The sequence below is a fragment of the Mixophyes fleayi genome, chromosome 5 (assembly GCF_038048845.1).
Source record: "Mixophyes fleayi isolate aMixFle1 chromosome 5, aMixFle1.hap1, whole genome shotgun sequence".
NCBI classification, from domain to species: Eukaryota; Metazoa; Chordata; class Amphibia; order Anura; family Limnodynastidae; genus Mixophyes; species Mixophyes fleayi.
The window spans coordinates 44,247,085-44,349,942 of NC_134406.1; the positions used below are offsets into that span (position 1 = coordinate 44,247,085).

At 39.9% G+C, this 102,858-nt stretch overlaps 1 protein-coding gene and 1 long non-coding RNA gene across 2 annotated transcripts; one reads left to right on the forward strand and one right to left on the reverse strand.

The window, feature by feature from the left end:
• Positions 1-8,338: 8,338 nt before the first annotated feature.
• LOC142158276 (uncharacterized) lies at positions 8,339-27,784 on the forward strand. The gene is made up of 4 exons (XR_012692744.1): positions 8,339-8,413; positions 9,221-9,417; positions 22,545-22,745; positions 27,543-27,784. It is a non-coding gene; the product is annotated as an uncharacterized LOC142158276 (long non-coding RNA).
• Positions 20,842-75,873, reverse strand: DNAJB6 (DnaJ heat shock protein family (Hsp40) member B6). Its single transcript, XM_075212114.1, has 10 exons — positions 75,766-75,873; positions 54,090-54,180; positions 53,262-53,371; positions 52,196-52,255; positions 51,906-52,016; positions 51,061-51,192; positions 50,694-50,838; positions 48,733-48,803; positions 24,511-24,708; positions 20,842-21,514 (listed from the first exon to the last, which is right to left on the reverse strand). The coding sequence occupies exons 2-10, from the start codon at positions 54,152-54,154 to the stop codon at positions 21,432-21,434; spliced, it is 975 nt and encodes a 324-aa protein (XP_075068215.1). The 5' UTR covers positions 54,155-54,180; positions 75,766-75,873; the 3' UTR covers positions 20,842-21,431.
• Positions 75,874-102,858: the final 26,985 nt, after the last annotated feature.

Sequence of the window (102,858 nt, forward strand, 5' to 3'; positions counted from 1 at the left end):
TACCTGGAAACTTTGAAGTCTTGGCCTCTGGGAGATCACAGAGGGGAGGGGGGGAAAGAGGGGTGAAGTGAAAGGATGGAAGGGGGTGGAGCCACAATGACGTGATTAACTGAGAATTGCGTCACTTAGACTCACATCCTGCCCACTTCACTAGGATGTGTACAGGATGCGGGAGAATCAGGCCCGGCGCACCCATTAGGCAGCTGCCTAGGGCGTCGGGACCTGGGGTCGCCACTGACTGGCTGTTGTGCAGGGGGCCACGGCCACCAGCTGTTTGAAGTTGTCGGCAGCCGCTAGATGAATAAAGTTCATGGCGGGCGCAGGATGAATGAACTGCTTTTGCGGGCACCGGATGAATGAAGTGCTTGGTGGGCGCCAGATGAATGAAGTGCATGGCGGGTGCAGGATGAATGAAGTGCATGGCTGGCGCAGGATGAATGAAGTGTTTTGCGGGCGCCAGATGAATGAAGTGCTTTGTAGACGTCAGCTGTGTACTTCGGCGGCAGTGTCACTGTGATGTGCGGCGGCACCGCCCCCCAACAGTCTATTTGTCATGTGCCTGCTGCGGTGCCGCCCACAGGATCTGTCTGCTGTACACTGTCAGTATAAATAAAGTTATTGTAGGGCCACTCCACCACCTCCCCATCATTCCTTTCTGTGAAGCTCTACACACCCTCCCTCTGAGAAGAAGGTGAGGAGCGGTTTTGTGTCACCATTGACACTTGGAGAGTTTGAGTCCCCCTGCAGCTCCTGCTGTGCTGACCAGCCATGAGAAAAACAATAGCTAAGTAAAATAAATCAATTATTCATTAAAATGTTTTTTAAAACATTAGGAGGGTAGTTGGTAGGTAAAAAATTCAATGTAAAATAATTAGTTGGTACTGTATCTTTTTGTTTATTTTGTATTTATGTTGTCTCTAAAAAAGTAAAATTAGGTAATTTTTATATTCATAAGCTATGATTTCTACTTTTAGCCGCATAGTTCATTTATACTGCAGTACAAAAATACAGGTGTTTATACACACACTATATATATATATATATATATATATATATATATATATATATCTATCTAGATCTATATCTATATCTATATCTTTTCTATTCCTTACAGTGAAAAAATTTGTATAGGCTACACCTGTATACTTAAAGCCTCCAGCTGCCCAGCAATACACAAGAACTATGTGGCTATAAATGGAAGTCATACCTTAAATTATAATATGTATTATTACATCAGTAAACAATTTTAAATAATGTACTGCTGTTACTGCTGTAACTTGCCAGTGGGAAGAAATGGAGCCTGGACAGCATTGAGAGCATACATCATCAGGCATCAGTGCATTCGGACTGCAGGCTTGCCAGCCAGGAGCAGGTAAGAGTTGTTATTTTTATTTTACACTTCACCTTGAACCAACGTAATCACTGATTAGTTGCGGGCTGGGGCGAATTGGCCATAGGCCTTACTGGGAATTTTCCCGATAGGCCTATTTTCTAATGGGGCCACTTGATTTGTTTTGGTTTATTTTTATTATTGGTTTGTGCATCGTTCCGATTTTGTTTTTGTTTGTTTGTTTTTTCAAACCAATGATTTCTTTTTATATGGTGGGGCGGGGGCGAGAGCTGCTCTGCAGCTCAGAATCATCAGCGCCGGCCCTGGACTAATGGTAGGCTGCCCTGACAACTGCCAGGCTGTCTCTTGCAATGAGCCTGGCTGGAGGGTATTGATGGTGAGGGGCGGTAGGCTGAAACCTTGCCTAGGGCACCTGGAGACCTTGCACCGGCCCTGAAGAGAATGGCCTGCCCTCTCAGGAGTCCGGAACGCCTACACGGAATTCGGGAGTCTCACGGACATTCAGGCAAAGTGGGCAAGTATGCTTTAGCCTATATTTTCAGTGGGACATCTTTTGTGTCATCCATGGTACTAAATACAGGAGAGAGCACTCCCACCAATGTTATAGAAACATTCACACACACACAAAAGTGACATATGTAATAGAGACAGTACCAATTCTCCTCACTGTTATGATTAATTGACAACATAAATGAAGCTAAAGCAATCATCACTTTAAGAGTAAAACTGAAGCATTGAAAATAAGGAATGAGGTGATCCTAAAGTAGCAGTAGGTTACCATGTGCGTTTCCAGTCGGATCAGCAACCCCACAGAATTAAGCAGATTTAATTTATATCTTTTTGTTTTTCCATATGGTACTGTATATAAGCTATAAGAATAAAATATGATTAAGTAAATGCAATACAAGTATATTATGATCATGCAATGTTGGACAGATATATATAATCTTAAGTCAGTATGTACAGTGCCTTGCAAAAGAAATCAACACCATAAAAAGACAACAGATTGGTCTGTATTACAAATGATGCTTGCACACATTGTAAAGTATTTTTATTGTGAACCAATAGGCTTTGGCTAATGTATTTTTTCAAACTAGTAATTCATTATTTGGCTGCCGATTTTTCAATAAACACTGGAAAATGTTAATTGCATAAATATTCAACCCCTAAGCTGTGTAAGCTCGAAGTTTACTCAAATGAAAGATATTGCTCTAACCATTGGCTGTCAATTAGCCTCTACCTGTGAATCATTAATAAAGGTCAACTCTTATGCATAAACGATCCCCTAATTCAAAAAGCATCGGTCATACTGTGAATCTGAAGGAAAGCTGTGACAATTAAGAATAAAGAGCATTCTAAGAAGATTAAAGATAGATTTATAGACATGCGCAAGATAGGAAAAGGCTACAAAATAATTTCCAAGTGCTTGGCTATCCCAGTGAGCGCTGTGGGATTAATGGTGAGGAAATGGAAGCTGCATCATAACACCCAGGAACTGTCTAGATGAGGCCATCCCTCAAACTTCAGCCTCAGAGCAAAAACGAGACTTGTGAGTGAGGCTACAGAGAGACCAGCTATCAATTTGCAGGAGCTACAGAGCTCAGTGGCTGAGACTGGTGTGAAGGTGACCAGTCACCCATATCAAGAGCTCTGAGTACAACTGGCCTGTATGGGATGGTGGCTGAAAATAGCCATTACTGAAGAAAACACATCAAAGCATGTCTGGAGTTTGCCAGAAAATATCAAAGTGACCCAGCTAAAATGTGGGATAAGGTTTTGTGGTTAGAGAAGACAAAAATGGAACCTTTTGGCCCCAATTCAAACGCTATGCGTGGCACAAACCGAACTACGTCCATTCCTCAGCAAATACCATCCAAACAGTGAAGTATGGGGGTGGCAGCATCATGTTGTGGGGATGCATTTCCTTGGGGACTCGGCCTCTTGTTAAAATTGAAGGACGGATGGCTGGTGCAAAATACTGGGAAATACTGCAAGACAACCTGCTTCTGTCTGCTAGAAAACTAAGTTCACCTTTCAGCAGGACAATGATCCCCCGCACAAGGGCAAAGCCACACTGGTGTGGTTGAACAACAAGGTGAATGTTCTATAATGGGTCAATGTATCAAACTGCGATTTTTTTTCAGCAATTTCAAATCGCTGGAGATCACTGGCGGTTTTATGTGCAGAGTCACCCTATCTATTAATCTGCGATTTTGACATTCCAAAATCCAATCTCTGGCGATTTGTTTCGTTTTTAAAACCCCCTATCCTACCCGTGGTTTAGTCAAACTCACCCGAGACTGAACAGAAAAAAAAAGCATCCTGTATGAGCCATCTGACCAATGTTAACATAACAGGAGACACAAGACACGCTTTAAATATGAGAGTAATGATGATTTCTTGTTCACAGGGGCAAAACGGATTATTAATTATCTTAGGGGGGCCAAAGAATTTTATTAATAAATTAGTGGGCCAAATTTCTTTAATGATTATATGTAAGGGACATTTTTCTTATTTTATTATATTATAGTGGCTTACTATTGCATTACCAGTGGGGCAATACTTATATTTTCCTGATGAGGCAACACTTAATATTTACAGATGGAGACACCATTTAAAGTACATACTCGTGGCACTACAAATGGCAGCATGAACTTGTGCTCATGTGCACGCTACCCAGTAAGATAATTAGTAATCATTTTTGCCCCTCTAAACAAGAAATCATGATTAAGTTAAACTTGTATTGTGCTTCCTGTTGCATTAACATTGGCCAGCAGTGTAAAGCTGGGTACACACTACAGAAATTTCGACCAACTTTTTATGCCGAGCGATTTTACATGTGATCGATGTTCTGATCGCTCGGTCCATGGACTGCATACACACTAGCCTTGTTTAGGACGATAAAGGGAAGAGCGGACCTCACGTTAGCGACTTTTTACAGCCATGTTGTCGTGAGCAATGACTGTAATTTTATACTCACTGTTGTGGATCGGTTGGAAGTTTATACACACTACACAGCGGAAACGAGATTGGAATGAAAATATTAAACGGTACGACCAACCAAATGAGGCGACAATCGTCCATTTGGGCAGACTTTCTACCATCGTGTCACTGTACACACTGACCCAACTTTTGAACGAGCGGTCGTATGTCGGCTGATTTAGCCGATTATTGGTTGAAAACTGTGTAGTGTGTACCCAGCTTTACAGTGATGTGTTTGCGAGTCTCGCCTATAGAAAGCAGCGTGTTGTATCTGGTGATCTTCACATCAATCTTGGCCAAGTTTGCAAAATCGCTTCATACATATGGTGACTTGTATTGTTAGAGTGTCAAAACGTCGGGACTGCGATTTGTAGAGATTTTGGGAATGGCGATTTTGAAAAAAACACTTTACCGGCGATTTTCTATCAACTCGCACTTTAATACATCAGTGAGTTTAAACTTGTAGGAGACAATTGCTAAAAATGCCAAATTGCAGCTTGATAAATTTACCCCCAGATCTCCAACCAATTGCAAATCTGTGGCACTACTTGGAAATTGCAGTCCACAAGCGTCATCTATCCTTCCTGATCAACTTGGAGCAAATCTCCAAGGAAGATTGGGCAAAATTAATTCCCAAACAGTGTGCAAACCTGGTAGAACCTTACCCCCAACAGACCTAAAACTGCTAGTACAGCAAACTGTACCAAACTGTAACAAGATTTTTATAGAAAATCTGCAGACAAATAATGAATTATGAGTTTAAAAATTTACTTTTAGAGCCTACTGCGTCACAATATAAATACTGTTGAACAATCTGTGCAAGTGTCATTTGTAATACAGACACGTCTGTTGACATTTTAAGGGGTTGAATACTTTTGCAAGTCACTGTACCCATCCAGCCCTGTATGGAATACAAGGCCCCCAATGTATCAGTGCTACGTAAAGTTGTGTGTTGAGAAAACATAATACAATATTTCCCAATGGTGAAAGTGGCACATTTAATGAAAACAAACGCACATTTGGAATTTCCAAAATGCTGTATGGTGCTCTTTGGACATATAAATCCTACAAACTTTAACACAACACCTGTACATATCACAATATACCATGAATGGGTCAGTTTTGTTAGTATAGATGAAGCAACACTGAGAAGCTGCTGAGGGAAAACAAAAACAAAAACTAGCCACTTTGGGGAATTATTTGATGCCACAAATGGAACAGAGACCAATCACGATATCAGGAACTGACTGGATATTTGGATGATACTGATTCTTAGATTAATGACAGAAAAATAAGTAATAGAAATTGTACATTTGTTGGCTCACAGTTGCATTGAAAGCTATTTTCACTGTCTATCTGATATGACCAAAAACCAGTATCACATGTCTGGAAAATGCTGGAAGTGTGAGATTGGGGTTTCATGTGGAAATATATAGTCATTAAAAGGTGAGGAAAACGCAAGATCGAATTCCAGCCCCTCAGCACTTGTAAAACCAATGTTAAATCTATTTCAATGAGAGATGAACAAGTTGTGACACATTCTCGATCTTGTGGATGTTACCATCTGACGTTTAAAGAACATTTTTTGAAAAATACATATACTGATAGCTTAACATTTTTGTGTGCAATTCAGTACACATTTGGTATTTTACTGAACAAATACAAGTAAAAATGTATATTTTATTATTAGCAGGGAGCGATTAGGCTTTAACCCTTTCACTGCCGCATCTCTTACATTCACGCTTTACCAGAACCGTAACTTAAAATATTAGTGCCTGGGGTGAGAAAAAAACTGCCTCCTTTCTAGCCCTTAAATGAGCCTAAAATATACATAAATGGCACCACGGGGCAGCACGGTGGCTTAGTGGTTAGCACTTCTGCCTCACAGAGCTGGGGTCATGAGTTCAATTTCCGACCATGTCTTTATCTGTGTGAAGTTTGTATGTTCTCCCTGTGTTTGCGTGGGTTTCCGGCTTCTTCCCACACTCCAAAAATATATTAGTAGGTTAAATTGACTGCTATCAAAAATTGACCTTAGTCTCTCTCTCTCTCTCTCTCTGTGTATGTTAGGGAATTTAGACTGTAAGCTCCAATGGGGCAGGGACTGATGGCGCTATGTAAACAAATGGTGATGATGATGGCACCCCATTCAGCGTTGCCCACAGGGCATTTGCCCCTCTCACACAGCCCTAACTATTGCCCAGCACATTCAGTCCCAGGTAGCCACGGAAGTAAGTGGTACGTAATGTAAGGAGCCGATGCTACCAACAGATCAAAATTGTAGTGCAGCAATCAATAATTTTTTATTGTTGGATTAAAATGGATCTGATTGGAACTTGTGTGCCTCAAATATATAATGATGTGATTGTACAGAAATGCAGCTAGCTGTATGTTTGGAATGAATAACATTGATGCACATGTGGCAAGTGTTAAAGGCTTGCTGAACTGTAAAAAGCATATGTGTTGTCTTATCTTACTGTGACAGTGACTCACGGAGAAGCAGACAAGTGGGAGAGAAGGGTTCTGTTATACAGATCTATGTGTGTGTTTCTCATAGTGCTTGTAAACTGATACACAAAGGTTTCTAACTGAAAGGGTTACAGCTGTGACTGACATTTCTTTTTCAGCCAATAGCAAAAAATGGGTGGGAATTAGAACATTTCCATTTGATACTGCTCTCTGCAGTCTAAATAAATATCTTGGAGTAAAGTTCTTATGAAATACAGGAAACGGTGCATGCAGGGCACAAAACCATACTTTTTACTTATTCATATATTGTATTTATGTCTACTTTTAAAAATCAAGTTATTACAACAATCCCACAGCTACAATATATGCAGAGTGTTTCTATAATTTTGAAGCAAGGAATAAGACCAGGACACTCAGTTCTCAAGGTAAGAAAGCCCACATCATACTTTATTTTCTGTGCCAAATGTAGCACTGTATGGTAACTTAAGTAAATAAGTGTCAGTTTTTAGGGAAAAAAGACAATCGTCTTAGGAAAACCAGGTCACATCGAGCATTAAATGCTCCCAATTTGCTCTTAATTTGTTCGGATGTGGTATCCATAAGGCATCAAAACTATTGCACATGTATGGCCTTTACCAGTTATTGCAAATTAGCTGGTTGGGTACAAAATACAGAAAATTTCTCCCAATGAGATATCTGTAACGATTTTACCAACAATTGGAAGTTCTGATGAGAATGCAGATTTGTGTGTGCTCACCTACACGGTTTAACTTCAGATCTGTTGCAACCATCTGCTGAAAAGATTGCGACTCTGTAAACTCTATGAAGATCTGCCTACACTGCTGGTGGTGAGTGTGTACATTCTTCAGAATTTACCCGACATCGTTCCATCGTTGATGGTGATTTTAAGTCAGTTTATAAAATCAAACGATACGATGCATTTTAGTATAATAAAACATGATCGTAGGATCGTACACATTAATGCAATATTGGACCTAACAGTTGGCTATCGTGTGATTAGCACGATACTTGGGTGAAAAAACCTGTAGTGTGTACCTAGTTTAAGGCTAGGTAGAGGGGTGACCAATGTAGTGCACCTAGAAAACTAAGGGGCAGTGTAGAGTTGTGCCCTTTCTGGCTTAAAAAGCAGAAAATGGTTTTAAACACTCTTGAAACCCGGACATATTTTGTGTGCAGGGGCATTGCAGAATGCTAAGTAATAAGACTGTTCAATAGTCATTTCTCTTCTACTCATGTCTAGGATCTCAGAAGAGAACAGCTGAATGAGTAGCTAAATGAATGGGGCAAAGTTAACTGCAGAGTGTAGTCATCTGTTACAGAAATTAAATAGAAAGGTATTGCTTGGTATATGAAATAGTATTCCTGATACGTCCCTTAAACAGTAACTCCACTAAAAAATATAATGATTTTGAGTGCTTAAAATCCTAATATGGATGCGACAAATTACTAGAATAAATCATAATATTTGAAGTAGGCTTTTTTGCCTGAAATTTACAGTTGAAAACCCCTGTAACATGGAAACTAACTGTGGACTGCATTGATTGTTTCCATGGTTTCAGAAACAGCTAAGGAGAGTCAGCTAAGAGCAAGGTGAGAACAAGGTTTATTTTGTAAACTGTTTGTAATTGTTAGGAACAGTTTATATTCTGTATGTATGGGCAACTAATTAGTACTGTATCTCTTTGTGTTCCGTATGTAATTATGAGTCCAAATATTAATTGTGGCATTTCTCTATATATTATAAAGTGGTTAAAATGGAAGGAGTGGATTGAAATGTAATTACTTATTTCACATAAAGCATCACCATTATAATATTTTAAAAAATTGGCATTTTTATGTTATCATAGTGTAACAGGTAAGTGACTCACGCTGACTAACTGCAGTATATACCACAATCGGTGAGTGGCTGATTTGGCCAAGAGGCACCAGTAGGAGGTGTCGCTGACAACCACGAAAACCCACAAAATGTGTGGTGGAGCGGTATGACACAGTGACCCCAAGGAACACAGTGCTGTAGCATGCCTCAACTGAAAATGGGCTGTAATACAAGTGTATTACCTATTAAGAATATATAGTCATTAATCCACACATTTGATAAACAATTCCCACAACACTTGATAAACAGTCAATGTATTGGATATGATGAGGCACATAGCAGGTACATTCTTGGTGACAGTATGTTGCAAAATATTAACTATCAGTGGAGTATTAACAGTAATCATAAGAAAGTACATGCAAACAAGAAGTTATTTTCATATGTAATGGATACAATTTCTCCCTTCAATGACTAATGGAAAAGAGCATAAAGCAGGTAAATAACAAGCAATTTAAGGGTGATCTTATGTTGCCATGCTAGAAGGCACTTTCCTTAGAGCTCTACAATTCTCTGTTTTGTAGGGACTCGAGACACAGACTCCTTGATTGACTGACTGAACTTTAATGGACTCTGGAGTGGAGGCAGTTCAAAGAAACCTATGCAGAGGGGAAGTATAATGATATCTCATGTCTGTGCATAGTGGCAATCTTGGGAAGGCTAAAAGCTCTTCTCCTGCTGCAGGTCTGCTGAGACCCACAAATCATCTGTGGACACTAGGGTAAGTCCCTACATTACAAAATGTGAAAGTGGTCTAGACCAGACGTAGACATTTTGTTAGTAGGGAGGGGGGAGAGGGGCAGTTTTCCAATTATTTTAACCTTAAAACAAAAAATTCATTTGTTTGAAAAAAGTAAAAAAAATATAAAAGTCCAAGAGACTCCAATTGCAGAGAGCTGGTTATGATGGAAATCATGCACATGCCCCCTGCACTTATCCCTTGGAGGACAAAAGTAGACATGATTGCTTTAAATATTAAAATGTCTCCCACCTTTGTTGAATAGTGGAGTGAAGACAGATTTTGTAAGTTTTAGCTGTTGTCAGGCCGATCTTGGACATAACAGTCCTGCCCGCAGAGCAGAAAACTAAGGAAACAACTCCCCAACTTTATGTTGAACTCTGTAGCCATGGTGGAGGAAACTCCCAGCCTCCAGTCGGCTGGGTAAAAAAAAAAAAAAAAAAAAAAAGAGGAGGAGGATGTTTATCCTGTAGTTTATGTCTTTACCTCCCAACATTTATTTAAAAAAAAAAAAAGACAAAATAAATTGTGTCCATCTTCCCAAACTATACCCTGCATCCATCCAGAAGCTTGTTCTGATCACATCACTTTTGGGATCCAAAGCTTGGGACGGTCTTGCCAAAATTTGAACTATTGATATACTGAATATACACATCACAAGAAACTAAATACCCTTAAATTACATACATAATTACATACATAAATTACATACTATTCTATTATTGGTCATTATTTCTCTTTTACTTCCAGTGTCTTGGGATTAAGCACTAGGATGTACCTCTGTAGGGTGGGACCATTATCCATTCATTTGTGTATTTTTCTGCAGTGGGAATGGTTAAAGTGTGGACTGGGAGGGTGTATGCTTTAGTGTGGGTGTAGATTTAACTTTGTGTAACTTCCCGCCTACTTCCTCTTACACTCACCCGCAGAAATGACAGAAAGACTTCACCGCACTCCCTTCTTTGTTAAATATATAACTTTATCACTAAACATTGTATTTGCCACATGATTTTGTGTGCCCCACTTTGTATGTATTATTTAGATAAGTGGTGTCCAAACTCAGACGTCAAGTGCTACCAGCAGGTCATGTTTTCTGAATTTCTGTCTGTAGAAACAGGTGGGATAATTACTAACCCAGACAAATAGATTAACTCACCTGTGCATAATTAAAGAAATCCTGAAAACATGATCTGTTGGTAGCCCTTGAGGACTGAGTTTAGATCTAGATTGTGGATTTTCATGTAGTCACAGCTTTATGGATGCTGTGGAATTGTGGAGTCTAGTAAAAAAGAAATAGTCAGCGCCCCCGTTCCCTCTCCTTCTTGACCACCCCCACCGCAGAGGTGGAGCACACAGCCATGACATGGGTTCAGAAATCAAAATCTTGGCAGTGAATTGGTTTTATTGGTATTGACTTTAACTCTTTACAAAACAGCACGTTATCTTTGGGTTGATAGAGATAGTATAATATATGTATATTCCTTGTATATAATATTAGTAGATCTTGGCTTGCCAAAGAACAATATTGTCAATATTGCTCTACTCATATCAAGTTACTATAAAACCACAAACCACACTGGTACCCAGCCACCACCAGTTGCATTGTTGAAAACTGGGTGTGATAATGTGGCACACCAAGAAATAATTTAACATTTTTACTGTTCTCCAGTCAATAGCCAACCTAAGTAGCTGAACAATAAATATTTTCACAAGAAAATGGAGAATCATACTCACCGTTAATTTCCTTTCCTTGAAATACTCCATGGCAGCAATTACACTGGGTTAATGCCCTACTTAGTGTAAACAGGAAACAAAAAACCCTACCAGGAGGGCATATAAGGTGACTCCTCTATACCAGTGTCTTTAGTAACTTCCCAAGCTGTCCTACCAAAATGTAAATAAAGAACATGCATGGGAAACATAGGGCTGTATTTCAAGGAAAGGAAATTAACGGTGAGTATAATTCTCACTTTTCCTTTTCCTACTCCATGGCAGCTCTTACAATGGGATATACCAAAGCAGTATAAATAGTAGGGTGGGTCAAGCAATCAACAAACTGATAAACGCCTGTATGATTTATATTGAACCACTTGTTGGAGAATTCTTCTCCAAAACTGCACGTCGGCAGCAGATGAGAAATCTGACCAATAATATTTGGTAAGTGTGAGTATCGATGACCATCCAGCTGCTTTGCAGGTGTAGTACGTCGATGCCTTCGCCTTAAGTGCCCAGGAGATAGTCACAGCCTTTGTCGAGTGTGCCTTTAATAGTTCAGGCACTTCACGCCTGTGTCCCTTGTAGGCCTGTGTAATAACATCCCCGATCCATCCCGCCAAGGTAGGTTTTGAGGGAGTGTACACATTGCTGCACCAGTAGGAAGAATAAGCATTGCTCATTTTTTTCTGGATCTTCTTGTTCTGGAGGGATAAATAGATATCACTACGACCGAACCTAAGGTATGAAGTTGTTCTAATCTCTTAGCAGATGGATGTGAATAGAGATGGCAGTATCACTTCTTGATTGATAATAAAAAAAATTCAGGTAAATAAGCAGGATTAGTCCTATAACTACTTTATCAATATAGGTGTGTGTGTGTGTGTGTGTGTGTGTGTGTGTGTGTGTAATACATTATATATATATATTACACATACTGGAGGATTGTAGCTCAGATCTCAGATGTGTACATGTAACATGTAGATGAAGCTTGAGCCTTACTTTGTGGGAAGCAGTTGCTTCAACATTGCCTTAGCAGTGACATCATATCCAATTGCCTCTGTACGTTGAGTTTCTAGCAACTCACTGCTTGGTGGACTTACTGCAGCTCTGGCCAATTTCCCCTTGATTGAAGCCTGTACTGGCCAGATCAGCCACAACATGATGTCTTCACAGAAGACTTAACAAGTAGATTCCAAGAGGCAATATTGTCAGTCCTCCAGCCCTCTGCACATGCGCTGCTACTGCTAAGTCATTATAGCAGGTGAGCATCCCAGGAGAAAGCCAAACCTATAGAAGGTAAGTCCACATAACAAACAGCTAGCTACACTATGTCTGACTAGAAAAAAAGACAGGGGGAAAAAAAAAAAAGACACTGGTATGGAGGAGTCACCTTAATACCCTCCAGGTGGGTTTTTTTGTTTCCTGTCTACACTCAGCTAAGTAGGGTATTAACCCATTGTAAGGGCTGCCATGGAGTAGGAAAAGGAAACTGCACTTTATATTATTCACCCATTCCCATTCATATGGGAGTAAACATATCTTGATGGAATTTGAGAGGTGTGCCATTGTGTTTACATTTGTTACTCAGCAGAGTAATCTGACTGCTGAAATCAGCTGGCTGCTGAGTCATGGGCCCCTCAGTCCAAGCCGATAGTGACAGGATCCGGATTTAATGCTCAGTTGGATCACAATGTGGGTCTGTAGGTGCAGTCAACACATGAATGCACATAGGCTGACATGGGGTCATTCTTTGAGTATGCTGATAATAGTTCATGTTTGGGCAGGTTTAGAGACAGGAAGAGATGTGCACATAACAGAAAATAAAATCATTCGCTACCACAGCTTTGTCTGAAGCGTCATCAATTCTGACAAACTCCTGAAAACTTTACATATATAGGTAAAGTGCTTTTTTTGTTATAGAACTTACCGGAACTAAATTCTGGCACCTTTTTTTAAACAGATTTTTTTCAAGTTTTAAAAGTAACTTTTGAACATTTAATGTTTGGTCCACGTGGACTTGAATCGCCCTGTTGAGCATAGTATGTCGGCAGCAAAATCATTAAAACGGTGCATGCGGACTACATGTGTGTCGGGTCAGATGCATGCGTACTTCGTACGCGCTGGTAGTGATGGCATTGCTTGGCTTGTGGCGCTGCTCAGCTTGTGATTGGTCGTGTGGTTGCACGCTGAGAGCTTACTGTGGGCGGCGACAGTTATGTTTCGTTATACAACTTATGTGTGTGGGTATGTATACAATGATTGACTACATGATGTGAGTTCTGGCACCTTTTTTCTTACAAAAAAAAAAAGCAATGTATAGGTCTATATTGTGAGGTGAATACTTTCATAGGTAGCAGCCTTTGGTCAGTCAGTGTTTATATGCAACAAATGAGTTTCCACCAGGTAACTCAAAGTTTTAACATAAATTACTTTAAACACTTTGCCCCCATTCACATCATTACTACTTCACCTCTTGCCCCATCTCTATCATGTGGGCAGCTAAGCTGCTTAACACTTTCAATCTAGTGTCAAAACATCCAGTTCACAGTCCTTGCAGGGCAGAAGTCACTCATCAGCCAGTCACTGTGATCACTCATTATGGTTCCAGCTATCCAGGGACAGAACTCCCTCCTGTCTCCAATTGGGCAGGGTTAGGGTTCATTTCCTGTCTGTGACAGGAAATGAATAAGTAATAAACATAGCAGGTAATATGCAAAAACTCACTAGGACACATTTATTATCAGTGCATCCTTACAGTAGGATAAAAAGTCCTATTTAACAACGCATCGGGACAGTGGGAGCTATTGCGGGGTATTGCCATCAACAGCAGGGGACCTCTGGCGCTACTTCTCCATGCAAAGCATGAAGAAGCCTATTTAACAAAGAACAACGGCGTTACCAGTCAGTATCACTATGGAGCTGAGCGGCACTTTGCAGCATCGATTAACTTTTCATCAAATGTTTTTTGATCACTGCTGATCGACAGGTCTTCATAAATAGACCTATTAAAAACAAAATTTGCATGTAAGCACAGCAATTAGTTTCTTTCTGCCTAGTTCAAGTTACACAGTGAAAGCAGATTTCTAGTTGGTATAGGTTACGGTAGTAAATAAGCCCTACTTCCCAATAAAATGTTGTTTCTCATGCCGGCCTGCCTATCCATAACGCACCTTGTCTGTAAACATTTTACAGCTGAATTGAGAGAGCCAGGAAGAACCTTTTAGAATTTCTGCAGTGGACCACTGTCCCCTGAATAATAAGCCATTGCCCTCTGAATTTGGCAGGTCATAGAGCAAATAAGTCTAATTTTTATGAGAAACTGGTATATAGGCTCAGGGGCAAACGCAGGATTTGTAGAGAGGGGTTTCCATATCACACCACCAGTGGGGGTGACCAGCATGCTTCGTGGCGTGGCTATAATATTAGACAGTGCTTGGCTGCTCTCCAACTCTTTCTATCCCCATCATATACATGGGCAATGCTGCGTGCACTACTGTTAGGGGCACACAGCTCTCCCTTTTCGAGCAGAGCCGTGTGAAGCAGGACATACCTCCCAACTGTCCCTACAATCAGGACAAAGTCCTGACTGAGTGTGTCAGAACAGTTGACAGACTCTCCTGCTCTCTCCTTCCTGTTCTTGCTGCTTTCAATACTTGTTGGGGAGAGATGGCTGTGAACAGTGCAGACACCAACGATCTGCAAACAATCTGCAAAGTGGCTGGTCCCGGGGCAGGGTCCAGCCACCTCAAGCATACAGTACCCCAGGCTGGGAGGGGGGTTTCCAGACAATAGGAACCACCCCCCCCCCCCCCCCTCGGTTTGCCTATGAGGCTCTGATTATTCTAAATACAAATATCAGCGCTGGAGTATCAGATGACACCTATGATTACTGAATCCACGATGTTAATAAAAATATCATTTTGTTCAAACATAACACAAAAAATACACATACATCAGTGCCCTGATATTAATTGCCACTAAAAAATATATAATACATAAAATGCATATAAAAAATGTGTTTATAATTCTCTAACAATTAAAGTTCAGGATTAAAAAATCAGTTTTGATAAGCAAGGTATTGCCGACAATTCTATAAAAAGGAAAAAATGTTCCCAACATGTAGTTCCCAAGATAGAAAGAACCGTATAATCGTGAGCCAATGACAATGTGGTAAAAAATCTATATCTCAGTGTTGTAAACACAGGTCCCAGCGATAGATTAGGTACAAAGTAGATTTCCAATATTGAAGTAAGCACAAGTAGTTGTATACATAAACGTGACTATCTCCTCACTCCGTGAGCCGTATATTATGTATCACGGATAGCTTCACACTCTAAGAATCCAATAGCAAAATGAAAACAAATGCAATGTTGAAATGGAACCGTAATACTTTCCTAGTCCGTGGATACTATCCGAATAGTGTGAGCTTGGGGAGAGCCGAAGGACTGTCTGAGTCTCTGTAGTCCGTCCACTTGTATCGCAGTGTGTATTATCTCAATCCGGAATATATGCAACACTTGGCTCATTCAATTGAACAATTCACCTCCAGGGTTACGGAACTATTTAATGAATACAGTAAATCATGATAAATTCAAATAAAAGAGGATCCAATAGTCCGCTCAACTGTTAGCGTGTGGTATAATAAGCATGCCTGATGCTTCCTGACGTGTTTCTTCACCATAGATTGTAAGCTTTCGAGCAGGGTTCTCTTACCTCTCTCTGTATTACCCAGTATTGTCTTATCAATGTTTGTTCCCAATTGTAAAGCGCTACGGAATTTGCTGGCGCTATATAAATAAATGTTGATGAAGATGATATAGGTGATTTCATCAGAGGAAGTATGATTATTCTAAATATAGTGACTGCAGTCAGACAGTAATGATATTTTTATGATTACCCGTTATGGTTTATTTGCAGTAATTAATAATTGCATTTTTTACTCTTTTGTTATACTTTTCATTGTTAAGGGTTGGCTTGAAAAACTGCAAGCAAGCAAATGAAACAAATGGCACAGAGTGTGTAGTGTCCTATACAAGAAAATGACAAATCAAATGGTGCTCCAACCAATTAGTGCAATTAAACAGTAGGTCTTGCAGGTAGGGTATCCGCTGAAGGTCATGGGTCTTCCAGCAGGGCAATGGCTCACAAACACTTCAAAGTGCACCCTACTTCTAATACCCTTATAATTTGCAATGGAAGATGCATTACAATGAACAGATCCATAAATATAGTATATATTATCATAAGGCACATAATTGAATTGAGCTTCTGATATTTTAACGGTTATGAAAGTTTTTCCAGCTCTTCATTGTACTAGATTTGTTATACATGAGGTGGAGAGAGTATGAGACCTACCTACCGGGCTATAGGATATTATAGATAACAATGATTAATATGGGATACAACACATTTGTGTCATTTACGCCATGCAAATAAATTTCATAAAATACCTATGTCATCCACTCTCATCACCTGCTCCCACTTCTGGTTACAATACTTTCCTCTGGCTTCCAAACCTTCCCTGAAGACTTATCCCTTCAAACAAGCTTCTCAAACCACCCTCCTAAACTCCCTATGCTATTCTACCCGATTACCATCCCTTTACAGTTTCACACAAAAACTTACTTTATCTATTTTTATGCTTAAGCAACCCTCTGACCAGCATTGCTGTGTGACTGGATCATATAGCCCTACAAACTTTTAAATCTTGCAATCTGGCTGGACCAATATCCAGTAATTGGCATTTAACCTCATGGTTCAAACACCTGTTGTCCTATAGATTATGAGCAGGGCCCTCTTACCTCTGTCTGTAAATACCTGATCTTATTGTATTACTATGTTTGTTACCAATTGTAAAGAGCTATGGAATATGCTGGCGCTATATAAATGATAATAAATATTACAAGGTACAGAATAACTGAAATTATAAATTTTAATGACTCAACCAGAAAGGAAGGGTAGGGTACATAATTCTGACAGTGTAAATGTTGGAACTTAACTGTCAGTTACACTTGTGTAGACGGGTAGACAATGACGTCAAGGTGATTGGCGACATTAATAACGTCCGGGGTATAGCCAGCGACATTGGTCTTTTAATGTTGGCATTGTGATTCGCGACATTGTGAATGTCCCCAATCACACTGACAACATTGTCCACCTGTTTACACAACGCAAGTATCAGCATTTAGCCAACCGCATTTTCATGTCGGCAGGTTAAGTGCCGACACTTACAGTGTAGGAATAATGACTGCCACCGGAAAGGAATACCTCTTGTCCATTGCAGGAGCCAATAAAAACTGCAGCTTACAAAGAGGATGATTTACCAACATAGTCAAATGTGCAGTAACCCATAGCAACAAAACAATAAGCAGCATTAACCAATAGTTTGCCAAAAAGGTACTAACAGACATTCCCTTTATTAGTCTAAGTGCTAGTTAACCAGCTCCCATCACGGTTTTCTCACCCCCACATGAACTAGACACAATTATATTGAGAAAGCCGTAATGATGCTAAATCCTCTCCAAGGTCACGGATCTGAGAGCACGCACATGATCAGAGCTAAACTTCAGCAAGTACAAAGTGTTTCCGAATCTGTGCAGATGAAAAAGTAGCTGCCCATCCTGTAATTAAACCCACGCAGAACACACAACCTCCACACTCTGCTTAAACCATTTGAGAGCATTCTCTTGCAGGTGTACAAATGGCAACTGGCACAAGTTGTTTTTAGTCTGTATCTTTATTATAATTACAATGTATTAATAACACTGAATCATAAATGAATGTACCCTAGTCTGGAACACGCTGCACATTGTTCTTGGAAATACAAATAACTGTGCTTTATATAGAATGAAAATATACGGAAAACAACCAAACCAAAATAAAATACAGCAATAAACAGTTTCTCAGTAGTTTTGTAACCTAGCTGGTAAGTTGGGTGGATAGAGTACCAGTGTGTGCAATGTGCATCTTGACACGGAGGGAAGAAATGCTTTAGACACGCTATAGTCATGCCTTTCAATGTTTTGGGCTTTTATCAACAGTCTACCTTATTGTACAGATATCACGTTCTAATATTTTAAAAGTGCCGTTAACATTTTTGAATGCAGTGGTAGCAACAGCACCACTGACTTTTCTTATAGTTAATTTTTTTCCATGCCTTTATTAATAAGCAGAATAAAAGCGGATAGGTGCAAACTAGCCCTCAGGGGTTAGTGGATGACTGAAGAGTATAGAGTGAATGCAAAGCGAGGCGGAAATGTGCTCGGTTTATTTTCTAACTGAGCATTTAATCCCAGAGGTTAAAAGTATCATGTATTTTTGCAGCAAAGCATATTTATGAGTGTGTGTGTATTATTACAACTGGAAATATATTAACATAACTACACTAGAAGTAAAGGCCAGGCAACATTTATTTTTGTTTCTCTTGACAACCGGGAGAAGTTTGTAAACAAAGAAGTGTTGTTGCAGGTGGTTACCCACTGGGACTAGGTAAATGGCAGCGACACCATATGTAATGCAGTGGTAACCAGCTCTTGCACTAATGGAGGGGGGGGGGGGGGGGGGTCAGTTATACCTTCCAAAAAGTCAAAAGGAATGCTAAATCAGGACACAAATAATTCCCTCCAATGATCTGCCAAAAACCACACCCAGATCATATCAAACGGAGGAATTTTCCTTAGATTGTGCACACAACTCTTGTGACTCTCACTATGCCACTCTTCCTAAATCAAATTTTGCGCTATATATTCCTAATTTTTCACTTGACAAGTCTGCTCTTAATGCTTTCACATCTAAAGGGAAACCACTGTACATCAGTGTTTCATGTAGGACTGTAGGATAGTAGCCTTGGCGGATCCAGAGGGGGGCGATCGGGGCATTCGCCCCCCCTAGCAGGAGAAAGCCTACCTTTAAAATAGGTCCCAGCCGCAGATCAAAATGGGAGGGGGCAGGGCCAATCGCGAGCAGAAGGTGGGGCTAAAGGCGGGCCAGTCAATCAGTGGTCCCAGCCGCCGATCAAAATGGGAGGGGGCAGGGCCAATCATGAGCAGAAGGTGGGGCTAAACACAGGTGAGCCAATCAGAGTAAAGGAGGGGCGTGATTATGCAAAATCGCCCCCCTAAACATAAAGTCTAGGTCCGCCCCTGGATAGTAGTGACCCAATGCTTCAACAAGTCGGCATAATATTGCCGTCCGTAAACCTGCGAGTACAGTACTCCATCCATTTTGCACAATTCTGTTGTAATTTTATTAAGACAGGACAGACCTAGTCTTACATGCAGCATATTCTTATACCCTGCTGACATGATCAAAAATCCTACCCAGTAAACAGGAGATTCTGAGCTTATAAAACCATACATATATTACATTTCTGCAGTCTCTTAAGGGGTGTGGTTTGGTTAGATCAGGGGTATAACTTGAGGTTGCAACAAGACTACAATAGTAGCCTGAATACCTCTCGTCTACAGCCAGCCATTCTGTAGGCTGAACTACTGTATCAGACACCAATTACGATGTGTAACTCTCAGAGGCCTTAGAGCATAACAATGAGTAAGGTGAATTCAGGCAGACCGGCATGCAGGTGTCATTAATACATTAGTCGACACTAAGGAAGTGGTATTACCAGTTACTGAAGATACAATTATATAAAAACCTGCATTGTACCCTTTAACACACTGACAATTACAAGCAATGCTTATAGAAATTACTATATGCAATCCACCACTGTGCAGCGTGACCTGTCCAAGTCGAACTTATTTTTCCGCTCTTTCATTCCCTCTTGATAAAATATCAGAATTAACAAATCTAGGTCAATAAAATAGAATCACACAATGTCCAGGGAAATAAATACCTAGAAACGTTGTTTCTATGGTTGCTCCACAACATCACACCGGATACTAAAATATAATAGTGGGGGGGGGGGGGAGATCCTTTTTAAAAAGGGTCTGTTGCAAGAGAAACCTTTTCCTTCTCCAATGCAGCTATATACAGTGTTGCCCTTTAATTATATTTAACAACATAACACTAGTACCACTGCTCAGTGAGACTGAATGAAGTCACTGATTAAGAAATGGCCAGTCTGTCTTAGATTACCTGTGTCTAGTGTGCATAGGGAGGTCTTGCAGTATTAAGAGATGTCCACTTACTCCAGTCCTAATAAAACTTCCATCTTTCTACCCTATATTTTTCCTATGCCAACTAACAGTGCTCCTTACCAACTTGGCAACGTAAAAAGGACAAATAATGTATAGACCTCCCAGTATAGTAGGTAATGCTTGATCATGGATCCCCATGAGAAAACCAACACCTCTGCAAATGGGCATCTTCAAGTCATAAAAATTTTGAAGAAAAAAAATAAATAAAAAAAGACTTATTTTGCACCCACATCAATACTGCATCATGAAAAGAAACCCTTATACATGGGTGGTATTTTTACACATAGAGATCAATGATTCCTAGTACAAGGACACTGCCACCAAGCTTCTGCTCTACCTACAGGTAAGATAAGGACAGCAGCACAGGAATACTAAAGTCTGCTGGGGAGCACTAACCGTAAAACTAGGCACTTGCAAATGTACTTACATAGACCTAATATTCCTACAAAATAAAACACTTTACTTTTTGAAAGCAGTTCAGGAGTACAACGATGTCCACACTTCAAAAGTCTTAGACACAATAAAAACACAAACAGTATTCCACAAGAACCAGTGTGGCAGATTTATTTCCAGGGGATGCAGGGGGTACATTGTTTTATTCATTATTTTGTTTTCTAAACAAACATTGGCAAACCTGAACTACTGCCAAAATGAACTCCCTCAGTAAGCATGGATGTGACACCTCTATGAACCAATGTATAACACTAAAAGATAAAATAAAATATTTCTAGTGCAATAACAATATAACTTAAACACCATAAATGTTGGGTAGTAACAAAACATTTTACTAAACCCATGGTTGCTGGGATCTATTCAACATGCCGTGAAGAGGCTTCCCTGCGCTGGGCAGCACGGTTGTCCATTTGCCAAAAAAAAAAACGGGTCACTCTACCGGCAGAGGGAAACTAATTCACAGTGTGCCGACAGATGGGACACAGCAGGCATTAGCCATTTATCACTTTGTATTTCAGTCTAATAAGGCGACAGCCTCAAAACAAAAAAGAAAAAGAAAAAGAAAAAAAAAAAAAGTAAAGAAGAGATATATATACAAAAACAAAAGTGTTAATGTTGCGGCCATGGAACGGCGGTGCTTTCTGGTGTAAGTTAAGGAGGTCCTGTCAGTCCAGGTTAGTGGTATGGTTTGGAAGACTTCATTTTCTTCTGTTCCTCTCGATGTTTCTGTCTCTTTCTCTTGCTTCCCTCTTTGGGTCCTGAGGAAAGACCGTCAATGAACAACTATTGCAGGTCATGTTTATCTTGTACAATCAGCATTAGGGCAGTGTACCAAACAGATTTTTATAGTTTTTATTGACCATGAACTCCGTTATTTGTCATTAAATGGTGAATTCACCTGCAATTGATTTTAAAAGAACCTATATCAAAACAAGTTAATTAACTTAAATGAAAGTATAACCTCATGTTCCACTATTGTTTGATGTTTGCTCTCTATTTTGTGGTATTTGTGCGACAAGGAACAGCCACTTTGCCTCACTGCACATTTCAGTCCAAACTGCTTATTGATTATAAATAAAATGGGAAAATACTTTTATATAAAGTTTAAAAAATAAGTAGTTGAAAGTAAATTTCTCTCATCACCTATATCGGGCATGGCCACGCTGTGGTCTCCAGGTGTTGTAAAGCTACAAGCCCCAGCATGCTTTGCCAGTAGATAGCTGGCAGGGGATGCTGGGACTTGTAGTTTCACAAAACCTGGAGAGACACAGGGTGGCCATGTCTGACTTACATAGTTATGGTGGTCAATTCACTAGGACATCACTGAGGCACTGGTGGAACCACCACTGCAGGGAGTGCAGCTGCTACAAGGCGAAAGAGGTGAGGGGGCCTGGGAATGCTGGTCCACCTTTTTCGAGCCTGGCAGGGGATCACCAGCTCGAGCCAGTACATGTCAAGAGCAGAGTGGAGGCTTATGAATGGTGGACCTACATCGCTGGGCCCTCCCAAAACGTGGCTGCGTTCCACCCCTGCATAGGCTTAGGCTGCTTTCTCATTAATACTGTACCTGTCCAAAATGGCTGATGGCTGGCATTATTATGTGAGGGGGACAGTTGCACTTAATTTTACAGGAAGTTGTCCGTTTTATTTATATATATTAACATGATTCACATATTGGGTTCAGTGTGGTTTCCATTTCTAAGGTGGCCTGTAGTAGGTTGTCACAACATGCAGCTTATTATCATTATCTTGCCATTTTATATGTATTCAATTGCAATCATTTAACAGTGATGCTGAGTGGAAGCAGGGCCCGATCGCTTCAGTACCTGGCCACAGAAAGCCATATTGTTCCCTGCACCGCTGTAGTAGGATACTAGAGCTGGCGTTTAACACGAGATTAGAACATGAAGGTTCTCAAGCTGCATCCCTGCTAGGAAGTGAAGAGCGTGCACTTTGACCTGTACAAAGCCATGGCTATCGGGAAAACAGGTAACATCTAAACTATACTTACATCTGTGTTAAAACCACTATAAATCATATACTGCCCTTGAAAAAATAAGCAGTAATTGTCTTCTCCACTTCCATAGTGTTGTTCAAACAAAGCATTAGAGAATGTCATGCAGGAACTATTACTGTGATTTAGGATAAAACAGGTAAAAGCAGCAGTGTCAGTTGTAGGAATCGCAGTTAGTGTTTCAGTTAAGTAGAAGTTAAACATTATGGCTGGAAAATACATATACTGGCATAAGTAAAAAGTGTATTGTCACATACAGCATTTAAAGTCTTCATGATACATTCAGAAGTCACAGATTGGGTCACATGAAGCAGGACTGTAAATTTTAGTTTATAAACTAAAGCAAGGTCTCCGCATGGAAGAGTTTAGCTATTTTTAGGCTTCCTTTTCAATAATAGTTCAACCTTACAATTTAAAACATTGTGGTTTGCCTGTACAAGCACTCTTTGCCATAGGGCAAAAGTTTAAACAATCAGTCATTGGCAGCCTGGGAAATCACCTGTTGTGGAGTGAGAAAGCAGCTCCACATTTATTTGTACATTAAATTTGTCTAGTTTCTGCAGCACCCGCAGCAACAGCCATCGTAAGTAACAGTGGGAATTTCAGTGGTCTGTTTAGCAGCAGGAGAGGTCTTATGATTTACATGTACTAGTGAAGGCTGGAAGCTGGACTTGTAAACTCTAGGTCACTGTGCCAATGTCGCCACTGAGTGACCGATGGCTCAACAAGGCTCGACGTTCAGTGAATAGTCTATGTTATGTCCAGACAGATTTGAGGTAGAGCTAGAGTCATGGTGCTACAATCTGATGTGGTTTGGGCTGCAGTCAGTAGTGAAAAGGTTTAAAAAGGGACTATAACAATCATAAGAGGATTTTAAAATGTACCCTTTTTATATCTGCAGTGTCATTGCTAAATCAAAAATGTTTTAATATCATTTGTTACTTCTAGGAGTTATAAATTGAATTAAGCCGACAATTCTAAAATAATATCCAATCGCTAAGGGTGTCCATACATGATCCGATCCTGCCACTCAACCAGAGCACAAGGATCACTTTCCAAATTCACGGCACATGTGGGCAACACCCGAGAAATGTGCTGGGGCTTCCAAGCACAGTTTACCGTACATAGAGGCCGATGACCATCATCATGACTGAATTTACTGTCATTCCCCATGACAATCCCACAGATTATCACGCTCATTTTGGGCCCAGCAGTATCGGGCCAATTTTACAATATCACAGTGATATTGTAGCGTGTACCTTAAGTAGTAATGTACGTTGTCAACAGAGGAACTGCAAAATGCCACCAAAATCGCAGTCAAATAGCCCAAAAAAAAAAAATTAAATAAAAATGCCTTACAATTCATGGAAGCAAATACAATTTCTTTTCAGGGCTATATTAGAACCTAAATATTTGGAAAAGCAAATCTATCCCCAAAGTTTGACCCGATTGCTGAGACGCTTTGCTCAGCATATAGAAACCCTCAAAAATAATATGGTTGCTGCACAATGTGTATATAACTTGTGTATGTGTGTGTATGTATGTATGTATGTATGTATGTATGTATGTATGTATGTATGTATGTATGTATGAATGAAAGTGGTAAATTGGTTTATGTTTTGCAAATGTATTACAGCATTTTGCAGCAGCATTCTGGCGTTTTTTCCGGCAGTGTTGTGCTCTTGCTTGATTGGCTGATGTACACATCATTAACCCGCTCCCCATCCTCTTTTTGCACACCTGCTGAATTAGGGTGGGACTCCCCAAAGTTGCTTGTGCCCCTCAGTCTATCTTCCTCCTCGTCCTCACTTATGTAGTTGTGACCGTGCCTAGAAAGGCCAGCAGGTCTGTGGGGTCTGGAGTTCCTACTGCTTGATGGTAAAGCATTCTGACCACGGCGTCTGCATTCCTCTGCTAAGGCCAGTTCATCGGCCATACCTGCGAGATGGGGAAAGAAGGGCAAGAATTTAAATTATTTTTATATTGCACTAAAGTGTTGAGCCGTCTTCGCCATTGATAGAAACAGGAAAATTGGTGTTCAAGTGACACCCTTTATTGGCTAACACGAGGTGTTTAAATAGCAAACTTTCAAGACTACTTGGGTATGATCCAACCTGAAGAGACGTGAAAGTTTGCAATTTGAATCTATTCTGTTAGTCAATAAACCGTATCACTTGAACACAGTTTTTTTGTTTTTTAGAAGATCCACATGGTATCGTAGTTCTCAACTTATACAGCCACCATAAAGGGTGAAGCTAAATGATATACTCATCCGAATTCTACATTGCTTACATAACCGATAATTGTTGTCTTCTGCCCAGGAAATATTTTACACCTGCATCTCCATGGCCAAAAAATAAATATATCAAATGAAAAATTTAAATGCGAGATAAGTTTGAAAGGTTTCATTCACAGACCTCAAGATTAGATTTGCGGGGATAAACCTTCACGAAACAATTATGGGTTCAACCAAAATGTGCGAGATTGCAGAACATTAATTCACTAACAATCAGTGCCTTGTAAATACTTGTTCATGAAGTGTCTGTGATATCCCTCGTTCCTAGTAAACAAGCAACAAAAAAAAAAACCGTCTGCCTAGCTTGTCTGTAGGTGACAGATGTACTTTTAAAGAAATGGAGAGTTCTATGCAATGAACGTTGGTGGCACTTGTAATACATTGAGAGCTAGAATTATAATGAGAGCCATTTTAATATTCTGTAACAGATTAATGTAATAAGATCAAGCAGTCCTAGGTTGGTCATGGGACATACATGAATTACACATGAGGGAGGGCTGCACTGCAATAACTTCCCAGGGTAAAAGCTGCAGCCATGCAGCAAGCAGGTAAACTGCAGTGCACCTATGCAGCATTGGTAATGGATGAGGGCTTGGATTTCCATGGCGATCTGTTAACTCTCCTAGTAAATTGCTCACATAACTGACATTTATACAAGATGTATGTACTATGGCTGCATAATGCAACCCACTTAAAGGGTCAGGAGGAGACGTTTGGTCAGAATGGAAAATGTCCCAACATTTTTGGAGAAAGCAAGATTGCTACTCCACAGAGAGCAAATATGACTAAGATCCTTGCCGTATTTAAATCCTAGGATCAGAATACATTTACACTACACACCAACTTCATTTGTAGGGGGGAAAAAAAAACAAAAAAAAAAAACAACTTATTTAAATTCCATTTAAGTTACAAGAATGAACAGTCTTGATCTGTAATAAAAATAGCCAAAAGGGTCCCAGCTGTTTTTCTCTATGCGGGAATGATATTGGAGCCATAACACAAACACAACATTCTTTATCTAGGACAATGATAATCTAACACTATTTCTTATCAGTGATAACATTTTATATTCTGACGAGTCTTAACTGGTTTGAAGTTTTCTTCTTGAATTACACATTCTCATTACTTTATGAGAAATTCAAGTTATAACAAAAGGAAAGGCCTCTGGTATGTGGTCAACAGACAGTTTCACTAGTAAAAGTTAATCAGGAAGACTAAAGATTAGTTAATAGTTAAAGGCTGTTCATGGTCACTCGTTTTTATGATATATAAAGCATCAAGCTGGGTACACACTACAGAAATTTCGACCAACTTTTTATGCAGAGCGTTTTTACATGCGATCGATGTTCCGATCGCTCGGTCCATGGACTGCATACACACTAGCCTTGTTTAGGACGATAAAGGGAAGAGCGGACGTCCCTTTAGCAACTTTTTACAGCCATCTTGTCGTGAGCAATGACTAATTTCGTACTCTCTGTTGTGAATCGGTTGGAAGTTTGTACACACTACACAGCGGAAACGAGATTGGAACGAAAATATTAAACGGTACAACCAACCAAATGAGGCGATAATCATCCATTTGGGCCGACTTTCGACCATTGTGTCACTGTACACACTGACCCGACTTTCGAACGAGCAGTCGTATGTCGGCTGTTTGAGCCGATTATTGGACGAAAACAGTGTAGTGTGTACCCAGCTTTAGCAACAGTACACCAGAAAAAGACCCAAAAACACACTAGATATATTGAAAGGAGTACTGTATACCGTTAGTGGTCAGAGGCATCACAACACTAGATTGTTTCTTCATCAGATTATGAAAAATTATTTAAACAGACCATGTAGTCAGTCTGTGATGCTTTTTTTTTTGCCAGAAAATGTCTACATGTCATCATCATTTATTTATATAGATAATTTACATACATTTATATACACTAATATATACACTAATTCCGCAACGCTGTACAGAGAACTCACTCACATCAGTCCCTGCCCCATTGGGGCTTACAGTCTAAATTCCCTAACACACAGACAGACACACAGACAAGGGTCAATTTGTTAGCAGTCAATTAATCTACCAGTGTGTTTTGGAGTGTGGGAGGAAACCAGAGTACCCGGAGGAAACCCACACAAACACAGGGAGAACATACAAACTCCACACAGATAAGGCCATGGTTGGAAATTGAACTCATGACCCCAGTGCTGTAAGGCAGAAGTGCTAACCACTTAGCCACCGTGCTGCCCAGTCTAGTGCAGCTCTTGGGTGTGTGCGTTCCATGCATTCTCCAATACTGTATATCACATATTTCACATTTTGTATTCTTAAGCATCAATTGAAGCAAAGATATGAGCTGCTGTTAAAGTGCATCTGTTGCAAACAATAAACATTTTTGGATATATTAGTGTATAGAATATTAATGTCTGATATTAGTTTTAGAAATTATATTTTTATAAACCGTTTCCTCCCTTGGCTGCTTAGATCTCCTGCACAAGGCCAGTGGCATTAATATGCACATAAGATGACAGACAGATTGAACAGCATACGAGTAGTGTGGAAATAAAGATGGCTACTGCTTTGTGGAGAAGACAAGAAAGGTAGATGTAGAAGTTCATCTCTGTTTCATTTCCAATATCTGAAAATATATGTGGAGATGTCTTTCCTATTTGTGTAATGTGATAGAACATATGTAACCTATATACAACCAAGTTCACACAATGAGGGAGATTCGCACCACATTACTGTCACTTAAGGTAGAAATCTGCACGTATTTTGCCCTCGCACCTCAATGGTGTGCGGAGAAAAATTAGTAGAGATTTCTGTCAAATCTCCACCAGGAAGCGTCTTGCAGATGTTCCAGAGACACTTTGCGGCTAATTGAATCTCCCCCAATAAGTGAAGATAGAGGAGGCACTTGCAGAACTCCATTCAATGAACGCAGTCTTACCGAGAGCATGAAAAGTGTACACATATATTGAATTTGGTTTTGATGCACTGAGCAGGAATCCATTCACTTTATTAAAAAAAAAACAAAAAAAACACATGTGGAAATCACTTACCCGACAATGAACGTAATAGGTGCTGACTAAACTACAAATGTGCCTAAGAGCTTGGGAATAATGTTGCAAAGCACACTAAAACTGTACATAACACATGAGATTATTCCCAACTCTGCCTCACTAATATTGCATTCAGAATGTGGCAAATTCATGCAAGACTGAGGTGAAGAGAAGATGCACCTAAAAGGTTAATTACAAACCACCGGTTGTGTGAATATTACATATCTTGGTTTGAAGTGTTCAATGTACATTTTTCTGTGGTTCACCAGCTACATGTCCGTGTCCAGTTTTGAAGTGGGCAGGACTATAACAGCCAGTAGCCAACCCTAGTTTTAGAAAAACGACAACTAAATGACCGTTATATTCAAGACTTTCACAAAACAAGAGTAACTGGCTTAAAAAGAGTCTTACTTTCCTCATAGATATTAAGCTTCAAGCAAACAGCAAGATGCGACATGTTAAGCTACAATACACAAATGAGTAACCCTTTCCCATAGAACACAGCATCCTATAAAGGGTTCAAGCACAGGACACAGTCAGGAAGGAGTCATCCTGGGGAGTCAGTTAAAAGTGTGCAAAAATGTTGCAATTCCTTATCGTAATCAATAAAAAAAAAAAAAAGTAGCATGGATAAAATTCATAGCGCTTCACTAAGCTTTAGCTGGTTTTAAAAAAAATGCATAAATCTACTACTGCTAACTATAAAAACCCTGATCTGATTTTAAAAGTCAACTCAAAAAAATAAAAAAACAAGGATATTCTAATGACTTGTTCCCAGGTGCCTTGTACTGAACAAGAGTATGATATGTGTGATAAAGAGAACCAATATTTTCTGTGTGAACTATAGAAGAACCTGACTACACAGCATTGAGAGGGACAGTACTGGCTCGTGGGTACAGATATTATAATGAATGATAAAGTGTCGATCTCCCCGGCGATGTGCACTAGGCCTGAATAATGTTTTAAGCCACAGCTGGATTGTCAAAATTAAATCCCGGTGGGTACAAAATAATTTCTATAATATAACAAACCTCTCAAATATCTTCAGTTAGGAAAACATGAATGAAACTTTTACCAACTTTGCACATTGGCATAGCTGGTTGGTAACTTACGCTAAACGAGCAGAGCCTTAGGGGTAGATTTAACCAACTACTTCAACCAGACTGCAGGTTTTATCTAGTACATTCTATAAAAAAAAACTAAAAACCTGTAGTGTAGTGTGTACACAGCTTAACTTTTTCAGTTAGTCCATTTTGCAGGGGGTCTGTATTTTAAGGAACGCATATGAGAGAAGATTTGTCACAGAATTACAAAAAAAAAAAAAAAAAAAAAATTGGTTAATTTTTGGAGAAGCCAATTAGCCTTCACGTGTGTGTGTGTGTGTGTGTGTGTGTGTGTGTGTGTGTGTGTGTGTGTGTGTGTGTGTGTGTGTGTGTGTGTGTGTGTGTGTGTGTACACGAGATAGGGACTAAAGACTATAAGCTCCACACGGCAGGCACTGATGTGAACAATTAAATATTCTCTGTAAATCACTAGCTAGTATTGACAGTTATTTATATAGCACCTACGTATAGAAAAGCCCCATCTCCTGCACCTCGCCATCTTTGAGATGCAAACGACGGCAAATACAGTAAATGCATGGGAAAGCCTAACTAACAATTGGAACACCTACACTTTTTTTTATTTTTTATTTTAAATATTTAACATTTTATTTTTTTTATCATTATTATTTTTAAACTAACCCAACAAGAAGGTGAATTACAAAGAATAAGTTATACCTCATTCACATGGCGTCAAAAACCTGGGTCATTGCCGGGGCAAGCCCAGACGACCCGGGCCAAGGCTCAGTGTGAATGGGTCCAGGTCAAATTCCGAGAATTAGACCCAAGTCTTTTGGAAGGTTATTTCCGGGTCCGACCCAGGTAGCCTCCAGTGTGAACAGTGGGCGTCACCAAAAGCTATTGTAAAGTTAAAAAACAAAACCACACATCTCAAGAGGAGCCAATCAAAGCTCCTCTTGGGTCTGCCCGGGTCTCCCTGGCAACATCATGTGTTCAGTGTGAACCCTTAAATACCCAGGTATTTGCCCGTGAGTCCTGCACTTTCACCCTACAATATCCCAGTTCATAAAATCGGGGTATTGCCAGGGCGGCATTGTGAAAGTGGTATTACTAGCCAGCTGTGATGTTAAACAACCTACAGAAGTCAGGGGCTGCCATGGAAAATAAAATACTGTACATAACATTTCACAAATACCACCTATGTGAAAGGGTCAAAAAGAAACCACTCCAGCTGAACCACCCACCCCCCCCAAAAAAAAGTCCAAAAGCACACTGCAAGAGGAACACTGGCATAGCTAAAGATGGAGAAAATAGGTGTCCTTGACTGCCCAGTCAGTGTGCTGAACAGAATGTTACTGAAAGTCTGGGCCAAGACCTCGAACTTGCTGCCCATTGCTGCTCCCCAATAAACCTGATCCATCTATGTTCAGTTGTTAGAGACTTATCTAAAAGAACTACAGACTGTCAGAGGTGGTTCAGCTAAATGGTATGTGTTCGTATTTGTTAAATCTTTATTGCTTTATGGATTTATTGTCGGGGTTGGTACGACTCAGAACATAAACATGTGTGACCAATAAAAATTCGAATTCTAGAAAACTAAAAAATGTGATATTCTTCAGTGTGAAAAATATACATATATACACAATGCATCTCTCATTTGGACTGTTACATTAGATCTGGCTTTATATCAAGGCCTACATAATCTGGATTCATGGTTACCATAGAGACGTTAAAGTAATCTCTAAAATTACAGCTATCACCAGCAAAGAAAATGTGAGCAGATAGATGCACCTAACACTGAAGTTAACCCCTTTATACTCATCTGTCAGCAAAGGGCAAAACATTTGCTGAACCATAATCCAAGCTTCTGTGTGCGATTGGTTGTAATCTCTTTAAATCTTTTAAGTAAGCTTAATGCAGCTGTATCTTGGCACTTATTATGAATAGGATATCAGAGACACTTAAGAATTTACAGCAAGTAAACGTTGAAACATGAAGCAAAAAACGTCGCAACTGCAAAAAAATTCCACTACCAGAGACAGAGACAGAGAGTTTTCACAACTGTTCCTATTATAATAGATCCATTCTGTGTTTATATTATAATTTGTGGTCATATACATTATGGAAAATTTGATCGCAGTGTACCGTTTCATTATCTTGAATAAGAGGTTAAAACCTCAGTTTTCATAAATGCAAAGTAGTGTTTATACTAAACATGAATAGAAAGTTTCATTGTGTTAAATATTTAAAACATACTAAATGACAGCATCATACTGCCTTATGTAAGCATCTAAAGTGTACAGTGCTTTGTTTAGTGACAGCATTTATGGGCCCAGGACTAAGTGCTTTTAACACCTTGTACACAAGTGTGATTTCGTCACAATTGGCTGTCTTTCCATGCATCAACAGAAAAGGATCTGGCTTCTGATAAATGGGATAGGTAAAAGGAATGCTATTGATTTATATTACAGTGAAGATACACATTGAGTAAAAACAAAACACCTCACTATGGGTGTAGCATAGGTAAATGTATCCCAGTTTGACCTTTATTTCTACAGTGGGGGCTCCCAGTTACCGGCCTTGAATGACCAGTCCAGTGAAAGCAGGGAGAGGGGAGACAAAGTGGCTGGGTAGTTCAAACTTCCCAACACAAAAACAGTATACAATACATATGATTAATAATAAGCTTAGCACATTACTCCACAACACCAATCGAGTGTATACTGCTAGTGATAGCCAAGCTACACTATGGCGTTTCTGCCTTAAGCAGTTACAGAAAGTCTCACATGTGGACAAATGCTAAAATGTATGTCCAACCATACACAAAGGTGCATTTAACGCTACAAGCTTTCTGCGTTAAGATTGACGAGAGCCGCACAGAATAAAGTGCTGATAGAGGGCATTAATTTATGTCTGTGGCTTCCTGCTTGGCTCCAATTCCCCATGTTCATCCTGTCGCCTGCAGCCCCGTCCTATCACATGGGCGGACAGGTCCATCCCTTGCACATCTATCACACTCCAGCTGCAGTTAACACTGCAATGATTTGATTGGCTAAAGGTTGTTCTATGCAACACTGACCTTCAGAGAAGTCAAGTCTAAAACTTGCCACATATGCTGCAAAATTTGAAAAATGAAAAATATTTTGCACAAAGCTAATAAAACAATTCGAACTTAGCTTCTCCTAACGCCTCACTATTGCTGCCTTCCAAAGTTACCCTGAACACACCTTCAGAATTCAATGTCTTTCACAATGGCTAGTTTATGAATATCTAGATCATTTCGACATTGTCCAGAATATATACTGTATCCTCAAAGTATCTTTTATGAAGATTGATCATGTCTATAAAAATATTTAGCTATCTATTGCATTAAGAGTACTGTGATCTCATATTTGCTCTGGATTCTGTTCAACATTTTTCTTACGTTACATATACTGTTGCCTCGTAGAAGCAAATACATTTTTTTTAATAATCTGGAATATCTGGGAACATTCAGTATCAACTCTTGAAGAGCCAGAGACCACAGTCCATTACATAAGGAAACGACTTTTGGCCTAATAAGATTAAAATAAAGCATTACTTTTCTTTAGCAGCGTGGGTTTCAGAAGCAATTTCTGTTTACAGAGATAGCTTTGGGCTAGTATAGGAAGTCTTCTACAAGCAGGAGCTTGCCACTTTCATGGATAAAACAAATAAAATATAAATTAAATAAAAACAAGCTGCTATGCAGAACATTTTTCAAAACAATCAGTCACAGGTAGGCAGTGTGTGTTCATAGGGTACATAAAGACAGACGGATCAAGATAATGAAGATGATTTAACAGAAGCTGCAAATCAGACTCATAATCGAGCATATGGAGATGGTATAGATCAGCGGTGGCCAACCCATGGCTATAGAGTAGCATGCAGGTCTTTGAGCTTAGAATTGTTGCTCCTGGCTGGCTTGGGTATCACCCAAGCACAGTGCTCCGGGTGCCGACAGTCGCAGATTTGGAAACATCCGACTGCTTGGTTGACAGAGAGCAGCCGCCTGCAAAATGTGACTGCATTTGTCAGCATTACGCAAGGAGGTCACATTATGACAGGCAATCCAATCAGGGAAGGAGGAGTGCGTCGTGTGCTCTCCCTCCTTCCTCTGTGTGGGAGTTGTTACAGGTTACATAAGGGTCATGTGGGCAGGGGGTGGAGGCTGACTGCATTTAAGAGGTATGTGGGTAGACCTCAGCTTGTGGGGAAAGCTGATTGGCATTTAAGGGGCACATGGTGAGATCTGATGGCATGTATGAGGAATGTGGGTAGACATCATGGCATGTGGGGAGCCCGCATGGTATGTAATGGGCATATGGAGAGGCCGATGTGTATGTAAGCAGCATGTGGGGATATCTGATGGCAAGGTGAAGAGGGCTATGATGGCCATTTATGATTTTTTTTTAATCCCCACTTCAACAGTTCCCTCCACAGCAATTCTCCACAGCAATAGCCCTTTGAACCCTCCTCTTCTGTGCCCATTTGATTATTATGCTGAACATTTTGTCAATGTTGGATATCTTTTTCACTTTGCAAGATACTGTAAGTTATGTTTCCTTCCTAAAATGTTGGTGCTTTAAAATAATATTATTCATTGTTGAGTATATATCTAACTTACATTTCAGTATTTTTAAACAAAGTTATTATATTTACACATGCTAGATCACTTTTTAAAAGTAATGGCTTTGGATGCAACATGCAGAACGCAACATTCCACTGATTAAGAGTGTGGACAGCCAGTTTAGTATTTGACACATCGTGTACTTGGTAACTGCATTACCCCGATACGCCAACATCAGAACCAGTCCGGTCTCCAAGGACATCCTCAGGCTTCAGTCTCAGACATCATGTCGTGTTTTGAACTAAAGTTAACCAAGGTAAATCGTAGTAGCCTTGAAAACCGTAGGGCACATTTACAGAGGAAATAAAATAACTTACTATGTAAGGTGGAGAACAAGATGCAAAACACACTGGAAAAGCAGTGAACAAAACACTGTTCCAGCACACTAAAAGCACTGAGTATATGCTGCATATTACATACAGGGCTGGATTTCCTGCAGGCCCATGTGAACGGACACTACATTATTGCTTACACTGTAGTGATTATTACTAAAGGTAATTCCATTCCCTTCATCTTCTCCATTTTATACACACTAAGTAAAATTGTTAACGTAATATAATATCTAGAAGCCAGATGAGCTTTTGGCATTATTCACAAGCCAATTTTTATTTATGCATTTTAAAGCACTGAAACAGCGGGGAATGTAGAACACATGAGGACACACACACACACACACACACACACACACACACACACACAGCCAAATACATCAGATGTATTACAAACCCCACTATTCCCACTAGCTAGCAATATTTTTGCCCATTATTTTTCTCATTTTAAAAGGACCTGAAAATGCTTAAAAATTATAAAAAGCTCCTTAAAAACACTGCTATAACTACATTCACCTTTGATATTGTAAACTCGTGTAGAATTTAGGCATTGTAAACTGGAAAGTAGCACAGTGATGTGAGGCTCCCGTCAAACTCATATGGGAAGACTTTCTTCTATATGCAGGGCCGGATTAACCATAGGGCTAACTGGGCTACAGCCCAGGGGCCTATGGCATCTAGGGGGCCCTTGAAAGTGCTCAGCAGCATTATTGATCGGTCGGGGGCGCCCCCGGCGCGATAAGTGCTGCTGAGCAATTTCACTGCAGTACTTCTACGGCGCGCTGTAGTCTCCTTACTGAGATCTCGTGAGTCTCACTCTCACGGAGGTAAGTGCCGGGGGAGGGGGGGGGGGCGGGCAGCTCAGATCACGGGGGGGGGGGGGGGGGGGGCCTCCATTCCCTTAATCCGGCACTGTCTATATGTATCAAAGTTCATATACCCAAGTTGCTAAACATGAAGTTACTGCGGGCGATAACCCCACCGGTGCCAAGTATTGCCAGCTAAGGGCTCCCCCATGAGGAGTGTATTCATTAATACGTCTCAAATGTTCCCTCCAACATATTGAATATATATTTTTATTTCTAAATACCTATACTGTATGTACAATATGCTGCAGGGGATGTTTGACACGGATTACTACCCATGCTCCTCATGGGGAGCCGTTAGCTGGCAATACTTAGCGCCGGTAGGGTTATCGCTAGTGAAGTGAAATTAAGCCTGTTACTGACTAAATATACCGTTCGCCAGCAAAAGCGATTTCGCCCTTTTCTTAAATAGGTCCCTATGTATACTGTAATTTTAGCAAGTGGTAATGGTTAATGTGAGTAAAGTCTGAATGTGTGTACACATCTCCATGCGCTTACGCTCTTTTCTTTGGACTATGAGCAACAAAGCACATTGATCATTTAACACCCGTGTATGTGGTAGAAATCACAGGTTAAGTCCTTACTTCAGTATTCATTACATTCATGTATCATTAGGAATAACAACTCCACCTGAGGATATAGCCAAGCTGCATATTAGTATAATCTAGTTTACAACTGACATATCCATACTGGTAATGAATCTAGACCCTATAAAAATGATATGAATATTAGAAGTTACAGGGACAAGTTGTATAAGGAATGGTAGACAAAACGCCAAACCTTTTCCTAATTAAGGGGCTTTGGAGTAGAACGGCACCATGTGTAATAAGTTATTACAGAAAAAATAGCTTTACTCTAAAAAGATTTTTGACACTGAATAGGAGAAAAAAGTGCACAAGCCACATGGTAATTTCTCAGTACCATTTGTACCCCGCCCTGACTGTGCGCCTCTATGCTCTCCCAGCAGCCAACCAGTCCAAGAGATCAAGAGGAGGCAAATATGAAGGGAGGAGTGGAAATAAACTACTCTCCTTCATATCAGTCTTAGGACATACACTAATGCATTCACCAAGGTGTAATGTCAATATACCACAGGCCCTAGAGAAATATGCACAATAGTATGAAACAATGGAAACTCATTGCCATGCTTCTGTTACAGCATGGCTTCTATTCATTTTAAAGCAATTTGTAAAGGAGAACCAAAAACAACAAATAGTGGTGAGGGATATTTGAATGTGACACATTAGGAGTAGGAGTGAGAGAGATTTGCTCATCAGCAGCTTTTACACTTAACATTAAGATGGCTATAGGGCAGCGCTGGGCAACAGACAAAAACTAACCATCTTGTTTTCCATGACAAGTGAAACTTTTTCATTCATCCCATCTACAGCATACACATTGATTGCTCAGTAAATGTCAGAGTAACATATAGTGAATATAAAACAGACCATTATCTCTAACTTTGTATGAGTAAAAGTTCATTGCTGCCTAGGAGACTTAAACAAAACAAGCTGGAAACTGTATGCTGTAGTTAAGACACAAATGGTTTATTTAAAGACCTAAAACTGTACTACGACAGATTTACCCACAATCACTCCTACAGTTTATTTCAGAGACACACATTAACTGCTACTGAGGTTTTTTAGCATATATAGTGTGTTGCATTATTTTTGCTGCCCATTTAAGGAAATGCAAACTCCATTAGGGAAGGTTGTCATATGTTTCCTATGAGTTTCAAATCTTTCTATAGTTCAAAGAAGAAGCAGCCATTTTGTTGGCTGAACCCAATAGCCATGATGACTCATTGTACAAACTCACTAGGAGCCAGCGACATAAATGAGGTGGCGTTTGTGCATTAGTGATGTTCCAAATTCCTAGTGAGCTAGCAACCTGCTCATGAATAATTTTTCAGCCAACAAAATGGCAGCCTCCAGTATGCAGAGAGAGACCACCTTATTAACACTGCCATAGGATATCCTCTGGATACAGTTATAATAAATTGATAGATTACACCTCTCTCATATCTATATAACACATGGTCAGGGTTTGTCTTGAAAAACCTTGACAGCATTGACCTGAACCCCAAAACCTAATCAAACTTTACTTTTCATTGGATGCTTTGAATGGATGTAACAGTAATCTGTGTTCTTCTAATCAGCCAAATACTTTTTTTGTTTTGTTTTTTTGTCAAATAAAGTAAAGTTCAACCAAAAACAGCTGTTCTCATGAAAAAGCTATGTTCGGAATGCAGAGAAAACGGCTGTGTTGCAACACGTAGTTTATAAAATTCCAGATGTAATACACTTAAAGGTCATCTAAATGTAGAATGCAAACTAAACTCCGTCTACTCATCTGTAGCACAAAATTTAAAGTTAAAATAAAGTTGTATCTATAGGAAAGAAACTTATCCAATTTTTTCCCTGTGTAAGTCTATATGGGGCAGTATTCTTTTGCATTCCTCACTGTCTAGTTATGGCTCTATTGTTAGTACCATTTATGGCAGCGTGTGATGTAAAATACAGTAACAGTTTTTTAATAGATAGAGAGGACCAACGTTTTAAAAATTGTGAAGCTGAGTATTTGCTTCATTCTACATTGGAATGAGGAATGGAGTTAGGAATTTAAGTCCCACTACAGATCAGAATTAGTTTACCGCTGTTGGCCCAGTTTAACCTATAGACAATAAATTGAGCAAAATGTAATACATATATTTCAAGGGCAAAGTAGAACCTTAAGATTCTATTACCTGTTATTTGCACCTCTGAGATGGCCGGTCCTGCCACAACTTCTCATTGCTAGCAATAGGCAACACCTATGTGATTAACACAATTTATATCTAGAGGTGAGCGGGAGCAAAAAATTTTTTAGTAGTGACTGCACCTTAAAATTTTAATCTGCAAATAGGAGAACCACTTCCTTTCAAAACAAAACAACACAGGTCTACCCCCAGGCATATCTGCACTTTACATAATCTTCTGGTTGGACTATAATGCCTTTGCTTTAGAGGAACTCTAAATCATGGATGTTGTATTTGGTTAAACATTTTTAATGCTATGATCTACCTCATTGTTATGTATATCCTACCAACTTGTCTTTTACCTGAATTCAAACATGTTTATTCTGCCTATTGCAGGTCTGCATCTACTGTCCATTTGTCTGCATTTAAATGTATCACTTTGCATGATTCAGGTCCACCTTGTTAAGGAAGCTGCTCAATGGTTTTTGTCTGGATAAATAAAGAATTTGAATGAATATGCCTTCTCCAATGTACACACTGAATGCCTAAATAATGCTGAACTACACAATTCCATGCTGCTTATACAAAATATGGGTAGAGTATTTTCTCCAGGCAACATGCATATTGTAGTTAGACAGTGCAGGGTTATCAATTACATTCAATTGTGCCAGTAAGTGCTCCCACACACAAACTCTTTAAATACAGGATTGCGTATAAATGGTGTGTATTAGATATCAAAGATACCATTCCCAATTGTGTACGACCACAAGAATGATGCAGCCAAAGATTAAGTTGCAAGGTTTTATCAATGCACATAGTTAATGACAGGTCAAAGGTTAGGGGCATATAGATGGTGTACAAAAATGACTGACTTTTTATATAACTGCTTAAAATGTGTTATAAATATCAAGTGACAAAACTGATAGCTAGTGTAAATTACCTGCAGACTTTTAAGCGTATATAGAGCTAGATAGAGGTTCTATTTGTTCTTTCCAACAGCCACATTTTCTAGCAGGAAGTCACCAAGACCTTTCAAATGTACCAATTAATTTTTAAAGAGCAGTCTATACAAATACAGAAGACTCCCCCATTGAGACATGAAAGGTTTAAAGCAACATTCACTTTTTACAACACAATGTTAACAATAGACCATACAGCTTGTAGAACAGTCCCATACAGTGAGGGGGCATGAGGCCAAAATGCTAAAACTGCTGTGTGGAACCAAAGCACTACAAACACCAGTCATGGAAACAGCAATAATCACTGTGGTTCAGCTAAACACAAAAGCCTGTTTCACCATGTGCTGCATACACAAAGTGCACATATAAAAGGTCTAGTTTTCAGTAGAGAACCCCTATAAGAAGTCCAGATCTAGTGTGTCAGACTTCTGCAAGTGACAAAACAACAATCATGCCACACTGCAGAAATCAACACGAATATGGGGAGAATAAAAAATAAAAATAAAAAAATAAAAAACTCTGTATTGTCCCTTCAGGGTGTTAACTCAGACAGATGACAGAACACAGCATAACACACCCCCCCCCCCCCCCCCAAAAAAAAAAACAACCCCCCAATTTTGAGTGCATTATCTATGGTCTGTCACCTTTCTGTAATACATCAATTTTATGTTTTAGCTAGGCATCCAAGATTCAATGGACATTAAAGTCATAATATATCTGGTTTCAGCAGAGTTAACAGGATAACACTAGTATCATCACCCTGAAGCACAAATCTTCAATTTTAGAATTAAGCACAACTTTTATTTATTAATGGTAATTTAAGTAGCATCTACATATTGTGCAGCTCTTTAGAGTAAAGATTTCAACAATCAGCACACCCCCCTGCCCCCAATGGAGCTTACAATCTGTATTCTCTTCCACGTGGCTATACAGAAGGGTGCCAATAAACCTACCAGTATGTCTGTGGAGTGTGAGAGGAAACCCACGCAAACACGGAGAGAACATACAAACTCCACATAGGTAAGGTCCTGGTATGTTTTAGACTGTTTTGGAACTGAAGATACTGCTCCATGGACACTAGTCCCATTCTACGTCTACTCACCACGTTTGACTCATGCTAGCAAGCAAGATACAGCTACAAAGAAAAGTTCTGGTGCTGGAAGCTTTACAAGTACATTCCTTAAAGTTAGGATCACGTTTCATAGCGATCAACTTATATTTAATGGTTTCTTAAGATTCTATAGTTTAATAGCTACAACCATTACTACTTTACTTACTTTTGTTCTTTTGTAAAGATAATTGTAACATTTACACACCCAAGTCTGCTGCCATTTGCCAAAAATGGAACCAGGTACATAGTGTTGCAACGCTAAACAGTTTTAATGTGAATTTGTGTACACATTTTTGAGAAAATGAAGACAACACTGTGGCCAGACACACAGGACTGGAATAACCTATAGCCAGTTGGAGTATTAAGCTAGCATCAGCAGCACAAAGTATTTCAGCGCAATCTGTTGTGTTCACTTGCAACACACATGCTCTGTCATTATCTGAACTTACAAAGACGTCCGATACAGTCCCAGGGGTATATATACTAAATTGCAGGTTTGAAAAAGTGGAGATGTTGCCTATAGCAACCAATCAGATTCTTGTTATTAAAATGCCAGCCAGAATCTAATTGGTTGCTTTAGGCAACATCACTTTTTCAAACCTGCAGTTTACTAAATACACTCCCGTGATAAATAAAGACTAACCAGCTGTTTGTGACTGGTACTGATAAGGCCCTGCATGCATTTCCTAGTCTCCCAGGAGAGGAGACCAAATGGTAATAATGACTCATCAGTTTGCCCTTTTTGCAATCGAACAACATTTATGAAGAGATTTTGTTGGGAATGAACAAAATGTGCTGACCACGTGTCTATGGAGCCGTTGGGTAGTTTACAAACCTTTGTGGGTGTTGAGATACTTTCTGTTTATGAATATTACTGTTTGCCTCCTAAAAAGGTCACCCACATGAAGTGAGCAGGAAAAAAACAGGAAGCCATTTACAAAAAGACCAAAGTGTCAAAAAGTATCTTTGGAGCCACTGTGCACCTTGCGTTGCACAAGTGTGCCCAGCTTTTCCCGGGACCGTGTAGGATGGCCATTTATGTATTTGCACAGGCAGATTGGAGCAGTCAGGCAGAGCGAAGACATCCTCACAGAGTACAGTCTAAGCACACCGATTTTGCAGAGCAGTACAGATTTTAGTTTGTGGAGCGAGTTACCCTAGCCAGATAAAGGGGAAGAGAGCATTTTCATGCTCCACAAAAGAACTCTCAATCTGCACTAGATCAGGTATGGCCCTATACGTTTATGGGACTTATTTTTTGGCTCCATTTTGCACTTCGGTGATGTAGGTGTGTTATCACAAACACATGTACATCCATAACAAAAATACCAATCAGAACAATGCAACTATGATACAAGGGTACAGGGGGTGCGATACGTTATAAAGGACACTAACTAATCCGACATTTACCCAGACATGACGACTCCGAAGGGCTCCTTTCCGACAAGGATCGATGACCACTGCTGTGGAAAGAGACTGCAATCAATCACGAGGAATGAAAAATTCGGCGCAACTTCATGACGTCACTTACCAACAGCGTCCCAGGCGGTTAACGCGGATGTAAGTGACGCCATGAAGTTGTGCCGGATTCTTCATTCATGATTGGTTACAGTCGATTCCACAGCAGTCGTTATCGATCCTCGTTGGAAACGAGCCCTTCGGAGTCATCATGTCAGGGTAAGTGTTGTCGGATTGATATGCTGACTACCACCAGGTATAGGCCTTGCTTCTTGAGTACTTACTAACAATTAAGGCAGCTGCAATAGGCCATTATCGCAAAACACACCAAAAACTATTTACTGACACAAATGACATTACCAAGGGGGAACCCATGCTCTATTAATGTAGTCACTAGATAGCTTCAATTCCACAAAAAGTCATATTATACTAAAATGATATAATCTATATTTTTTTAAAAAATTTGCAGCTTAAAACAAGTAGGCCATTTACAAAGTACCCTCAATATGCATCAGAAAACACTGGCTCTGTACAGATGCCTGTATTACCTGCCCAAAGCATGAGTCTACTCTCCTCTCTCGAGAGACACTTTCAAATACGTTTAACAAGCCTTGCTTTGTGGAGATAAGAGTCTTCAGAGGTGCTTACTGCAAAATGTCACATCAAATTCAACCTCCCATCACTTTAGGATCATTCTTTTCAATAGTTTTTTCCTAAAATGCTGCTCAGTCAATCCTTGTTTATGTCTTAAATTAATCCTGAGAGTGAGGGGATATCAGAACGCTTTACCAAGTGCTAGTCTTGTACGCAAGAAGTTTTTACTACATTGCTCGTAGTACGCTTGGAAACATGCTCCTCTGCTGGGCAAGGAGCACAAACCGGGTCCCATTAAATACTATAGAATGGCACAAAGCACTTTTGCAAAGTGAAAATGGCCACACACATCTCCACACAGCAAGGAAAGCACCACCTTACTCCAATATCCTGTTTTTTGCTCCTAGCACAATACAAACTGCACTGGTGTGCATACTTCATACAAACACCCTCACACTGCACCAAGTCACATGGGCCTGCAACACAACAGAAGCAAGAGGAGAGTAGTTGGGCAAACTGGTGGAAATTAAGGCTCTGCGAGAGTCCAAAGTGCAAGTTTTGCTCTTTAAAAAATAGATATGTATATTTTTCCCCCCATGTCTAAGAGCTCATACACAGGGTTGTTTACATCAGTTTGCTTAATGTACATTGAACCATAATAAATGCTTTCCAGTACTGGGGCACACGTTAAGCGAATGAACCCATACACAGGCACCTTCTGACAACCAGTCTCTGCATCCATTTCAACAGCCTACAGCGTTTACAATCGTTAACATGTGAAAAAATATAATGGAGCTTTATAGAAACACCTGTCAAAGCACTAAGTAGATAGCACAAAGCTCCGCTAAAGCAAGGTAAATTTATCTACACTTGAAAGAGCGCTATTTTGCAATACCTGTATGTATCACCAGAAACCACTTTAATGTCACTGATTAAATGCATACACATATTTCTCATGATAATCTTTGACTTTATTTAGTGTGGATATTCAAGCAGCTATCTCCACATTGTTTTATAAAAAATAAAACATCATATACCCCAACTTATAAAATTAACTTACCTGCTGCCTTCTGGTAGAAAATATAAAACATTTACATGGTTTCTAGACTTCAGCTGATATAAATTCAGTTTGACAAAACAATAGAACACGTTCTCACATTCTCTTCCCTATTCATTACAACAAAATATATTGGCCAAGCAGGACTGTGGTTTTTCATTCCTCCACCCCCCCATACCCTAACATCTCTGTAAAATGGTTAACTGTTACATGGTCTCAACCGGGGAGAAAAACATCTAGAATATAAAGCTCTTCAATCTTTAGTCTTTTTTTCCCCCTCTGATGCATGACAACTAATGCATGAAGAGAATATAATACCAGACGTCTTTTCAGCAGCTGTTTAAATCGCTTACGTCGCGTGTAAAGAGGAGTTTCTTGGGCAAATGGGTCTAGCATACAAAGGGTTAGCTTCCCAAGACTTCTGGATCTTCAGATAATTGGCTTTTTATTTTCCCCTATTTAGGTGTCAAAGGAGACAGGTAATTTCCCCTTAAAAACCTGACCGTAAATCGGACTGATGATAACAAAAGGCGGTTAAAACTTAAACTCTTGTTAAGTTGGGTTTTACACATCCATATTCTCCATGATGTAGCCAAATCCCAGAGATTTATAAAGTATATTAGATCAATATGAATATAAAAAACAAAACAAAAAAAACAGTGAAGACTAGTAGCAGCAACTACATTAACAGTATGTAGTATTAAATATACAGGAGGTGACAGGTGGCTCATGGCGTGCAGTCACGTGGCGTCCTGGTTGCATTAACAACTTCACTTCCATACAGCTTGTGTGACAGGTGCAGGAGAAATACCAGAATTACAAAGCATTTTTCTTTAGCTGTTTTCCGCAAAATGCATGTAAAGGATTAAATTAGACTCGGCTGTCATACATTAGATTCCCATTAATTATTAGATCAGCTCAAAAGCTGCCACTCACCATTGTGTGGATGGGAGAGGTTTATTTAACAAGCAGTCAAAACGCAGACCATTTGCTCATTTGACAATATCTAAGCAGAACCCATTCATTTCAATGGTTCAGTATCTTAAGAAAATAGTTGCTGCTTTTTCGTGGAGGGAAAAAGCCAAAACCACACAACTGAAAAGCCTTGTGTGAATCCGAGTCACATATTTAAGCACCACTGGAAGCCACAGATTGCCTAGCACACTTGAGATAACATAGGGTTCGTTTGTAGCGTATCATTGGTGAACCCAGATTTCAGTATTTACACTGGCTGCTAGATACAGAAGGGGGAAAAAAAAAAAGGGTATAAACACTGTGGTCCACATAGCAACCCTTCTTAGTGCTTCAAATATATCTCCTCCAATAAATACATATGCAGAGAAAAGTGTAGAATAATGTATTGATTTGAAAAGGGAAATATGCAAAAATCCATTGTAGCAGAAACATGGATTCAGTTGAATAAAAAAAAAAAAAAAAAAATTGTGTATAGGCACAGAACTAGGGAGACGTTTTACAGCTAGGTATGTTCAGTAGAAGATAGTTGATGCTTAATCTGGGACTAGTTTGGTCAAGGTTTTATTTTTAGTTGAATTTTCATTTCAATTTGATACAAACAGTAAAATCAAGTGGACATTTGTCATAAATGAAGCATCTACTATTGGCCATACATAGCTGTAATACATCTCAATAGTTCTGCATGTATACATACCTATTGATTTACATTCTGTGGGAGAGCATACACTCTTGTATAAGCAATATTTCCAACTAGAATATAAGCACAAGTTAAAGAACACAACTTCCCGTTTCATGATGTGTAGTTATACTAAGCAGCATTTAAACGATTTTGGGACTGAAACTTTCACACTCTTGTAATAGAACCTTCTTCAATTTACAACCAATTCTAAAAGAATGTAAAACACCAAGAAATCACCCCAACATGTATGAGGCTTGACTGCACAAAGACACTTTTCATGAAGACTCACGTCTTGCGCCTACTTTAAGAACTGAAATGTCAGAGGGAAAAAAAAACCTCAGTACAAAATATCAACATGGCAAAAGCAAGCATTTACTTAATTGTATAGTAGCACATCTTGGCCTTTGTGGCAAGTGGGTAATCTTGGAAAGTTCAGAAGAATAAAAACAAAAAAAAACATTTTTAAAGAACCCAGCATAAACAAATAGGTTACAAGCAAACAACTCTGATGCATTCATTTTAAAGAACCAAAAGTTGCATTTTTCTATTTTATTTTTTTTAAATAGGATTTGGGTTTTTAAATTAAAACCCCATCTTGTAACAGTTCATACCAGTTCAAGTAGGTGACCAATTCAACACACCCCTTGATGGAAGTGTGACACCAGAGTGTAACTCCAACCCTGGTACGGAAACTAGCCTTCCACCCAAATGGTGTGCGTGTTTTTTCCCCTTCTTCCTAAAGGGGACAGTACCAATAAACCTTTTTAAAATTAACTAGAGAACAGAGTTCAGATATATTTATTGCTTGTTACCATTTGCTGAGAAGTATATATAAAAACTGAATTCAGTGAAGCACAAGATCTTACTCCAGACAGAAATAAGAATGGTTAGGGTTTTCACATACCAGTTTAATAGAAGTGTTAGAAATCAAAAGGTTTAAACTTTATGGGTTAAGTGATTCAGAGTCTTATCTAAAACAGTGCATATGGAATAACCAACTCTTCTTAGTGGTGTTAGTATAAAACAAAGGATTCATTGGGGGAGATTAAATACAATGCAAAAGTCTCCAGGGGCACATCGTGCTGAATTCAATCTCACCGATTATGCAAACATGCAAAAGAGTGACTTAAAGTATCCCAAAAGAACAAGAGATACAAGTGGTACTATGAATTCATTGTTTCAGCTGGAGTGTTCTATTTTGAAACAAACTTTTAAATACTTTGTAACACATTTAGGCTTTTAAAGGGCTTTAAGTATTCAAATTTACTAAAATGTAATACTTAACCCCTTAAGTGCCAATGTGTTTTAATAAGGCTGAATTAATGTTAAAACACTAAATCAATATAGGAAACTAAAAGGCTAAAATGTGTAAACTTAGAAAGCTTCTGACAACCACCATCTGTCAAAAGTGATGTTGTTATGTGTCGATAAGCTGGTATAACAAACCATCCATGAGGGAATGGAAGGAGAGTTCAAAGCTGCAAACCACTCAAGTACCTGGTACATATTGGACGCACAATTAAAGCAGTTAAAGCAGCAATCCCACATTTATTTATTTTTTCTTTTTAAATAGCAAGTTAAGCATGCATGTGAAAAACATCTAAGAAAGATGGCCTTTTCAAAAATCTCCTTTTCAAAATCTCTTTGGAGGCAGAGATGGCTTTGGAGTGTGGCTGTCAGACATAGACACTGTCAGTCTGCTGCACAGACACAGGCTCACAACAGGTCATGTGATAGCAGAGGGGAAGAGAAGAAGGATGTCATAGTGCAGACAGCACTCAGAGTGGATTTCCAAAGCCTTTCTGCTCATTACATAATGTGCTGTGTGACTGTGGTTGCTAGGGTAGCACATGACGCTAAATAGAATCATAAATTAATAGCAGCCTGAAGAAAAAAACCAAAAACACAAAAAGGTAAAAATGGTAAATACTAACATTCTTCTTGCAGCCATCCATGGTGATGTACAACAAACCCAAAGACTTAATTTTTTCATGGGATTGCTGCTTTAATTTTGCATAAGGAGAGTCACTAAACAGATTTTAAAGTACACCTTTAAACCACAAGGGGAAAGGCATACTGTGGGCATGGCGTGCCTCAGTGAGCATGGTCTTTGCATGGAACAACCCATAAAATGGCCATCTCCGCTATGCATATGTAATCGGTGCACTTTAAAAATAAAGCAATTGAGAGATCCCCTGCTGTGAATTTGATCAAGTTTAAGCAAAGGTAACAAAGTATTAGGTCTCCCAGGTTTATTAACATGTAGAAATAACCGTTTCCAGATGAATTGTGTGCTTTCATTGGTAACCTTCCACATTTCAAAAATTATATTTCCCCCCTTAAACAGTTTTAAAAAGAAGAATCACAGAGCAAATATGTTGTCACTTTGGAGGATGTGGGGTGGACCAACAGATAGGACCTCCTGCTCACCGTACTTTCAGCTGCCATTTTAGAACGACAATCAAGTATTTTAAAACGGCAGCTAAAAATGGGTTTGAGCAGGAGGATCAATAGGAAGCTACAAACTACAGGGTTTGTGGCGCTCTGTAGGTCAGCATGTTCACATACTCGTAGCACCAGGAAAAACGCTTTGTTGGTGTGCCACTAACAGCGAAGAAGCCAATTGTTTAAACATTACCATTTGCCTGGGGGGGGGGGGGGGGGGGTGCAAATTTATGATGTATTTGGGGAAATTTTAATTTGGCAAATGCTGGGTTTGTAAAATACTTTATTTTAAGTCATTAATGAGTCAGTGGTTTCTTTAATCTACAAATGCAAGTATAAAGTGAGCTTTTTATACGAATTGTGGAACTACTGATGAGTGCCAAGACTTGTCAACATGAACAGTTATAGAGTGAGCATGTAGCGTGCAATAGTGTTTCAATCAGGTGTGAAAATGAGGAAATCTTGATTGCAATTTATTTAAGTAGATTTCAAAAACAAAATCTGCCATGCACAGTATGCTTGACATAGTACAATACACTTTGTATGCAATACTTTCATACACATGTAGTCTGACACTTCATTCATGTCAAGACATGCACCCTTTTGGTTTTCCATCAGTCATTTAGTCAATATCAAGCAAAAATGAATTTATAATTTAGAGAAAAATCTTGGGGCTTCAAGGTTATATTGCAAACAAGATTCCTCCTTCTTGTGGTCCAGAGTACTGTGGCACTAATACATTCACACAAAAGAAGCAATAAGCAGGTTGTAAACAGTGCAGCTGGGAATTGTGGTCTCAAACTATTTTTATGTTCTTTTATTTAGAACAGTGAGGGGAGAACGTGTCCACACAATTACATGACAAGCAAAGAATTGGTTGTGAGAATTACCAAAATTACCCACAGGTAGGCACAGACAGCAAGAATGCTACAAATACAATGAATAAAAGAATGCACTACAAAACATCAGCATTTATTCAAATCCAACTTTTAGCAAATGACAAAATAAAAAAAAAAAAAGTGTCTTCTTGGTGAAATTACACAATAGCTTCCAAAAATGTGCTAAACTGTCAGCACACATGCACAAGTAAAACAATAAACCTGAAATTATAGAAACCAGAAACGCATTGTTTAACATCTAGTTTAAGATGATGGAGTCCAGACTAAGACATGTTTTGCTGGGTAAGTTGGATTGAGAGCAGGGCAGACAGCTAACACTTTGTTCACATTTTAAACAAATTGAGTAAAAGGATTCATGCGGTTAGTGAACATTTCGTTCAACCACTAATGAAATATTACGGCTCACTCCTCGTTTAAACCTTCTGCCGCCGGAAGAGGCCATCAATGCTCTGTGCTACAGTGATGCCATGGGCAAATTGAAGGTAAACTTTTAAAAGTGCATACAGAAAACGTACGATATTAAGACGTAAATAATAATAAAAAAAAACAAAAAAAGTATGTGGTCCTATGAGCGTGGTCCCAAAAATTGAACTGAGTCTATGACATACCAGAAACTCTCCACGAGCTTTGTTTAATTATGTCTTAGATTAAGTACAGATATACTCTGAACAGTTCTTTAGATTTCTTCAAAAATGTTCCTGATAATCCACAAATGGTGCTTGTTTAGGTTAATATTTCTGATACATGCGTGCGTTGAATTTACTTGCTATCCAAGCGTAGCACCTGCTCCTTACCATTTATTGTTAAGGACTTTAACTGTCCATCTTCTTCAATTTCAACTCGTTCTTGTCCATTCTCAACAATCCTGCAGAGCCAAAACAAAATGTCAGAAAAGCAATATGATGTCTGCAAACACAAAAGATAGTCTGGGTGCAAAAAGAACCACCAAGCCCGAAATAACTAAGTTGTACTGTGTCCCCAACCTCGCCAGTAAGGGGACAGTATGTATAATGGAGGACATTTAAATGCTCTCCTTTGCCACAAACTTCCCCCCACCCCCCTTTCGATTCCTGTGGTGAAAGGAACATTAATAATGCAAAAAATAAATAAAAAAATTAACCACCAGCAAGACCAGGACTGATGTAGGAAAGACTCTTCAGAACTGACCCTGCTCCAACAGGACCCCTGCTAATTCTTACAGAGCGATACAGCTCTGCCTGTGTGGACAAGTTAGGAAAGGAAGGGGCTAGGCCAAAATGCAGCTAATCCAAGCATGCATATATTAATGTTAATACCACCACAGGGTAATGGCATTCGAGTCCTGGTAAGTTAAGTGCTAAAACTGCAGTATACAACTGCATATAATACATGCATATATAACGCAGATATATACACATCTGCATTTATCCTAGTGTTTAATCATTATTTATATATCTGCATTTAACACTATGATAAATGCAGATATAAAAATAATGATTAATATTAAATCACCGACATATTACAAAGAATATTTAATCAATCATTCACATCAGATGAACCCAGTACTGTGAATCAATATTTACCACCATCACCCTAGATATATATAAAATAAGATCATACCATACAATTAAGTTACCAATTGGTTTAGTTGAATGAAGAGGAGAAATCAGAGGCCACAGTTGACAACCCATTGGAACAAAAAGTTAAGTAGACATTTGTTTTATTAAAATAAATAGGTCGAACAAAGTGGGATCCATTTTTCAGCCCTATACTTCCTGAACAGGATTTGATCAGCACCAATTTTAAATTGCAGCAGAGGAAGCAACACATTTATACATACTGCAACTTTTACTTATAGTGCCAGAAGTTTTCTGACGCAGTTCTCAATTCACCACTTTCCACAGTGCTGGTTTTCAGAAACCTGTCACAGTCCTATGCGACTGGCCTGCTGTGTTCCTTTAATAGTACTGCATATTAAACATGCCTTCCTCACAGAACACAGCTGTACCATGGTTCAGATATAGGGAAACATTTTCTATCTACAACATATTTAGCTTTGGATCTGGCAAAAAAAAAAAAGCCCCTGTGAAGACTAATAAAAGCACAGCAACTATCCCTTTATTGGATGAATGTTTGGGCATGGTACACTAGCAGAGACCTAAATAATATCAAATCCCTCTATGCATTTTCACACTGTATCCATCATATTTTAGGTCTATTGACCCTTCAGTTCAAACATCTCAATGAAAGGTGCTGTAGAATTACAATTCCAAAAACCTACAGAAGACCGTTTTTATTTCAGTTACATTACAAGGTCCGCTATCCATGGGAAAGTTCTGACAAATAACGGTTCTGAGTCAAATCACAACGCTGGGCGGAAAGAGTGAATAATTGCTTCAACAAAAAAAGAAAAATTAAAATAAAAAAAATGTAGGAAAATTACAATTTATACAAACAAAAAAGCGTTTTGCATGGAGTGATGAATACCAGGTTTGTTCAGGCATGTTTCTAGTGCTGAAGGCTGCTGGGAAATTCAGAAGCTGTGGCTCTGCTTTATAAAACATTCAGTGACCCAAGATGGATGTTATCACAGCCTAAATAAGAACATAACCCAGGCAGACCTTATTAAGGTTCATAAAGTTCCCGAAGCAAAAGGGAAAAAAAAACAAAAAAAAAAACAAAAAAAAACACTTCATGTACTAATATTTGCATTTCCAAACAATTTTCACCCTTTTCTAACCAGATATTTTGAAACCTGTTGTAGCAAATACTATACCTCTTAGTAGTAATTTTCCTGCCATTTATCATTTTGGATGAGGTTGATACAGATTTGAAGTTGCCCATTCCTGAGCCACCAAATGAAGAGGAAGAGAAGGAAGTAAATCCGCCGTGCCCAAGAGAACCAAAGGATGATGTAAAACCTTAAAGAAAGGCAGAATTAAACAATAAATAAGCTACCGATAAGCTACACAGCTATAGGATACATAGTAGAGGCAAATAACTGTCCCATGTATATCTGAGCAAGAGGTCATCATACAGACTACCAATGGCTTCTCAAGCCAGATATACCGGTGCAAGACCCCCCCCCCCCCCCCCCCCCACCACGCTAAGGCAGTGTCAGGTGTAATGCACATTCCCCATACCTGAATCAAATGGAGAGAAGCCAGTACTAAAGCCAGGAAACCCTCCAAAACCTGAAAAGAAAGTCCCTCCAGGCCTATTTCGGCTTCCTCTGTGGCCTCTCCTGTTGCCAAAGAAGTCATCAAAAGGATCTTCTGTGGTAAGACAAGTATAAAACGGAGGATTACAAACATGTAAACCTGTAGAACTTTACATTGCATCAACAACCCAATCTGTAACCAGAGGGAGCAGAAGATTCACATTGGGAGGCCAATGCTGTTGTAACAGTAATAAACTCCAGAGCTCACGGGGCTGTGCATAAGAAACCTATGCATGTACTACGGGCTGACCCCATTGTCAGTGTGTTTGGAGTAGTCTTATGGAGTTACTGTCAGAAAGTCAGGATACGTAACCACTAAACTGAATTTGAGGGTTTCAAGCGTGCATTTAGATTTAAATAGACAAACCACTCAAGAAATATTGCAGTAGAGACAACACTTATATTTTATGAAAAAAGGGTGTTAAATTATGACATCTTTAATAGTGATCATATAAAGCACTCAAACCTGTTCCATTGAAATGTTAGATTGAAAAATTATAGACTTGTTGCCACATCCAAACATACCATATTATTATAGTAATATTATAGGTGTGTTAAAGTATAGCTGTCATGAATTAACAAGGATTTAGTATTTACCTACAGTAGATAAAGAGTGCAGTTATTTTTTTTTTTTTTTTATTCAATACAGCTTCTAACCCTCACTTAGGTTATTACGTAATGCCAGTGTCTCTAAAAAGCAAACTGGATGGATAAGCCAGATTCGTCAGCATTCTAGTAACCGGGGATACATAAAACTGAAATCTGTACCAAATAAATCGAATGAAAATGGATCTCTTCCTCCAAAGAAGTCCCTGAAGACATCATCTGGACTTCTGAATGTAAAGCCATAATCAAATGGATGGTCATAGTGACTTCCACCTAGAGAAGGGTACAAAATCATGAAAATTAGACAATACAAAAATATAAAAAACAGTAAACTTCTAGAAGCCTATATACTTTGTCACAAACAGGTATTAATTTGCAAATCAAAGTTATATGGAAGCAGGCAATGCCTAAAACAGGAGCAAGACTGAAATAGATATTAAATGGTAACTTACCACCACCTCCACCTGTTAATCCTTCTTTTCCAAACTTATCGTAGGTATCTCTTTTCTTGACTGCGGGGAGGAAATTTAAAGAAAAAAAAAAATTAAATAAAACCAGTTTATTCTATGCCAGAGTGCAATTTTTTCTCTCCCACTAATAATTTGCCTACTTAAGGGCAGACATGAAATACCCCGTAGGCAATGAAAACATTAGAATTTTAAGAGCACAGATCATTCTAGCCCCACCACCTCACATTTTAACGACCCGTGTGTACCCAGTTGTGAATATATTTGGCAAGCGTCAGTTTGTCCAACGTATATAAGTTTGGAAAACTGTCAACCTGAAAGCTCAAAGGGTAATCTGTGGCCTACCTAAGAAGTCAATTCCCATTCAGTCTTTCAACTGATTCGAATGCTAGCCAGATGCTCTGGGATATCGGCAGTAAACTTGCTAGTGTCACTGTTCCCCTAAAGGACAAAAGTCCCCAAAAAGACAATGTGTCCATATACATCTGTAGATGTATATGGACACATTCCACACAAAATTCACAGGCCCAAGTGATGTTAGAAATGATCTGGCCACTCAGACCATAGCACCAAAAACTTATATACAATGTGACCATCTGTGTACAGCCAAATTGTACAGGGATCCTTTCACTCTGCTCTCACAGTGGCAGGATCACAAGCATGTGTCACAAATTTAAAGTCATGAGACCAGCATATTGCATCAGCCTATGCAGCAGGCAATATATCATAACCTGACAAATATGTCTGCTGCCGGGGTTATATAAATGCATTCCACTTGTGCTCTAAGATCACGCATGTAAGATAGATAATATAATGCACAACCCTCAGGCAATATCAATGCCCACTTCTGAAGCCCCAACAGTTTAGCAACTCTTTTCAAACAAAACTACTAGGGGAAAAAAAATAGGATCCATTCTATACAATTTAGCAGATGATAAATGAAAGCATAAAGCCCTTAGGATCAAGTGCTGATGCCTGCAGTTGAGCAACCAACTCATAAGCGCTCAGATAAACCAGTATAAGAAACACACAACACAACCAAAACACTTACTATCTGATAAGACTTCATAAGCCTCAGCGACTTCTTTAAACCTCCTCTCAGCTTCTTCTTTATTGTCAGGATTTTTATCTGGATGCCACTTTAGGGCTAATCTGCGGTAACTGCAATGTAAATAAATAAAAAATTATAGGAGAACTGTTCCAGGGGCAACTGAAGAAAATGAGGTCTTACAGACCTGTGTGTAGGGGTAGTTTTTATAGTACATTTTAGAAAATAAAAGCTTTTCTACCTGGGTACATGTAGCACAAGTTTTTACAAATGACCCCCCCTTAGTATCGACAAGGTTGATATTAGGAAAGGATGGTAATTACACTGTGGAGCACTGCCCCACACAGACTGCAGGTACAGACTGAAGAGAAAAAAAAAAAAAAAAAGTTCATCAGCAAAGTATGAATAAAAAAAAAATAGAGATATAGATATTAAAAGATATAAAATAAGTTATACTAGCTCTTTCAAAGTTATTATTATAGATTTGTAAGGCGCCACAATGCTCTGCAGCGCCGTACAGTGGGGAACAGGGCATACAAGGCAAACAAAATAAATGCAAACATGAAAGGGTATGAAGGACCCTGCTCATTGGATAGCTGACATTCTAAGTTAACAAAAATGTTGTCAATGAAAAAAATTAAGACCTGAATATCACATTGTTATATGTTGAATGTTATGATTCAGCAATTTCTTCTTTTAACAATGTTTTACCAGGGTATTAAATGCTACCATGTATAATTCTACTGCGCATGAAAAAAAATAAAAAATAAAAATATAGTGTTGGGAGGGATAGAGGAGAATCTCACCCACAAAGACTCAGGTAGTACTTACGCTTTCTTAATGTCGTCTTGAGAGGCATTCCGGTGGACTCCCAAAATCTCATAATACTCCACCATGGTTTAGAAGTAATGAGTTTGGAAACCTGCAAAAAATATCAACATTTAGTATGACAAAAAGCAACTGCACTAACAAACAAGGGAAAGTTGTAGTGTACGTCTACATTATTAGTTTCTGGTAGCTCATGTTTTACAGGCGTCCATCGGGCTACTCAGAAAGGTAAAGTGCTTATCTGCAGACTTCACTGCAAAATGAAAAGAACGGGTGGAAGTGAAATTATGCCATTGTAGAGCAAGCAATTCATCCCGCAACGGTGCTGCAAAACTTAATTAGGTCATGCTGTCTGATCTGCTGAACATACATAGCCAACATGTGCCTGTCACATCCAGCAGAATTGGCTCAAAATCAGAAGATTATGGATAAGGTTTTACCACATGCTCACTCTGATTTGCTTGTTACAGACATACATTCATAGTTGCCAAAACCAGAGACTGTCCCCATTTCTTATTGCTGATCAACTGTACAACATAATTTCTCCTATTTTGTATATTCAGTACAACTAGCTATTTCTACTGGAAGCGCACAAGAGTTAAATATAGAAGAATTTAAAAAGCAAAAACAATTATAAACTACATTCTAGGGACAGGCAGTTATCTTTACAGCAGTGCTCCAAACTCCACCTACAGGGCACAACGTCATATGCTGGCTGCTCACCAGCTGCATCTAAAGTGTTCTGGGAAAGTGTTGGCAACTATGTATATTATTTAACAGTATTTATTACTGGTGAAATGGTCTAAGGGCCCAGCTGCAGCCCCATACTATACTGGAAGGCTTTTTGTCACACATTTCTATTCTATTTGTTACATACTTCTCCCATGAATATAGCAATGTCTCAAAAATAAATAAAAGCTGATTAATATAGTGATCCCTCAAACACTCCCAAAATTCACTTGAAGAAAATGGAACTTGAGGTGTAATAACTGGGATTGTGGTGGCACAGTGGCTTAGTGGTTAGCACTTTTACCTCACAGCACTGAGGTCATGAGTTCAATTCCAGACCATGGCCTTATTGACGTGTGTGTGTGTGTGTGTGTGTGTGTGTGTGTGTGTGTGTGTGTGTGTGTGTGTGTGTGTGTGTATGTATGTGCACATGTTAGGGAATTTGGACTGTAAGCTCCAATGAGGCAGGGATTCATGTGAGCGAGTTCTCTGTACAGCGCCGTGGAATTAGTGGCGCTATATAAATAGCTGATGATGAAAGTCTTCAACTGTCCAGAGTTGCTGAACACTAATTCTGCTGGCCAGACAGTTGTGTTATCAGTGCCTCTTCTCTTTGTGAGCTTCCCAGTGGTATGTGAACATCACAGGGAGCAGACTCCCGAAAAACAGGCCACTAATATTGGCATAAAGCAGAGCAGCAAGGTTTCAGAGGAACCAGCAGGTCCAGTGAACAGCACAACCCAAGGAGGTACAAAAAACACTGATTTTGAACAAAGGGTGGAGTTCTTTATCCACACACAATAACTGGTTTTTAAGAGAATGGTAGCATTCTATGAAAATCTGAGGCTGGACAGAGCGACTCAGATTAAAAAGCAAAGAATAAATGGAGGACAACCTTGTGTAAAAAAAACAAGTGTGTACACGACTTGGATCTGGGGGGGGGAGGAAAAAAATAAATAAATCACAAAATCTTACATCACTTACCAGGCATTAGCTGCTAAAAACCACTAGATTTTTCAAAATATAACCTTCGGCCCAGCCACCTAAGAATACAAGCCCTGCACTATTGCACTAGAGGTAGTGATGGAGGAGCAGGGAAAAAAAAATAAAAATAAAATACAAATCAGGATACCCGGAGTAGCAATTCAGCCACACAAGTCACTGCCCATTATACAAATATAGTATAAAGTAAAGCATAGTTGTAAAAATAAAGTTTAATTTAATAAAACTCTTCCTAAAACCCTTGTTCATCACTTTATTACTACACCGCCATAATGCAATGGCAATTCTTGCAGTTTTTAATAGAAGTGAGAAAAGAATCAATTACGTAAGCTTGAGAGCAGGGTTCTCTTACCTCTGTCTGTATTACCCAGTATTGTTTTATAAATGTTTGTTCCCAATTGTAAAGCGCTACGGAATTTGCTGGCACCATATAAATAAATGTTAATGAATTGACAACTCACAGGTTTCCTAAGCTAGCCGGAACATGATTGCAGGAACTTGTTGCTTTGATCATACATCAATTGATATTAATGGAATTAAATAACTAATGATGTTGGGGGGGGAGGGGCAACAATTACCCATGTTGTGCAGCTCTATTAATGTATATTGCCATTTATACCAATAGCAAATTCATTTCAGTGGAATTTCCACACAGTGCATGACTCCATTGAAAAATGGATGAATGGCTCATGGATACAATTGGGGGGAAAAAAAACAGCACGATGCAGGTTAAACCACTTTTGTAAACCCTTAGTAAGCATATAGCATGTTTCCATAGAAATCAATACAATTTTTAAAGAGGGTGGAAACATGATTTGAAAGCACCAAAATGAAATTTGTAGCACCCAAAACACCTGAATGTGCAAATAGATATGTGTTTCATTTTTAGATGTAAGCATTAATACAAGTCAGGCATCACCCTTCACATTATCTCGCAGTTTTGGGCAAAGAACATATAGGAAACAAGGAACCACATAACTAATGGGATTGAAGAAGAATCTTCCTATTTTATGAAATCTCAAAAGGAAATTCAACAGCCAAATGACTGAGACCCCTTCAGTGCACTTTAAAAGACAAGAGTGTGGAAAGCTGAAGGTCATGTTATGAAAATTCCGACTGTTCTAACACACCCACACATGCTATTTTTATAGCTCACAGTGCATCAGTTTAAAGATACATGGAACTGCTGCTCCTGTTTGGATAGAGATTCATATTTTAGGAATCAGGGGGACAGTGTACTGTGCACTGATCTTAATGTTTCTCTCAAACAAGTATAGTCTGTAGATGACTCAGCATAATACTACATCACATTACAGTATATTAAAAAGGTGATCACCTATGCAGAATGTAGTGAACCTGAACCCCTGTAAGGGGTGTGAGCTTCTCATTGGTTCTCCTGCTTACATTACCATGCTGCAGCCATTTTAAAAGTAGTGAAAAACAATGTACACTTTAGGTAGCAAAGTAGCATTAACAGAATCATATAAATATAACCTGCAGCAGTAATCCACAGGTGCACCATTGCCTGCAGTCCAAGCAATCTCTGGGATGATTTGACATTGGCACGGGAAACGTTACAATTAATTCTCACACAAGGGAACTGCTTTAAAGAACCATGCAATGAATCACAAGTGGATTGTTCACTTTCTGCCATTTGTTACAAATTACACAGATGTGAAATAAAAACAAAACAAAAAACTTTCAAAGTCATGTTTAGTAAGATGGTGGAAAGTCAGCACACCATAGTGACAGGATAATATTTATGGTGCAACAAAACCTACCACCACAAGCATCAGCTGAAGTGTAGTGCAGGATGTTAAATGTGAACACTGATTTGACATGATCACATCAGTGAGTTTGGACTGTGGCCAGTAGCTACAGCAGTAATTATGTAGCTCTATTAAAACTAGCTCTTAGCAAGGAGGAAGCACACATTACAAAGGCAACAGTTTCAGTTTAAAAGCCCTGAAATAACTTACAGCTGCACTACCATGTACATAAGATTTTACAGACGTGACCCTCCCACTAGCAGTTATATTTCCTGGACTCTAAGCTCTGTACTACAGACCCAGAAATATCAATTTAGTTCACCAACTTCAAATGGTAGTAGGAGAACCAATCACCAGCCACAATCAAGAAATGGCTGCCTGCAATTAGTCCCACCAGTCCCATTCCCCAGGATTTAATCCTGCAAGATGAACAGAAGAGCCCTGGAAAAAAATGGCAGCAGCCTTAGGGGGACTAAGGGGGTACCTTTGAAACAAATCTCATGTATGTGGTAGTGCAGCTTAAATGATTACAGTTCATTGCCCTGTATCTTATCTGTATGGCTAGAACATCCTTATTATGCTTTGCATGAGCACGATGGTTACATTATAGACACAGGGAGTGGTAGTTTCCTACTCGAATATCACAGTAATGTATTATGTACACTGTAGAAATGTGAAAAAATTACAAAAGGAAATCTAGTAAAAAAAAAACAACAGAATTATAGTTGTCCATTTCTTTACACAAACAAAATATCAGCTGATGCCGTATGGAGGCATTGCTCAATTTCATAGTAATTTAAAGGCCTCTAGCATTTGTCAGTCAGTTTGTTATTGGAGCACACACAAACTGTATTCTGCAATCCTACATATGTAATGAGCTGCTCCCTAAATGGTTTCCAAAATCAGTTAAACTGGAAGACCTATAAATAGGGGAAAATGCATTACTCACAAAACAAACTGTCAAGTACCCCATCGCATTCACTAACACATACAATTGCTACTGGTTTGGTAGCTCACATTGAGAGCAATAATTTGTATAGAGCAGTTTGCCCTGATCCATTCAGAGTCCCCATAAAAAGCAAAAAAAAATCCCACAAAACTCACATGATGCTGAACCAGTTTTCTAAAGAAAGCAATAATTAGGAAATAATTTAGTATATGAAAGATTGCTTTGCTACACTCACTTTTAGTCATTAGTGTTAATATTTAGAAGAAAAGATTTTTTTCACAGTGGTTGACAAACATGCTGAAAATACAAAATAAAATGGTAAAGCGTCACTACCTCCTAGATATTGCAGTCTGAAGGTTTACCATAATCTGCGTGTGTCAGGTTACAGCTAGCGGTTACTGTTATGAATAGGTTTGGGCAAGTACACATCAGCATTCATGTTTACAACAGGGAAACAGGTGCTTCATAAAGTCTAGTGGGATATTTCCTTCCAATTTGCCATGTAAGAACTTTCACTTAACAAACGCAATCAATTTAAAGGTTTTGTCCACTTTGCAATAAACAAGTACCTAATAGACTGATCACTAACAATTACTGTCCAATAACCATTTCACATCTACACCATCAGTGTCTCTATTCACTGCCCTCCCTCTTCCTGCTACACCTGAATGCCAAGAACAACCAGAAACTGTACATTAACATGTTTTATTGCACCAGCTATCGTGAATCTGAGAAATGTGGTGCATGCTACAGATATTAAGGGGCTAAAAGCCACAATTTTACAGATGTACAACAAAGGTCTGTTAAACCGATACAGTAGGCCAACCTACTAATAAAAAAAAAACTAAATAGGGATCATACTTTACCCATTTGCTGTAAGGTGCCATGAGGAGATGTGTTTCTCTGAGCCACAGGGTCAGCCTGGCAAACCTGAACTGCTAGTTTTCACGATAGAATTGGTAAAACTAATGAGGGGAGCGGGGATGTGGGGATTTAGTTTAAGATCAGGGCAGGGACTGATGTGAATGATTAACATTCTCTGTAAAGCACTGCATAATATGAAGGCACTATATAAAAATAAATAAAATAAGATTATTGAAGATAAGATCTTTCTGTTGCAGTCACATATTTGGACAGCTGCATGAGGTATATTCAGCTACTAGCCACATAACTTTTACATGGAAATAGGAGGGAAGTCAGCAGCCTACTATAGTTATATTGCACTCTAAAGTTCTTGAGTCCACCTAAGTGAATGCATGTGACACAGATTTATTATTTTTAATAGGCATCTAAGATCAATCACAGAACCTTATGTCTGATGGGTGCTTTATATGCTAGCGCTTTCTTAGCCATAAATACGCTACATAATGATCAAATTGGCCTTCATTTGTTTAGTTATTGAAATGTATGGAGAACACTCACACGGGAGCATGTGTGGTGTCGCTCTAAGGTGAAATACTCCCACGTGCAACGGCACAGGGCTTTTTTTTTTAGCACTACTGTTCAATGTGCCATTCGGTCACAAACCTTGAGCTACTGTAGACGCGTGTTAAAATGAGCAAGCTCGCTACACAGAACATATGGTTTGTTATAGCTATATTCGCTATTACAGTTTCATATGTAGAATCTTGAATAGTGAAAATCCATGATCCATATTGTAATACTTTCAAATTTTGGATTTTCTTGCCGATTGGCGTTTTAAAAAACAAAAACCCACACACAGCCAAATACAAACCACACAAGCACTTTCGTTTGGTAGCAGAGCAGTGTGACTAGTTTGAACACACTGTGCTGCTTTAACATCATGATTGAGTTATATGATCTTATAAAACAGAGCTTTGATTACTGTACATAATAGCTTAAGAATCACCCCCACCATTGAAACACAGATTAATATCACGCTCATGCCTTTTCTCAGTTATTGGTCTGTAAAAATATTGCAGCAGATTTAAATATATTCTTCACATGAATCATTTTTCTGTTTAGGTGTGGTCTACGTGTACAAATAGGTGTCTGTCTTCCAGCCAGTCTATTGTCTTACACTGACTATTCATGTCAGTGTAAGGCAATCTATCCCCTGGGCAACAATGCATAGGGGAATCTGCAAATATTCCAAAACAGCATGGGGTAATCTTCCACGGATTAACCCAAAAAGGTTTGTGTGCACATTTTTTAAATGCTCAATAAACCAAATAATGGTAAATGAGGTGCCCCGGTTACAGGGAGGAATTGTTTCCTTATCCACACAAGCATTTCAAATACCCTCAGCTATTGAAATGGTACACTCCTTTACCACAAGATATCCAATACTGCTCACAAAATGACATTATATATACAGGCAGAAACTGGTGTGATCTATAATGCGGTAATATATTAACATATGGAGTTCAGGAGCATGCAGGATTATTTCAGAAGCCGGGGGGAGAGACGGGAAGAGACACTGTCGCCATTGACATCGGTAGCACTAACTCCCAGAAGTCAAGAGCTGGCAGTGACAGTGTATTTGTATATTCAGAAGTTTAACCAAATATATTTGCATAATTATAAAATGTTAAGACTGTTCTTCCCACACACTAGACTTTATTCCAACACATCTTGGCCTAATTTGATTAACAACAATCGTGGTGACCTGATGGACTAGACTGTGGTTATACTGTTACCCAACACCACATTTTTGGGTAACAGTATAACCACATTTTATTACCTGGAACTGCACATACAGGTAAAAGACAGAGGATTGACGCGAGAGGAAGCAACACAAAGTCTAATATTAAGATAGCATGAAACACAGGGCCTCACTAGCTAGAAATGAAACAGAACATACACAAACTGAAACTGAATAAAGCAAGTACAAAGTCTTGTTACATATGAAATATGCAGAAAGTATTGTATTGTTGGCTCCATCATTTTAAAGGAGCGGTAACAACAAATAAGTATGCTAAACCAGTACACTCTACACTGGAAGAGGGATCCCTAACTGTTATTTGTCCAAGATAAAGATTACATCTGTTAATCAGCTTTATTATTTGTTATGTTTGACCTTTAATAATGTACCTCAAATTATTTGTGCCCAGCGCAAATAATTAAAAGGAAGTTCAGGACAAGAGGATTTGAAAACATAATTGGTAGCACACAATTGGTTTAAAGAGAAAACCATGCAGACACTAGCATTTTCTACAATATATATCAGAATAACCTCACTCAGTATATATTCAAATAATTTAGTCCAGATCAATCTACAACCCAACTGATGTAAAGCTCATCGGTCTAGATTTTCCAGGCTCCAGGTTTGGCACCTTATTTTAAACTTGGGTAATACTATGTCACGACCACGCTCCCAGCTTTCGTGACTTTGGGGTGTTTGCTGTATAAGGTTACACACGATTCCAGCCCGCAGTCTCTCTCTGCCTATTACACAGGTTATAGACCTACTGAATTGCCCCCCACACACTTCAGGTTTGCCACCACCTATTGAATACAGGCAATAGGACTCCAATATACTGTCCCACACAAGGCTTCTGGCTACCCACAGGCTAGCAAGGCCCACACCAGCAAACAAAGGGTTAACTATTCACACCTCCAGACTATTACACAGAAGTAAATGCAAGCACACACTAGGCTTTAGTCAAATGTAACAAATCACACACTGGCATTCTAAGGGTTCAAATATAAAACAACTATTGACATAACATACACAAACAAAAGCAGTTTAAAATAAAAGGTGTTACATTCAGAGTATACCTTACATGAGTTGTATAATCTGTCATGGGAAATTGGCTAGGAAGATGGACAGCTTATCAATGTGGATCGATTTTCCCAAAAGACTGACAATTTGTTGTAACTGGTCTCAGCATTTTAAAGACACCTTTCCCCACCTCCGTGGGGAGGTGGGGAAAGGCTTGTGCTCATTTCCTCAACTTCTGTGTGGCAGAATTCTTAATTTGACTTATGAGCTGGCCTTCATCATGCTATTGAGGAATTTGTGGTTGATCACTACTTTTATCGATCTTAAGTGGCATATTTTAAAACTGAAATATTTTTGTCTATATACTATTTAGCCAAGTCAGCACATCGTCTCTGAGCGGTTCCTAAAAGTCTATTCAGGTGTTAAAACTCCATCCCAGCCAAGGCTATATCTCACTGCAGGGGCCTTAGAAGATAGTGGTATCACCCGCAGAAGCTGTGCAGAGCCATCGAATACACACATTCTCTGGCTTAACACCTTACACTTTAATAGCTCAACTTATCAATAGATTCATTTGAAATACCATGTTTACACTGCAGTTATGATTTAGGCCTTATTCCCCACCATTATGTGATGGGTTAACCCTTATAAATAACCAAGTTCTCTATGTTCACAACACTGCTTTACAGCAGGCATGTCATACTTGACCCCATTACGATGGAGTCCATAAATAAGAATAGTGGCCCATCAGTTGCTAAAATTCATTTAGCACATGTGAGTGAATATCATTTGTGAACTGTATAGGTCTCACTGCACCTCCTCCTGTCCAGCAACATATAAGTGTGTACAAACTACTGCTACACATTTTCCCCTATTTTGAGAACAGAAAAGAAAAAAACACATGAGATCAGAATCATTTTCTAGTGTTTTCCCCATAGTTTACATTTATGTACTTAAATTTTTTTTTCATTTTAAGTTTTACTCACCAGGTTTCCATTTTGCTAAATTCCTTATATGGTTAAATCTAGATTTTGCTGACTATTATGAAAATATGATTATTTTTTTTAAAGCAATTTTGGGGAAATTCTATAGTTGTGAATCTCCACTGAACGCTTATTAGATCTAGGCGATATTTCAATATTATAGGAGCATATATTTAAGTCCGCATTAAATCCAGTTCACTCCCATAGGTTATTCCCCACAACAAAGAAACACACCAGCCAATGAATGCTGCAGGATAGAATGCTTTCAGTGCTAGGTACCTTGAAAAAGACTCACCTAGAGTCGAAACACGTTGGAAGGATAAGTGTAAGCGGGATTTCGTTACATTGGGGAATTGACATCATGGAGGAGATTTTCTTGTGAATATCCTGAATTCATCTGGTATGAGTTTACACATTACCATTTTTGGATAACCTTGATGTCATGTTTTATATGTAAAGATCTTTATGTTTTTGGAGATAATATGTTTTTATTAAATGGTGTTTTATGATATTGCACCAGATGGTTCTTATTTTTTCTTTCTGACATATCATGTTCATACTCTGCGGAGGAACTTGTAAGCGATATACAGGAAGGATTATCAGAGATGCCCTATTAAAGCTAACATCTTGTAAGCATACATCTTTGGGAGAGATGGTGTAAAAAGTCACATGAATTGCGGTGGTATTTCTTTGTTTTCATCACGAGGTTGAAGAATACATTTACTGACCGGGAACTTTGTGGACTTTTATATACCTATATTTTAGACAATCTGCACTATTATTTCTCCATTTGTTTTATATTCCCATGAGTCTGATTTTCAGACTATAGGAACTCCATTTGAGGAGAGAAACAAGGGCATCTATCCAGTGAAGGGAATACAGAAATCCCCCTTTTTCTGGGGTATGTGAGAAGGTGCGCGCTTAGTGTATGTTAACTGTATTTTATGTTTGTGCTTAATCTGTGGAGAATAGTGGATACTCCTTTACATACATCAGGCTGCACACTGAGTGGAGCACCACATCAGATCAATTACTTTCTAGTGTTACTTTCCTAATGAATCAGGCCCCATGTCTTTTAGCAGGGTAGATTTTCTCACCTGTTACAGTAACCACAAACCTCTACCCACTTTGTTTTGAAATAAAGAAGAGCGCACACAGTATTTTGTGCACTAATATCTCTCCCCAGCAGTAGAGGTGGGATGTATAAAGAAAGCCTCCCGAGGAACAAGCAAAGTGTGCTGGATACAATGCACCATCCTTTTTTTTTTTTTTTTTTTTTCTTCTTCCTTCTGCTTGGCACACAATTATTATGTATAATGAAATTGCTGTTGCAGGACTTTACCTAGCTTCTATAAAAGTGTGGATAAATGTACATGCACCATTAAGCTTTCTTAGGTAAGGATTCAATTGGCCGCGTTACTGCCAAAAGTAACGCAACCTGAGCACTATTACCGTTACTACAGTAATAGCACATTATTACCGTGATTTTTAATACCGATTTTTGCTTGCGGCTCAAAGTTACCGTATTAACGGTAATAGAGCGTAGGCCGCGTTACTTTTGGCAGTAAAGTAGCCAATTGATTTCCCCCCTTAGAGAGTAACCTAGCATTGTCTTTGAACCATAATCCCCTTTTCTCTTCCCAAAGAACAACCCCATTAGTGTTACTTGTGTGCTGATCCTCTCAATACCACTACTTGGTGGTGCAGACTAATAACACATGAAGAGTAAGATGCAGGTAAGGGAGAGCAGCATGGTCCCTAAATATGCTCATAGCCTGCACAGAGAAGTTGCATATCTGTCCAGCATATGCATCCCCCTTTCCTAGACACTATTAAACAAAGAAAAAGTTTGAAGTTAAAAGGCCTTAAAATGTAAACAACAAGTACAGCGATCTATCACAATGGATTAGATCTCTAGTTCCGTGGAAGTTCTTTTGTAAACAATGGCTAAATGTTGCCTGCAATGACCGTGCCAACATTGGTCACCCTTACAGGGTCAGCATTCACACAACACAGCATTATTTTTCCAAGCACAAAACAATTGTATGTTAGGAGGATTGTTTAAGCAGCAGAATAGTGAAGCACAGCAATGTCTGTAGCAGCCTTGTATTAGTTGCTGTATGCACTTTTCAAATATTAAATTATCCAAAAATGGACATATAAAATGCCTAAATATAGAAAGGTTTATTTACTTGGCAAGAGTGTGTGTGTAAACGTGCAATTCTACCTACATGTTGCTTTGACAAAATTAAAAGGAATAGAGCCTGCAATACATTGTTTTCTCTGTCTAGCCATGTCTTTATGATCAGCCTATTTTTGTTGCCCTGTGATAGCCCTCCATATAAAGATGTGTCTAATGGAGAGACCAGCACAGCAACACATCACAGGGCACCAAACATTTACACCATCTGCATGATGATATCAATACAATGTTTTAAAAGGAGGAAAATGACCTGCATCTCCTACACTTAGCGAAGTTCCCCAATGTCCCTATTAGTAGTTCCATGGTGACCATTCGACCAGTGTAACTTTCACGAATTGGAAGGGATCCTATTAGGTTCCCTCCCTCATGTGTTCAATATGGCTTAACAGCAGAATTGTTTAATGTGTTCCCCCCACTATGTACCCCTTCAATCCTTCCCCCTTTTTATTTTGTGTCCTTTCCTTACCCCCCATCCCTTTCTTCTTTCTGTACCCCATAATTTTTGAAAAATTAATAAAAATACTATTGAAGTTAAAAGGAGGAAAATGCCATAAAAAAACACCACAGAAAAATAAAACTGTAATAGTCACCAAGTGTGTACTCATCCGGTTACCACTAATGCATTCAACTATGTCAAAAACATTTATTCTTGCCATTATAAATATAGTGAACAAACACCAGTAGAAATACAACATTTTCACGAATAGGAGGCAGGCACAATATTTAAGACCATTTCAGAGTCACATTTTCAAAAAAAATAGGCAATTACAAAGGGGAAAAAATACATTATATAAATTCTCAAATGCTTAAGCTGGGTACACACTGAGAGAACGTCGGTCTGTACAATTCTTCAAACGATTATACCTACGACTGAAGGTCCGATCAGTGTGACGATTCATGCATACACAATGACACGATTCAGATCTGTGCTCTTCATCTAATCCTCTAGTCCGGAGAATGACAGCACAGTATTCATTCATTCACTAATGTCACATTGTCACACTGATTAGAGCCACCTTGTTATAGTTATCCACATGTCCTAACGAATTTTGTTAGCTTATGTGACTCTGAAACAAAATATTCTGTCTCAGAGCGAACAAATGAATTATTCCTTCTACAGCACTCTCTACATTTATTCACTCTGACATTCAGTGCTAACATTGGCTGAAAAGAGCCCGACTCTGTAAACTCTATGGAGATCGTCAGCATGAGTGCATACACACTGCATGATTGTTAGGTGATTGATCGGAAAAAATTGACCGGTACGACCAACCAAATGAGGTGATTTGGGCAGACTTTGGACCATTGTGTCACTACACACACTGACCCGACTTTCGAACAAGTGGTCATATGTCAGCTAGCTGAGACGATTATTGGACAAAAACCCTGCAGTGTGTACCCAGCTTTAGATCGCTAGATGCCCAAAATTCTTTAGCATTTGGTCGTTACCTTTATTCAATGCTATAATTAAGCATGGAATTAGGATAGGGTAACTGTGTAATTGTGCATTTCCTTTTGCCATCAAGATGGCAAAGACATGTCCCACAAGTTATAGGCGGTCGCCAAAAAAGCATACGCCTAGCATGCAAGTTATTATCTTTCAAATTGGTCATGGTTGCCTGTATGAATTCACCAATATAATATAAAATATAATACAATATATATATATATTATATTACCTAGCAAAGGCTAGGCCAATCAAAGATTTCTGCATCGTCTTAAACTCACCCACTAAACAATGCATGATTTAGACGTTCTAACCCCCTGTCCCAGCATTTAAGTGGACCAACTACATTATATGAATATAGCACACTAATATTTAATATGTAATCGTAAAAAACTCCTGTATACTTCAGAAACAGACCATTGTAAACCTAATTAGGACCGATCTCTCATACAGTAGTGTTAGATCAGCAAATTAATACTGAACATAGGACTGGTAGGTGATCATTTCCAAGTATTATTGGTTGGTTTCATTTTTGTTGTATTATGTTGCAGAAAACTCTTGTGTCCCTCATTTCTGGAGGGCCACACATGCAGTCCTCCACCTATTTTACATTGCCCCTCACTGTTGTAAACTGTAGCAAGAGAGCCTGAGTTAGCTGTAGTGACTGAGTTGGGTAAACCTATTTTAACTGTAAAACAATTGCCTTATGTAAGAAAGAAAAAAAACCCAGACACTGAAAGGCAAAGATGATTGAGCATGTATAATGATTTATTGCAACATTTAGATGCAACTCATTATGTGTTGTCTAGTTGATATAACAACCTAGTTCTAACATGTTAAAAATAAATCAATGATGTGCTTAAAGTGTATGTATCACATCCGCCGGATATCTAAAGCCACATTTTCAAGTAGGGTGAAAAAAAAAATAATTAAAGTCACCTACCCAGGGCTTCCAGAGGGGGTGGTGACCATGTGGAATAAGCAGCAGGGAGACTACAGCTTCCTTATACCCCAGCCTCAGGAAAAGCCAAAGAAAAACATTCATTTCGCAGTTCCCAAAGCTCCACTAAAGGAAAGCACTTGGTCAGTGAAAACAGAGTGTATAACTGGGAAGGCACAATGTGAGTGCTGCTGAAAAAACATACAGAGTTCTATGTGGCATCGTTCTACAGGACAGAGGGTATACTTAATACAAAAGAAACATTATACTGGCTTTGGGGAGTTGTCGTAAGAAAGAATATACAAAAAAAAAAAAAAAAACCCACTTAATTCAGTTTTTAAATGGTTTTATACATAACAGCAATGTATCATTACAACGCATGACACTTTACCAATCACTAGAACATAGCCAGCTGCTTCTGCTCCAAAGAAAACAAACATGTTCAGAAACCTCTGAGGTATTAAGTGATATTCACAGGAAGCTATTTTAACTGTGGTAGTAAGCTCTTCCAGGTATATATTAAGTGTCACTAATCTCTCAAAAAACATCAGAACTTTTAAGCATCACGACAAACCAATGAATATTAGGCTTATGTGCCATATGCATAACTTGTATAGTAGCAGATAAATTCAACCTGAAGAAAAAAATAAAAATGATAAAGCATAACAAACCAACCAAGGACTTCTACCTGAAAATATCAGAAAAACAGTGCACTATTAGACAGACTGTCAAAAAACAAAACCCTAATTAGTTAATGCAGCATAGTACGTTGCAGAATAACAAATCCCATTATCTAAGGCAGGCTGTGTTTTTGCCCCCTAGGCAAGTCCCATAGTAGGCAGTGGGCTTGCCTTAGGGGCAAAAAAAACTGGGGGGGGGGGGGCCCACTATAAGGGCTTGCCCCCCCAGCCAATGACCCTGCCCACCTTAAGCTGGGTCACTGGTCTACCTGCATTTTTAGTTTTTAAAAACGTTAATAGGCTGAAAAACTGAGACTTGGCCCTAGGTGCTAATATTTGCCAGCCAGTCCATGTAGACAAGTCAGGAGTCCAAAAGCTTGATTTACTCCATAATTATGGCCTCAGAGTTGTGAGCAGACAAACACAATAAAGTCACATATTTCTATATTTTCACAATTAAGTATACAATTTGTAGTTATGTTCATGCTGTAAAGTTTACTCGGCAGTTCTAAAAGCTGAAATAGGCTATTAATAGTGGTGTAGTGTAATGGAAATAATGTGTACAGAGGTGTGTTTTTATATATATTGGGGCTTATTTAATAGAATAGTGCAAGCAGAGCACATGCACAAGCCTATAACACAGAAACAAATCACACCATTTCCATTATAAATGCAGCATTAAACTGCAAAAAGCCAAAATAGCACTAGATGCTACGGTTTACTGAGCATCAGTCTTCTTTACATCAGGTTATTAAACAAACCACTGTACTTTATTGCAGATGAGATCATACTAATGGCCACAAGTTGCTCTACGCCAGACAGGGAGATTGGTCTGAAAGTTAGGAACCAATAAATCGGTATACTGCACCTGCCTGTGACAACGTACTCATCCTACCTGGCTCTCATGCAGAGCATTATAGTAAACTGTGCTATTAAAGCTGCACTTAGTCCTACAGTGAGACCATGGCCTGGTTTCCAGGTCATAGGAGCACAGCTCTGACACAGCATGTTAAAGCACTGTACTATACCACAGGTCCCATCGCTAGATATTGGTACTAATGATTGTCTGAATATGCATCTCAGAGGGGGGTGTCATTCACAGCCCATCTCCATAAGGGTCAAGGGCAAAAAAGGGGGACATGCTCTGATCACCAAGTCCCCATAGCAACTGTCTAGCTTTGCTTTATCCTGTGAAAATTCCAATGCTCTGCTGGCCTATTTGTTAGCTCTATGCGCACCTACTTTAGTGTTGTTCAGACAGACAAAATAAATGCATGGAATAAGCTTACTCATAAAAAAAAAAACAACAACACTTAAACAAACAAACTGCAAGATGACAGCCAAGTTAAATGGGCAACAGAATGAAGCACAGTTCTATTGAGGTAATGTGCCAGATTCCTTCCACCAAAATAGCATTCCACAGGTTTATTTTAAGTGGTCACAATTCAAATTATAAAGGCTCAAATTAACATCCCAAACTTCCAACCATGCAAAAACCTTGATGCATACAACTTCTGAGATGAACAGCCTAGAAAAATGTTTGTAACCTATTGTTGCCATCGACTTCTACAATAGTGTTTCTCAGATTGCTTAGCATACATTAGAATATGTATGTATTTTAGTTTTATAGAGTCAACCATGAACACTTTGCAACATTCAGCCAATGCAACCATTTAAATATGGGGTTACATATATTCAATCAATTATAAACTTTATGGATATAGATAAAAAATCTTGGCACTCAAAATATTAAATACATAGCTGCAGCTGGAATAAAAAAAGTTTACTAGCATCTAATAAAACTAGACAGTATCCAGTTTTAAGATGACCGCACCAGCGGAAAATCATTTGTGTATCCCTTTGTAGTATACCAGATCACTCAATAATTATATCAACTCAGAAGGCAACAGCTCTTTCGCAAGATGTCTTGTTCACAGTACACAGGATAAAAAAATAAAGTTGCTAACATGTTTCGTTATAATGTATGTAACTTCATCAGTGGATAGTGCATGACCTTTATGGATCATAAAGACCAGCCTTTTCAGATCATTTCCTTACACCTTTTTCTTGTTCAGAATGGCACACACAAAAAAGATTATATATGACAATCAATCATACAAGCTTACTGATCACATCATGTGTAATTTTACTGGATCAATAGGTGATCGCTGTACTTAGGCATATGTGGAAGGGATTGTTTGTCTATAAAGACAACTGGTTGTTTCCTGCATGTAACAATGAAATTCATGCTTGTAATCCCAAACAATTAAAGAAAATGAACCCTTTATTCCACAAAGGAAGGAGTAAAATAAACCAAAAATCAAAAGCATGCATAAATGTTTAAATTAGGTTTTAAACCTGACTTATTATTATTAGATTTTATTTATAGAGCACAACATAATTTCCGCAGCAGCGTACAGAAAACAGACATTGGACCATACAGGGTAAAACCGTACAAAAATACCAAGACTTCAAACGCTTCAAACATAGTTAGCATAGTGAGGGTTGGAGCAAAAAAGGGACAAGAGGGAAGAGGGCTCTGCTTATAACAGCTTACATCCTAAAGGGAGGGCAGACAGATAGGAGGCACAAAGGAAGTCAGAAGAGAGGATTAAGCACAAAAGGAGCAAATAGCAAGAAGGGCACGAGAGAGGGTGAGGTAATCAAGCATGGAGAGAGGGTTATGTGTAAGTCTGATAGACTGAGGAACAGATGAGTTTTGGGTGCACAAATTAGGGAACAGTTGGATGGAGCATGGGAGGCCGTTCCAATGGAGGGACGTAGACCAGGAGAAATCTGGGACTCTGTAGTGGGATGAGGTGATCAGGTTGGAGGAGAGGCAACGGTCATTGGCAGATGATCACAGGGAACGGGATGGAATGTGAATGGAGAAAATGTTAGCGATGTAAGGAGCAGTGGAACATGTTAGTGCCTTGCAGGTAACAGTGAGGAGTTTAAAAAGGATTGTGTAGGGGAAGGGGAGTATAAGGCAAGGCAGAGAGGGGAGATGAAAGAGGAAGAAGAGTCTCGCAGCCGCGTTGAGCATAGACCTAAGGGGGGCAAGGTGGGAGAAGGTTACAATAATCAATTCAGGAAGTGATAAGAGCATGGATAATGGATAAATGAATCTTGAAAGAAACATGTGAAAACTGTGTGTGGGGCAAAACCCATTACACTAGACCTTCCCCAACTGATCTTAACAGAATCAACCCATGATATGATTTTTACACTGATGTCATTCAGAATAAGTGCCAATACCAAATGCTTTTAAAATAAAATTTAACACATTATATATTATCTGCCAAAACAAGACCACAAGACTTGAATGAAACACTCTTTGTAGTGTGAACCTAGTTAGTTGGCTGTCAACCCAACTGCCCTACTCCACTTCTCCAGTATTTAACTTCCAATGGAGAATGTGGCTGCCTTTTTCATTCTTATCAAATTAATTCAGTTAGACTAAGTTGTAACCTGTGAAATTAAGCCATCACAAAAAAATGTAAATACGAAGGAACCTAACAATCTAGCATTAAAGGATGTTTATTGTTTTACTAAGGAAGATAAGTTTTAGAAAAAAAGCTGACCACACTCAAGCCAAATCGGCTATTAAGCCCGAGTTTGGCCACACATAGAAGGTCATGAAGTGCAATCAGAAGATCTCTGCAGGGACAGGACAATATGTAATCTTCAAAGTACATTTGTCAACAAGCCCAATCCCTATCAGTTTGGTATTGATTGAACTGTCACTCATTTTGAGTCCACACACAGCAATATTGGACACAACCTTATTGTACAGCATGTGTGGCCACCTTAGTTGTCTACTTTCTTTAACACTTTTCTAACCCTCTCAATTTGCCTCATGCTGGCCAATAACGTCACACACAGACCAAAGCTTTCATTGACCCAAGCAATATTAATTACTGAGAATACGTCTGTTGGACAAGTTAGGTACATTGTACTTTTTGGTAATTTATGTCTCCATAATCCATACCTATAATTTATGTTTAAGGGAATAAAAACATCACCAGGTTATTGATTTTTGTGGCTTTCAGAAGCCCATTGTCAGTGTTTTGCTTTCACAATAGTAAGTAAGTAAACCCAACAGGAAGCCATATTTGGCTAGCTGATGTTGATCTATAGAGTGAAACTGTAGCCTACTCTTCACTGGGTTGATAAAGGTACACAAAGCCATTGGAAAGTGATTAATTAAAGCACAGTCAAATATACTGGTACAAACAGTATAGTTATGTCATAAGACAAGAATTGCTGCTTGGTTTCACTTACTGGCTTTCAAATACTACATTATTTTGTCCACCTATGCCACAAGATAAGGAAGTCGAGATCAGAGGTGGTTTATTATAGCTACACTTTTAATACAATTATGTTAATCTATTTTTGTTTATACAAGTCAATGTGCTTATTACACAAGAGTTTTCATTCTACGTATTCTGGATAAACACATGTATCAGCAGCTGCCATTTCACAACTGAAACATTATTGCAGTAGACAGACAAATATTTTTAAAATGGCATGATACTTCTAAAGTTCATACAAAAAAAAAAAAAAAAAAATAATCAGGAACTCTTCAAAATAAGATGGGATAGCAGATCACTAGGCAACTGCCATTTTGAAATAAGCAGTAAAACACCCTTCTTGCCACTCATGGTAAGAAGAGCCACCTGTGCCAATTTGTATGCAGACAGAGCTAGGAAACAGCTGACTGTAGACTCCCACTACTATGGTGCAAGGAAATAACAAATCCTGTCATGTAATCCACACAAAACACACACAGTAGTCTAGGAGTAGAGAAACCAGGAATGTCATACACTTCACCAGCAAGAAGTAATCAGATAGGATGGTGACTAAAGGGCCGACCCTACATACACAAATATTATAAATACACTGGATAACTTTAAACAGTGTAGGGCTATTAATATACAATTGGAGAGACATGAATGCTCCAGCAAAGAAGAAAGTGGAAGCCCATTAATTTTCATGCATTCATTTAGAAAATGTCCAGAAAAGTAATTTAAGGGGCAACAACAATATAGGGGACTGGGTAGTCTTTTTTATTACATACTACTATTAGCAATGAAACTAAAAGTTATTGAACCAAAGCTCAGTTCTCAAACAGCCACAGGTTACATGATGAATAAGCGGTTTGTTTTGAAGTAACTAACTTAGCATTTGTATCTGCAAAAACAATACTAAAACTTGTGACCCACTAGTTTAACTGTCACATTGAGGATACTGAGAAAATGCAGTAATATGGGAAAGGGAATGAATGTACCCAAATGGAGAGGAAAATGAGCTCCACATTGTGGAACCACAAGAACCCTTTACTGTTTGAAACAAGCACTCAGGGCTATTGAGTTCCTTAGGCTGGTCCATTCATATTTCCAATTGTCAAGAACAAGGAGCATTCATCTCACTAGATTATCTTCCACCATGATTTAGTATCCATTTCTTGTAGTCTTTGCACCTCTGAACTGGCAAACGTGAATAGACAGAAGTGGTTCACCCAATGCAACCTAAACAATATCCTGCGCTGTGGAGCTCTATTTTTTTATTTAAAAAACTGGATCGCACAAGTTGATACCCGCCTTCAATTGATCTGCAGACCAGTTTTGCCTTGCATTTCGATTTAATGTAGATATCACGTTCCTTGAGCATTTGATTCCACCAACTGTTGTGCTTTGCTGATGAATATTTTACCTCAGCAGCCCATACTAACATCACATTAGACACCATTGCTTGCAAAACATTAGTAAGTTCAGCTGTCTTGATCATAACAAATCACCCATCATACTGAGTCAGAGTCAGTCCACCATCTTTATACAAGCCTCTGACCCTGCTGGTATGTTATTCCCTTGATGAACACATGAGCCACAACTGCATGCACTTGCTTTCAATAAGCTTGGTGTCCCTCAAACAACCCGGTGTGAGAAGCTTTTGGGAAGATCGCGAGCAGGGCCTTCTCACCTCTCTGTCTGTTTTACCCAGTTTGTTTATTAGTTTACTATGTTTGTACCCAATTATAAAGCGCTACAGAATATGTTGGTGCTATATAAATAAATGATGATGATCTTGTAACCACACACACAAATATATACACACACACACATGCATACACACCGCAATACACAGAATGAAGCTACTCTAAGGATTTAGGACAATATGACTACCAACACATGATGCCCCAAACCAGTCAATGACAACCTGGTATGTGTTCCGATTAGGAGGTCACCATTTGAGAAAACATACAACAAAGCTTCTGGATAGGCACCATGGATCTTGCCTTTTTGCAATTATTGAGTCACAATGTGACCTGTACTGCATAGCCTTTTCTTACTTAACAGTTATACACACCTAGGTAGGCTATATACATAGTTTAAAATAATCACTATACAATACTCAAATACTGACATGTATACTAAATGAGTGTAAAGCAAACATGAAGATTTGAGGGTGCTATTAAAAGGTGTTCCAAGCTATTTTAGACAAAAGATGCAATGACAAATTCTTATAAATCTAATTAAAAGATGAAACTACTAAAAGCAATTCCATAATAAATTGCCTTATAGGTCTTTATACACACACTTGGTAAACCAACAGCCACAAAGGCAACCGACTAATACACAAACCAGGCCTTTCACCAATACTGTTGACACGTTATGCACCAATCTGTCACAAGACTACATCACAATGTGTTCAAGTGACAAACAAAAATACAACTGCTGAGTGCCAAAGGCATTTTGCAATAGAAGAGATAACTAGTCTGTAGAATCTGAATTCTGATTTTTTTACTTGCCATATTTAAAAGCAAATTGACGTTTAAACCCAAGGTCTGTAACATGTATTACATGTGGCTGATAGAAACGAGTGCCTAGAGCACAAGCATGAAATATATAGGTCTCTGGTAGTTGTGGGATTCCATCCCAGCATGCACTGCCAGCATCTTGCTTATTATAGTTCTACAACAGCAGAAAAGCCACAGGCTGCCGACGGTGCATCTGCACTACACACAATAGAGCCCATGGCTGCCATGCACAGAAGGACGGACATATGGCGGGGATTACATGTCTGCACCCTGCACGCACGGTTTACACGACGACTGATATTGATTCAGCAGAGCATATCCCCGACCCCCCTCCCCTCACTGGCATCTACAGGCGATTAGCCGTAATGATAATCAGGACAGAGACGGCCATAGAGCATCGTACGACATGACAGGGACGCCCCCACTTCAGATGACAAATAAGTATCCCCCCCACACCGGCCGCTCCGCTTACCTCTCACGGTGACTATCGGCTCCTCTCGTCGGTATCTGCTGCCTACGACGCAGTTAACAGCCCAGCAGCGGAAGTGTGCGTTACTAACGCGATGTCTGGGAACACGTCACTTCCGGTCTCTGCAGTTGCCCCGGGTGACTGAGGGGGAAGGTTCTAGAAAGGTCTGGGGGATGGCGGCATTGTGTACTGGCTATCATGGCAGTCACTGACAGGCTTGTTTGCAGTTCTGATACTAAAGTAATGTTATATGCAGTACATGGTTTACATTATGTGCGGCATATTTGTAAAAAGTTAAATAGACCATAGTTTAATAATGTACCAAACACTGCTATAGTAATTAGCATTCTATATGACATGTAAGCTGATAAATATTCTCAAAGAAACGGTAAAATCATTTTATACCTCCACTCACAACAGTTAAACCCTTCAAATATTTAATACAGATAATGTCTTTCATATTAATGTTAATTCCTACACATAATTTTGAAACCTCGAAAATGAATATGAGCTCTCCCTATAGTCCAAATGAATGTAGTCGATATTGAGATATCAGAATGGATATTAAGTACTTTTCTTTACAGCTGTACTATTCTCTGTGTGATCCATCTTACAAAGCACCTCCCTACCTTGACAGATTCAGCTAAGCAATTCCACTTGTCCCTTTAAAATGGTGCTGAGGGGAGGGGAGCAAAAGGGCCAGTCAGATAGTTAGTCAAATCCCACTTTTCCTGCAAGTTTTTGGCCAGGCTGTGAGAACAACTTGGTAGGTATGGTAGAAGCACAGTAAAATTTACTTTGTATATGGTAGTGAAACTTTAAATGCTATCTCCACCTAAAAATAATATTTTCTTCGTATTATGTGTGTGTGAAAGCACCTAGTAAATAAAGGTATGTACTTACCTGCTCCTATCTCCCACAGTGTTTCATCTCCTTTTCAGAGTGGTGAGTCTGCAATTGCTGACAAACATCATGGTAATTCTATAGGAGCACCTGTATAATAGCCCAAGAAAATCATTATCACTTATTCTGGGGGTGCAGACTTCCTTGCAGACAGTTTTGCATGTTCAACTTCTGTATGCCCCACCAACACCATGGAAACAGTTGTGAGATTTCTGACATGGAAAACATCTTTCCTTCATGCGCATATCTTCAGCTAATAGGTTCTCAGATAAATTTGCTAGCCTACATACCTCTTTTTCTGATAATTCATGAAGATATGGCGGTCTTGCACACTACTTCATTCCAACCTAAAATTGTATATGGTTTCTACCTTAAACAGGAGATCATTATCCCTTCTCTTTGTGAGGATTCTACACTAGCTCCAGAGGAAAGCTGAAAACAGTTTACAATAATGGCTACAAACACCTCTCAAGTACTGTATTCAGTACTCTGCTAAGAGCAGTAATCTAGCTAGTCTCTTCACCTGGACTACTGCACAGATTTCCTTATTCTACAATCAGCCCTTCAGTGAAAAGGTTAAGTCAATCAGAACATGTATCTCATCTGTTTGTAGCCTTTATAAAGTTCCTCAGTTGTATCAAACCTTTGCAGGCGCAAAGTTTTGTATGGATTTCTCTGCTTTTGATTTGAAAAAGACTTATTTGTATTGAACATCACAATTCTACTTTCGCCAATCCTTCGACCTTGGCTTCGCCCCCCGCTATTCTACCTTCCTTGACTTTGATTTCGTCTTTCACAATTCTACCATCTACAATCCATTGACTTGAGCTTGTACCTCACTACCAGTCCTCTCAAGATTAAGCGTCTTGGCCGGAAGTGGTGAGTGTCTGATTATTACCCCAGTTAACTGGTTCTTTCCTGAGAGCTGACCGCACCATGACATTTTGCCCCAGCCAAACATGGACCACGCTGGGGAAGAGCTGCAGTGTGACGACTTGCAAAACCGCTCAGAGATACATGAAGTAAAGATTGGCGTTCTGAAGCAAGCGGTCCTTGCAGCTAATGCTCGCTATGATTGGTTGGTCAGCCAACTCAACCAATAGAGCACAGGATCTGCACCCTTGCATTTTGATGGCAACCTTGAACGGTGCAGGTAATTTGGCTACAGTTTTTACTATAAACAACCTTGTTCCCCACAGAGTGGATCAAAATAGAATATTTTATCTCCCTACTGACTGGCCAGGCTTTGGCCTGGGCCACATCACTTCATAAATGGGACGATCTATTAAGATTGGGTCTCAGGGTAGCACCGCCAATGCTTTTGCAAGACTTGTTCAGAGTATGCAATAGAATCCTGGTCCCTCGCAACAGAAAATGGATGGCCCTGCTAGCTTCTTTCCAGAAAGGGTGAGCTCACTCCTGGGACCTTCCCACCTCTCTGGATGGCCTCATTGCCATGTGCATTCCCATTTTCAGGAGCGTCATCTTCGGGAAACTGCTACTCACTATCTCCCATTAGTTTACCTGCCATGGTGCTATGTCATCTGAGAGCTTTGGGGAGTCCATGCAGCTCGGGAGGACTTCATTGAATATGAATGAGCGAACTCGCCATCTATAGATGGGTAAATATTTTTATTGTGGGCCTCAAGGACAATGTAAGAAACTGTGTTGAGAATTAAGAAGATCATAGAGTTTTATAGACTTTCACCCAAAAGATGAAATTTCCTCTGGTTCCTAAGCTGAGGCCAGTGACCGTAGAAACTGTGGATGGATAACCCATAACCCCAGCTTCAGTAACCCAGAAGAACATCCAGGTGCTGATATGTATCAGTTCCCGTCACCAGGATCTGAACTTGTTCAGCACCATCCACACCCCCAAGAGCCTATTTATCCTGGGTTATCCCTGGTTCTACATTCACAACCAAGTGATCAATTGAAGGAAAAACAGATACTAGGTGGGACAACTAATGCCGAACACTTGCTTACAACCAGCGAGAATAGCAATGGTATGTGCTACTACACAAGGTGAGGAGACAATAGACTCTGGGGTAAAAAGGCTTTTGACACCTTTAAAAACCATGTTACCTCAGCACCCATCCTCCGGTATCCTCACCCCATTTGAACCTATAACCTTGAAGTTGATGCATCGGAGAGAGAGAGGAGCAGGAACCATGCTCAGACTGACGACAGTGAGGTCCTCCACCCCTGCTCTTCCTTTTCTAAAAGGTTCACCTCTACCGAGGTCAACTATGACGCTAGGAACCTTGTGCTGCTGGCTATCATCCTGGCTCTTACCGAGTGGAAGCACCTTCTACAAGGGTCCAGATTGCCTCTATCCTAACGACCACCAGATCCTGCAGGATATTCAGAGGGCCAAGAATTACCACGGACACTCTTCCAGGCTCTGGATTCCCCTATCATTACTCGGAGGCTTCGAGTCCATGGATTTCATCAACTTCCTGTCACTCACCGGACTGTGAGTGCTACTTCTAAGGTAGCTAGGAACCGTGTCCGTCCATTATTATGAGGTACTGCGCATGTGCAGTCCCTTTTAACCTTCAGTTCTGTTCCTTTAACTTGATTGGCTGATCAGGCAACACTCCCTATATTAAGCACCTGTGGTCAATACCACGTTACCTGATCTTGGAGTCTCATTCCTCATGAGTCTCTGAAGGTGTTCCAGTGCCTGCTCGTGTGTTCAGCTTATGCTGATTCTTGTTTGCCGTTTGTGGTTTCCAGACCACTTCTATTCCTCGTGTTCCTAGTGTTTTCAGCAGCTGATTCCTATCCGCTGCCTCCGTATATCTACAGTTACAGATTACTGCAAACTCTCCTGTGTTTCATCGTGACTCCAGCAGCTGATTCCTATCCGCTGCCTCCGTATATCTACAGTTACAGATTACTGCAAACTCTCCTGTGTTTCATCGTGACTCCAGCAGCTGATTCCTATCCGCTGCCTCCGTATATCTACAGTTACAGATTACTGCAAACTCTCTTGTGTTTCATCGTGACTCCAGCAGCTGATTCCTGTTCGCTATTTCAGCGTGTCTACAGAGTCTGCTCATCTCAGCGCTCCAGTCTGCATTCTACCTGCCGTCAGCTGACCCGCTGCCTACTGCTTCTACAGTGTGTCCATTTGTGTCAACTTGCCTGTTGCATCGAGTCTACGCTCCTCGGCTTCCAGCTTTGCTACATCGCTTCAACTCTCCCGTGGTCTCCTGCTGTTCTATTCAATATACTACTGCTTCCTGAGTATTTGTCATCCTTGCTGGCCTACCTACAGTGCGCTGCACCTACCTGCCGCTTCCATTCTGCAAGGACTTCTCATCTCGTCTGTTCCCGGCTGCTCAGGTATCCCTGCAGCTATCTCTAACAGCCTGCTCATCTGAACCACGGTATGCATACTTCTCATTGACTGTGCTGGTGTATTGCATATCCATCTGGACTGAGTTGTTCTCCTCCGGAGTTTCCATCCTCTGAGACTATTGCTATTATTGACTGTGTTTCCTTTTGCTGGACTATTTGAGTGACTTTGTTTATCTGTGCAGTGCTGTTCATTCATTATTATCATTGTGTGCAGTTCAACGTGGGATCAAGTTCAGTGTACCCGTGTAGACTCTGCATAGCATGTATCTCCTCGTGTCCTTCCTCACATATATTCAGTGGTACAACTTGCTAGAGGCAGACCACTGATTCCTGTTTCCCTGTGTCACCAGTTGCATATATCCTCTCACATAAGCAGTGGTACAACTTGCTATACGCAGACCGCTGACTTCCACCTCCTTATTACTCCTGGACATTCTTCTCACTATAGCAGTGGTACAACTTGCCGTGCGCAGACTACTGACTACCCTCACGTGTCCTTGTCCATCCAGATCCTCGTGTTCAGTTACCTATTGTTTACCAGTGCTGCTAGTCATAGACTTTCTGAGCATTCTCTAACCATCTGCTGTTTCCAGTTCCATTATCACCCTGCCAACAGAGTATCATATACCAACTCTACTGCTCTGATAAAGACCATCAGCGGGTGATACTGGGTAAAGACTCCTAGTGCCCGTGACACTTCCCCAGCTCGCAAAGCAATACCACCATCCTGGTGTTATTGTTTAAATTGCTCTACTGTATTAGCCTCTATCACCTCTGATGGGAGGCTATTCCACTTCTCCACTACCCTATCTGTGAAGTAATTTTTTCTCAAATTTCTTCTGAACCTACTTCCCGCCAGTTTTGTCCTCGTGTTCTAATACTTCTCGTCCTTTCAAGAATGTTTTCTTCCTGTACCTTGTTAAAAGCCTTGATATAGTTGAAAGTTTAGATAATGTCCCCCCTTTCCCTTCTTTGCTCCAAACTATACATATTAAGATCTTTTAGTCTTTCCGGGTAAGTTTTGTGCTGTAGTCCATGCACCATTTTAGTTGCCCTTTTTTGTACAGTTTCTAATGTATTTATATCCTTCTGTAAATATGGCCTCTAGAACTGAACACAGTATTCTAAATGAGGCTCTACCAATGACCTATACAGTACAGTGGCATCATTACTCCTTTCTTTCTGCTAATGATTCCTCTCCCTGTGTGATCAATCATCTGTCTTACTTTTCTTATTGCTTTGTTACATTGCATATCTGCCTTTAAGTCACCTGAAATAGTAACTCCTAGATCCCTTTCCTCCTCGGTAGTTTCCATTATAGTGTCGTTAATAGTGTCATTAACCTTTGGGTTTTTGAGACCTAAGTGCATGATTTTGCATTTTTTGACATTAAACTAGTTGCCACACTCCTGACCATTCCTCTAGTCTACCAAGATCATCAATCATTTGTTTTACCCCTCCTGGTGTATCTACCCAGTTGCATATCTTTGTGTCATCTGCAAAATGGCATACTTTCTCCTTCAATAACAATTGCAACATCAACAATAAAGATATTAAAAAGCACTGCTCAAAGTACGGGTCCGTGGTGTACTCCACTGGTAACCTTTACTTCCTGTGAATGCACTCCATTCACTGCAACTCTCTGTTTTCTGTCCTGCAACCAAGATTTTATCCATTCAACCATCATACAATCCAATCCCAAGCTTTTGAGGTTATTTAACAGTCTATGACGTGGGACAGTGTCAAAAGCTTTACTAAAGTCTAGAGAAGCTATGCCCCCCCCCCCCCCCCTTGATCTATTACTTTAGTCACCCAGTAAGATTTGTTTGACATGATCTCCCACCAGTTAATCCATGCTGTTTGGGATCCTGTAAATTACTGGATTTTAGATATTCTATGACTTTTTCTTTTAAGAGTGTTTCCATCAATTTCCCTACTACTGAGACTCACTGGTATGTAGTTGTTTGCCTCTTCCTTGCTTCCACTTTTATGCAGTGGGACTACATTTGCTCTACATTTGGGGCTTCAAGTAAAGTTTTACGCAAAGTGCTGTATGCTGTTTATAATATGCTTTTTATTTGTGAGCATGCGCACAAAGCATTTGTTACGGTTTCAGCAATATCAGGACTGGGCCGCATCTAGCAATTACGACTTCTGGCGGCCCCTTGTGATTGAAGAGGCGGAAAGAGGTAAGGAGGGAACTTGTAAGCATAGACAGAACACACAGGCATTGTCAGCAAATATGACTTATGTAGCCTGAAACTCAGATGCACCTGTCAGGAGATATGAAACTTGCAGGTGCTTGACCACTTTACGAACTGATAAGGACAACGATCAGTTGAGATCCATCTGGCTCAACATAAAATGTGTGTTTTTTCAGATGCAATTCACGCCTGAGTTTAAGATGGAAATTGTGTTCAACTCTACTTGAGCTCTAGATCTCTCTGCCTCTGTTATATCCTCCATTGATTGTGCTCCTCAACACACTTTATGATAATGCGTAGAAATCAGTTATTGTCCTGGATCACTTTTTAACACCTCACAAAGTTCATTATTTTGCTAAATACATACAGTACACTGTACAAAATAAGAACCTAAAAATAAAAAATAATGTTATTAATAATTTTGGCAAACTTGCTAAAAGTGATTTTTATTGAATATTTGAGGGTATTTGGTAACATGGGTGCTAGTAACCACAAGGACTGTTGAGAGGTGAAGAAAGATGGTGCATAGTGAGAAGCAACCTTGGATGCTGACCTGGCCATCTGCCTGCTACAAACAATCTAACACTTTGTATATAAGGCAATGTGATGCCTGTTCAGGTGCACTTGCCAATGCTGATTTGTCAAAATTACACACACACACACATATCACTTCTGTAGTTAGATTCACTCATCCTATCTCTTAATACGCCTTCCCACCTAACACTACAAATTGATTTGTGAAACACACTCGCCACTTATATTTATGTGCTATTTCAGTAAAATATTTCTAAGACAAGGAGCAGGTGACAAGCTTATTTATATAGGCAGCACAGTGATGCCTTTTGTTTATATGCATTCATATGACTAAGCACGCACATGAATATGCCTTTTTTATATAAATATAAACAAATGGTTTATGCAAGAAGACATATTTACTGAGGTAAGGAGCATATCAAGCATTCATTCAGGTTCATGGATTCAGAATGCCTTGTATATGTGGCTATGGGCTGCCATATTACGTTTCCAGGTGGCCTTCAACCCTGCCACATGTCATTTGCAGAGAAACCAGAACCTTGTCATGTGAAGCCTATAGTATGTTCAGTTGCAAAGCCTGCCATGCCTCCAAGGCATCCACTTGCCAGCTCTGCCCTGCCCTCACCCAGCCACCAGAGAAGCATGATGGTGACCAGTTACCAGAGGTCTATACAATTCCCAGTCTCCAGTGGTCCGTGAATGTTCTCAGCTGCAAGAGGTCTGTGATCAGTTCTCTCAAATTATGAAAGACTTTCCAGTCCAATCCAAAACTTGACTACAAAGACGCCTCTTTGTCCTTATGATGGTGACCATCTGCCAGAGGTCAATGATGGTTCCCAGTCCCCAGAGGTCCGTGACTGTTCTCAGTTGCCAGATGTCTGTAATTGTTCCTATCTACCAGAGGACTTTTTTGTCCTGATCCTGGCTTATATGAATGATTTTTTATTTAGAAGATTCTCTTTTGAGAAGAAGTGTCAGCACTTTCTTGTACAGATCCTGTAGTCTGCCATTGTCAGGAATCCACAAGGATGAGTGAGATCCTGCTGTCTCGTCTGGGATTGGCTTGACTCCACCTAGAGGCACGGAGTCTAACCGAGTGGAAGGTTCTCACCAGGGATCCTCGCAAGGGGATTTGGGCTTTGCGGCTGCCACTCTGCAGGTCACGGCCCTCTAGGGAAGTTCCCAGTGAGACTGGACAGAGAAGTGGCTCGAGAGATGAGGGAGATTCCCAAATAGCTACCAGAGGTAGAATGAGATGAGGCTGAGAGTTGAGACACTTGAAAGTGTAGAGAACAGGAGTCTAGCAGTATACTGGAGAAGAGGAGGCGTTGATCCACAGAAATACCACTAACAAGTGGAACAGGTAAGCAGAGATCAGCGCTGCACAGGATATACAGCAGACAATGAACCACAGCTATTACCACTAGGGTGTGGAACGGATCAGCAGAGGTCAGTGGTGCATACAGGATAGATAGCGGGCGTTGATCACAGCGATTACCACTAGCGAGTGGAACAGGTAAGCAGAGATCAGCGGTGCACAGGATAGACAGCAGATGATGAACCACAGCTATTACCACTAGGGAGTGGAACGGGTCAGCGGTGCATACAGGATAGATAGCGGGCGTTGATCACAGCGCGGATAAGAGAGCTGCTTCCAGGCCATGTGTAGACACCAAGAACCAGCACTGAGAGGTGAGGGGAGGAGCCTTATAAAGGAGTGCCAACTAATGGAATGACAGGGCAGGTAAAACAGGTGAGATGGTCTGCACAGGGGCAGACTGCCGCCGTTAGGACAGCAGGCAAGATAGAATCAGGATGAGGACAGGCGCACTGATCCTCGAGTGGTGGTCCCAGGAGGCTGGCGTGTGACAGCCATCAGGTCTATAGATGGACACAGACTGCTTGTAGCTCAGGGTCTTGTGTATCTGGCTAATGACTGATTTCTGGCACATGATTTCTCATATATATTCCCTTCCTGTTGGAAAAAGTGCCTTGCATTGTCACTTGTGCATGATTTCTTGGCATCTTTCTGAGACTCCTGTTAACGCATTCTCGTATGACTGTACTGGATCGTGTTTATTAGACTTTTTTTTTTAGTATCCTGTGTTTTGGAGTTTTTAGTCAGTGTCTGCTTTGCCCAAACTATTGTGATTCCTATCCTGTGCCCTTTTCCTCCACCTTGTTCCCCAGCCTTAGTCCATTGTGTATGATCACTTTCTGTAGTTAAGTTTTTCAGCATTGTTCCTTGCACTGTGTTTAGCTTATTCATTATATAGTTATATATGTTATTGGTTTTGTTATGTGCCACGTTTTTAAAATAATTCTTTATTTCATTCCCCTCTGACTGTTTTGTTGCCTGAGTGGACTGGTGGTGTAGTCTCACACCTGGCATTCTACTATGCTGAATGATCTCACCTGTAAACATCATGACAATATTGCACAAGACCACAAGAAATATGGAATTGAGAATCTAACTTAATTAAAAAAGTATTTTGGTTACGTGCAGTAACAGGACTGGGAACAGTACAATGGAAGAACAATCTATTGAGAACAAAATACTATAATAAAATTACATATATATATCTTGAGACTAGGAGATAGCTTGAGTGTAAAATTAGCAGGATTGAGTTGTTGAAGAATTTGGTATGGTTCAGTGAAATGAGCAGTGAAATTAGTGTATGTGCTGGTTTTGTTGGAAAGACAAACTTACATCTGGCTAATCTATAGGAACAGGTCTTCTACAATTATTAGCAAAAGATGTGGACATTTGTTGGCTTTGATTATCGTTTTTAACCACTGTGTTTCTTCACTATTCCATAGGTGGAGAAACTCTTGTAGCAGCACAACTACTGCAAAAATATAAAAGTGCATAGGGTAGAAAGTATGCAATTAAAAATTGTTGATATTGATAATAACTAGCCCAGATTCTCTGAAATCAGAACTTTTGGAGAAAACTTTAGGCTCATTACAGGCAAGAGAGGAAGGTATCAGCTTCTTGTGATGTTTTACATACACAAAGAGAAGTGTATTTCCTGTGGATTCATGGATGTGGTTGATCATGGTGAATTCAGCCCATGGTAAGAGATTCAGTCAATAATCTTGAAGGCTAGAAATAGAGTTGAAAAGGTTACTTCCTAACATCTTGTTGATCATCAGTCTGTTCATTTGATTAAGGGTGGTAGTCCAAACAGCATCTACAGGACGGTCTGTGAGACTTGCCTCAGAAACACTGGGAGCATCCCTCTACCTGCAGATACAGCAGCATATCACACCAAGTGCTCTGCGCCTCACTCCAGAACACTGTAACAACCTCTTTGAATAATTGAGGTAGGATTGATAACCAGTATCCCTCCTCACCTGGCCTACCATTATCAGCTGCAACTTCTCAGTGCCCCAGAGACTGCCCCCTGACATGCACAGCAAGATACTGAGTGCAATGACCTTCCCTAGCAGCACTCAAACAGTGCTAGAAGATTGACAGTGACTCTGAGGTTCCCTCATTGCTGCAGATCTCTCATCAAACCTACTCTCTGATTAGCACACTAGAGAGAAACACTTCCCATTGCAGCTATCAGAAATAAATAGCATAAGGTCTGCACAAAAGCCAGGATAGGTTCTTGCTTTCCCCTATAAAGACCCACAAATAACTATATTTAATCACCAATCACCCTACAGCTGGTATCTCGGTAAATCTTTGCTCTGCTGCTGCCCTCTAGTGGCTTCCAAGATGAATCGCAGTATTTTTCTTGTCCAACAATTTCTTTTGCAAAGAGTGGGGTATTCCCCCATATTATAAGCGCTCACTTTTAATTTACCTTAAGGCCCTGGTCCTGATGTGGACCTTGCTCTTGCCCTGACAGGGTATAATATTATAACACCCCTGACTTACCCCCAGCATTCTTTACTTGTCGAGTAGAATCCATGTCACATAAAAACAAGAAGACAGCTCCTACCTCTACCCCTGCTATGTTTGCAAGAAGGGAAAAAAATAACTCACACATCAACTTCTGCACACTCCTCTGCTACACCAGACTCTGACTCTGAGGAGTAAACTACCCCTGGGGTAGTTTGCTCTACTCCTGAGATGATGAAACTGAACAAAAAAAATAATACAGTCAGAGATGTGTGCTGTTATACAAGATCTCAAAGTGGAACAAACATCTCTGGATACTCCCATGGATACCATAGAACAAAAGGTAGATTAAATAAACTTATTCAACGCCATTCTCAAGGGCAAGAAGTTTGACTGGGCCACCATCAGAGCAGACATTGTAGTCACTCCTAAAGAAGACTGTGACCCCAGTTACAGACCTATCTCATTCCTGAACATAGAGCTTAAGCTGTTCTCAAAACTGCTAGCAAACAAATCATGCCCTCTTTGGTACATTCTGAACAAGTGCGATTTGCAAAAAGAAGATTTGCGCTCATTGGACTCCCAATGTATTTCATGGATAGGTAGAGTGACAGCAGTTAAGATGAATACCCTTCCCAGGCTCTTTTACCTATTTCAAACCCTCCCAGTCAGGGTCCTCACCAACATTCTCAATTATCTCCAAAGCAGTATCCAACACTTTGTCTGGTCTGGCAGACGACCCAGAATTCATCTTAAGGTTTTTTACAGACACCCGAGGGATGGAAGCTTGGGCCTTTTTTGCCTTCACAAATACTGTCTTGCTATCCACCGTTCACAGGTAATATTAGATCATGCAAACACTCAAACTAGGCTATGAGTGGATACAGAAGGTTACTGAATATGGTCTACCTTTATTTGGATGGAACCCAAGGAAATACCACAGTCATCACACCTCCCTACCCACACTAGGTTTTTCGATTAGGATCTAAAATTATTGTACTTGCATCAATGAGCTTGTAGATAATCCTTCCTGGATTAAAATGTAATTTACCAATATATGCAACTTTGCCACTTCTAAAATAAAGTTTACCATAAAGTTTATCACTGCATCCCTCATCTCCCTCTGTGCTTGAAGCCTTTTGTCTGAGCAGGTTCATCTCTAGAGGCCTAATTTATACCTTTTTCTCTCATTTTCTTAAGCATGGCCAACCAACCAAAGAACTGCTTGAGCTACTCTTGGGAGTAAGACATGAGTGAAACTTTGAGCCCAGAGGATTGGTCCCAAATTTGAGAGGGAGTAGCTACAAGTTCAATTTATTGGCGTATAAAAGAAAACTCATGCAAATTGCTATTCTGTTAGTACTTAGTAGTCAGTGCCATATAACCCTCAGTCTCTAATGCAGGCTAGGGCTGGCTGGTATCTGGGGAGGGTGTTAGTCTCACACCTCTCCTCTGAAGGAGCCTATATATGTTGAACTTTCTGCATTGCTTTTGGTTTGTTGTTCACCTGTATTGCTGTGTGTGCTGTGGACCCTCACAATAAAACATATCACCAGTATAATACATGACCACCCGAATATTTGTCTCTCCTGCACTGATGACTACAATGGCAGTCCAACATCCATCCATGTAAGAAAGATTAGCCTCTAAATCCTTTGTCCACTCTTTTTCTATTTCTGTTCCAGTCGTTATTCCCTCTTGTTATCCTCACTAACATTTACCTGGTGAATCAAAAACTGAATGGATATGTCTATGGCGCTCCACTTGGTATGCTGCCGAATATGTATATGGAGAAACCACTATCCTTCTCTATAACAATACCTTATATACAAAATCACATACATACTTCAGGTGCTCCCTTCAAACAACACAGGAACATGGACTTTTTCAGCAATCCCCACAAATTGATTGGATCTCCTGATGCTGGTGATTATGACAAGATGGAATATATTCATAACATAGTGTACTACTGTAGGAATACAATGGTAAACATAAAGTCTTTTCCACCATCCACAGTGTTAGTGAAGTCCCAACATGACACCCGTGATCCTCACACATTAGTGGCCCATATGGGTATATGCTTACAAGAAGGACGATATGTTCAAGCCTTCATATTATGATGTCACTCTCAAGAACCAATCTCCAAATTTAATCAGCCAAAGATCGTAGGACCAAAAATACAAGAAAAGGATGGAATCTAGTGCATTACACTTTTAATAAAATAGCATAAAGCAAGGAACTCCTCAGGAGCTCAAACAAACAATGCAAAATAAAAAACAAGAGAATATGAACATGAATGTGCTCGTACCAAAGAAACACGTGGAGAAAGTGTGAAAGACATTGTAAAATCTTATCTCCCCTTCTCATGTCCTCCTTACAGTCCACAATCAATCCAAACGTTATCGTTGCCAACGCGTTTCAACTTAGTGTAAGTTTTTATCAAGGGAAGTCAAAATAAGTGTAAAAGTTCAGGATATAAATAGTGGTTCACATTACCTCATTTCCGTATCGGTTGGCATCAAACCGAGACTTGGACGCCATTCCAATTCTATTTCTAAGGTACTTCATTTTCCTTTGACAGATTGGCCTACAGTAGTGGTTTCTGTTGAATGCAAATAAGAACTGACTAAGCATTTGCAAAGCAAATGTAGAGGTGTTGGGAAAATTTCCTAGCTTCTACTGGATGGAACATTGAATCAAGAATTCTCTACAAGCCTGTAGTTGTCCGCTAAAGCTGGCAGCAGAATCTGCCCATAATGCAGATAAATAAAATGTTGTATATTGACCAATGGAAGAGTTGCACAGGTTCTGGCAGAGAGCAGGACAGTGATCAGACTTGTCTGAACAAAGAGACAATGTAAAATGTTTCTTGAGACTAGTAACCAAATCTAGAACATCCCAGGAAGGCAAAGGTAACACAGAGGGATCAACTCGCTAAGTACATTAACAGAGTTTATGGATGGGAAAACACCCTCCCAGGGGTATCTGCAAGGAAATTTGGGGCTATATTTACTAAACTGCGGGTTTGAAAAAAGTGGACATGTTGCCTATAGCAATCAATCAGATTCTAGCTGTTATTTATTTAGTACATTCTACCAAATGACAGCTAGACTATGATTGGTTGCTATAAGTTTAGGGAACAAAGACATCTCTACGTCGAAGAAATTTTTAGGAGTAACCATTTTAGTAGAAAGGAGATTAATACTAGTAACTGTATAGATGATTTAGAAGGAGCCATGAGGAAGCTGGGAAAACTTCTATTACAGGAAAATAAAATTTGGTGGGAAATTGTAACATTAGAACTGTCACGGGCACTAGGAGTTTTACCCAGAATTCACCAGGTGGAATTTCACTTTACCAGAGGCGCGGAGTCTAACACAGTGGCTGGTCTTCTCCAGGAACTCCCGCAAGGGAGTATGGTTTTAGCGGCTGCCACTGTGCAGGTCGCGGCCCTCTGGGAAGTGTGGTGAATATACGGAACTGTACAACTGAATAGGAAAAGGAATGTCAATGATATAAATACAGAGTCTCTGAACAATGGAAACAATGGTAACACGGTAGACTGATGAGCAGTAATAAAAGGAGGAAAGAGTTCCAAAGTGCATTAGCACACAGGTAGCATACAGCAGACCAATATATGACAACTGGATAAAGTCTATGGAAGGACCAATCAATAATGCAGCAGGAGAGTCAGCGACTCGCAGCTATACTTCAGAGGCACTATAGGCTTTAGTCCTAATAACAGGTACCATGCAAAATAGTAGGGTAAGCTGCTCCTGACATATGTTCCCGCTGGTAAATGTAAAGACGTGTGCAGATGCTGGTATAATACTAGATAGCATGGAGCGGTCTGTGACCGGTAAGTCTCACCACTGATGTGGAGAGACGACTTGTCCAGGTGCAGGTATATTACCAGGTAGCATAGAGTGGTCTGCGGCTGGCAAGTTGTACCACTGATATGGAGAGACGACTTGTCCAGGTGCAGGTATGTTACAAGGTAGCGTAGAGTGGTCTGCGACTAGCAAGTCGTACCACTGATATGGAGAGACGACTTGTCCGGGTGCAGGTATGTTACCAGGTAGCGTAGAGTGGTCTGCGACTAGCAAGTCGTACCACTGATATGGAGAGACGACTTGTCCGGGTGCAGGTATGTTACCAGGTAGCGTAGAGTGGTCTGCGACTAGCAAGTTGTGCCACTGATATGGAGAGACGACTTGTCCAGGTGCAGGTATGTTACCAGGTAGCGTAGAGTGGTCTGCGACTAGCAAGTTGTACCACTGATATGGAGAGACGACTTGTCCGGGTGCAGGTATGTTACCAGGTAGCGTAGAGTGGTCTGCGACTAGCAAGTCGTACCACTGATATGGAGAGACGACTTGTCCAGGTGCAGGTATGTTACCAGGTAGCGTAGAGTGGTCTGCGACTAGCAAGTCGTACCACTGATATGGAGAGACGACTTGTCCGGGTGCAGGTATGTTACCAGGTAGCGTAGAGTGGTCTGCGACTAGCAAGTCGTACCACTGATATGGAGAGACGACTTGTCCAGGTGCAGGTATGTTACCAGGTAGCGTAGAGTGGTCTGCGACTAGCAAGTCGTACCACTGATATGGAGAGACGACTTGTCCAGGTGCAGGTATGTTACCAGGTAGCGTAGAGTGGTCTGCGACTAGCAAGTCGTACCACTGATATGGAGAGATGACTTGTCCAGGTGCAGGTATGTTACAAGGTAGCGTAGAGTGGTCTGCGACTAGCAAGTTGTACCACTGATATGGAGAGACGACTTGTCCAGGTGCAGGTATGTTACAAGGTAGCGTGGAGTGGTCTGCGACTAGCAAGTCGTACCACTGATATGGAGAGATGACTTGTCCAGGTGCAGGTATGTTACAAGGTAGCGTGGAGTGGTCTGCGACTAGCAAGTCGTACCACTGATATGGAGAGACGACTTGTCCAGGTGCAGGTATGTTACAAGGTAGCGTGGAGTGGTCTGCGACTAGCAAGTCGTACCACTGATATGGAGAGACGACTTGTCCAGGTGCAGGTATGTTACAAGGTAGCGTGGAGTGGTCTGCGACTAGCAAGTTGTACCACTGATATGGAGAGACGACTTGTCCAGGTGCAGGTATGTTACCAGGTAGCGTAGAGTGGTCTGCGACTAGCAAGTTGTACCACTGATATGGAGAGACGACTTGTCCAGGTGCAGGTATGTTACCAGGTAGCGTGGAGTGGTCTGCGACTAGCAAGTCGTACCACTGATATGGAGAGACAACTTGTCCAGGTGCAGGTATGTTACAAGGTAGCGTAGAGTGGTCTGCGGCTGGCAAGTTGTACCACTGATATGGAGAGACGACTTGTCCAGGTGCAGGTATGTAACAAGGTAGCGTGGAGTGGTCTGCGACTAGCAAGTCGTACCACTGATATGGAGAGACGACTTGTCCAGGTGCAGGTATGTAACAAGGTAGCGTGGAGTGGTCTGCGACTAGCAAGTTGTACCATGATATGGAGAGACGACTTGTCCAGGTGCAGGTATGTTACAAGGTAGCGTAGAGTGGTCTGCGACTAGCAAGTTGTACCACTGATATGGAGAGACGACTTGTCCAGGTGCAGGTATGTTACCAGGTAGCGTAGAGTGGTCTGCGACTAGCAAGTCGTACCACTGATATGGAGAGACGACTTGTCCAGGTGCAGGTATGTAACAAGGTAGTGTGGAGTGGTCTGCGACTAGCAAGTTGTACCACTGATATGGAGAGACGACTTGTCCAGGTTCAGGTATGTTACAAGGTAGCGTGGAGTGGTCTGCGACTAGCAAGTTGTACCACTGATATGGAGAGACGACATGTCCAGGTGCAGGTATGTTACAAGGTAGCGTGGAGTGGTCTGCGACTAGCAAGTTGTACCACTGATATGGAGAGACAACTTGTCCAGGTGCAGGTATGTTACCAGGTAGCGTAGAGTGGTCTGCGACTAGCAAGTCGTACCACTGATATGGAGAGAAGACTTGTCCAGGCGCAGGTATGTTACCAGGTAGCGTAGAGTGGTCTGCGACTAGCAAGTCGTACCACTGATATGGAGAGAAGACTTGTCCAGGCGCAGGTATGTTACCAGGTAGCGTAGTGGTCTGTGACTAGCAAGTCGTACCACTGATATGGAGAGACGACTTGTCCAGGTGCAGGTATGTTACCAGGTAGCGTGGAGTGGTCTGCGACTAGCAAGTCGTACCACTGATATGGAGAGACGACTTGTCCAGGTGCAGGTATGTTACAAGGTAGCGTGGAGTGGTCTGCGACTAGCAAGTTGTACCACTGATATGGAGAGACGACATGTCCAGGTGCAGGTATGTTACAAGGTAGCGTGGAGTGGTCTGCGACTAGCAAGTTGTACCACTGATATGGAGAGACAACTTGTCCAGGTGCAGGTATGTTACCAGGTAGCGTAGAGTGGTCTGCGACTAGCAAGTCGTACCACTGATATGGAGAGAAGACTTGTCCAGGCGCAGGTATGTTACCAGGTAGCGTAGAGTGGTCTGCGACTAGCAAGTCGTACCACTGATATGGAGAGAAGACTTGTCCAGGCGCAGGTATGTTACCAGGTAGCGTAGAGTGGTCTGCGACTAGCAAGTCGTACCACTGATATGGAGAGACGACTTGTCCAGGTTCAGGTATGTTACAAGGTAGCGTGGAGTGGTCTGCGACTAGCAAGTTGTACCACTGATATGGAGAGACGACTTGTCCAGGTTCAGGTATGTTACAAGGTAGCGTGGAGTGGTCTGCGACTAGCAAGTCGTACCACTGATATGGAGAGAAGGCTTGTCCAGGCGCAGGTATGTTCAACAGCAAACAGAGAGTACGAGTAGAAACTGGAAACACCTCGGAGTCACAAGGGAATGAGAACCAAGAACAGGCAACGGTAAAGGGTAACAGGTGCCTTAAGTAGTGAGAGGTGATTGATTGACCAATGAGACTATGAGCAAGGTTTTAACATTCCGTGGTTTCTGCACATGCACAATCCTTGGTCAAGATGGAGGACGGCCGCGGCGCAGAACAGGCGCCGGCAAGAGAGAGAGGGACCCATGTCCCAAACCAGAGGCACTAACCATCCGGTGAGTGACAAGAACACTATATAGCGGATCAAATTATCCCACTAGGTTTGCAAATCAAGAAATTTCTGACTTTTTGTAACCATGCCAAAGAGTTAAAACAGAAATGGTTGAACATTATAAATAGTTGTTCTTTTACATTAATGGAACTTATCATTGAGGAGAGAAGAAAAGAATTAAGAAAGTTAGAGGATAGCCTCGTTCTCCCTGTTTTTTTAAGCTTTGGCCTTCTTCTCGCTGATTTCTACCATCCCTTTCACTATCTGTCCCAGAGTTAATCTGAGAGGTATGAGGATAGAATTATCAAAAAACTAGAGAAGGAGGAAAGGTTGATTAGATTAATAAGAAACAGCGCAAAAATAATATCTGGTATTCTCAGAAGGATAATTATCCCACAATGAATAAGACTGCGGTTATCCAAACAGATGTACCCCATAATCATTTGGGATCAAGAAACAACAATCAAATTCAGAATTACAGTATGGCGTACAGTAGAAGATCTCCTCACATCACTAAAGATAGAATTCCCGTATCTAGAAAAAAAAGGAATAGTATTTACAAAAATAAAGAGAGATTACGAAACAATTGCCGTTATTATTTAGATAAACAGGAAAATAATTGGAGGAACTCTAGAGGAAGAGATCACCCTAGAAATATTCATCAGAGAGTAGAGGATCAATTAGATCATGTTCCTTATTTTTCAAAGGAACATTCCTAGTCTCCTAAAACGGAGTATAATTTAGTAAGTACACCTAACCTCGTGAGAGATTACTCCCTTAAGAAACAATTTTATCATAAAATCCAGGTCACTACTCCCGAGAGAGATCAATCGTTTAATACAGAAAGATGGGCCAACAGAAGGAACATACATCAGCATTTTTTGGTCTATATTGAACTTTGTTCGAGTCAACTACTACTACCATAAGAGGAGGAGAGGGTCCGATTCATGTGGCCAGAGCCGGATTAACCATAGGGCTAACTAGGCTACAGCCCAGGGGCCTATGGCATCCAGGGGGCCTTTGAAAGTGCTCAGCAGCAGTATTGACCGGTTGGGGTCGGGGGCGCCCCCGGCGCGATCAGTGCTGCTGAGCATTTTCACTGCGGTCCTTCCCTGGCGAGCTGTAGTCTCCTTACTGAGGAGATCTCGTGAGACTCACTCTCACGAGATCTCTTCAGTAAAGAGTACACAGCGCACCGGAGAAGGAGGTAAGTGCCGGGGGGGGGGGCGGGCAGCTTGGATCATGGGGGGGGGCCCCTCACGGGGGAATGGAAGCCCCCTTAGCCCAGGGGCCTCCATTCCCTTAATCCGGCCCTGCATGTGGCACAGGATCTCTCTTAATTTTCTGCTGATTACAACTTTGTTTTCTGGTAGGCATATATATGCTTTCTATAGAGAGCAGCTTGAATGCTGTTTTCATATTTGTTTTTATTAAATCGTATGGAAGATATTGTGCCGGTCTATATGGAACTCTGTTCGATCCAATTACCAGTACCATAAGGGGAGGAGAGGGTCCGTTTCATGCAATATAGGATTGCACCTCACTTTCTGTTGATTACAACTCCGTTTTTTGGTAGGAGTATATATGTGAGACATAGAACAGGTCGAATATTGCTGTATTGTTTCATTTATTGTATGAAAGATATTATGCCAGATTCTGGCGTTTCTTTTATCTTACATATCCATGAGTGTTGACAACCTTCAGAAGAAATGGAGATACATTGATCTACTTTGATGTTTATATAAGGGTGCTTTTCCAGTTTTCCATTGTATGAGTATAGCTTAAGGGGCGGACGCCCCGCAATCTGAATTTTAATATACCACGTGGTGTCATATCAGCAACATCTAATTAGTTCATCTTAATGTTTGGATATATTTATAAGGTGACGGTATAGAAATAAAGGATTATTTCAGTATAGATAATACTGCACATGAGTTCTCTTATTTTTTCTTCTTTTGGTTATCGTTTGGAAGACAAGTGAGAACACGCTGCTGAAGGAGCATATGAGACAATTCCAAAGGAACTTTTTTTGGACTTTTGTAAAACAATTTCATATATATATCTCGGCGTGCGCCTTATGTATGTATTTTTTATTGTTGTATTGTTAGAGATTTGGTGGTTTCTCCTACATACAGTGGCAGCAACTGGGAGGGAGCGCTGTGAATGTTTTTTTACTCATTAATTTTCGCTATAGGCAACATCTCCACTTTCTCAAACCCGCGGTTTTGTAAATATACCCCTTGGACTTTGGTAGCTTAGGGCAAGAAAAGGAACATTGTAATTAAGGGGTGTTTCAAAAGTTACAGAGGCTAAAGTGGCCTTTTATTTTCACCAGTATGTACATTCATTAAGCAGACTGCAATCCCACATACAGCTGTGCAGTAGGTATTCACCTTACAGAAAGAGGGGACATGAACTTGTGTATAAGTCTGGTAGTCAAAAGATGCATTTGTACAAGAATTATGCTGTACATGCCCACTTTTTTCTGGTTCCTAAATAACCCTTAAAGCCCTATAAGTTATTTTTATTGAATCTATTCAATTCTATGTAAACACTTTAATTGTGCACAACATAAAGATCAATTATAGCACACTTTGCTCTTTGCAACATGAGATGTTCACTATCACCAGCAGGTGGTGCTGTTGTCTTTACAATTTGCCTGCTAAATTTTTTTCACACTTTCATTTTTGGTATGAAAACTAGGGGGTAAATGTATCAAGCTGAGAGTTTTATGACAGGTGTGAAAAACTAATCAGATTCTAACTATCATTTATTTAAAACATTTTGCAAAATGATAGCTAGAATCTGATTGGTTGCTATAGGCCACATCTCCACTTTTCGACCTGCCAGAAAACTCTCAGCTTGATACATTTACCCCTAGGTGTGAATCATTTATAAAAAAAAATTCAATTGTTTTTTTAAAAAGTACCTGTTCAAAAATAAATTATTACAAAGAATGGACAAGCCCAAATTACTATTTTTACCTTCCTAGGTCCTTCTCTTGCATGGTACCAACCTCCTAATCTGTGTCAAACTAAAAATATTCATAAAATTCCTATGCTGACAAGCAAGTTTTTTCAGTAGAACTTGCTTACAAAAAGCAAAGATACATGTACAATAATAAAGAGAGTTTAAGATTTAATAACCACTGTCTCTTAAAGAATATCTTGCCTCCCCTGCAATACTACCACCCTACATGGCCTTTCTACACATTTTGGTCGTAGTACAGGCAGCATAAAAATATAACTTTTTATTATGTATAGTGCTATATGCTTCCTATTATAATAGTACAATATGCCACACCCTCACATGTTCAACAAACATCATTGGCTCAAGGGGATTGACTTCTGGGTACTGAGGAAGTCACCATGTTACACTAATCTAAAGCCGCCAGAAGCTTTAATAATAATATGATGGCATTGAACTTAGCACAATAATAAGAATAATGTGATTGCAAGCAATCTGGGTTCTATCCAAGGTTTGTCGGATCAGGAAACATTATTTCACTCCTCTGTTGGTTGATGTTTGTGTTTGTAACTATTGAAAGTTATTCATCATGGTTTGGAGTTCAAAATGTTGGAGTAACAAAATTCATAGAACTGGAGTTATCAGGAATATTTGACTGGATTACAATCAACAGGTTCTAAACCTGCATTCAATTTGATGTACTATTAAACACTGGCATTTTGCAATAAACATGTTAAAATAATAGGATAATATAAACCACTTGGAAAGATTATTTTTTATTGATTAGAGGCAAATAGATTTAGGGATATTTTAGGGGGAAAGCATATCTATGTCATATATAGGATATATATTATCTACATGGATTTAAAGATGAGTTGTGTTCTACCCACATAATCATCTTCTCACAAATATAAAATAGTTACAAATTTGTGAAGGCAGAAGGAAATTACAAGTTACTACCGAAGAGTATCATCACACCAAGGACAGGATTGTTTCAAGGATCTACTGTAATACTATTTCAGTCCAGCTGCTGGACTCAGAGGGAAAAAATGAGTAAGTTTTCTCCTGGACAAAACCATGTTACAATGCAAGGGGTGCATATTAGTTTATTATTTTGTACATACGTTAAATACTGGCTGCTTTTCATGTAGCACACAAATATTTGATAGCTTTATTTTTACACTGAAATTTAAAGTTGATCTAGAGCATGCCCTATCCCAACTATAAATCTGTCCCCACATTTTAAATTTAGCTCCCCCTCCAATGCAACATGGTTTTGCCAAGGTGCAAAGTTACTAATTTTTTTGCTTTACTTTCCTTAATGAATCGGGCCCAGAGAGTTCAACTCTCATTGCTGTAGCTATCTCTGTTCCTCTTTTGTTGATTCTTGCAGTCATCTTGATGGTAGTGAACATGGAGAAAAAAGTGTCTTGGCTCTGTGTCCAGCAACAAGTATGATGCTAAAAGGTGTTCCCTTAAATAACTGCCCTTTAGTACTGCAAACCATCCTTGGAAAACACATTAAAGTGACGAAACGCGTTGGTGCAAGCTACACACACTTTTTTTCATCATGAAGATTGACCCTCGCAGGTTCCTGTATGTCTACATCTCAAACTGTGTTCCACTACACTGAGGAAATTAAGTGATGTCAGGTAGATTGTTTGAAAAGAAGACCAGAGATGAGAAAGCTAGGGATAGAGACTCGGGTAAGCTGTAACTATTAAGACTGTTGTTGTTGATGCCGGTACTCATTTCTACTGGGACCTGTCTATTATAATCCTGCACTTCACAAACATCTCTAAAAGAGATTATAACATTTCATTTCACATGTTCTGCATACCTGCATTAAACTTACAAAGGGTGTATAAAATATATAGGACTACAATTCAGTTTATGAATATATGAGGATAAATGCCCATAGTTATTCTAAAGGTTCTGAATCACTTAAAAAACATCAAAAGATTTATTAATAAACAACGGTTGGGCTCATATCTGTTCATTACTAATAGAAATTTGTATATAATGTAGTCTAAGTGGATTTAAAGCTGCATGAAACCCTGTTAGCGAGGAGATCAGACTTTATTTTATTGTTTAAACCAATGCAGCAAACATGATGCCCTAAATAAATGCAATTTGATATGATGTGAGTGAGTTCTCTATACAGCTCTGTGGAATTAGTGGCGCTATATAAATAGTTGATGATGATGATGATGATGATATGAACTGTTTTAAGTGCTGTCCGGACAGATCTCTGTGCTCTAATTATTGTTCCCACTAAACAAACTAGTCTTTATATATGTTTAGCAGTAATACTTTGAATCTAATTCAGTAATGAGTTGGACAGCTATATGTTTTTTTTGTTTATATTTCCTATTTTTTAGTTGAACTATATGAATATATATTTATTGGATCATACTTATCTATTTAAATATCCTAGCATTAATAAAATATAATTTAAAACTGATGATGATCGCTGCATCTAGCAATGGCATATTATTATAAGAATTGTATATATATATTTTTAACCAAATAACTTAGCCATGTACGCCAAAGTGTTCCTTCTGCTATGTGAAATGTACGTCAGCACTGCTGCTACAGCAGTATACGTAACCGGACCATGTTTCTGACATTAAATCGGTAGGAGGCGGACAATACTAGGAGCATATCCTGGAGACAACATAGGCGGAATTCAATTGGCCGTGTTACTTGAAAAAGTAATAATGGTAATAGTGCGCAGACTACATTATTTATTAGTGTTAAGATTATGAGCATAACTGACAGTGCTGTCCGAGTCTATGTACCTGCCTTTCCCATCTGGAGCCCTCAATTACTTCCCCATCCCTATTGTGCGGGTGTGGGCTCCTGTTGTCAATTCACTCCAGCAATACCTTTCTGACGCACAACGTGTGACCAAAGTTTTTGGAGTGAGCTGTATCGATATGGCCATTGATTCTGGCTGATGAGGTCTGCATCATGCCAAATCTTTGTGGGCAGGCAGCCATGTGTCTCCTTGGCTCACTTAGTCTCAGAGCCTCTCTAAGATAGCACTTCTCCTGCTGCTGCTCAAGTGTGGATAGCTGCAGATTCTTCCGGAGGTGAGATGGTGCTACTACACCATGTGGTGTGCCTGAGCTAGGCTCCAGGTGGCCACACAGGTTTTCACTAAGAATTGGTGAGCATTATAGTATTAGAGTGTTAAGATGAATTGAAAGCTTGCATTTTATTTATTTTTAAATGTGTTTGTTCTACTTGCAGGAGACCGTGTCTACCCTCTCAGACCATGGCTCCGCAGTACTCTTCTACATTTAGCCACAGAGCAACAACACAAACAATTTGGCACAGGCCTCCACCACGTCAGTCATTGAATGAGCATTTAGCCTGCTTAAAGCCTGTTTTGTTGACTTGATCAGCCTGGAGGAGCCCTCATGTATGCACTGTCAGTTGTGTGTAACAGTAATGCACTGCGTGCCATAATTTATAATGTTACCCACATTATTATTATTATTATTATTATTAATTTTTATTTATAGGGCGCCACTAGGTATCCGTAGTGCTGTACAGGGACAGACAGAAACACGATACAGGGTGGGACAGCACGGTACAGTTAACAAAAAGCACAGTAACTCAGAAGCTCAATGTACAGCTAGATGAGAGGTGAGAGCCCCCAGCGCGGAAGAAGGGCAGGAGGACCTCACAGAAGAGACAAGGAGCTGGAGAGCAGAGTTAAGGTGGTGGAGAACAGAGGGAAAGGAGGCCCTGCTCGAAGGAGCGTACAATCTAAGGGAAGGGTAGGACGGACAGAGACGCAAAGGTAGGAGGATGGAATGGGGAGAATGGAGGCTGAGACGGATGGGGGGAGAGGTGAAAGAAAAGGAGGGAGGTAAAAGGGGGACAGAAGGGAGGGCAGGAGTGGGAGGGGGGTAGGCGGAGACTGGGAGGAGGACAATTAGGTGGGGGACTGGAGGGCTTTAAGGAAAAGGTGGGTTTTTAAGGCCCGTTTGAAGCTAGACAAGTTGGGGGAAGTTCTGATGGAGCGGAGGAGCTGGTTCCAGTGGAGGGGGGCAGCGCGGGAGAAGTCTTAGATGCGAGCATGGGAGGAGGTAACCAGGGGGGAGGAGAGGCGGCGGTCGTTAGCCGAACGCAGAGGGTGGGATGGAGCGTGAATGGAGATAAGGTTGGAGATGTAGGGAGCAGTGGAGTTGGAGAGGGCCTTGAAAGTAAGAGTGAGGAGCTTGAACACGACATGAATGGAATGTGGATTGAGGAGAAAGAGGAAATTGTGGTGGAGACACCAGGTTCTCGAGCCTTCTCCCATGGAAGAAAACCAGGGATCACCAGATGATGTTATACAACAATATAACAGTTGTAAGTTCTACCTAAACATACATATTAAGAAAAAAATACTGCATCTTTTATCTTATTTTATCTTTTTAAATTTATAACTAAAATATCTAACTGCTGATTATGTAAACCAGGTAACCCTATGTAATAACGTAATATGTTTATAATGGTTAGTTTATGTACACATGGCCATATGATACATAGTAGATTAAAATTATTCTGTTGTGTTTCTAAAAGTTAGTATTTAATATATTATTTCCTAACAAATATTCATAAATTGAGTTGGTGTCAACACAGTTCTAACATATAATGCAACATATATATTGATGGGGGGGGGAAATTGAAATTGCCATCTTTAAAATTCACAGCATATATTTTGCTTCAATCTAATCTATGTGTATTGCTATCTTTTGAAATACTTTTATTGGATTTTTAGTTCTCTTACAAAGAAATTTAGGTTTTGTAAATTAAAAATAAAAAATAGTTTTTATCAATCTTTTATGTCCAGGGTCAAAGTAGTTATTGTGTCTATGAACCTCGCTATATGTGAGTCGAGCAATAGTGGCTAAGGATGGTGGTGAGGTCCCTGCACCCTGTGGCTCAGGTTCACCAGTGCCAGATCCGCAAGCCCGCTTAGGCCTTGGAATTGAGGATGGCCACCAGTGCTGTGCCAATCTCCATCTATTACTCTAATAGCTTGGTCTGCAGGACCTTCATCTCCTTTACTGAGGTGGTGATGGTTTGTAGCAAGGGAATGATCTGGCTCCCGATGACCTCTAGAATAAAGTGTGTATGTGTGTATATATATATATATATATATATATATATATATATATATATATATATTTATATACTACACTATATCTTTCATTTTTATCCTTCTTTTTACATGTACAACAAGAATTAAAAGAAATGTTCAACACTGAGAATTTGTTGTGTCAGAGAGAAGACTTTATCACATCTGTGGACTGCCATAATTCACATTCACTTGGTTAATTTATTGATTTTTACGTGTGGTGGTTTTTATTCGTGTGGATTAAGCTGCATTCACAGGAGCGTTTTTGGAAGTAAAGCTGTTTATTCCCATGTATTCAATTACAATATGATGTAAGGGGTACTTTTTTAAAAGAGAGCAGTTTTGCGGCATGTTCTCCAGTCTACATTGTAAAACTGGAATCCGTAATGCTAGACACACTTGTACTTTCTATGTTGAACTAGGTATAAGTGTGTGTAGTATACGTCTGATGTAAATTTGGTACATATGCTACTGTTGTACAGTCGGATCCATCTTGAGATGCATCCAGCTGAACATATGGGCAGCACGGTGGCTAAGTGGTTAGCACTTCTGCCTCACAGCACTGGGGTCATGAGTTCCAATCCCGACCATGGTCTTATCTGGGTGGAGTTTGTATGTTCTCCCCGTGTTTGCGTGGGTTTCCTCCGGGTGCTCCAATTTCCTCCCACGCTCCAAAAACATACTGGTAGGTTAATTGGCTTCTTACAAATTGACCCTAGTCTCTCTCTCTCTGTCTGTGTGTGTGTATGTTAGAGAATTTAGACTGTAAGCTCCAATGGGGCAGGGACTGATGTGAATGAGTTCTCTGTACAGCGCTGCGGAATCAGTGGCGCTATATAAATAAATGATGATCATATCATAGTCCTGCCACAAAATGGTATTTCGGAAGCATCATTTTACATAAGGCAATGGTGGGCAACATGGTATTTTTAAGGGCCCTCACAAGTGGCCCTTCATCCCGCAATGTTACTGCATGCCTGATGCTACTTCTCTGGTCACAAAACAATTTTCCACAAAGTCCAAAGAGTAGATTAACCACC

Excerpts from the sequence above, each read along its gene's own strand:
- DNAJB6 (XM_075212114.1), bottom strand. The coding sequence starts at position 54,154 with ATGGTGGAGTATTATGAGATTTTGGGAGTCCACCGGAATGCCTCTCAA. Across the intron at positions 53,372-54,089 it reads CAAGACGACATTAAGAAAGC|TTACCGCAGATTAGCCCTAA; the intron begins GTAAGTACTACC and ends TTTACATTGCAG. Across the intron at positions 52,017-52,195 it reads ATTAACAGGTGGAGGTGGTG|GTGGAAGTCACTATGACCAT; the intron begins GTAAGTTACCAT and ends ACCCTTCTCTAG.